We start from the raw sequence: 143,533 nt of genomic DNA on the forward strand, positions 1-143,533 counted from the left end.
TCTTGACTTTGGATTATGCTTAAGGCAGAAGGACACTGTAGGTCTGATAAGGCCCAAGTCCGGCCTCGTGTTTCCAATCAAGTTTCAAGCTTGAATCAGCATGGCCTCCCCATAGACTTGAACAGATGACAATGTTGTCCTCTCAGTGCTTGTCCCTCTATTCTCGCTTCTTGCCAAGGATTCCTTTCTTATGCCTGGAATCAGAGTCTGTTGGATCTCTTCCAGTTTCTGTGCCCGCTTTCTGTTTGTCAAAGCTGTTTCTGGGTATGTCTCCCTTTAATAGCCCAGCCTAGGCCAATCTTCAGACTGTAACCATGCGGCCATCTTGGGGGACATGTTCACCGTGACGTCATAAACAACCTCAGAAGGCTAAGTTGTCCTGACAACCTCCAAGCACACAGAGTTTCAGAGCCATCTCAGACCAGTCTGACTCCTCCCCCTTTCCAGGTAGGATAGTTTTCCTTTTTCTGGATTTCTTGTGGGTTTCTAACTTTCTCCTCGAACTTGGAAAGGCCTGCTCCATTCTCTCGAGACACTGGTTTCTTCCCTGCAAGATTACCCTGGCTCTTCTCTCTTATGTCTTGGGGAGAGGGCCAAGTGGCTGGACCTTCCCCAGAGAAAGTCCTGGACTCCCTCCCAAGTTGAAGTTGCCCAGGCAATCCTCTGATGCGCAATGATCGTGTCATCTCCTAGCACTCTGCCAAGTCCACCTTGGCAGGTCCCATGTTTTCCTTCCTTCTTCCTTTGGGGAAGTGTACCAGATGCCTTCAGAGATTGGAATATTCTCATGGTTGTTTTTCTGGGGCGTATTGATAACGGACCCTCACAATTGCTACTTCTTTATGACCTCTGTCCGCACCGTCCCATGAAATCTCTATTTCCTAACAGTGCTAATGTGATCTGCACCCGTGCTGTGAAAGAGTGAGGCCCGGGCCACCCAAGCGGAACGTGGGCACTTGCCCTCTCTACCACAGGGCCGGCCCTGACTTGTACTTTTGGACCAACCTGTGGCCTGAACTTGGGAAGATGTGGGCCTGTTTGGATTATTCGTGAAGGTGATTAGTAGTAACATCATGGACGGTAACGTTTTCCGTTGGTTCCTGGGCTTAGCACGGATCAGGTTCTCTTGGTAGTATTCCTCTGCATGTATTTGGAATGGTCTACCCTTCTGTAGCATCAGTAAGCCTTTTGAGGTGATTTTCCATCCTTGGAAGTTCACCTTCTCTAATCTCTTTCAGCCCCCAGAGCTGTATGCCGTCATTCTGGACCCCTTTTTGGATTTTTGATTGTAGGTGAATTTATTGCCATAACCCTGCATTGGAACATCCTATGTCTTTCAGATTTACATCCTCATCGATTTAGACTTCCGTGTAGGTGGCATCCTCTTCACCAGCGTAAGCCGAATCACAGGCCCTCACCACACACTTGTGCCTCATCATCTCTTTCACCCTCCCCCACCACCCCGCTTTGCCTCTGGGCACCCCCAATCAAATGTCCAGCGCCACCTGTTGGTTAGTGCTTCTTTTTTCTTCTCCTTGAAAGTGAGATCCTACGGTATTTGACTATGTCCCTGGGGCCTGTTTCACTTCCCCTAAAACCCTCCCAGCCGTTCTGGGGGTCACAAATTGCTGGATTGCATCCTTTGTTCCCGCTGAGTGGTATGCCATTGTGTGGCTATAGCCCATGTTCCTTCTCCATTCTTCCCTTGCTGGGCACCAGGGCGGCTTCCAAGTCTTGGAGAGCGGGAGCAAGGCTGTGGTGAACTCAGCGGTGCACATGTCTTTAGGCGGTTGTGTTTCCGAGTTCTTTGGCTAAACACGCCCCCGAGGAATAGCTGGATCCTATGGGACATGGATTCTTAAATTTCTGAGGCAGTTCTACACCCCCTCGGACGCCTGCCCCAGAATGACTGAAGCAGTGGTGAGGAGGCTCACCCCCAGGATTCCACCCGGCCCACCCCGGGCCACTGACCCAGAAGCTGCGGACCTCACCGCTGCACCACCGGCCGGCCCCTTTCATGTTCCATTGGCAACCTGCAGTTGAGCGCAATGGGGCTTGAATATGCTGCTTGAGCCCAACTCTGGCACTGTGTAGAGGAGGCCAGGTTGTTCGTCGGGGCCACTGTGACGTCAGAGGATTGGGCATAATTGTGTGTCTGCTGTCCCGGCAAGCTTCATGGACACAGGGCTTCAGAGCCCGCTTGGAGCAGTCTCATAACTCACCCTTCCCAGTGAGCCCAGGTTTGACCTCCGCTGCCGTCTTTTGGCTTGTGACTTTCTCTGACTTTCACACGGTCAATCAGAGCCTGTCTAAAGACTGACATCTGTCATCGTGGATTATTCAGGTGTGATATCTGTTCGCCTTGCATTTTCTGGGACGTTTTTTTCTTTTCCACAGTATACTCGTCATGGTCTTTCTCAGCTATCTCCCTTAGATATGCTTATCAGTCCGTTCTCCTTCAGTCCCAGGGATTAATTTTGTATTTCTTGAATCACCGGATGTTCTCTAGGCCGAGGTGTGAGTGCTTTCGTGATTCTTGGTTGCTGTCTTTGAATTTGCACCGGTCACTTGTAGGACTCTTTGCTATCCTAGCCTAGGTCAAACGAAGCACTGAGAACCCGTGGTCATCTGGGTTGGTTTGACATCCTGAGAGCAGAAACTCCAAATTCGAGGTGGTCCTGGCAACCCCCTTCATGGACATAATGTTTTTCCGAGACAAATTAGACAAATCTGATGAATTCCTCTCCCCAGGAAAGATATTTTTCTTTCTCTTTTGTGGATTTGGGAAGTTTCGAACTTGAGCCCTGACCCTTGAATGTTGCCCTAGATTCCGTCTAGATACGGGCTTACTTTATGTCTATAGGGTGTGCCATTGGTTTGACCTACATCCTCAGCCCTGGCATGTCTATTTTTCTGGAAACAGAATTGTAATGTTCTAATTTTCAGCCAGCTTCCTTCCATATGGCGTCAAAGCACATAATCAATAATCCCTCTACGGTAAGAGGTAGGGGGAGAGAATTTCATTGGAGCCAAAGTGAGCACTCCAGCCTGGGAGGGCAGCCTTCACAAAGGAACCAAGCCCTCTGGAAAAGGGTGATTTTCAGCACACTTGTAGAGCCCTTCCCAACAAAGAGACCTACCCCAAGCATGACAGGGCTCCATTCCTTCAAGGCCTCCAAGACATCTCTTGGGACGCATTAGCATGTGGCCAGTGGGCCCCCGTGACGCCAGAGCTATGGAAAGTGAGACTGATCTTCAAAGAATGCTAGGGGCCTAGGAAAGGAGGCATCGACTCTTCTCTTCAATGTCCTCAAGAGATCCTTCTTGACTTTGGATTATGCTTAAGGCAGAAGGACACTGTAGGTCTGATAAGGCCCAAGTCCGGCCTCGTGTTTCCAATCAAGTTTCAAGCTTGAATCAGCATGGCCTCCCCATAGACTTGAACAGATGACAATGTTGTCCTCTCAGTGCTTGTCCCTCTATTCTCGCTTCTTGCCAAGGATTCCTTTCTTATGCCTGGAATCAGAGTCTGTTGGATCTCTTCCAGTTTCTGTGCCCGCTTTCTGTTTGTCAAAGCTGTTTCTGGGTATGTCTCCCTTTAATAGCCCAGCCTAGGCCAATCTTCAGACTGTAACCATGCGGCCATCTTGGGGGACATGTTCACCGTGACGTCATAAACAACCTCAGAAGGCTAAGTTGTCCTGACAACCTCCAAGCACACAGAGTTTCAGAGCCATCTCAGACCAGTCTGACTCCTCCCCCTTTCCAGGTAGGATAGTTTTCCTTTTTCTGGATTTCTTGTGGGTTTCTAACTTTCTCCTCGAACTTGGAAAGGCCTGCTCCATTCTCTCGAGACACTGGTTTCTTCCCTGCAAGATTACCCTGGCTCTTCTCTCTTATGTCTTGGGGAGAGGGCCAAGTGGCTGGACCTTCCCCAGAGAAAGTCCTGGACTCCCTCCCAAGTTGAAGTTGCCCAGGCAATCCTCTGATGCGCAATGATCGTGTCATCTCCTAGCACTCTGCCAAGTCCACCTTGGCAGGTCCCATGTTTTCCTTCCTTCTTCCTTTGGGGAAGTGTACCAGATGCCTTCAGAGATTGGAATATTCTCATGGTTGTTTTTCTGGGGCGTATTGATAACGGACCCTCACAATTGCTACTTCTTTATGACCTCTGTCCGCACCGTCCCATGAAATCTCTATTTCCTAACAGTGCTAATGTGATCTGCACCCGTGCTGTGAAAGAGTGAGGCCCGGGCCACCCAAGCGGAACGTGGGCACTTGCCCTCTCTACCACAGGGCCGGCCCTGACTTGTACTTTTGGACCAACCTGTGGCCTGAACTTGGGAAGATGTGGGCCTGTTTGGATTATTCGTGAAGGTGATTAGTAGTAACATCATGGACGGTAACGTTTTCCGTTGGTTCCTGGGCTTAGCACGGATCAGGTTCTCTTGGTAGTATTCCTCTGCATGTATTTGGAATGGTCTACCCTTCTGTAGCATCAGTAAGCCTTTTGAGGTGATTTTCCATCCTTGGAAGTTCACCTTCTCTAATCTCTTTCAGCCCCCAGAGCTGTATGCCGTCATTCTGGACCCCTTTTTGGATTTTTGATTGTAGGTGAATTTATTGCCATAACCCTGCATTAGAACATCCTATGTCTTTCAGATTTACATCCTCATCGATTTAGACTTCCGTGTAGGTGACATCCTCTTCACCAGCGTAAGCCGAATCACAGGCCCTCACCACACACTTGTGCCTCATCATCTCTTTCACCCTCCCGCACCACCCCGCTTTGCCTCTGGGCACTCCCAATCAAATGTCCAGCGCCACCTGTTGGTTAGTGCTTCTTTTTTCTTCTCCTTGAAAGTGAGATCCTACGGTATTTGACTATGTCCCTGGGGCCTGTTTCACTTCCCCTAAAACCCTCCCAGCCGTTCTGGTGGTCACAAATGGCTGGATTGCATCCTTTGTTCCCGCTGAGTGGTATGCCATTGTGTGGCTATAGCCCATGTTCCTTCTCCATTCTTCCCTTGCTGGGCACCAGGGCGGCTTCCAAGTCTTGGAGTGCGGGCCTAAGGCTGTGGTGAACTCAGCGGTGCACATGTCTTTAGGCGGTTGTGTTTCCGAGTTCTTTGGCTAAACACGCCCCCGAGGAATAGCTGGATCCTATGGGACATGGATTCTTAAATTTCTGAGGCAGTTCTACACCCCCTCGGACGCCTGCCCCAGAATGACTGAAGCAGTGGTGAGGAGGCTCACCCCCAGGATTCCACCCGGCCCACGCCGGGCCACTGACCCAGAAGCTGCGGACCTCACCGCTGCACCACCGGCCGGCCCCTTTCATGTTCCATTGGCAACCTGCAGTTGAGCGCAATGGGGCTTGAATATGCTGCTTGAGCCCAACTCTGGCACTGTGTAGAGGAGGCCAGGTTGTTCGTCGGGGCCACTGTGACGTCACAGGATTGGGCATAATTGTGTGTCTGCTGTCCCGGCAAGCTTCATGGACACAGGGCTTCAGAGCCCGCTTGGAGCAGTCTCATAACTCACCCTTCCCAGTGAGCCCAGGTTTGACCTCCGCTGCCGTCTTTTGGCTTGTGACTTTCTCTGACTTTCACACGGTCAATCAGAGCCTGTCTAAAGACTGACATCTGTCATCGTGGATTATTCAGGTGTGATATCTGTTCGCCTTGCATTTTCTGGGACGTTTTTTTCTTTTCCACAGTATACTCGTCATGGTCTTTCTCAGCTATCTCCCTTAGATATGCTTATCAGTCCGTTCTCCTTCAGTCCCAGGGATTAATTTTGTATTTCTTGAATCACCGGATGTTCTCTAGGCCGAGGTGTGAGTGCTTTCGTGATTCTTGGTTGCTGTCTTTGAATTTGCACCGGTCACTTGTAGGACTCTTTGCTATCCTAGCCTAGGTCAAACGAAGCACTGAGAACCCGTGGTCATCTGGGTTGGTTTGACATCCTGAGAGCAGAAACTCCAAATTCGAGGTGGTCCTGGCAACCCCCTTCATGGACATAATGTTTTCCTGAGACAAATTAGACAAATCTGATGAATTCCTCTCTCCAGGAAAGATATTTTTCTTTCTCTTTTGTGGATTTGGGAAGTTTCGAACTTGACCTCAGATCCTTGAACGTTGCCCTAGATTCCGTCTAGAAACGGGCTTACTTTATGTCTATAGGGTGTGCCATTTGTTTGACCTACATCCTCAGCCCTGGCCTGTCTATTTTTCTGGAAACAGAATTGTAATATAATAATTTTCAGCCAGCTTCCTTCCATATGGCGTCAAACACATAATCAATAATCCCTCTACGGCAAGAGGTAGGGGGAGAGAATTTCTTTGGAGCCAAAGTGAGCACTCCAGCCTGGGAGGGCAGTCTTCACAAAGGAACCAAGCCCACTGGAAAAGGGTGATTTTCAGCACACTTGTAGAGCCCTTCCCAACAAAGAGACCTACCCCAAGCATGACAGGGCTCCATTCCTTCAAGGCTTCCAAGACATCTCTGGGGACGCATTAGCATGTGGCCAGTGGGCCCCCGTGACGCCAGAGCTATGGAAAGTGAGACTGATCTTCAAAGAATGCTAGGGGCCTAGGAAAGGAGGCATCGACTCTTCTCTTCAATGTCCTCAAGAGATCCTTCTTGACTTTGGATTATGCTTAAGGCAGAAGGACACTGTAGGTCTGATAAGGCCCAAGTCCGGCCTCGTGTTTCCAATCAAGTTTCAAGCTTGAATCAGCATGGCCTCCGCATAGATTGAACAGATGACAAGGTTGTCCTCTCAGTGCTTGTCCCTCTATTCTCGCTTCTTGCCAAGGATTCCTTTCTTATGCCTGGAATCAGAGTCTGTTTGATCTCTTCCAGTTTCTGTGCCCGCTTTCTGTTTGTCAAAGCTGTTTCTGGGTGTGTCTCCCTTTAATAGCCCAGCCTAGGCCAATCCTCAGACTGTAACCATGCGGCCATCTTGGGGGACATGTTCACCGTGACGTCATAAACAGCCTCAGAAGGCTAAGTTGTCCTGACAACCTCCAAGCACACAGAGTTTCAGAGCCATCTCAGACCAGTCTGACTCCTCCCCCTTTCCAGGTAGGATAGTTTTCCTTTTTCTGGATTTCTTGTGGGTTTCTAACTTTCTCCTCGAACTTGGAAAGGCCTGCTCCATTCTCTCGAGACACTGGTTTCTTCCCTGCAAGATTACCCTGGCTCTTCTCTCTTATGTCTTGGGGAGAGGGCCCAGTGGCTGGACCTTCCCCAGAGAAAGTCCTGGACTCCCTCCCAAGTTGAAGTTGCCCAGGCAATCCTCTGATGCGCAATGATCGTGTCATCTCCTAGCACTCTGCCAAGTCCACCTTGGCAGGTCCCATGTTTTCCTTCCTTCTTCCTTTGGGGAAGTGTACCAGATGCCTTCAGAGATTGGAATATTCTCATCGTTGTTTTTCTGGGGCGTATTGATAACGGACCCTCACAATTGCTACTTCTTTATGACCTCTGTCCGCACCGTCCCATGAAATCTCTATTTCGTAACAGTGCTAATGTGATGTGCACCCGTGCTGTGAAAGAGTGAGGCCCGGGCCACCCAAGCGGAACGTGGGCACTTGCCCTCTCTACCACAGGGCCGGCCCTGACTTGTACTTTTGGACCAACCTGTGGCCTGAACTTGGGAAGATGTGGGCCTGTTTGGATTATTCGTGAAGGTGATTAGTAGTAACATCATGGACGGTAACGTTTTCCGTTGGTTCCTGGGCTTAGCACGGATCAGGTTCTCTTGGTAGTATTCCTCTGCATGTATTTGGAATGGTCTACCCTTCTGTAGCATCAGTAAGCCTTTTGAGGTGATTTTCCATCCTTGGAAGTTCACCTTCTCTAATCTCTTTCAGCCCCCAGAGCTGTATGCCGTCATTCTGGACCCCTTTTTGGATTTTTGATTGTAGGTGAATTTATTGCCATAACCCTGCATTGGAACATCCTATGTCTTTCAGATTTACATCCTCATCGATTTAGACTTCCGTGTAGGTGACATCCTCTTCACCAGCGTAAGCCGAATCACAGGCCCTCACCACACACTTGTGCCTCATCATCTCTTTCACCCTCCCCCACCACCCCGCTTTGCCTCTGGGCACCCCCAATCAAATGTCCAGCGCCACCTGTTGGTTAGTGCTTCTTTTTCCTTCTCCTTGAAATTGAGATCCTACGGTATTTGACTATGTCCCTGGGGCCTGTTTCACTTCCCCTAAAACCCTCCCAGCCGTTATGGGGGTCACAAATGGCTGGATTGCATCCTTTGTTCCCGCTGAGTGGTATGCCATTGTGTGGCTATAGCCCATGTTCCTTCTCCATTCTTCCCTTGCTGGGCACCAGGGCGGCTTCCAAGTCTTGGAGAGCGGGAGCAAGGCTGTGGTGAACTCAGTGGTGCACATGTCTTTAGGCGGTTGTGTTTCCGAGTTCTTTGGCTAAACACGCCCCCGAGGAATAGCTGGATCCTATGGGACATGGATTCTTAAATTTCTGAGGCAGTTCTACAGCCCCTAGAACGCCTGCCCCAGAATGACTGAAGCTGTGGTGAGGAGGCTCACCCCCAGGATTCCACCCGGCCCACCCCGGGCCACCGAACCAGAAGATGCGGACCTCACCGATGCACCACCGGCCGGCCCATTTCATGTTCCATTGGCAACCTGCAGTTGAGCGCAATGGGGCTTGAATATGCTGCTTGAGCCCAACTCTGGCACTGTGTAGAGGAGGCCAGGTTGTTTGTCGGGGCCACTGTGACGTCAGAGGATTGGGCATAATTGTGTGTCTGCTGTCCCGGCAAGCTTCATGGACACAGGGCTTCAGAGCCCGCTTGGAGCAGTCTCATAACTCACCCTTCCCAGTGAGCCCAGGTTTGACCTCCGCTGCCGTCTTTTGGCTTGTGACTTTCTCTGACTTTCACACGTTCAAGCAGAGCCTGTCTAAAGACTGACATCTTTCATCGTGGATTATTCAGGTGTGATATCTGTTCGCCATGCATTTTCTGGGACGTTTTTTTCTTTTCCACAGTATACTCGTCATGGTCTTTCTCAGCTATCTCCCTTAGATATGCTTATCAGTCCGTTCTCCTTCAGTCCCAGGGGTTAATTTTGTATTTCTTGAATCACCGGATGTTCTCTAGGCCGAGGTGTGAGTGCTTTCGTGATTCTTGGTTGCTGTCTTTGAATTTGCAGCGGTCACTTGTAGGACTCTTTGCTATCCTAGCCTAGGTCAAACGAAGCACTGAGAACCCGTGGTCATCTGGGTTGGTTTGACATCCTGAGAGCAGAAACTCCAAATTCGAGGTGGTCCTGGCAACCCCCTTCATGGACATAATGTTTTCCCGAGACAAATTAGACAAATCTGATGAATTCCTCTCTCCAGGAAAGATATTTTTCTTTCTCTTTTGTGGATTTGGGAAGTTTCGAACTTGACCTCAGATCCTTGAACGTTGCCCTAGATTCCGTCTAGAAACGGGCTTACTTTATGTCTATAGGGTGTGCCATTTGTTTGACCTACATCCTCAGCCCTGGCCTGTCTATTTTTCTGGAAACAGAATTGTAATATAATAATTTTCAGCCAGCTTCCTTCCATATGGCGTCAAACACATAATCAATAATCCCTCTACGGCAAGAGGTAGGGGGAGAGAATTTCTTTGGAGCCAAAGTGAGCACTCCAGCCTGGGAGGGCAGTCTTCACAAAGGAACCAAGCCCACTGGAAAAGGGTGATTTTCAGCACACTTGTAGAGCCCTTCCCAACAAAGAGACCTACCCCAAGCATGACAGGGCTCCATTCCTTCAAGGCTTCCAAGACATCTCTGGGGACGCATTAGCATGTGGCCAGTGGGCCCCCGTGACGCCAGAGCTATGGAAAGTGAGACTGATCTTCAAAGAATGCTAGGGGCCTAGGAAAGGAGGCATCGACTCTTCTCTTCAATGTCCTCAAGAGATCCTTCTTGACTTTGGATTATGCTTAAGGCAGAAGGACACTGTAGGTCTGATAAGGCCCAAGTCCGGCCTCGTGTTTCCAATCAAGTTTCAAGCTTGAATCAGCATGGCCTCCGCATAGATTGAACAGATGACAAGGTTGTCCTCTCAGTGCTTGTCCCTCTATTCTCGCTTCTTGCCAAGGATTCCTTTCTTATGCCTGGAATCAGAGTCTGTTTGATCTCTTCCAGTTTCTGTGCCCGCTTTCTGTTTGTCAAAGCTGTTTCTGGGTGTGTCTCCCTTTAATAGCCCAGCCTAGGCCAATCCTCAGACTGTAACCATGCGGCCATCTTGGGGGACATGTTCACCGTGACGTCATAAACAGCCTCAGAAGGCTAAGTTGTCCTGACAACCTCCAAGCACACAGAGTTTCAGAGCCATCTCAGACCAGTCTGACTCCTCCCCCTTTCCAGGTAGGATAGTTTTCCTTTTTCTGGATTTCTTGTGGGTTTCTAACTTTCTCCTCGAACTTGGAAAGGCCTGCTCCATTCTCTCGAGACACTGGTTTCTTCCCTGCAAGATTACCCTGGCTCTTCTCTCTTATGTCTTGGGGAGAGGGCCCAGTGGCTGGACCTTCCCCAGAGAAAGTCCTGGACTCCCTCCCAAGTTGAAGTTGCCCAGGCAATCCTCTGATGCGCAATGATCGTGTCATCTCCTAGCACTCTGCCAAGTCCACCTTGGCAGGTCCCATGTTTTCCTTCCTTCTTCCTTTGGGGAAGTGTACCAGATGCCTTCAGAGATTGGAATATTCTCATGGTTGTTTTTCTGGGGCGTATTGATAACGGACCCTCACAATTGCTACTTCTTTATGACCTCTGTCCGCACCGTCCCATGAAATCTCTATTTCGTAACAGTGCTAATGTGATGTGCACCCGTGCTGTGAAAGAGTGAGGCCCGGGCCACCCAAGCGGAACGTGGGCACTTGCCCTCTCTACCACAGGGCCGGCCCTGACTTGTACTTTTGGACCAACCTGTGGCCTGAACTTGGGAAGATGTGGGCCTGTTTGGATTATTCGTGAAGGTGATTAGTAGTAACATCATGGACGGTAACGTTTTCCGTTGGTTCCTGGGCTTAGCACGGATCAGGTTCTCTTGGTAGTATTCCTCTGCATGTATTTGGAATGGTCTACCCTTCTGTAGCATCAGTAAGCCTTTTGAGGTGATTTTCCATCCTTGGAAGTTCACCTTCTCTAATCTCTTTCAGCCCCCAGAGCTGTATGCCGTCATTCTGGACCCCTTTTTGGATTTTTGATTGTAGGTGAATTTATTGCCATAACCCTGCATTGGAACATCCTATGTCTTTCAGATTTACATCCTCATCGATTTAGACTTCCGTGTAGGTGACATCCTCTTCACCAGCGTAAGCCGAATCACAGGCCCTCACCACACACTTGTGCCTCATCATCTCTTTCACCCTCCCCCACCACCCCGCTTTGCCTCTGGGCACCCCCAATCAAATGTCCAGCGCCACCTGTTGGTTAGTGCTTCTTTTTCCTTCTCCTTGAAATTGAGATCCTACGGTATTTGACTATGTCCCTGGGGCCTGTTTCACTTCCCCTAAAACCCTCCCAGCCGTTATGGGGGTCACAAATGGCTGGATTGCATCCTTTGTTCCCGCTGAGTGGTATGCCATTGTGTGGCTATAGCCCATGTTCCTTCTCCATTCTTCCCTTGCTGGGCACCAGGGCGGCTTCCAAGTCTTGGAGAGCGGGAGCAAGGCTGTGGTGAACTCAGTGGTGCACATGTCTTTAGGCGGTTGTGTTTCCGAGTTCTTTGGCTAAACACGCCCCCGAGGAATAGCTGGATCCTATGGGACATGGATTCTTAAATTTCTGAGGCAGTTCTACACCCCCTCGAACGCCTGCCCCAGAATGACTGAAGCTGTGGTGAGGAGGCTCACCCCCAGGATTCCACCCGGCCCACCCCGGGCCACCGAACCAGAAGATGCGGACCTCACCGATGCACCACCGGCCGGCCCATTTCATGTTCCATTGGCAACCTGCAGTTGAGCGCAATGGGGCTTGAATATGCTGCTTGAGCCCAACTCTGGCACTGTGTAGAGGAGGCCAGGTTGTTTGTCGGGGCCACTGTGACGTCAGAGGATTGGGCATAATTGTGTGTCTGCTGTCCCGGCAAGCTTCATGGACACAGGGCTTCAGAGCCCGCTTGGAGCAGTCTCATAACTCACCCTTCCCAGTGAGCCCAGGTTTGACCTCCGCTGCCGTCTTTTGGCTTGTGACTTTCTCTGACTTTCACACGTTCAAGCAGAGCCTGTCTAAAGACTGACATCTTTCATCGTGGATTATTCAGGTGTGATATCTGTTCGCCTTGCATTTTCTGGGACGTTTTTTTCTTTTCCACAGTATACTCGTCATGGTCTTTCTCAGCTATCTCCCTTAGATATGCTTATCAGTCCGTTCTCCTTCAGTCCCAGGGGTTAATTTTGTATTTCTTGAATCACCAAATGTTCTCTAGGCCGAGGTGTGAGTGCTTTCGTGATTCTTGGTTGCTGTCTTTGAATTTGCAGCGGTCACTTGTAGGACTCTTTGCTATCCTAGCCTAGGTCAAACGAAGCACTGAGAACCCGTGGTCATCTGGGTTGGTTTGACATCCTGAGAGCAGAAACTCCAAATTCGAGGTGGTCCTGGCAACACCCTTCATGGACATAATGTTTTCCCGAGACAAATTAGACAAATCTGATGAATTCCTCTCTCCAGGAAAGATATTTTTCTTTCTCTTTTGTGGATTTGGGAAGTTTCAAACTTGACCTCAGATCCTTGAACGTTGCCCTAGATTCCGTCTAGAAACGGGCTTACTTTATGTCTATAGGGTGTGCCATTTGTTTGACCTACATCCTCAGCCCTGGCCTGTCTATTTTTCTGGAAACAGAATTGTAATATAATAATTTTCAGCCAGCTTCCTTCCATATGGCGTCAAAGCACATAATCAATAATCCCTCTACGGCAAATGGTAGGGGGAGAGAATTTCATTGGAGCCAAAGTGAGCACTCCAGCCTGGGAGGGCAGCCTTCACAAAGGAACCAAGCCCACTGGAAAAGGGTGATTTTCAGCACACTTGTAGAGCCCTTCCCAACAAAGAGACCTACCCCAAGCATGACAGGGCTCCATTCCTTCAAGGCTTCCAAGACATCTCTTGGGACGCATTAGCATGTGGCCAGTGGGCCCCCGTGACGCCAGAGCTATGGAAAGTGAGACTGATCTTCAAAGAATGCTAGGGGCCTAGGAAAGGAGGCATCGACTCTTCTCTTCAATGTCCTCAAGAGATCCTTCTTGACTTTGGATTATGCTTAAGGCAGAAGGACACTGTAGGTCTGATAAGGCCCAAGTCCGGCCTCGTGTTTCCAATCAAGTTTCAAGCTTGAATCAGCATGGCCTCCGCATAGATTGAACAGATGACAAGGTTGTCCTCTCAGTGCTTGTCCCTCTATTCTCGCTTCTTGCCAAGGATTCCTTTCTTATGCCTGGAATCAGAGTCTGTTTGATCTCTTCCAGTTTCTGTGCCCGCTTTCTGTTTGTCAAAGCTGTTTCTGGGTGTGTCTCCCTTTAATAGCCCAGCCTAGGCCAATCCTCAGACTGTAACCATGCGGCCATCTTGGGGGACATGTTCACCGTGACGTCATAAACAACCTCAGAAGGCTAAGTTGTCCTGACAACCTCCAAGCACACAGAGTTTCAGAGCCATCTCAGACCAGTCTGACTCCTCCCCCTTTCCAGGTAGGATAGTTTTCCTTTTTCTGGATTTCTTGTGGGTTTCTAACTTTCTCCTCGAACTTGGAAAGGCCTGCTCCATTCTCTCGAGACACTGGTTTCTTCCCTGCAAGATTACCCTGGCTCTTCTCTCTTATGTCTTGGGGAGAGGGCCCAGTGGCTGGACCTTCCCCAGAGAAAGTCCTGGACTCCCTCCCAAGTTGAAGTTGCCCAGGCAATCCTCTGATGCACAATGATCGTGTCATCTCCTAGCACTCTGCCAAGTCCACCTTGGCAGGTCCCATGTTTTCCTTCCTTCTTCCTTTGGGGAAGTGTACCAGATGCCTTCAGAGATTGGAATATTCTCATCGTTGTTTTTCTGGGGCGTATTGATAACGGACCCTCACAATTGCTACTTCTTTATGACCTCTGTCCGCACCGTCCCATGAAATCTCTATTTCCTAACAGTGCTAATGTGATCTGCACCCGTGCTGTGAAAGAGTGAGGCCCGGGCCACCCAAGCGGAACGTGGGCACTTGCCCTCTCTACCACAGGGCCGGCCCTGACTTGTACTTTTGGACCAACCTGTGGCCTGAACTTGGGAAGATGTGGGCCTGTTTGGATTATTCCTGAAGGTGATTAGTAGTAACATCATGGACGGTAACGTTTTCCGTTGGTTCCTGGGCTTAGCACGGATCAGGTTCTCTTGGTAGTATTCCTCTGCCTGTATTTGGAATGGTCTACCCTTCTGTAGCATCAGTAAGCCTTTTGAGGTGATTTTCCATCCTTGGAAGTTCACCTTCTCTAATCTCTTTCAGCCCCCAGAGCTGTATGCCGTCATTCTGGACCCCTTTTTGGATTTTTGATTGTAGGTGAATTTATTGCCATAACCCTGCATTGGAACATCCTATGTCTTTCAGATTTACATCCTCATCGATTTAGACTTCCGTGTAGGTGACATCCTCTTCACCAGCGTAAGCCGAATCACAGGCCCTCACCACACACTTGTGCCTCATCATCTCTTTCACCCTCCCCCACCACCCCGCTTTGCCTCTGGGCACCCCCAATCAAATGTCCAGTGCCACCTGTTGGTTAGTGCTTCTTTTTTCTTCTCCTTGAACGTGAGATCCTACGGTATTTGACTATGTCCCTGGGGCCTGTTTCACTTCCCCTAGAACCCTCCCAGCCGTTCTGGTGGTCACAAATGGCTGGATTGCATCCTTTGTTCCCGCTGAGTGGTATGCCATTGTGTGGCTGTAGCCCATGTTCCTTCTCCATTCTTCCCTTGCTGGGCACCAGGGCGGCTTCCAAGTCTTGGAGAGCAGGAGTAAGGCTGTGGTGAACTCAGCGGTGCACATGTCTTTAGGCGGTTGTGTTTCCGAGTTCCTTGGCTAAACACGCCCCCGAGGAATAGCTGGATCCTATGGGACATGGATTTTTAAATTTCTGAGGCAGTTCTACACCCCCTCGGACGCCTGCCCCAGAATGACTGAAGCAGTGGTGAGGAGGCTCACCCCCAGGATTCCACCCGGCCCACCCGTGGCCACCGACCCAGAAGATGCGGACCTCACCGCTGCACCATCGGCCGGCCCCTTTCATGTTCCATTGGCAACCTGCAGTTGAGCGCAATGGGGCTTGAATATGCTGCTTGAGCCCAACTCTGGCACTGTGTAGAGGAGGCCAGGTTGTTTGTCGGGGCCACTGTGACGTCAGAGGATTGGTCATAATTGTGTGTCTGCTGTCCCGGGAAGCTTCATGGACACAGGGCTTCAGAGCCCGCTTGGAGCAGTCTCATAACTCACCCTTCCCAGTGAGCCCAGGTTTGACCTCCGCTGCCGTCTTTTGGCTCGTGACTTTCTCTGACTTTCACACGTTCAAGCAGAGCCTGTCTAAAGACTGACATCTTTCATCGTGGATTATTCAGGTGTGATATCTGTTCGCCTTGCATTTTCTGGGACGTTTTTTTCTTTTCCACAGTATACTCGTCATGGTCTTTCTCAGCTATCTCCCTTAGATATGCTTATCAGTCCGTTCTCCTTCAGCCCCAGGGGTTAATTTTGTATTTGTTGAATCACCGGATGTTCTCTAGGCCGAGGTGTGAGTGCTTTCGTGATTCTTGGTTGCTGTCTTTGAATTTGCAGCGGTCACTTGTAGGACTCTTTGCTATTCTAGCCTAGGTCAAGCGAAGCACTGAGAACCCGTGGTCATCTGGGTTGGTTTGACATCCTGAGATCAGAAACTCCAAATTCGAGGTGGTCCTGGCAACCCCCTTCATGGACATAATATTTTCCCGAGTCAAATTAGACAAATCTGATGAATTCCTCTCTCCAGGAAAGATATTTTTCTTTCTCTTTTGTGGATTTGGGAAGTTTCGAACTTGACCCCTGACCCTTGAACGTTGCCCTAGATTCCGTCTAGATACGGGCTTACTTTATGTCTATAGGGTGTGCCATTGGTTTGACCTACATCCTCAGCCCTGGCCTGTCTATTTTTCTGCAAACAGAATTGTAATGTTCTAATTTTCAGCCAGCTTCCTTCCAGATGGCGTCAAAGCACATAATCAATAATCCCTCTACGGCAAGTGGTAGGGGGAGAGAATTTCATTGGAGCCAAAGTGAGCACTCCAGCCTGGGAGGGCAGCCTTCACAAAGGAACCAAGCCCTCTGGAAAAGGGTGATTTTCAGCACACTTGTAGAGCCCTTCCCAACAAAGAGACCTACCCCAAGCATGACAGGGCTCCATTCCTTCAAGGCTTCCAAGACATCTCTTGGGACGCATTAGCATGTGGCCAGTGGGCCCCCGTGACGCCAGAGCTATGGAAAGTGAGACTGATCTTCAAAGAATGCTAGGGGCCTAGGAAAGGAGGCATCGACTCTTCTCTTCAATGTCCTCAAGAGATCCTTCTTGACTTTGGATTATGCTTAAGGCAGAAGGACACTGTAGGTCTGATAAGGCCCAAGTCCGGCCTCGTGTTTCCAATCAAGTTTCAAGCTTGAATCAGCATGGCCTCCCCATAGACTTGAACAGATGACAATGTTGTCCTCTCAGTGCTTGTCCCTCTATTCTCGCTTCTTGCCAAGGATTCCTTTCTTATGCCTGGAATCAGAGTCTGTTGGATCTCTTCCAGTTTCTGTGCCCGCTTTCTGTTTGTCAAAGCTGTTTCTGGGTATGTCTCCCTTTAATAGCCCAGCCTAGGCCAATCCTCAGACTGTAACCATGCGGCCATCTTGGGAGACATGTTCACCGCGACGTCATAAACAACCTCAGAAGGCTAAGTTGTCCTGACAACCTCCAAGCACACAGAGTTTCAGAGCCATCTCAGACCAGTCTGACTCCTCCCCCTTTCCAGGTAGGATAGTTTTCCTTTTTCTGGATTTCTTGTGGGTTTCTAACTTTCTCCTCGAACTTGGAAAGGCCTGCTCCATTCTCTCGAGACACTGGTTTCTTCCCTGCAAGATTACACTGGCTCTTCTCTCTTATGTCTTGGGGAGAGGGCCAAGTGGCTGGACCTTCCCCAGAGAAAGTCCTGGACTCCCTCCCAAGTTGAAGTTGCCCAGGCAATCCTCTGATGCGCAATGATCGTGTCATCTCCTAGCACTCTGCCAAGTCCACCTTGGCAGGTCCCATGTTTTCCTTCCTTCTTCCTTTGGGGAAGTGTACCAGATGCCTTCAGAGATTGGAATATTCTCATGGTTGTTTTTCTGGGGCGTATTGATAACGGACCCTCACAATTGCTACTTCTTTATGACCTGTGTCCGCACCGTCCCATGAAATCTCTATTTCCTAACAGTGCTAATGTGATCTGCACCCGTGCTGTGAAAGAGTGAGGCCCGGGCCACCCAAGCGGAACGTGGGCACTTGCCCTCTCTACCACAGGGCCGGCCCTGACTTGTACTTTTGGACCAACCTGTGGCCTGAACTTGGGAAGATGTGGGCCTGTTTGGATTATTCGTGAAGGTGATTAGTAGTAACATCATGGACGGTAAAGTTTTCCGTTGGTTCCTGGGCTTAGCACGGATCAGGTTCTCTTGGTAGTATTCCTCTGCATGTATTTGGAATGGTCTACCCTTCTGTAGCATCAGTAAGCCTTTTGAGGTGATTTTCCATCCTTGGAAGTTCACCTTCTCTAATCTCTTTCAGCCCCCAGAGCTGTATGCCGTCATTCTGGACCCCTTTTTGGATTTTTGATTGTAGGTGAATTTATTGCCATAACCCTGCTTTAGAACATCCTATGTCTTTCAGATTTACATCCTCATCGATTTAGACTTCCGTGTAGGTGACATCCTCTTCACCAGCGTAAGCCGAATCACAGGCCCTCACCACACACTTGTGCCTCATCATCTCTTTCACCCTCCCCCACCACCCCGCTTTGCCTCTGGGCACCCCCAATCAAATGTCCAGCGCCACCTGTTGGTTAGTGCTTCTTTTTTCTTCTCCTCGAAAGTGAGATCCTACGGTATTTGACTATGTCCCTGGGGCCTGTTTCACTTCCCCTAAAACCCTCCCAGCCGTTCTGGTGGTCACAAATGGCTGGATTGCATCCTTTGTTCCCGCTGGGTTGTATGACATTGTGTGGCTATAGCCCATGTTCCTTCTCCATTCTTCCCTTGCTGGGCACCAGGGCGGCTTCCAAGTCTTGGAGAGCGGGAGTAAGGCTGTGGTGAACTCAGTGGTGCACATGTCTTTAGGCGGTTGTGTTTCCGAGTTCTTTGGCTAAACACGCCCCCGAGGAATAGCTGGATCCTATGGGACATGGATTCTTAAATTTCTGAGTCAGTTCTACACCCCCTCGGACGCCTGCCCCAGAATGACTGAAGCAGTGGTGAGGAGGCTCTCCCCCAGGATTCCACCCGGCCCACCCCGGGCCACCGACCCAGAAGCTGCGGACCTCACCGCTGCACCACCGGCCGGCCCCTTTCATGTTCCATTGGCAACCTGCAGTTGAGCGCAATGGGGCTTGAATATGCTGCTTGAGCCCAACTCTGGCACTGTGTAGAGGAGGCCAGGTTGTTTGTCGGGGCCACTGTGACGTCAGAGGATTGGTCATAATTGTGTGTCTGCTGTCCCGGCAAGCTTCATGGACACAGGGCTTCAGAGCCCGCTTGGAGCAGTCTCATAACTCACCCTTCCCAGTGAGCCCAGGTTTGACCTCCGATCCGTCTTTTGGCTTGTGACTTTCTCTGACTTTCACACGTTCAAGCAGAGCCTGTGTAAGGACTGACATCTGTCATCGTGGATTATTCAGGTGTGATATCTATTCGCCTTGCATTTTCTGGGACCTTTTTTTCTTTTCCACAGTATACTCGTCATGGTCTTTCTCAGCTATCTCCCTTCGATATGCTTATCAGTCCGTTCTCCTTCAGTCCCAGGGATTAATTTTGTATTTGTTGAATCACCGGATGTTCTCTAGGCCGAGGTGTGAGTGCTTTCGTGATTCTTGGTTGCTGTCTTTGAATTTGCACCGGTCACTTGTAGGACTCTTTGCTATCCTAGCCTAGGTCAAACGAAGCACTGAGAACCCGTGGTCATCTGGGTTGGTTTGACATCCTGAGATCAGAAACCCCAAATTCGAGGTGGTCCTGGCAACCCCCTTCATGGACATAATGTTTTTCCGAGACAAATTAGACAAATCTGATGAATTCCTCTCTCCAGGAAAGATATTTTTCTTTCTCTTTTGTGGATTTGGGAAGTTTCGAACTTGACCCCTGACCCTTGAACGTTGCCCTAGATTCCGTCTAGATACGGGCTTACTTTATGTCTATAGGGTGTGCCATTTGTTTGACCTACATCCTCAGCCCTGGCATGTCTATTTTTCTGGAAACAGAATTGTAATGTTCTAATTTTCAGCCAGCTTCCTTCCATATGGCGTCAAACACATAATCAATAATCCCTCTACGGCAAGAGGTAGGGGGAGAGAATTTCATTGGAGCCAAAATGAGCACTCCAGCCTGGGAGGGCAGCCTTCACAAAGGAACCAAGCCCTCTGGAAAAGGGTGATTTTCAGCACACTTGTAGAGCCCTTCCCAACAAAGAGACCTACCCCAAGCATGACAGGGCTCCATTCCTTCAAGGCTTCCAAGACATCTCTTGGGACGCATTAGAATGTGGCCAGTGGGCCCCCGTGACGCCAGAGCTATGGAAAGTGAGACTGATCTTCAAAGAATGCTAGGGGCCTAGGAAAGGAGGCATCGACTCTTCTCTTCAATGTCCTCAAGAGATCCTTCTTGACTTTGGATTATGCTTAAGGCAGAAGGACACTGTAGGTCTGATAAGGCCCAAGTCCGGCCTCGTGTTTCCAATCAAGTTTCAAGCTTGAATCAGCATGGCCTCCCCATAGACTTGAACAGATGACAATGTTGTCCTCTCAGTGCTTGTCCCTCTATTCTCGCTTCTTGCCAAGGATTCCTTTCTTATGCCTGGAATCAGAGTCTGTTTGATCTCTTCCAGTTTCTGTGCCCGCTTTCTGTTTGTCAAAGCTGTTTCTGGGTATGTCTCCCTTTAATAGCCCAGCCTAGGCCAATCCTCAGACTGTAACCATGCGGCCATCTTGGGGGACATGTTCACCGCGACGTCATAAACAACCTCAGAAGGCTAAGTTGTCCTGACAACCTCCAAGCACACAGAGTTTCAGAGCCATCTCAGACCAGTCTGACTCCTCCCCCTTTCCAGGTAGGATAGTTTTCCTTTTTCTGGATTTCTTGTGGGTTTCTAACTTTCTCCTCGAACTTGGAAAGGCCTGCTCCATTCTCTCGAGACACTGGTTTCTTCCCTGCAAGATTACCCTGGCTCTTCTCTCTTATGTCTTGGGGAGAGGGCCAAGTGGCTGGACCTTCCCCAGAGAAAGTCCTGGACTCCCTCCCAAGTTGAAGTTGCCCAGGCAATCCTCTGATGCGCAATGATCGTGTCATCTCCTAGCACTCTGCCAAGTCCACCTTGGCAGGTCCCATGTTTTCCTTCCTTCTTCCTTTGGGGAAGTGTACCAGATGCCTTCAGAGATTGGAATATACTCATGGTTGTTTTTCTGGGGCGTATTGATAACGGACCCTCACAATTGCTACTTCTTTATGACCTCTGTCCGCACCGTCCCATGAAATCTCTATTTCCTAACAGTGCTAATGTGATCTGCACCCGTGCTGTGAAAGAGTGAGGCCCGGGCCACCCAAGCGGAACGTGGGCACTTGCCCTCTCCACCACAGGGCCGGCCCTGACTTGTACTTTTGGACCAACCTGTGGCCTGAACTTGGGAAGATGTGGGCCTGTTTGGATTATTCGTGAAGGTGATTAGTAGTAACATCATGGACGGTAACGTTTTCCGTTGGTTCCTGGGCTTAGCACGGATCAGGTTCTCTTGGTAGTATTCCTTGGCATGTATTTGGAATGGTCTACCCTTCTGTAGCATCAGTAAGCCTTTTGAGGTGATTTTCCATCCTTGGAAGTTCACCTTCTCTAATCTCTTTCAGCCCCCAGAGCTGTATGCCGTCATTCTGGACCCCTTTTTGGATTTTTGATTGTAGGTGAATTTATTGCCATAACCCTGCTTTAGAACATCCTATGTCTTTCAGATTTACATCCTCATCGATTTAGACTTCCGTGTAGGTGACATCCTCTTCACCAGCGTAAGCCGAATCACAGGCCCTCACCACACACTTGTGCCTCATCATCTCTTTCACCCTCCCCCACCACCCCGCTTTGCCTCTGGGCACCCCCAATCAAATGTCCAGCGCCACCTGTTGGTTAGTGCTTCTTTTTTCTTCTCCTCGAAAGTGAGATCCTACGGTATTTGACTATGTCCCTGGGGCCTGTTTCACTTCCCCTAAAACTCTCCCAGCCGTTCTGGTGGTCACAAATGGCTGGATTGCATCCTTTGTTCCCGCTGGGTTGTATGACATTGTGTGGCTATAGCCCATGTTCCTTCTCCATTCTTCCCTTGCTGGGCACCAGGGCGGCTTCCAAGTCTTGGAGAGCGGGAGTAAGGCTGTGGTGAACTCAGTGGTGCACATGTCTTTAGGCGGTTGTGTTTCCGAGTTCTTTGGCTAAACACGCCCCCGAGGAATAGCTGGATCCTATGGGACATGGATTCTTAAATTTCTGAGGCAGTTCTACACCCCATCGGACGCCTGCCCCAGAATGACTGAAGCAGTGGTGAGGAGGCTCTCCCCCAGGATTCCACCCGGCCCACCCCGGGCCACCGACCCAGAAGCTGCGGACCTCACCGCTGCACCACCGGCCGGCCCCTTTCATGTTCCATTGGCAACCTGCAGTTGAGCGCAATGGGGCTTGAATATGCTGCTTGAGCCCAACTCTGGCACTGTGTAGAGGAGGCCAGGTTGTTTGTCGGGGCCACTGTGACGTCAGAGGATTGGTCATAATTGTGTGTCTGCTGTCCCGGCAAGCTTCATGGACACAGGGCTTCAGAGCCCGCTTGGAGCAGTCTCATAACTCACCCTTCCCAGTGAGCCCAGGTTTGACCTCCGATCCGTCTTTTGGCTTGTGACTTTCTCTGACTTTCACACGTTCAAGCAGAGCCTGTGTAAGGACTGACATCTGTCATCGTGGATTATTCAGGTGTGATATCTATTCGCCTTGCATTTTCTGGGACCTTTTTTTCTTTTCCACAGTATACTCGTCATGGTCTTTCTCAGCTATCTCCCTTCGATATGCTTATCAGTCCGTTCTCCTTCAGTCCCAGGGATTAATTTTGTATTTCTTGAATCACCGGATGTTCTCTAGGCCGAGGTGTGAGTGCTTTCGTGATTCTTGGTTGCTGTCTTTGAATTTGCACCGGTCACTTGTAGGACTCTTTGCTATCCTAGCCTAGGTCAAACGAAGCACTGAGAACCCGTGGTCATCTGGGTTGGTTTGACATCCTGAGATCAGAAACCCCAAATTCGAGGTGGTCCTGGCAACCCCCTTCATGGACATAATGTTTTTCCGAGACAAATTAGACAAATCTGATGAATTCCTCTCTCCAGGAAAGATATTTTTCTTTCTCTTTTGTGGATTTGGGAAGTTTCGAACTTGACCCCTGACCCTTGAACGTTGCCCTAGATTCCGTCTAGATACGGGCTTACTTTATGTCTATAGGGTGTGCCATTTGTTTGACCTACATCCTCAGCCCTGGCATGTGTATTTTTCTGGAAACAGAATTGTAGTGTTCTAATTTTCAGCCAGCTTCCTTCCATATGGCGTCAAACACATAATCAATAATCCCTCTACGGCAAGAGGTAGGGGGAGAGAATTTCATTGGAGCCAAAATGAGCACTCCAGCCTGGGAGGGCAGCCTTCACAAAGGAACCAAGCCCTCTGGAAAAGGGTGATTTTCAGCACACTTGTAGAGCCCTTCCCAACAAAGAGACCTACCCCAAGCATGACAGGGCTCCATTCCTTCAAGGCTTCCAAGACATCTCTTGGGACGCATTAGCATGTGGCCAGTGGGCCCCCGTGACGCCAGAGCTATGGAAAGTGAGACTGATCTTCAAAGAATGCTAGGGGCCTAGGAAAGGAGGCATCGACTCTTCTCTTCAATGTCCTCAAGAGATCCTTCTTGACTTTGGATTATGCTTAAGGCAGAAGGACACTGTAGGTCTGATAAGGCCCAAGTCCGGCCTCGTGTTTCCAATCAAGTTTCAAGCTTGAATCAGCATGGCCTCCCCATAGACTTGAACAGATGACAATGTTGTCCTCTCAGTGCTTGTCCCTCTATTCTCGCTTCTTGCCAAGGATTCCTTTCTTATGCCTGGAATCAGAGTCTGTTTGATCTCTTCCAGTTTCTGTGCCCGCTTTCTGTTTGTCAAAGCTGTTTCTGGGTATGTCTCCCTTTAATAGCCCAGCCTAGGCCAATCCTCAGACTGTAACCATGCGGCCATCTTGGGGGACATGTTCACCGCGACGTCATAAACAACCTCAGAAGGCTAAGTTGTCCTGACAACCTCCAAGCACACAGAGTTTCAGAGCCATCTCAGACCAGTCTGACTCCTCCCCCTTTCCAGGTAGGATAGTTTTCCTTTTTCTGGATTTCTTGTGGGTTTCTAACTTTCTCCTCGAACTTGGAAAGGCCTGCTCCATTCTCTCGAGACACTGGTTTCTTCCCTGCAAGATTACCCTGGCTCTTCTCTCTTATGTCTTGGGGAGAGGGCCAAGTGGCTGGACCTTCCCCAGAGAAAGTCCTGGACTCCCTCCCAAGTTGAAGTTGCCCAGGCAATCCTCGGATGCGCAATGATCGTGTCATCTCCTAGCACTCTGCCAAGTCCACCTTGGCAGGTCCCATGTTTTCCTTCCTTCTTCCTTTGGGGAAGTGTACCAGATGCCTTCAGAGATTGGAATATACTCATGGTTGTTTTTCTGGGGCGTATTGATAACGGACCCTCACAATTGCTACTTCTTTATGACCTCTGTCCGCACCGTCCCATGAAATCTCTATTTCCTAACAGTGCTAATGTGATCTGCACCCGTGCTGTGAAAGAGTGAGGCCCGGGCCACCCAAGCGGAACGTGGGCACTTGCCCTCTCCACCACAGGGCCGGCCCTGACTTGTAATTTTGGACCAACCTGTGGCCTGAACTTGGGAAGATGTGGGCCTGTTTGGATTATTCGTGAAGGTGATTAGTAGTAACATCATGGACGGTAACGTTTTCCGTTGGTTCCTGGGCTTAGCACGGATCAGGTTCTCTTGGTAGTATTCCTCGGCATGTATTTGGAATGGTCTACCCTTCTGTAGCATCAGTAAGCCTTTTGAGGTGATTTTCCATCCTTGGAAGTTCACCTTCTCTAATCTCTTTCAGCCCCCAGAGCTGTATGCCGTCATTCTGGACCCCTTTTTGGATTTTTGATTGTAGGTGAATTTATTGCCATAACCCTGCATTAGAACATCCTATGTCTTTCAGATTTACATCCTCATCGATTTAGACTTCCGTGTAGGTGACATCCTCTTCACCAGCGTAAGCCGAATCACAGGCCCTCACCACACACTTGTGCCTCATCATCTCTTTCACCCTCCCCCACCACCCCGCTTTGCCTCTGGGCACCCCCAATCAAATGTCCAGCGCCACCTGTTGGTTAGTGCTTCTTTTTTCTTCTCCTTGCAAGTGAGATCCTACGGTATTTGACTATGTCCCTGGGGCCTGTTTCACTTCCCCTAAAAGCCTCCCAGCCGTTCTGGTGGTCACAAATGGCTGGATTGCATCCTTTGTTCCCGCTGAGTGGTATGCCATTGTGTGGCTATAGCCCATGTTCCCTCTCCATTCTTCCCTTGCTGGGCACCAGGGCGGCTTCCAAGTCTTGGAGAGCGGGAGTAAGGCTGTGGTGAACTCAGCGGTGCCCAGGTCTTTAGGCGGTTGTGTTTCCGAGTTCTTTGGCTAAACACGCCCCCGAGGAATAGCTGGATCCTATGGGACATGGATTCTTAAATTTCTGAGGCAGTTCTACACCCCTCGGACGCCTGCCCCAGAATGACTGAAGCAGTGGTGAGGAGGCTCACATCCAGGATTCCACCCGGCCCACCCCGGGCCACCGACCCAGAAGATGCGGACCTCACCGCTGCACCACCGGCCGGCCCCTTTCATGTTCCATTGGCAACCTGCAGTTGAGCGCAATGGGGCTTGAATATGCTGCTTGAGCCCAACTCTGTCACTGTGTAGAGGAGGCCAGGTTGTTTGTCGGGGCCACTGTGACGTCAGAGGATTGGGCATAAATGTGTGTCTGCTGTCCCGGCAAGCTTCATGGACACAGGGCTTCAGAGCCCGCTTGGAGCAGTCTCATAACTCACCCTTCCCAGTGAGCCCAGGTTTGACCTCCGCTGCCGTCTTTTGGCTTGTGACTTTCTCTGACTTTCACACGTTCAAGCAGAGCCTGTCTAAAGACTGACATCTTTCATCGTGGATTATTCAGGTGTGATATCTGTTCGCCTTGCATTTTCTGGGACTTTTTTTCTTTTCCACAGTATACTCGTCATGGTCTTTCTCAGCTATCTCCCTTCGATATGCTTATCAGTCCGTTCTCCTTCAGTCCCAGGGATTAATTTTGTATTTCTTGAATCACCGGATGTTCTCTAGGCCGAGGTGTGAGTGCTTTCGTGATTCTTGGTTGCTGTCTTTGAATTTGCACCGGTCACTTGTAGGACTCTTTGCTATCCTAGCCTAGGACAAACGAAGCACTGAGAACCCGTGGTCATCTGGGTTGGTTTGACATCCTGAGATCAGAAACTCCAAATTCGAGGTGGTCCTGGCAACCCCCTTCATGGACATAATGTTTTTCCGAGGCAAATTAGACAAATCTGATGAATTCCTCTCTCCAGGAAAGATATTTTTCTTTCTCTTTTGTGAATTTGGCAAGTTTCGAACTTGACCCCTGACCCTTGAACGTTGCCCTAGATTCCGTCTAGATACGGGCTTACTTTATGTCTATAGGGTGTGCCATTGGTTTGACCTACATCCTCAGCCCTGGCATGTCTATTTTTCTGGAAACACAATTGTAATGTTCTAATTTTCAGCCAGCTTCCTTCCATATGGCGTCAAAGCACATAATCAATAATCCCTCTACGGCAAGAGGTAGGGGGAGAGAATTTCATTGGAGCCAAAGTGAGCACTCAAGCCTGGGAGGGCAGCCTTCACAAAGGAACCAAGCCCTCTGGAAAAGGGTGATTTTCAGCACACTTGTAGAGCCCTTCCCAACAAAGAGACCTACCCCAAGCATGACAGGGCTCCATTCCTTCAAGGCTTCCAAGACATCTCTTGGGACGCATTAGCATGTGGCCAGTGGGCCCCCGTGACGCCAGAGCTATGGAAAGTGAGACTGATCTTCAAAGAATGCTAGGGGCCTAGGAAAGGAGGCATCGACTCTTCTCTTCAATGTCCTCAAGAGATCCTTCTTGACTTTGGATTATGCTTAAGGCAGAAGGACACTGTAGGTGTGATAAGGCCCAAGTCCGGCCTCGTGTTTCCAATCAAGTTTCAAGCTTGAATCAGCATGGCCTCCCCATAGACTTGAACAGATGACAATGTTGTCCTCTCAGTGCTTGTCCCTCTATTCTCGCTTCTTGCCAAGGATTCCTTTCTTATGCCTGGAATCAGAGTCTGTTTGATCTCTTCCAGTTTCTGTGCCCGCTTTCTGTTTGTCAAAGCTGTTTCTGGGTATGTCTCCCTTTAATAGCCCAGCCTAGGCCAATCCTCAGACTGTAACCATGCGGCCATCTTGGGGGACATGTTCACCGCGACGTCATAAACAACCTCAGAAGGCTAAGTTGTCCTGACAACCTCCAAGCACACAGAGTTTCAGAGCCATCTCAGACCAGTCTGACTCCTCCCCCTTTCCAGGTAGGATAGTTTTCCTTTTTCTGGATTTCTTGTGGGTTTCTAACTTTCTCCTCGAACTTGGAAAGGCCTGCTCCATTCTCTCGAGACACTGGTTTCTTCCCTGCAAGATTACCCTGGCTCTTCTCTCTTATGTCTTGGGGAGAGGGCCAAGTGGCTGGACCTTCCCCAGAGAAAGTCCTGGACTCCCTCCCAAGTTGAAGTTGCCCAGGCAATCCTCGGATGCGCAATGATCGTGTCATCTCCTAGCACTCTGCCAAGTCCACCTTGGCAGGTCCCATGTTTTCCTTCCTTCTTCCTTTGGGGAAGTGTACCAGATGCCTTCAGAGATTGGAATATACTCATGGTTGTTTTTCTGGGGCGTATTGATAACGGACCCTCACAATTGCTACTTCTTTATGACCTCTGTCCGCACCGTCCCATGAAATCTCTATTTCCTAACAGTGCTAATGTGATCTGCACCCGTGCTGTGAAAGAGTGAGGCCCGGGCCACCCAAGCGGAACGTGGGCACTTGCCCTCTCCACCACAGGGCCGGCCCTGACTTGTAATTTTGGACCAACCTGTGGCCTGAACTTGGGAAGATGTGGGCCTGTTTGGATTATTCGTGAAGGTGATTAGTAGTAACATCATGGACGGTAACGTTTTCCGTTGGTTCCTGGGCTTAGCACGGATCAGGTTCTCTTGGTAGTATTCCTCGGCATGTATTTGGAATGGTCTACCCTTCTGTAGCATCAGTAAGCCTTTTGAGGTGATTTTCCATCCTTGGAAGTTCACCTTCTCTAATCTCTTTCAGCCCCCAGAGCTGTATGCCGTCATTCTGGACCCCTTTTTGGATTTTTGATTGTAGGTGAATTTATTGCCATAACCCTGCATTAGAACATCCTATGTCTTTCAGATTTACATCCTCATCGATTTAGACTTCCGTGTAGGTGACATCCTCTTCACCAGCGTAAGCCGAATCACAGGCCCTCACCACACACTTGTGCCTCATCATCTCTTTCACCCTCCCCCACCACCCCGCTTTGCCTCTGGGCACCCCCAATCAAATGTCCAGCGCCACCTGTTGGTTAGTGCTTCTTTTTTCTTCTCCTTGCAAGTGAGATCCTACGGTATTTGACTATGTCCCTGGGGCCTGTTTCACTTCCCCTAAAAGCCTCCCAGCCGTTCTGGTGGTCACAAATGGCTGGATTGCATCCTTTGTTCCCGCTGAGTGGTATGCCATTGTGTGGCTATAGCCCATGTTCCCTCTCCATTCTTCCCTTGCTGGGCACCAGGGCGGCTTCCAAGTCTTGGAGAGCGGGAGTAAGGCTGTGGTGAACTCAGCGGTGCCCAGGTCTTTAGGCGGTTGTGTTTCCGAGTTCTTTGGCTAAACACGCCCCCGAGGAATAGCTGGATCCTATGGGACATGGATTCTTAAATTTCTGAGGCAGTTCTACACCCCTCGGACGCCTGCCCCAGAATGACTGAAGCAGTGGTGAGGAGGCTCACATCCAGGATTCCACCCGGCCCACCCCGGGCCACCGACCCAGAAGATGCGGACCTCACCGCTGCACCACCGGCCGGCCCCTTTCATGTTCCATTGGCAACCTGCAGTTGAGCGCAATGGGGCTTGAATATGCTGCTTGAGCCCAACTCTGTCACTGTGTAGAGGAGGCCAGGTTGTTTGTCGGGGCCACTGTGACGTCAGAGGATTGGGCATAAATGTGTGTCTGCTGTCCCGGCAAGCTTCATGGACACAGGGCTTCAGAGCCCGCTTGGAGCAGTCTCATAACTCACCCTTCCCAGTGAGCCCAGGTTTGACCTCCGCTGCCGTCTTTTGGCTTGTGACTTTCTCTGACTTTCACACGTTCAAGCAGAGCCTGTCTAAAGACTGACATCTTTCATCGTGGATTATTCAGGTGTGATATCTGTTCGCCTTGCATTTTCTGGGACTTTTTTTCTTTTCCACAGTATACTCGTCATGGTCTTTCTCAGCTATCTCCCTTCGATATGCTTATCAGTCCGTTCTCCTTTAGTCCCAGGGATTAATTTTGTATTTCTTGAATCACCGGATGTTCTCTAGGCCGAGGTGTGAGTGCTTTCGTGATTCTTGGTTGCTGTCTTTGAATTTGCACCGGTCACTTGTAGGACTCTTTGCTATCCTAGCCTAGGACAAACGAAGCACTGAGAACCCGTGGTCATCTGGGTTGGTTTGACATCCTGAGATCAGAAACTCCAAATTCGAGGTGGTCCTGGCAACCCCCTTCATGGACATAATGTTTTTCCGAGGCAAATTAGACAAATCTGATGAATTCCTCTCTCCAGGAAAGATATTTTTCTTTCTCTTTTGTGAATTTGGCAAGTTTCGAACTTGACCCCTGACCCTTGAACGTTGCCCTAGATTCCGTCTAGATACGGGCTTACTTTATGTCTATAGGGTGTGCCATTGGTTTGACCTACATCCTCAGCCCTGGCATGTCTATTTTTCTGGAAACACAATTGTAATGTTCTAATTTTCAGCCAGCTTCCTTCCATATGGCGTCAAAGCACATAATCAATAATCCCTCTACGGCAAGAGGTAGGGGGAGAGAATTTCATTGGAGCCAAAGTGAGCACTCAAGCCTGGGAGGGCAGCCTTCACAAAGGAACCAAGCCCTCTGGAAAAGGGTGATTTTCAGCACACTTGTAGAGCCCTTCCCAACAAAGAGACCTACCCCAAGCATGACAGGGCTCCATTCCTTCAAGGCTTCCAAGACATCTCTTGGGACGCATTAGCATGTGGCCAGTGGGCCCCCGTGACGCCAGAGCTATGGAAAGTGAGACTGATCTTCAAAGAATGCTAGGGGCCTAGGAAAGGAGGCATCGACTCTTCTCTTCAATGTCCTCAAGAGATCCTTCTTGACTTTGGATTATGCTTAAGGCAGAAGGACACTGTAGGTGTGATAAGGCCCAAGTCCGGCCTCGTGTTTCCAATCAAGTTTCAAGCTTGAATCAGCATGGCCTCCCCATAGACTTGAACAGATGACAATGTTGTCCTCTCAGTGCTTGTCCCTCTATTCTCGCTTCTTGCCAAGGATTCCTTTCTTATGCCTGGAATCAGAGTCTGTTTGATCTCTTCCAGTTTCTGTGCCCGCTTTCTGTTTGTCAAAGCTGTTTCTGGGTATGTCTCCCTTTAATAGCCCAGCCTAGGCCAATCCTCAGACTGTAACCATGCGGCCATCTTGGGGGACATGTTCACCGCGACGTCATAAACAACCTCAGAAGGCTAAGTTGTCCTGACAACCTCCAAGCACACAGAGTTTCAGAGCCATCTCAGACCAGTCTGACTCCTCCCCCTTTCCAGGTAGGATAGTTTTCCTTTTTCTGGATTTCTTGTGGGTTTCTAACTTTCTCCTCGAACTTGGAAAGGCCTGCTCCATTCTCTCGAGACACTGGTTTCTTCCCTGCAAGATTACCCTGGCTCTTCTCTCTTATGTCTTGGGGAGAGGGCCAAGTGGCTGGACCTTCCCCAGAGAAAGTCCTGGAGTCCCTCCCAAGTTGAAGTTGCCCAGGCAATCCTCTGATGCGCAATGATCGTGTCATCTCCTAGCACTCTGCCAAGTCCACCTTGGCAGGTCCCATGTTTTCCTTCCTTCTTCCTTTGGGGAAGTGTACCAGATGCCTTCAGAGATTGGAATATTCTCATGGTTGTTTTTCTGGGGCGTATTGATAGCGGACCCTCACAATTGCTACTTCTTTATGACCTCTGTCCGCACCGTCCCATGAAATCTCTATTTCCTAACAGTGCGAATGTGATCTGCACCCGTGCTGTGAAAGAGTGAGGCCCGGGCCACCCAAGCGGAACGTGGGCACTTGCCCTCTCCACCACAGTGCCGGCCCTGACTTGTACTTTTGGACCAACCTGTGGCCTGAACTTGGGAAGATGTGGGCCTGTTTGGATTATTCGTGAAGGTGATTAGTAGTAACATCATGGACGGTAACGTTTTCCGTTGGTTCCTGGGCTTAGCACGGATCAGGTTCTCTTGGTAGTATTCCTCCGCATGTATTTGGAATGGTCTACCCTTCTGTAGCATCAGTAAGCCTTTTGAGGTGATTTTCCATCCTTGGAAGTTCACCTTCTCTAATCTCTTTCAGCCCCCAGAGCTGTATGCCGTCATTCTGGACCCCTTTTTGGATTTTTGATTGTAGGTGAATTTACTGCCATAACCCTGCATTAGAACATCCTACGTCTTTCAGATTTACATCCTCATCGATTTAGACTTCCGTGTAGGTGACATCCTCTTCACCAGCGTAAGCCGAATCACGGGCCCTCACCACACACTTGTGCCTCATCATCTCTTTCACCCTCCCCCACCACCCCGCTTTGCCTCTGGGCACCCCCAATCAAATGTCCAGGGCCACCTGTTGGTTAGTGCTTCTTTTTTCTTCTCCTTGAAAGTGAGATCCTACGGTATTTGACTATGTCCCTGGGGCCTGTTTCACTTCCCCTAAAAGCCTCCCAGCCGTTCTGGTGGTCACAAATGGCTGGATTGCATCCTTTGTTCCCGCTGAGTGGTATGCCATTGTGTGGCTATAGCCCATGATCCTTCTCCATTCTTCCCTTGCTGGGCACCAGGGCGGCTTCCAAGTCTTGGAGAGCGGGAGTAAGGCTGTGGTGAACTCAGCGGTGCCCAGGTCTTTAGGCGGTTGTGTTTCCGAGTTCTTTGGCTACACACGCCCCAGAGGAATAGCTGGATCCTATGGGACATGGATTCTTAAATTTCTGAGGCAGTTCTACACCCCCTCGGACGCCTGCCCCAGAATGACTGAAGCAGTGGTGAGGAGGCTCATCCCCAGGATTCCACCCGGCCCACCCCGGGCCACCGACCCAGAAGATGCGGACCTCACCGCTGCACCAACGGCCGGCCCCTTTCATGTTCCATTGGCAACCTGCAGTTGAGCGCAATGGGGCTTGAATATGCTGCTTGAGCCCAACTCTGGCACTGTGTAGAGGAGGCCAGGTTGTTTGTCGGGGCCACTGTGACGTCAAAGGATTGGGCATAATTGTGTGTCTGCTGTCCCGGCAAGCTTCATGGACACAGGGCTTCAGAGCCCGCTTGGAGCAGTCTCATAACTCACCCTTCCCAGTGAGCCCAGGTTTGACCTCCGCTGCCGTCTTTTGGCTTGTGACTTTCTCTGACTTTCACACGTTGAAGCAGAGCCTGTGTAAAGACTGACATCTGTCATCGTGGATTATTCAGGTGTGATATCTGTTCGCCTTGCATTTTCTGGGACTTTTTTTCTTTTCCACAGTATACTCGTCATGGTCTTTCTCAGCTATTTCCTTAGATATGCTTATCAGTCCGTTCTCCTTCAGCCCCAGGGATTAATTTTGTATTTCTTGAATCACCGGATGTTCTCTAGGCCGAGGTGTGAGTGCTTTCGTGATTCATGGTTGCTGTCTTTGAATTTGCACCGGTCACTTGTAGGACTCTTTGCTATCCTAGCCTAGGTCAAACGAAGCACTGAGAACCCGTGGTCATCTGGGTTGGTTTGACATCCTGAGAGCAGAAACTCCAAATTCGAGGTGGTCCTGGCAACCCCCTTCATGGACATAATGTTTTTCCGAGGCAAATTAGACAAATCTGATGAATTCCTCTCTCCAGGAAAGATATTTTTCTTTCTCTTTTGTGGATTTGGGAAGTTTCAAACTTGACCCCTGACCCTTGAACGTTGTCCTAGATTCCGTCTAGATACCGGCTTACTTTATGTCTATAGGGTGTGCCATTTGTTGGACCTACATCCTCAGCCCTGGCATGTCTATTTTTCTGGAAACAGAATTGTAATGTTGTAATTTTCAGCCAGCTTCCTTCCATATGGCGTCAAAGCACATATTCAATAATCCCTCTACGGCAAGAGGTACGGGGAGAGAATTTCATTGGAGCCAAAGTGAGCACTCCAGCCTGGGAGGGCAGCCTTCACAAAGGAACCAAGCCCTCTGGAAAAGGGTGATTTTCAGCACACTTGTAGAGCCCTTCCCAACAAAGAGACCTACCCCAAGCATGACAGGGCTCCATTCCTTCAAGGCTTCCAAGACATCTCTTGGGATGCATTAGCATGTGGCCAGTGGGCCCCCGTGACGCCAGAGCTATGGAAAGTGAGACTGATCTTCAAAGAATGCTAGGGGCCTAGGAAAGGAGGCATCGACTCTTCTCTTCAATGTCCTCAAGAGATCCTTCTTGACTTTGGATTATGCTTAAGGCAGAAGGACACTGTAGGTCTGATAAGGCCCAAGTCCGGCCTCGTGTTTCCAATCAAGTTTCAAGCTTGAATCAGCATGGCCTCCCCATAGACTTGAACAGATGACAATGTTGTCCTCTCAGTGCTTGTCCCTCTATTCTCGCTTCTTGCCAAGGATTCCTTTCTTATGCCTGGAATCAGAGTCTGTTGGATCTCTTCCAGTTTCTGTGCCCGCTTTCTGTTTGTCAAAGCTGTTTCTGGGTATGTCTCCCTTTAATAGCCCAGCCTAGGCCAATCCTCAGACTGTAACCATGCGGCCATCTTGGGGGACATGTTCACCGTGACGTCATAAACAACCTCAGAAGGCTAAGTTGTCCTGACAACCTCCAAGCACACAGAGTTTCAGAGCCATCTCAGACCAGTCTGACTCCTCCCCCTTTCCAGGTAGGATAGTTTTCCTTTTTCTGGATTTCTTGTGGGTTTCTAACTTTCTCCTCGAACTTGGAAAGGCCTGCTCCATTCTCTCGAGACACTGGTTTCTTCCCTGCAAGATTACCCTGGCTCTTCTCTCTTATGTCTTGGGGAGAGGGCCAAGTGGCTGGACCTTCCCCAGAGAAAGTCCTGGACTCCCTCCCAAGTTGAAGTTGCCCAGGCAATCCTCGGATGCGCAATGATCGTGTCATCTCCTAGCACACTGCCAAGTCCACCTTGGCAGGTCCCATGTTTTCCTTCCTTCTTCCTTTGGGGAAGTGTCCCAGATGCCTTCAGAGATTGGAATATTCTCATGGTTGTTTTCTGGGGCGTATTGATAACGGACCCTCACAATTGCTACTTCTTTATGACCTCTGTCCGCACCGTCCCATGAAATCTCTATTTCCTAACAGTGCTAATGTGATCTGCACCCGTGCTGTGAAAGAGTGAGGCCCGGGCCACCCAAGCGGAACGTGGGCACTTGCCCTCTCTACCACAGGGCCGGCCCTGACTTGTACTTTTGGACCAACCTGTGGCCTGAACTTGGGAAGATGTGGGCCTGTTTGGATTATTCGTGAAGGTGATTAGTAGTAACATCATGGACGGTAACGTTTTCCGTTGGTTCCTGGGCTTAGCACGGATCAGGTTCTCTTGGTAGTATTCCTCTGCCTGTATTTGGAATGGTCTACCCTTCTGTAGCATCCGTAAGCCTTTTGAGGTGATTTTCCATCCTTGGAAGTTCACCTTCTCTAATCTCTTTCAGCCCCCAGAGCTGTATGCCGTCATTCTGGACCCCTTTTTGGATTTTTGATTGTAGGTGAATTTATTGCCATAACCCTGCATTAGAACATCCTATGTCTTTCAGAAATACATCCTCATCGATTTAGACTTCCGTGTAGGTGACATCCTCTTCACCAGCGTAAGCCGAATCACAGGCCCTCACCACACACTTGTGCCTCATCATCTCTTTCACCCACCCCCACCACCCCGCTTTGCCTCTGGGCACCCCCAATCAAATGTCCAGCGCCACCTGTTGGTTAGTGCTTCTTTTTCTTCTCCTTGCAAGTGAGATCCTACGGTATTTGACTATGTCCCTGGGGCCTGTTTCACTTCCCCTAAAAGCCTCCCAGCCGTTCTGGTGGTCACAAATGGCTGGATTGCATCCTTTGTTCCCGCTGAGTGGTATGCCATTGTGTGGCTATAGCCCATGCTCCTTCTCCATTCTTCCCTTGCTGGGCACCAGGGCGGCTTCCAAGTCTTGGAGAGCGGGAGCAAGGCTGTGGTGAACTCAGCGGTGCACATGTCTTTAGGCGGTTGTGTTTCCGAGTTCTTTGGCTAAACACGCCCCCGAGGGATAGCTGGATCCTATGGGACATGGATTCTTAAATTTCTGAGGCAGATCTACACCCCCTCGAACGCCTGCCCCAGAATGACTGAAGCTGTGGTGAGGAGGCTCACCCCCAGGATTCCACCCAGCCCACCCCGGGCCACCGACCCAGAAGCTGCGGACCTCACCGATGCAACACCAGCCGGCCCCTTTCATGTTCCATTGGCAACCTGCAGTTGAGCGCAATGGGGCTTGAATATGCTGCTTGAGCCCAACTCTGGCACTGTGTAGAGGAGGCCAAGTTGTTTGTCGGGGCCACTGTGACGTCAGAGGATTGGGCATAATTGTGTGTCTGCTGTCCCGGCAAGCTTCATGGACACAGGGCTTCAGAGCCCGCTTGGAGCAGTCTCATAACTCACCCTTCCCAGTGAGCCCAGGTTTGACCTCTGCTGCCGTCTTTTGGCTTGTGACTTTCTCTGACTTTCACACGTTCAAGCAGAGCCTGTCTAAAGACTGACATCTTTCATCGTGGATTATTCAGGTGTGATATCTGTTCGCCTTGCATTTTCTGGGACGTTTTTTTCTTTTCCACAGTATACTCGTCATGGTCTTTCTCAGCTATCTCCCTTAGATATGCTTATCAGTCCGTTCTCCTTCAGCCCCAGGGATTAATTTTGTATTTCTTGAATCACCGGATGTTCTCTAGGCCGAGGTGTGAGTGCTTTCGTGATTCTTGGTTGCTGTCTTTGAATTTGCACCGGTCACTTGTAGGACTCTTTGCTATCCTAGCCTAGGTCAAACGAAGCACTGAGAACCCGTGGTCATCTGGGTTGGTTTGACATCCTGAGAGCAGAAACTCCAAATTCGAGGTGGTCCTGGCAACCCCCTTCATGGACATAATGTTTTTCCGAGACAAATTAGACAAATCTGATGAATTCCTCTCTCCAGGAAAGATATTTTTCTTTCTCTTTTGTGGATTTGGGAAGTTTCGAACTTGACCCCTGACCCTTGAACGTTGCCCTAGATTCCGTCTAGATACGGGCTTACTTTATGTCTATAGGGTGTGCCATTGGTTTGACCTACATCCTCAGCCCTGGCATGTCTATTTTTCTGGAAACAGAATTGTAATGTTCTAATTTTCAGCCAGCTTCCTTCCATATGGCGTCAAAGCACATAATCAATAATCCCTCTACGGCAAGAGGTAGGGGGAGAGAATTTCATTGGAGCCAAAGTGAGCACTCCAGCCTGGGAGGGCAGCCTTCACAAAGGAAAAAAGCCCTCTGGAAAAGGGTGATTTTCAGCACACTTGTAGAGCCCTTCCCAACAAAGAGACCTACCCCAAGCATGACAGGGCTCCATTCCTTCAAGGCTTCCAAGACATCTCTTGGGACGCATTAGCATGTGGCCAGTGGGCCCCCGTGACGCCAGAGCTATGGAAAGTGAGACTGATCTTCAAAGAATGCTAGGGGCCTAGGAAAGGAGGCATCGACTCTTCTCTTCAATGTCCTCAAGAGATCCTTCTTGACTTTGGATTATGCTTAAGGCAGAAGGACACTGTAGGTCTGATAAGGCCCAAGTCCGGCCTCGTGTTTCCAATCAAGTTTCAAGCTTGAATCAGCATGGCCTCCCCATAGACTTGAACAGATGACAATGTTGTCCTCTCAGTGCTTGTCCCTCTATTCTCGCTTCTTGCCAAGGATTCCTTTCTTATGCCTGGAATCAGAGTCTGTTGGATCTCTTCCAGTTTCTGTGCCCGCTTTCTGTTTGTCAAAGCTGTTTCTGGGTATGTCTCCCTTTAATAGCCCAGCCTAGGCCAATCCTCAGACTGTAACCATGCGGCCATCTTGGGGGACATGTTCACCGTGATGTCATAAACAACCTCAGAAGGCTAAGTTGTCCTGACAACCTCCAAGCACACAGAGTTTCAGAGCCATCTCAGACCAGTCTGACTCCTCCCCCTTTCCAGGTAGGATAGTTTTCCTTTTTCTGGATATCTTGTGGGTTTCTTACTTTCTCCTCGAACTTGGAAAGGCCTGCTCCATTCTCTCGAGACACTGGTTTCTTGCCTGCAAGATTACCCTGGCTCTTCTCTCTTATGTCTTGGGGAGAGGGCCAAGTGGCTGGACCTTCCCCAGAGAAAGTCCTGGACTCCCTCCCAAGTTGAAGTTGCCCAGGCAATCCTCTGATGCACAATGATCGTGTCATCTCCTAGCACTCTGCCAAGTCCACCTTGGCAGGTCCCATGTTTTCCTTCCTTCTTCCTTTGGGGAAGTGTACCAGATGCCTTCAGAGATTGGAATATACTCATGGTTGTTTTTCTGGGGCGTATTGATAACGGACCCTCACAATTGCTACTTCTTTATGACCTCTGTCCGCACCGTCCCATGAAATCTCTATTTCCTAACAGTGCTAATGTGATCTGCACCCGTGCTGTGAAAGAGTGAGGCCCGGGCCACCCAAGCAGAACGTGGGCACTTGCCCTCTCTACCACAGGGCCGGCCCTGACTTGTACTTTTGGACCAACCTGTGGCCTGAACTTGGGAAGATGTGGGCCTGTTTGGATTATTCGTGAAGGTGATTAGTAGTAACATCATGGACGGTAACGTTTTCCGTTGGTTCCTGGGCTTAGCACGGATCAGGTTCTCTTGGTAGTATTCCTCTGCATGTATTTGGAATGGTCTACCCTTCTGTAGAATCGGTAAGCCTTTTGAGGTGATTTTCCATCCTTGGAAGTTCACCTTCTCTAATCTCTTTCAGCCCCCAGAGCTGTATGCCGTCATTCTGGACCCCTTTTTGGATTTTTGATTGTAGGTGAATTTATTGCCATAACCCTGCATTAGAACATCCTATGTCTTTCAGATTTACATCCTCATTGATTTAGACTTCCGTGTAGGTGACATCCTCTTCACCAGCGTAAGCCGAATCACAGGCCCTCACCACACACTTGTGCCTCATCATCTCTTTCACCCTCCCCCACCACCCCGCTTTGCCTCTGGGCACCCCCAATCAAATGTCCAGCGCCACCTGTTGGTTAGTGCTTCTTTTTTCTTCTCCTTGAAAGTGAGATCCTACGGTATTTGACTATGTCCCTGGGGCCTGTTTCACTTCCCCTAAAAGCCTCCCAGCCGTTCTGGTGGTCACAAATGGCTGGATTGCATCCTTTGTTCCCGCTGAGTGGTATGCCATTGTGTGGCTATAGCCCATGTTCCTTCTCCATTCTTCCCTTGCTGGGCACCAGGGCGGCTTCCAAGTCTTGGAGAGCGGGAGTAAGGCTGTGGTGAACTCAGCGGTGCCCAGGTCTTTAGGCGGTTGTGTTTCCGAGTTCTTTGGCTACACACGCCCCCGAGGAATAGCTGGATCCTATGGGACATGGATTCTTAAATTTCTGAGGCAGTTCTACACCCCCTCGGACGCCTGCCCCAGAATGACTGAAGCAGTGGTGAGGAGGCTCATCCCCAGGATTCCACCCGGCCCACCCCAGGCCACCGACCAAGAAGATGCGGACCTCACCGCTGCACCACCGGCCGGCCCCTTTCATGTTCCATTGGCAACCTGCAGTTGAGCGCAATGGGGCTTGAATATGCTGCTTGAGCCCAACTCTGGCACTGTGTAGAGGAGGCCAGGTTGTTTGTCGGGGCCACTGTGACGTCAAAGGATTGGGCATAATTGTGTGTCTGCTGTCCCGGCAAGCTTCATGGACACAGGGCTTCAGAGCCCGCTTGGAGCAGTCTCATAACTCACCCTTCCCAGTGAGCCCAGGTTTGACCTCCGCTGCCGTCTTTTGGCTTGTGACTTTCTCTGACTTTCACACGTTCAAGCAGAGCCTGTCTAAAGACTGACATCTGTCATCGTGGATTATTCAGGTGTGATATCTGTTCGCCTTGCATTTTCTGGGACTTTTTTTCTTTTCCACAGTATACTCGTCATGGTCTTTCTCAGCTATCTCCCTTAGATATGCTTATCAGTCCGTTCTCCTTCAGCCCCAGGGATTAATTTTGTATTTCTTGAATCACCGGATGTTCTCTAGGCCGAGGTGTGAGTTCTTTCGTGATTCATGGTTGCTGTCTTTGAATTTGCACCGGTCACTTGTAGGACTCTTTGCTATCCTAGCCTAGGTCAAACGAAGCACTGAGAACCCGTGGTCATCTGGGTTGGTTTGACATCCTGAGAGCAGAAACTCCAAATTCGAGGTGGTCCTGGCAACCCCCTTCATGGACATAATGTTTTTCCGAGGCAAATTAGACAAATCTGATGAATTCCTCTCTCCAGGAAAGATATTTTTCTTTCTCTTTTGTGGATTTGGGAAGTTTCGAACTTGACCCCTGACCCTTGAACGTTGTCCTAGATTCCGTCTAGATACCGGCTTACTTTATGTCTATAGGGTGTGCCATTTGTTGGACCTACATCCTCAGCCCTGGCATGTCTATTTTTCTGGAAACAGAATTGTAATGTTGTAATTTTCAGCCAGCTTCCTTCCATATGGCGTCAAAGCACATATTCAATAATCCCTCTACGGCAAGAGGTACGGGGAGAGAATTTCATTGGAGCCAAAGTGAGCACTCCAGCCTGGGAGGGCAGCCTTCACAAAGGAAAAAAGCCCTCTGGAAAAGGGTGATTTTCAGCACACTTGTAGAGCCCTTCCCAACAAAGAGACCTACCCCAAGCATGACAGGGCTCCATTCCTTCAAGGCTTCCAAGACATCTCTTGGGACGCATTAGCATGTGGCCAGTGGGCCCCCGTGACGCCAGAGCTATGGAAAGTGAGACTGATCTTCAAAGAATGCTAGGGGCCTAGGAAAGGAGGCATCGACTCTTCTCTTCAATGTCCTCAAGAGATCCTTCTTGACTTTGGATTATGCTTAAGGCAGAAGGACACTGTAGGTCTGATAAGGCCCAAGTCCGGCCTCGTGTTTCCAATCAAGTTTCAAGCTTGAATCAGCATGGCCTCCCCATAGACTTGAACAGATGACAATGTTGTCCTCTCAGTGCTTGTCCCTCTATTCTCGCTTCTTGCCAAGGATTCCTTTCTTATGCCTGGAATCAGAGTCTGTTTGATCTCTTCCAGTTTCTGTGCCCGCTTTCTGTTTGTCAAAGCTGTTTCTGGGTATGTCTCCCTTTAATAGCCCAGCCTAGGCCAATCCTCAGACTGTAACCATGCGGCCAACTTGGGGCACATGTTCACCGCGACGTCATAAACAACCTCAGAAGGCTAAGTTGTCCTGACAACCTCCAAGCACACAGAGTTTCAGAGCCATCTCAGACCAGTCTGACTCCTCCCCCTTTCCAGGTAGGATAGTTTTCCTTTTTCTGGATTTCTTGTGGCTTTCTAACTTTCTCCTCGAACTTGGAAAGGCCTGCTCCATTCTCTCGAGACACTGGTTTCTTCCCTGCAAGATTACCCTGGCTCTTCTCTCTTATGTCTTGGGGAGAGGGCCAAGTGGCTGGACCTTCCCCAGAGAAAGTCCTGGACTCCCTCCCAAGTTGAAGTTGCCCAGGCAATCCTCTGATGCGCAATGATCGTGTCATCTCCTAGCACTCTGCCAAGTCCACCTTGGCAGGTCCCATGTTTTCCTTTCTTCTTCCTTTGGGGAAGTGTACCAGATGCCTTCAGAGATTGGAATATTCTCATAGTTGTTTTTCTGGGGCGTATTGATAACGGACCCTCACAATTGCTACTTCTTTATGACATCTGTCCGCACCGTCCCATGAAATCTCTATTTCCTAACAGTGCTAATGTGATCTGCACCCGTGCTGTGAAAGAGTGAGGCCCGGGCCACCCAAGTGGAACGTGGGCACTTGCCCTCTCTACCACAGGGCCGGCCCTGACTTGTACTTTTGGACCAACCTGTGGCCTGAACTTGGGAAGATGTGGGCCTGTTTGGATTATTCGTGAAGGTGATTAGTAGTAACATCATGGACGGTAACGTTTTCTGTTGGTTCCTGGGCTTAGCACGGATCAGGTTCTCTTGGTAGTATTCCTCTGCATGTATTTGGAATGGTCTACCCTTCTGTAGCATCCGTAAGCCTTTTGAGGTGATTTTCCATCCTTGGAAGTTCAACTTCTCTAATCTCTTTCAGCCCCCAGAGCTGTATGCCGTCATTCTGGACCCCTTTTTGGATTTTTGATTGTAGGTGAATTTATTGCCATAACCCTGCTTTAGAACATCCTATGTCTTTCAGATTTACATCCTCATCGATTTAGACTTCCGTGTAGGTGACAACCTCTTCACCAGCGTAAGCCGAATCACAGGCCCTCACCACACACTTGTGCCTCATCATCTCTTTCACCCTCCCCCACCACCCCGCTTTGCCTCTGGGCACCCCCAATCAAATGTCCAGCGCCACCTGTTGGTTAGTGCTTCTTTTTTCTTCTCCTCGAAAGTGAGATCCTACGGTATTTGACTATGTCCCTGGGGCCTGTTTCACTTCCCCTAAAACCCTCCCAGCCGTTCTGGTGTTCACAAATGGCTGGATTGCATCCTTTGTTCCCGCTGAGTGGTATGCCATTGTGTGGCTATAGCCCATGCTCCTTCTCCATTCTTCCCTTGCTGGGCACCAGGGCGGCTTCCAAGTCTTGGAGAGCGGGAGTAAGGCTGTGGTGAACTCAGCGGTGCCCAGGTCTTTAGGCGGTTGTGTTTCCGAGTTCTTTGGCTACACACGCCCCCGAGGAATAGCTGGATCCTATGGGACATGGATTCTTAAATTTCTGAGGCAGTTCTACACCCCCTCGGACGCCTGCCCCAGAATGACTGAAGCAGTGGTGAGGAGGCTCACCCCCAGGATTCCACCCGGCCCACCCCGGGCCACCGACCCAGAAGATGCGGACCTCACCGCTGCACCACCGGCCGGCCCCTTTCATGTTCCATTGGCAACCTGCAGTTGAGCGCAATGGGGCTTGAATATGCTGCTTGAGCCCAACTCTGTCACTGTGTAGAGGAGGCCAGGTTGTTTGTCGGGGCCACTGTGACGTCAAAGTATTGGGCATAATTGTGTGTCTGCTGTCCCGGCAAGCTTCATGGACACAGGGCTTCAGAGCCCGCTTGGAGCAGTCTCATAACTCACCCTTCCCAGTGAGCCCAGGTTTGAACTCCGCTGCCGTCTTTTGGCTTGTGACTTTCTCTGACTTTCACAGGTTCAAGCAGAGCCTGTCTAAAGACTGACATTTGTCATCGTGGATTATTCAGGTGTGATATCTGTTCGCCTTGCATTTTCTGGGACGTTTTTTTCTTTTCCACAGTATACTCGTCATGGTCTTTCTCAGCTATCTCCCTTAGATATGCTTATCAGTCCGTTCTCCTTCAGCCCCAGGGATTAATTTTGTATTTCTTGAATCACCGGATGTTCTCTAGGCCGAGGTGTCAGTTCTTTCGTGATTCATGTTTGCTGTCTTTGAATTTGCACCGGTCACTTGTAGGACTCTTTGCTATCCTAGCCTAGGTCAAACGAAGCACTGAGAACCCGTGGTCATCTGGGTTGGTTTGACATCCTGAGAGCAGAAACTCCAAATTCGAGGTGGTCCTGGCAACCCCCTTCATGGACGTAATGTTTTTCCGAGGCAAATTAGACAAATCTGATGAATTCCTCTCTCCAGGAAAGATATTTTTCTTTCTCTTTTGTGGATTTGGGAAGTTTCGAACTTGACCCCTGACCCTTGAACGTTGTCCTAGATTCCGTCTAGATACGGGCTTACTTTATGTCTATAGGGTGTGCCATTTGTTGGACCTACATCCTCAGCCCTGGCATGTCTATTTTTCTGGAAACAGAATTGTAATGTTGTAATTTTCAGCCAGCTTCCCTCCATATGGCGTCAAAGCACATATTCAATAATCCCTCTACGGCAAGAGGTACGGGGAGAGAATTTCATTGGAGCCAAAGTGAGCACTCCAGCCTGGGAGGGCAGCCTTCACAAAGGAAAAAAGCCCTCTGGAAAACGGTGATTTTCAGCACACTTGTAGAGCCCTTCCCAACAAAGAGACCTACCCCAAGCATGACAGGGCTCCATTCCTTCAAGGCTTCCAAGACATCTCTTGGGACGCATTAGCATGTGGCCATTGGCCCCGTGACGCCAGAGCTATGGAAAGTGAGACTGATCTTCAAAGAATGCTAGGGGCCTAGGAAAGGAGGCATCGACTCTTCTCTTCAATGTCCTCAAGAGATCCTTCTTGACTTTGGATTATGCTTAAGGCAGAAGGACACTGTAGGTCTGATAAGGCCCAAGTCCGGCCTCGTGTTTCCAATCAAGTTTCAAGCTTGAATCAGCATGGCCTCCCCATAGACTTGAACAGATGACAATGTTGTCCTCTCAGTCCTTGTCCCTCTATTCTCGCTTCTTGCCAAGGATTCCTTTCTTATGCCTGGAATCAGAGTCTGTTTGATCTCTTCCAGTTTCTGTGCCCGCTTTCTGTTTGTCAAAGCTGTTTCTGGGTATGTCTCCCTTTAATAGCCCAGCCTAGGCCAATCCTCAGACTGTAACCATGCGGCCAACTTGGGGGACATGTTCACCGTGACGTCATAAACAACCTCAGAAGGCTAAGTAGTCCTGACAACCTCCAAGCACACAGAGTTTCAGAGCCATCTCAGACCAGTCTGACTCCTCCCCCTTTCCAGGTAGGATAGTTTTCCTTTTTCTGCATTTCTTGTGGGTTTCTAACTTTCTCCTCGAACTTGGAAAGGCCTGCTCCATTCTCTCGAGACACTGGTTTCTTCCCTGCAAGATTACCCTGGCTCTTCTCTCTTATGTCTTGGGGAGAGGGCCAAGTGGCTGGACCTTCCCCAGAGAAAGTCCTGGACTCCCTCCCAAGTTGAAGTTGCCCAGGCAATCCTCTGATGCGCAATGATCGTGTCATCTCCTAGCACTCTGCCAAGTCCACCTTGGCAGGTCCCATGTTTTCCTTCCTTCTTCCTTTGGGGAAGTGTACCAGATGCCTTCAGAGATTGGAATATTCTCATGGTTGTTTTTCTGGGGCGTATTGATAACGGACCCTCACAATTGCTACTTCTTTATGACCTCTGTCCGCACCGTCCCATGAAATCTCTATTTCCTAACAGTGCGAATGTGATCTGCACCCGTGCTGTGAAAGAGTGAGGCCCGGGCCACCCAAGCGGAACGTGGGCACTTGCCCTCTCCACCGCAGGGCCGGCCCTGACTTGTACTTTTGGACCAACCTGTGGCCTGAACTTGGGAAGATGTGGGCCTGTTTGGATTATTCGTGATGGTGATTAGTAGTAACATCATGGACGGTAACATTTTCCGTTGGTTCCTGGGCTTAGCACGGATCAGGTTCTCTTGGTAGTATTCCTCTGCATGTATTTGGAATGGCCTACCCTTCTGTAGCATCAGTAAGCCTTTTGAGGTGATTTTCCATCCTTGGAAGTTCACCTTCTCTAATCTCTTTCAGTCCCCAGAGCTGTATGCCGTCATTCTGGACCCCTTTTTGGATTTTTGATTGTAGGTGAATTTATTGCCATAACCCTGCATTAGAACATCATATGTCTTTCAGATTTACATCCTCATCGATTTAGACTTCCGTGTAGGTGACATCCTCTTCACCAGCGTAAGCCGAATCACAGGCCCTTACCACACACTTGTGCCTCATCATCTCTTTCACCCTCCCCCACCACCCCGCTTTGCCTCTGGGCACCCCCAATCAAATGTCCAGTGCCACCTGTTGGTTAGTGCTTCTTTTTTCTTCTCCTTGAAAGTGAGATCCTACGGTATTTGACTATGTCCCTGGGGCCTGTTTCACTTCCCCTAAAACCCTCCCAGCCGTTCTGGTGGTCACAAATGGCTGGATTGCATCCTTTGTTCCCGCTGAGTGGTATGCCATTGTGGGGCTATAGCCCATGCTCCTTCTCCATTCTTCCCTTGCTGGGCACCAGGGCGGCTTCCAAGTCTTGGAGAGCGGGAGCAAGGCTGTGGTGAACTCAGCGGTGCACATGTCTTTAGGCGGTTGTGTTTCCGAGTTCTTTGGCTAAACACACCCCCGAGGAATAGCTGGATCCTATGGGACATGGATTCTTAAATTTCTGAGGCAGTTCTACACCCCCTCGGACGCCTGCCCCAGAATGACTGAAGCAGTGGTGAGGAGGCTCACCCCCAGGATTCCACCCGGCCCACCCCGGGCCACCGACCCAGAAGATGCGGACCTCACCGCTGCACCAACGGCCGGCCCCTTTCATGTTCCATTGGCAACCTGCAGTTGAGCGCAATGGGGCTTGAATATGCTGCTTGAGCCCAACTCTGGCACTGTGTAGAGGAGGCCAGGTTGTTTGTCGGGGCCACTGTGACGTCAGAGGATTGTGCATAATTGTGTGTCTGCTGTCCCGGCAAGCTTCATGGACACAGGGCTTCAGAGCCCGCTTGGAGCAGTCTCATAACTCACCCTTCCCAGTGAGCCCAGGTTTGACCTCCGATCCGTCTTTTGGCTTGTGACTTTCTCTGACTTTCACACGTTGAAGCAGAGCCTGTGTAAAGACTGACATCTGTCATCGTGGATTATTCAGGTGTGATATCTGTTCGCCTTGCATTTTCTGGGACCTTTTTTTCTTTTCCACAGTATACTCGTCATGGTCTTTCTCAGCTATCTCCCTTAGATATGCTTATCAGTCCGTTCTCCTTCAGTCCCAGGGATTAATTTTGTATTTCTTGAATCACCGGATGTTCTCTAGGCCGAGGTGTGAGTGCTTTCGTGATTCTTGGTTGCTGTCTTTGAATTTGCACCGGTCACTTGTAGGACTCTTTGCTATCCTAGCCTAGGTCAAACGAAGCACTGAGAACCCGTGGTCATCTGGGTTGGTTTGACATCCTGAGAGCAGAAACTCCAAATTCGAGGTGGTCCTGGCAACCCCCTTCATGGACATAATGTTTTCCCGAGACAAATTAGACAAATCTGATGAATTCCTCTCTCCAGGAAAGATATTTTTCTTTCTCCTTTGTGGATTTGGGAAGTTTCGAACTTGAACCCTGACCCTTGAACGTTGCCCTAGATTCCGTCTAGATACGGGCTTACTTTATGTCTATAGGGTGTGCCATTGGTTGGACCTACATCCTCAGCAGTGGCATGTCTATTTTTCTGGAAACAGAATTGTAATGTTCTAATTTTCAGCCAGCTTCCTTCCATATGGCATCAAAGCACATAATCAATAATCCCTCTACGGCAAGAGGTACGGGGAGAGAATTTCATTGGAGCCAAAGTGAGCACTCCAGCCTGGGAGGGCAGCCTTCACAAAGGAAAAAAGCCCTCTGGAAAAGGGTGATTTTCAGCACACTTGTAGAGCCCTTCCCAACAAAGAGACCTACCCCAAGCATGACAGGGCTCCATTCCTTCAAGGCTTCCAAGACATCTCTTGGGACGCATTAGCATGTGGCCAGTGGGCCCCGTGACGCCAGAGCTATGGAAAGTGAGACTTATCTTCAAAGAATGCTAGGGGCCTAGGAAAGGAGGCATCGACTCTTCTCTTCAATGTCCTCAAGAGATCCTTCTTGACTTTGGATTATGCTTAAGGCAGAAGGACACTGTAGGTCTGATAAGGCCCAAGTCCGGCCTCGTGTTTCCAATCAAGTTTCAAGCTTGAATCAGTATGGCCTCCCCATAGACTTGAAGAGATGACAATGTTCTCCTCTCAGTGCTTGTCCCTCTATTCTCGCTTCTTGCCAAGGATTCCTTTCTTATGCCTGGAATCAGAGTCTGTTTGATCTCTTCCAGTTTCTGTGCCCGCTTTCTGTTTGTCAAAGCTGTTTCTGGGTATGTCTCCCTTTAATAGCCCAGCCTAGGCCAATCCTCAGACTGTAACCATGCGGCCAACTTGGGGGACATGTTCACCGCGACGTCATAAACAACCTCAGAAGGCTAAGTTGTCCTGACAACCTCCAAGCACACAGAGTTTCAGAGCCATCTCAGACCAGTCTGACTCCTCCCCCTTTCCAGGTAGGATAGTTTTCCTTTTTCTGGATTTCTTGTGGCTTTCTAACTTTCTCCTCGAACTTGGAAAGGCCTGCTCCATTCTCTCAATACACTGGTTTCTTCCCTGCAAGATTACCCTGGCTCTTCTCTCTTATGTCTTGGGGAGAGGGCCAAGTGGCTGGACCTTCCCCAGAGAAAGTCCTGGACTCCCTCCCAAGTTGAAGTTGCCCAGGCAATCCTCTGATGCGCAATGATCGTGTCATCTCCTAGCACTCTGCCAAGTCCACCTTGGCAGGTCCCATGTTTTCCTTCCTTCTTCCTTTGGGGAAGTGTACCAGATGCCTTCAGAGATTGGAATATTCTCATAGTTGTTTTTCTGGGGCGTATTGATAACGGACCCTCACAATTGCTACTTCTTTATGACCTCTGTCCGCACCGTCCCATGAAATCTCTATTTCCTAACAGTGCTAATGTGATCTGCACCCGTGCTGTGAAAGAGTGAGGCCCGGGCCACCCAAGCGGAACGTGGGCACTTGCCCTCTCTACCACAGGGCCGGCCCTGACTTGTACTTTTGGACCAACCTGTGGCCTGAACTTGGGAAGATGTGGGCCTGTTTGGATTATTCGTGAAGGTGATTAGTAGTAACATCATGGACGGTAACGTTTTCCGTTGGTTCCTGGGCTTAGCACGGATCAGGTTCTCTTGGTAGTATTCCTCTGCATGTATTTGGAATGGTCTACCCTTCTGTAGCATCAGTAAGCCTTTTGAGGTGATTTTCCATCCTTGGAAGTTCACCTTCTCTAATCTCTTTCAGCCCCCAGAGCTGTATGCCGTCATTCTGGACCCCTTTTTGGATTTTTGATTGTAGGTGAATTTATTGCCATAACCCTGCATTAGAACATCCTATGTCTTTCAGATTTACATCCTCATCGATTTAGACTTCCGTGTAGGTGACATCCTCTTCACCAGCGTAAGCCGAATCACAGGCCCTCACCACACACTTGTGCCTCATCATCTCTTTCACCCTCCCCCACCACCCTGCTTTGCCTCTGGGCACCCCCAATCAAATGTCCAGCGCCACCTGTTGGTTAGTGCTTCTTTTTTCTTCTCCTTGAAAGTGAGATCCTACGGTATTTGACTATGTCCCTGGGGCCTGTTTCACTTCCCCTAAAACCCTCCCAGCCGTTCTGGTGGTCACAAATGGCTGGATTGCATCCTTTGTTCCCGCTGAGTGGTATGCCATTGTGTGGCTATAGCCCATGCTCCTTCTCCATTCTTCCCTTGCTGGGCACCAGGGCGGCTTCCAAGTCTTGGAGAGCGGGAGTAAGGCTGTGGTGAACTCAGCGGTGCACATGTCTTTAGGCGGTTGTGTTTCCGAATTCTTTGGCTAAACACGCCCCCGAGGAATAGCTGGATCCTATGGGACATGGATTCTTAAATTTCTGAGGCATTTCTACACCCCCTCGGACGCCTGCCCCAGAATGACTAAAGCTGTGGTGAGGAGGCTCACCCCCAGTATTCCACCCGGCCCACCCCGGGCCACCGACCCAGAAGCTGCGGAACTCACCGCTGCTCCACCGGCCGGCCCCTTTCATGTTCCATTGGCAACCTGTAGTTGAGCGCAATGGGGCTTGAATATGCTGCTTGAGCCCAACTCTGGCACTGTGTAGAGGAGGCCAGGTTGTTTGTCGGGGCCACTGTGACGTCAGAGGATTGGGCATAATTGTGTGTCTGCTGTCCCGTCAAGCTACATGGACACAGGGCTTCAGATCCCGCTTGGAGCAGTCTCATAACTCACCCTTCCCAGTGAGCCCAGGTTTGACCTCCGCTGCCGTCTTTTGGCTTGTGACTTTCTCTGACTTTCACACGTTCAAGCAGAGCCTGTCTAAAGACTGACATCTTTCATTGTGGATTATTCAGGTGTGATATCTGTTCGCCTTGCATTTTCTGGGACCTTTTTTTCTTTTCCACAGTATACTCGTCATGGTCTTTCTCAGCTATCTCCCTTAGATATGCTTATCAGTCCGTTCTCCTTCAGTCCCAGGGATTAATTTTGTATTTCTTGAATCAGCGGATGTTCTCTAGGCCGAGGTGTGAGTGCTTTCGTGATTCTTGGTTGCTGTCTTTGAATTTGCACCGGTCACTTGTAGGACTCTTTGCTATCCTAGCCTAGGTCAAACGAAGCACTGAGAACCCGTGGTCATCTGGGTTGGTTTGACATCCTCAGAGCAGAAACTCCAAATTCGAGGTGGTCCTGGCAACCCCCTTCATGGACATAATGTTTTTCCGAGGCAAATTAGACAAATCTGATGAATTCCTCTCTCCAGGAAAGATATTTTTCTTTCTCTTTTGTGGATTTGGGAAGTTTCGAACTTGACCCCTGACCCTTGAACGTTGCCCTAGATTCCGTCTAGATACGGGCTTTCTTTATGTCTATAGGGTGTGCCATTTTTTGGACCTACATCCTCAGCCCTGGCATGTCTATTTTTCTGGAAACAGAATTGTAATGTTGTAATTTTCAGCCAGCTTCCTTCCATATGGCGTCAAAGCACATAATCAATAATCCCTCTACGGCAAGAGGTACGGGGAGAGAATTTCATTGGAGCCAAAGTGAGCACTCCAGCCTGGGAGGGCAGCCTTCACAAAGGAACCAAGCCCTCTGGAAAAGGGTGATTTTCAGCACACTTGTAGAGCCCTTCCCAACAAAGAGACCTACCCCAAGCATGACAGGGCTCCATTCCTTCAAGGCTTCCAAGACATCTCTTGGGACGCATTAGCATGTGGCCAGTGGGCCCCCGTGACGCCAGAGCTATGGAAAGTGAGACTGATCTTCAAAGAATGCTAGGGGCCTAGGAAAGGAGGCATCGACTCTTCTCTTCAATGTCCTCAAGAGATCCTTCTTGACTTTGGATTATGCTTAAGGCAGAAGGACACTGTAGGTCTGATAAGGCCCAAGTCCGGCCTCGTGTTTCCAATCAAGTTTCAAGCTTGAATCAGTATGGCCTCCCCATAGACTTGAAGAGATGACAATGTTCTCCTCTCAGTGCTTGTCCCTCTATTCTCGCTTCTTGCCAAGGATTCCTTTCTTATGCCTGGAATCAGAGTCTGTTTGATCTCTTCCAGTTTCTGTGCCCGCTTTCTGTTTGTCAAAGCTGTTTCTGGGTATGTCTCCCTTTAATAGCCCAGCCTAGGCCAATCCTCAGACTGTAACCATGCGGCCAACTTGGGGGACATGTTCACCGCGACGTCATAAACAACCTCAGAAGGCTAAGTTGTCCTGACAACCTCCAAGCACACAGAGTTTCAGAGCCATCTCAGACCAGTCTGACTCCTCCCCCTTTCCAGGTAGGATAGTTTTCCTTTTTCTGGATTTCTTGTGGCTTTCTAACTTTCTCCTCGAACTTGGAAAGGCCTGCTCCATTCTCTCGAGACACTGGTTTCTTCCCTGCAAGATTACCCTGGCTCTTCTCTCTTATGTCTTGGGGAGAGGGCCAAGTGGCTGGACCTTCCCCAGAGAAAGTCCTGGACTCCCTCCCAAGTTGAAGTTGCCCAGGCAATCCTCTGATGCGCAATGATCGTGTCATCTCCTAGCACTCTGCCAAGTCCACCTTGGCAGGTCCCATGTTTTCCTTCCTTCTTCCTTTGGGGAAGTGTACCAGATGCCTTCAGAGATTGGAATATTCTCATAGTTGTTTTTCTGGGGCGTATTGATAACGGACCCTCACAATTGCTACTTCTTTATGACCTCTGTCCGCACCGTCCCATGAAATCTCTATTTCCTAACAGTGCTAATGTGATCTGCACCCGTGCTGTGAAAGAGTGAGGCCCGGGCCACCCAAGCGGAACGTGGGCACTTGCCCTCTCTACCACAGGGCCGGCCCTGACTTGTACTTTTGGACCAACCTGTGGCCTGAACTTGGGAAGATGTGGGCCTGTTTGGATTATTCGTGAAGGTGATTAGTAGTAACATCATGGACGGTAACGTTTTCCGTTGGTTCCTGGGCTTAGCACGGATCAGGTTCTCTTGGTAGTATTCCTCTGCATGTATTTGGAATGGTCTACCCTTCTGTAGCATCAGTAAGCCTTTTGAGGTGATTTTCCATCCTTGGAAGTTCACCTTCTCTAATCTCTTTCAGCCCCCAGAGCTGTATGCCGTCATTCTGGACCCCTTTTTGGATTTTTGATTGTAGGTGAATTTATTGCCATAACCCTGCATTAGAACATCCTATGTCTTTCAGATTTACATCCTCATCGATTTAGACTTCCGTGTAGGTGACATCCTCTTCACCAGCGTAAGCCGAATCACAGGCCCTCACCACACACTTGTGCCTCATCATCTCTTTCACCCTCCCCCACCACCCTGCTTTGCCTCTGGGCACCCCCAATCAAATGTCCAGCGCCACCTGTTGGTTAGTGCTTCTTTTTTCTTCTCCTTGAAAGTGAGATCCTACGGTATTTGACTATGTCCCTGGGGCCTGTTTCACTTCCCCTAAAACCCTCCCAGCCGTTCTGGTGGTCACAAATGGCTGGATTGCATCCTTTGTTCCCGCTGAGTGGTATGCCATTGTGTGGCTATAGCCCATGCTCCTTCTCCATTCTTCCCTTGCTGGGCACCAGGGCGGCTTCCAAGTCTTGGAGAGCGGGAGTAAGGCTGTGGTGAACTCAGCGGTGCACATGTCTTTAGGCGGTTGTGTTTCCGAATTCTTTGGCTAAACACGCCCCCGAGGAATAGCTGGATCCTATGGGACATGGATTCTTAAATTTCTGAGGCATTTCTACACCCCCTCGGACGCCTGCCCCAGAATGACTAAAGCTGTGGTGAGGAGGCTCACCCCCAGTATTCCACCCGGCCCACCCCGGGCCACCGACCCAGAAGCTGCGGAACTCACCGCTGCTCCACCGGCCGGCCCCTTTCATGTTCCATTGGCAACCTGTAGTTGAGCGCAATGGGGCTTGAATATGCTGCTTGAGCCCAACTCTGGCACTGTGTAGAGGAGGCCAGGTTGTTTGTCGGGGCCACTGTGACGTCAGAGGATTGGGCATAATTGTGTGTCTGCTGTCCCGTCAAGCTACATGGACACAGGGCTTCAGATCCCGCTTGGAGCAGTCTCATAACTCACCCTTCCCAGTGAGCCCAGGTTTGACCTCCGCTGCCGTCTTTTGGCTTGTGACTTTCTCTGACTTTCACACGTTCAAGCAGAGCCTGTCTAAAGACTGACATCTTTCATTGTGGATTATTCAGGTGTGATATCTGTTCGCCTTGCATTTTCTGGGACCTTTTTTTCTTTTCCACAGTATACTCGTCATGGTCTTTCTCAGCTATCTCCCTTAGATATGCTTATCAGTCCGTTCTCCTTCAGTCCCAGGGATTAATTTTGTATTTCTTGAATCAGCGGATGTTCTCTAGGCCGAGGTGTGAGTGCTTTCGTGATTCTTGGTTGCTGTCTTTGAATTTGCACCGGTCACTTGTAGGACTCTTTGCTATCCTAGCCTAGGTCAAACGAAGCACTGAGAACCCGTGGTCATCTGGGTTGGTTTGACATCCTCAGAGCAGAAACTCCAAATTCGAGGTGGTCCTGGCAACCCCCTTCATGGACATAATGTTTTTCCGAGGCAAATTAGACAAATCTGATGAATTCCTCTCTCCAGGAAAGATATTTTTCTTTCTCTTTTGTGGATTTGGGAAGTTTCGAACTTGACCCCTGACCCTTGAACGTTGCCCTAGATTCCGTCTAGATACGGGCTTTCTTTATGTCTATAGGGTGTGCCATTTTTTGGACCTACATCCTCAGCCCTGGCATGTCTATTTTTCTGGAAACAGAATTGTAATGTTGTAATTTTCAGCCAGCTTCCTTCCATATGGCGTCAAAGCACATAATCAATAATCCCTCTACGGCAAGAGGTACGGGGAGAGAATTTCATTGGAGCCAAAGTGAGCACTCCAGCCTGGGAGGGCAGCCTTCACAAAGGAACCAAGCCCTCTGGAAAAGGGTGATTTTCAGCACACTTGTAGAGCCCTTCCCAACAAAGAGACCTACCCCAAGCATGACAGGGCTCCATTCCTTCAAGGCTTCCAAGACATCTCTTGGGACGCATTAGCATGTGGCCAGTGGGCCCCCGTGACGCCAGAGCTATGGAAAGTGAGACTGATCTTCAAAGAATGCTAGGGGCCTAGGAAAGGAGGCATCGACTCTTCTCTTCAATGTCCTCAAGAGATCCTTCTTGACTTTGGATTATGCTTAAGGCAGAAGGACACTGTAGGTCTGATAAGGCCCAAGTCCGGCCTCGTGTTTCCAATCAAGTTTCAAGCTTGAATCAGCATGGCCTCCCCATAGACTTGAACAGATGACAATGTTGTCCTCTCAGTGCTTGTCCCTCTATTCTCGCTTCTTGCCAAGGATTCCTTTCTTATGCCTGGAATCAGAGTCTGTTTGATCTCTTCCAGTTTCTGTGCCCGCTTTCTGTTTGTCAAAGCTGTTTCTGGGTATGTCTCCCTTTAATAGCCCAGCCTAGGCCAATCCTCAGACTGTAACCATGCGGCCAACTTGGGGGACATGTTCACCGTGACGTCATAAACAACCTCAGAAGGCTAAGTAGTCCTGACAACCTCCAAGCACACAGAGTTTCAGAGCCATCTCAGACCAGTCTGACTCCTCCCCCTTTCCAGGTAGGATAGTTTTCCTTTTTCTGCATTTCTTGTGGGTTTCTAACTTTCTCCTCGAACTTGGAAAGGCCTGCTCCATTCTCTCGAGACACTGGTTTCTTCCCTGCAAGATTACCCTGGCTCTTCTCTCTTATGTCTTGGGGAGAGGGCCAAGTGGCTGGACCTTCCCCAGAGAAAGTCCTGGACTCCCTCCCAAGTTGAAGTTGCCCAGGCAATCCTCTGATGCGCAATGATCGTGTCATCTCCTAGCACTCTGCCAAGTCCACCTTGGCAGGTCCCATGTTTTCCTTCCTTCTTCCTTTGGGGAAGTGTACCAGGTGCCTTCAGAGATTGGAATATTCTCATGGTTGTTTTTCTGGGGCGTATTGATAACGGACCCTCACAATTGCTACTTCTTTATGACCTCTGTCCGCACTGTCCCATGAAATCTCTATTTCCTAACAGTGCTAATGTGATCTGCACCCGTGCTGTGAAAGAGTGAGGCCCGGGCCACCCAAGCGGATCGTGGGCACTTGCCCTCTCTACCACAGGGCCGGACCTGACTTGTACTTTTGGACCAACCTGTGGCCTGAACTTGGGAAGATGTGGGCCTGTTTGGATTATTCGTGAAGGTGATTAGTAGTAACATCATGGACGGTAACGTTTTCCGTTGGTTCCTGGGCTTAGCACGGATCAGGTTCTCTTGGTAGTATTCCTCTGCATGTATTTGGAATGGTCTACCCTTCTGTAGCATCAGTAAGCCTTTTGAGGTGATTTTCCATCCTTGGAAGTTCACCTTCTCTAATCTCTTTCAGCCCCCAGAGCTGTATGCCGTCATTCTGGACCCCTTTTTGGATTTTTGATTGTAGGTGAATTTATTGCCATAACCCTGCATTAGAACATCCTATGTCTTTCAGATTTACATCCTCATCGATTTAGACTTCCGTGTAGGTGACATCCTCTTCACCAGCGTAAGCCGAATCACAGGCCCTCACCACACACTTGTGCCTCATCATCTCTTTCACCCTCCCCCACCACCCTGCTTTGCCTCTGGGCACCCCCAATCAAATGTCCAGCGCCACCTGTTGGTTAGTGCTTCTTTTTTCTTCTCCTTGAAAGTGAGATCCTACGGTATTTGACTATGTCCCTGGGGCCTGTTTCACTTCCCCTAAAACCCTCCCAGCCGTTCTGGTGGTCACAAATGGCTGGATTGCATCCTTTGTTCCCGCTGAGTGGTATGCCATTGTGTGGCTATAGCCCATGCTCCTTCTCCATTCTTCCCTTGCTGGGCACCAGGGCGGCTTCCAAGTCTTGGAGAGCGGGAGTAAGGCTGTGGTGAACTCAGCGGTGCACATGTCTTTAGGCGGTTGTGTTTCCGAGTTCTTTGGCTAAACACGCCCCCGAGGAATAGCTGGATCCTATGGGACATGGATTCTTAAATTTCTGAGGCAGTTCTACACCCCCTCGGACGCCTGCCCCAGAATGACTAAAGCTGTGGTGAGGAGGCTCACCCCCAGTATTCCACCCGGCCCTCCCCGGGCCACCGACCCAGAAGCTGCGGACCTCACCGCTGCACCACCGGCCGGCACCTTTCATGTTCCATTGGCAACCTGTAGTTGAGCGCAATGGGGCTTGAATATGCTGCTTGAGCCCAACTCTGGCACTGTGTAGAGGAGGCCAGGTTGTTTGTCGGGGCCACTGTGACGTCAGAGGATTGGTCATAATTGTGTGTCTGCTGTCCCGTCAAGCTACATGGACACAGGGCTTCAGAGCCCGCTTGGAGCAGTCTCATAACTCACCCTTCCCAGTGAGCCCAGGTTTGACCTCCGCTGCCGTCTTTTGGCTTGTGACTTTCTCTGACTTTCACACGTTCAAGCAGAGCCTGTCTAAAGACTGACATCTTTCATTGTGGATTACTCAGGTGTGATATCTGTTCGCCTTGCATTTTCTGGGACCTTTTTTTCTTTTCCACAGTATACTCGTCATGGTCTTTCTCAGCTATCTCCCTTAGATATGCTTATCAGTCCGTTCTCCTTCAGTCCCAGGGATTAATTTTGTATTTCTTGAATCACCGGATGTTCTCTAGGCCGAGGTGTGAGTGCTTTCGTGATTCTTGGTTGCTGTCTTTGAATTTGCACCGGTCACTTGTAGGACTCTTTGCTATCCTAGCCTAGGTCAAACGAAGCACTGAGAACCCGTGGTCATCTGGGTTGGTTTGACATCCTGAGAGCAGAAACTCCAAATTCGAGGTGGTCCTGGCAACCCCCTTCATGGACATAATGTTTTTCCGAGGCAAATTAGACAAATCTGATGAATTCCTCTCTCCAGGAAAGATATTTTTCTTTCTCTTTTGTGGATTTGGGAAGTTTCGAACTTGACCCCTGACCCTTGAACGTTGCCCTAGATTCCGTCTAGATACGGGCTTTCTTTATGTCTATAGGGTGTGCCATTTTTTGGACCTACATCCTCAGCCCTGGCATGTCTATTTTTCTGGAAACAGAATTGTAATGTTGTAATTTTCAGCCAGCTTCCTTCCATATGGCGTCAAAGCACATAATCAATAATCCCTCTACGGCAAGAGGTACGGGGAGAGAATTTCATTGGAGCCAAAGTGAGCACTCCAGCCTGGGAGGGCAGCCTTCACAAAGGAACCAAGCCCTCTGGAAAAGGGTGATTTTCAGCACACTTGTAGAGCCCTTCCCAACAAAGAGACCTACCCCAAGCATGACAGGGCTCCATTCCTTCAAGGCTTCCAAGACATCTCTTGGGACGCATTAGCATGTGGCCAGTGGGCCCCCGTGACGCCAGAGCTATGGAAAGTGAGACTGATCTTCAAAGAATGCTAGGGGCCTAGGAAAGGAGGCATCGACTCTTCTCTTCAATGTCCTCAAGAGATCCTTCTTGACTTTGGATTATGCTTAAGGCAGAAGGACACTGTAGGTCTGATAAGGCCCAAGTCCGGCCTCGTGTTTCCAATCAAGTTTCAAGCTTGAATCAGCATGGCCTCCCCATAGACTTGAACAGATGACAATGTTGTCCTCTCAGTGCTTGTCCCTCTATTCTCGCTTCTTGCCAAGGATTCCTTTCTTATGCCTGGAATCAGAGTCTGTTTGATCTCTTCCAGTTTCTGTGCCCGCTTTCTGTTTGTCAAAGCTGTTTCTGGGTATGTCTCCCTTTAATAGCCCAGCCTAGGCCAATCCTCAGACTGTAACCATGCGGCCAACTTGGGGGACATGTTCACCGTGACGTCATAAACAACCTCAGAAGGCTAAGTAGTCCTGACAACCTCCAAGCACACAGAGTTTCAGAGCCATCTCAGACCAGTCTGACTCCTCCCCCTTTCCAGGTAGGATAGTTTTCCTTTTTCTGCATTTCTTGTGGGTTTCTAACTTTCTCCTCGAACTTGGAAAGGCCTGCTCCATTCTCTCGAGACACTGGTTTCTTCCCTGCAAGATTACCCTGGCTCTTCTCTCTTATGTCTTGGGGAGAGGGCCAAGTGGCTGGACCTTCCCCAGAGAAAGTCCTGGACTCCCTCCCAAGTTGAAGTTGCCCAGGCAATCCTCTGATGCGCAATGATCGTGTCATCTCCTAGCACTCTGCCAAGTCCACCTTGGCAGGTCCCATGTTTTCCTTCCTTCTTCCTTTGGGGAAGTGTACCAGATGCCTTCAGAGATTGGAATATTCTCATGGTTGTTTTTCTGGGGCGTATTGATAACGGACCCTCACAATTGCTACTCCTTTATGACCTCTGTCCGCACCGTCCCATGAAATCTCTATTTCCTAACAGTGCGAATGTGATCTGCACCCGTGCTGTGAAAGAGTGAGGCCCGGGCCACCCAAGCGGAACGTGGGCACTTGCCCTCTCCACCGCAGGGCCGGCCCTGACTTGTACTTTTGGACCAACCTGTGGCCTGAACTTGGGAAGATGTGGGCCTGTTTGGATTACTCGTGATGGTGATTAGTAGTAACATCATGGACGGTAACATTTTCCGTTGGTTCCTGGGCTTAGCACGGATCAGGTTCTCTTGGTAGTATTCCTCTGCATGTATTTGGAATGGCCTACCCTTCTGTAGCATCAGTAAGCCTTTTGAGGTGATTTTCCATCCTTGGAAGTTCACCTTCTCTAATCTCTTTCAGTCCCCAGAGCTGTATGCCGTCATTCTGGACCCCTTTTTGGATTTTTCATTGTAGGTGAATTTATTGCCATAACCCTGCATTAGAACATCATATGTCTTTCAGATTTACATCCTCATCGATTTAGACTTCCGTGTAGGTGACATCCTCTTCACCAGCGTAAGCCGAATCACAGGCCCTCACCACACACTTGTGCCTCATCATCTCTTTCACCCTCCCCCACCACCCCGCTTTGCCTCTGGGCACCCCCAATCAAATGTCCAGTGCCACCTGTTGGTTAGTGCTTCTTTTTTCTTCTCCTTGAAATTGAGATCCTACGGTATTTGACTATGTCCCTGGGGCCTGTTTCACTTCCCCTAAAACCCTCCCATCCGTTCTGGTGGTCACAAATGGCTGGATTGCATCCTTTGTTCCCGCTGAGTGGTATGCCATTGTGTGGCTATAGCCCATGCTCCTTCTCCATTCTTCCCTTGCTGGGCACCAGGGCGGCTTCCAAGTCTTGGAGAGCGGGAGGAAGGCTGTGGTGAACGCAGCGGTGCACATGTCTTTAGGCGGTTGTGTTTCCGAGTTCTTTGGCTAAACACACCCCCGAGGAATAGCTGGATCCTATGGGACATGGATTCTTAAATTTCTGAGGCAGTTCTACACCCCCTCGGACGCCTGCCCCAGAATGACTGAAGCAGTGGTGAGGAGGCTCACCCCCAGGATTCCACCCGGCCCACCCCGGGCCACCGACCCAGAAGATGCGGACCTCACCGCTGCACCAACGGCCGGCCCCTTTCATGTTCCATTGGCAACCTGCAGTTGAGCGCAATGGGGCTTGAATATGCTGCTTGAGCCCAACTCTGGCACTGTGTAGAGGAGGCCAGGTTGTTTGTCGGGGCCACTGTGACGTCAGAGGATTGGGCATAATTGTGTGTCTGCTGTCCCGGCAAGCTTCATGGACACAGGGCTTCAGAGCCCGCTTGGAGCAGTCTCATAACTCACCCTTCCCAGTGAGCCCAGGTTTGACCTCCGCTGCCGTCTTTTGGCTTGTGACTTTCTCTGACTTTCACACGTTCAAGCAGAGCCTGTCTAAAGACTGACATCTTTCATCGTGGATTATTCAGGTGTGATATCTGTTCGCCTTGCATTTTCTGGGACCTTTTTTTCTTTTCCACAGTATACTCGTCATGGTCTTTCTCAGCTATCTCCCTTCGATATGCTTATCAGTCCGTTCTCCTTCAGTCCCAGGGATTAATTTTGTATTTCTTGAATCACCGGATGTTCTCTAGGCCGAGGTGTGAGTGCTTTCGTGATTCTTGGTTGCTGTCTTTGAATTTGCACCGGTCACTTGTAGGACTCTTTGCTATCCTAGCCTAGGTCAAACGAAGCACTGAGTACCCGTGGTCATCTGGGTTGGTTTGACATCCTGAGAGCAGAAACTCCAAATTCGAGGTGGTCCTGGCAACCCCCTTCATGGACATAATGTTTTTCCGAGACAAATTAGACAAATCTGATGAATTCCTCTCTCCAGGAAAGATATTTTTCTTTCTCTTTTGTGGATTTGGGAAGTTTCGAACTTGACCCCTGACCCTTGAACGTTGCCCTAGATTCCGTCTAGATACGGGCTTACTTTATGTCTATAGGGTGTGCCATTGGTTTGACCTACATCCTCAGCCCTGGCATGTCTATTTTTCTGGAAACAGAATTGTAATGTTCTAATTTTCAGCCAGCTTCCTTCCAGATGGCGTCAAAGCACATAATCAATAATCCCTCTACGGCAAGAGGTACGGGGAGAGAATTTCATTGGAGCCAAAGTGAGCACTCCAGCCTGGGAGGGCAGCCTTCACAAAGGAACCAAGCCCTCTGGAAAAGGGTGATTTTCAGCACACTTGTAGAGCCCTTCCCAACAAAGAGACCTACCCCAAGCATGACAGGGCTCCATTCCTTCAAGGCTTCCAAGACATCTCTTGGGACGCATTAGCATGTGGCCAGTGGGCCCCCGTGACGCCAGAGCTATGGAAAGTGAGACTGATCTTCAAAGAATGTTAGGGGCCTAGGAAAGGAGGCATCGACTCTTCTCTTCAATGTCCTCAAGAGATCCTTCTTGACTTTGGATTATGCTTAAGGCAGAAGGACACTGTAGGTGTGATAAGGCCCAAGTCCGGCCTCGTGTTTCCAATCAAGTTTCAAGCTTGAATCAGCATGGCCTCCCCATAGACTTGAACAGATGACAATGTTGTCCTCTCAGTGCTTGTCCCTCTATTCTCGCTTCTTGCCAAGGATTCCTTTCTTATGCCTGGAATAAGAGTCTGTTTGATCTCTTCCAGTTTCTGTGCCCGCTTTCTGTTTGTCAAAGCTGTTTCGGGGTATGTCTCCCTTTAATAGCCCAGCGTAGGCCAATCCTCAGACGGTAACCATGCGGCCAACTTGGGGGACATGTTCACCGTGACGTCATAAACAACCTCAGAAGGCTAAGTTGTCCTGACAACCTCCAAGCACACAGAGTTTCAGAGCCATCTCAGACCAGTCTGACTCCTCCCCCTTTCCAGGTAGGATAGTTTTCCTTTTTCTGGATTTCTTGTGGGTTTCTAACTTTCTCCTCGAACTGGGAAAGGCCTGCTCCATTCTCTCGAGACACTGGTTTCTTCCCTGCAAGATTACCCTGGCTCTTCTCTCTTATGTCTTGGGGAGAGGGCCAAGTGGCTGGACCTTCCCCAGAGAAAGTCCTGGACTCCCTCCCAAGTTGAAGTTGCCCAGGCAATCCTCTGATGCGCAATGATCGTGTCATCTCCTAGCACTCTGCCAAGTCCACCTTGGCAGGTCCCATGTTTTCCTTCCTTCTTCCTTTGGGGAAGTGTACCAGATGCCTTCAGAGATTGGAATATTCTCATGGTTGTTTTTCTGGGGCGTATTGATAACGGACCCTCACAATTGCTACTTCTTTATGACCTCTGTCCGCACCGTCCCATGAAATCTCTATTTCCTAACAGTGCGAATGTGATCTGCACCCGTGATGTGAAAGAGTGAGGCCCGGGCCACCCAAGCGGAACGTGGGCACTTGCCCTCTCCACCACAGGGCCGGCCCTGACTTGTACTTTTGGACCAACCTGTGGCCTGAAATTGGGAAGATGTGGGCCTGTTTGGATTATTCGTGAAGGTGATTAGTAGTAACATCATGGACGGTAACGTTTTCCGTTGGTTCCTGGGCTTAGCACGGATCAGGTTCTCTTGGTAGTATTCCTCTGCATGTATTTGGAATGGTCTACCCTTCTGTAGCATCAGTAAGCCTTTTAAGGTGATTTTCCATCCTTGGAAGTTCACCTTCTCTAATCTCTTTCAGCCCCCAGAGCTGTATGCCGTCATTCTGGACCCCTTTTTGGATTTTTGATTGTAGGTGAATTTATTGCCATAACCCTGCATTAGAACATCCTATGTCTTTCAGATTTACATCCTCATCGATTTAGACTTCCGTGTAGGTGACATCCTCTTCACCAGCGTACGCCGAATGACAGGCCCTCACCACACACTTGTGCCTCATCATCTCTTTCACCCTCCCCCACCACCCCGCTTTGCCTCTGGGCACCCCCAATCAAATGTCCAGCGCCACCTGTTGGTTAGTGCTTCTTTTTTCTTATTCTTGAAAGTGAGATCCTACGGTATTTGACTATGTCCCTGGGGCCTGTTTCACTTCCCCTAAAACCCTCCCATCCGTTCTGGTGGTCACAAATGGCTGGATTGCATCCTTTGTTCCCGCTGAGTGGTATGCCATTGTGTGGCTATAGCCCATGCTCCTTCTCCATTCTTCCCTTGCTGGGCACCAGGGCGGCTTCCATGTCTTGGAGAGCGGGAGCAAGGCTGTGGTGAACTCAGCGGTGCACCTGTCTTTAGGCGGTTGTGTTTCCGAGTTCTTTGGCTAAACACACCCCCGAGGAATAGCTGGATCCTATGGGACATGGATTCTTAAATTTCTGAGGCAGTTCTACACCCCCTCGGACGCCTGCCCCAGAATGACTGAAGCAGTGGTGAGGAGGCTCACACCCAGGATTCCACCCGGCCCACCCCGGGCCACCGACCCAGAAGATGTGGACCTCACTGCTACACCACCGGCCGGCCCCTTTCATGTTCCATTGGCAACCTGCAGTTGAGCGCAATGGGGCTTGAATATGCTGCTTGAGCCCAACTCTGGCACTGTGTAGAGGAGGCCAGGTTGTTTGTCGGGGCCACTGTGACGTCAGAGGATTGGGCATAATTGTGTGTCTGCTGTCCCGGCAAGCTTCATGGACACAGGGCTTCAGAGCCCGCTTGGAGCAGTCTCATAACTCACCCTTCCCAGTGAGCCCAGGTTTGACCTCCGCTGCCGTCTTTTGGCTTGTGACTTTCTCTGACTTTCACACGTTCAAGCAGAGCCTGTCTAAAGACTGACATCTGTCATCGTGGATTATTCAGGTGTGATATCTGTTCGCCTTGCATTTTCTGGGACCATTTTTCCTTTTCCACAGTATACTCGTCATGGTCTTTCTCAGCTATCTCCCTTAGATATGCTTATCAGTCCGTTCTCCTTCAGCCCCAGGGATTAATTTTGTATTTCTTGAATCACCGGATGTTCTCTAGGCCGAGGTGTGAGTTCTTTCGTGATTCATGGTTGCTGTCTTTGAATTTGCACCGGTCACTTGTAGGACTCTTTGCTATCCTAGCCTAGGTCAAACGAAGCACTGAGAACCCGTGGTCATCTGGGTTGGTTTGACATCCTGAGAGCAGAAACTCCAAATTCGAGGTGGTCCTGGCAACCCCCTTCATGGACATATTGTTTTTCCGAGACAAATTAGACAAATCTGATGAATTCCTCTCTCCAGGAAAGATATTTTTCTTTCTCTTTTGTGGATTTGGGAAGTTTCGAACTTGACCCCTGACCCTTGAACGTTGCCCTAGATTCCGTCTAGATACGGGCTTACTTTATGTCTATAGGGTGTGCCATTGGTTTGACCTACATCCTCAGCCCTGGCATGTCTATTTTTCTGGAAACAGAATTGTAATGTTCTAATTTTCAGCCAGCTTCCTTCCAGATGGCGTCAAAGCACATAATCAATAATCCCTCTACGGCAAGACGTACAGGGAGAGAATTTCATTGGAGCCAAAGTGAGCACTCCAGCCTGGGAGGGCAGCCTTCACTAAGGAACCAAGCCCTCTGGAAAAGGGTGATTTTCAGCACACTTGTAGAGCCCTTCCCAACAAAGAGACCTACCCCAAGCATGACAGGGCTCCATTCCTTCAAGGCTTCCAAGACATGTCTTGGAACGCATTAGCATGTGGCCAGTGGGCCCCCGTGACGCCAGAGCTATGGAAAGTGAGCCTGATCTTCAAAGAATGCTAGGGGCCTAGGAAAGGAGGCATCGACTCTTCTCTTCAATGTCCTCAAGAGATCCTTCTTGACTTTGGATTATGCTTAAGGCAGAAGGACACTGTAGGTCTGATAAGGCCCAAGTCCGGCCTCGTGTTTCCAATCAAGTTTCAAGCTTGAATCAGCATGGCCTCCCCATAGACTTGAACAGATGACAATGTTGTCCTCTCAGTGCTTGTCCCTCTATTCTCGCTTCTTGCCAAGGATTCCTTTCTTATGCCTGGAATCAGAGTCTGTTTGATCTCTTCCAGTTTCTGTGCCCGCTTTCTGTTTGTCAAAGCTGTTTCTGGGTATGTCTCCCTTTAATAGCCCAGCCTAGGCCAATCCTCAGACTGTAACCATGCGGCCATCTTGGGCGACATGTTCACCGTGACGTCATAAACAACGTCAGAAGGCTAAGTTGTCCTGACAACCTCCAAGCACACAGAGTTTCAGAGCCATCTCAGACCAGTCTGACTCCTCCCCCTTTCCAGGTAGGATAGTTTTCCTTTTTCTGGATTTCTTGTGGGTTTCTAACTTTCTCCTCGAACTTGGAAAGGCCTGCTCCATTCTCTCGAGACACTGGTTTCTTCCCTGCAAGATTACCCTGGCTCTTCTCTCTTATGTCTTGGGGAGAGGGCCAATTGGCTGGGCCTTCCCCCGAGAAAGTCCTGGACTCCCTCCCAAGTTGAAGTTGCCCAGGCAATCCTCTGATGCACAATGATCGTGTCATCTCCTAGCACTCTGCCAAGTCCACCTTGGCAGGTCCCATGTTTTCCTTCCTTCTTCCTTTGGGGAAGTGTACCAGATGCCTTCAGAGATTGGAATATTCTCATGGTTGTTTTTCTGGGGCGTATTGATAACGGACCCTCACAATTGCTACTTCTTTATGACCTCTGTCCGCACCGTCCCATGAAATCTCTATTTCCTAACAGTGCTAATGTGATCTGCACCCGTGCTGTGAAAGAGTGAGGCCCGGGCAACCAAAGCGGAACGTGGGCACTTGCCCTCTCCACCACAGGGCCGGCCCTGACTTGTACTTTTGGACCAACCTGTGGCCTGAACTTGGGAAGATGTGGGCCTGTTTGGATTATTCGTGAAGGTGATTAGTAGTAACATCATGGACGGTAACGTTTTCCGTTGGTTCCTGGGCTTAGCACGGATCAGGTTCTCTTGGTAGTATTCCTCTGCATGTATTTGGAATGGTCTACCCTTCTGTAGCATCAGTAAGCCTTTTGAGGTGATTTTCCATCCTTGGAAGTTCACCTTCTCTAATCTCTTTCAGCCCCCAGAGCTGTATGCCGTCATTCTGGACCCCTTTTTGGATTTTTGATTGTAGGTGAATTTATTGCCATAACCCTGCATTAGAACATCCTATGTCTTTCAGATTTACATCCTCATCGATTTAGACTTCCGTGTAGGTGACATCCTCTTCACCAGCGTAAGCCGAATCACAGGCCCTCACCACACACTTGTGCCTCATCATCTCTCTCACCCTCCCCACCACCCCGCTTTGCCTCTGGGCACCCCCAATCAAATGTCCAGCGCCACCTGTTTGTTAGTGCTTCTTTTTTCTTCTCCTTGAAAGTGAGATCCTACGGTATTTGACTATGTCCCTGGGGCCTGTTTCACTTCCCCTAAAACCCTCCCAGCCGTTCTGGTGGTCACAAATGGCTGGATTGCATCCTTTGTTCCCGCTGAGTGGTATGCCATTGTGTGGCTATAGCCCATGTTCCTTCTCCATTCTTCCCTTGCTGGGCACCAGGGCGGCTTCCAAGTCTTGGAGAGCGGGAGTAAGGCTGTGGTGAACTCAGCGGTGCAAATGTCTTTGGGCGGTTGTGTTTCCGAGTTCTTTGGCTAAACACGCCCCCGAGGAATAGCTGGATCCTATGGGACATGGATTCTTAAATTTCTGAGGCAGTTCTACACCCCCTCGGACGCCTGCCCCAGAATGACTTAAGCAGTGGTGAGGATGCTCACCCCCAGGATTCCACCCGGCCCACCCCGGGCCACCGACCAAGAAGATGCGGACCTCACCGCTGCACCACCGGCCGGCCCCTTTCATGTTCCATTGGCAACCTGCAGTTGAGCGCAATGGGGCTTGAATATGCTGCTTGAGCCCAACTCTGGCACTGTGTAGAGGAGGCCAGGTTGTTTGTCGGGGCCACTGTGACGTCAGAGGATTGGGCATAATTGTGTGTCTGCTGTCCCGGCAAGCTTCATGGACACAGGGCTTCAGAGCCCGCTTGGAGCAGTCTCATAACTCACCCTTCCCAGTGAGCCCAGGTTTGACCTCCTCTGCCATCTTTTGGCTTGTGACTTTCTCTGACTTTCACACGTTCAAGCAGAGCCTGTCTAAAGACTGACATCTGTCATCGTGGATTATTCAGGTGTAATATCTGCTCGCCTTGCATTTTCTGGGACCTTTTTTCTTTTCCACAGTATACTCGTCATGGTCTTTCTCAGCTATCTCCCTTAGATATGCTTATCAGTCCGTTCTCCTTCAGCCCCAGGGATTAATTTTGTATTTCTTGAATCACCGGATGTTCTCTAGGCCGAGGTGTGAGTGCTTTCGTGGTTCTTGGTTGCTGTCTTTGAATTTGCAGCAGTCACTTGTAGGACTCTTTGCTATCCTAGCCTAGGTCAAACGAAGCACTGAGAACCCGTGGTCATCTGGGTTGGTTTGACATCCTGAGAGCAGAAACTCCAAATTCGAGGTGGTCCTGGCAACCCCCTTCATGGACATAATGTTTTTCCGAGGCAAATTAGACAAATCTGATGAATTCCTCTCTCCAGGAAAGATATTTTTCTTTCTCTTTTGTGGATTTGGGAAGTTTCGAACTTGACCCCTGACCCTTGAACGTTGTCCTAGATTCCGTCTAGATACGGGCTTACTTTATGTCTATAGGGTGTGCCATTTTTTGGACCTACATCCTCAGCCCTGGCATGTCTATTTTTCTGGAAACAGAATTGTAATGTTCTAATTTTCAGCCAGCTTCCTTCCATATGGCGTCAAAGCACATAATCAATAATCCCTCTACGGCAAGAGGTAGGGAGAGAGAATTTCATTGGAGCCAACGTGAGCACTCCAGCCTGGGAGGGCAGCCTTCACAAAGGAAAAAAGCCCTCTGGAAAAGGGTGATTTTCAGCACACTTGTAGAGCCCTTCCCAACAAAGAGACCTACCCCAAGCATGATAGGGCTCCATTCCTTCAAGGCTTCCAAGACATCTCTTGGGACGCATTAGCATGTGGCCAGTGGGCCCCCGTGACGCCAGAGCTATGGAAAGTGAGACTGATCTTCAAAGAATGCTAGGGGCCTAGGAAAGGAGGCATCGACTCTTCTCTTCAATGTCCTCAAGAGATCCTTCTTGACTTTGGATTATGCTTAAGGCAGAAGGACACTGTAGGTGTGATAAGGCCCAAGTCCGGCCTCGTGTTTCCAATCAAGTTTCAAGCTTGAATCAGCATGGCCTCCCCATAGACTTGAACAGATGACAATGTTGTCCTCTCAGAGCTTGTCCCTCTATTCTCGCTTCTTGCCAAGGATTCCTTTCTTATGCCTGGAATCAGAGTCTGTTTGATCTCTTCCAGTTTCTGTGCCCGCTTTCTGTTTGTCAAAGCTGTTTCTGGGTATGTCTCCCTTTAATAGCCCAGCCTAGGCCAATCCTCAGACTGTAACCATGCGGCCATCTTGGGGGACATGTTCACCGTGACGTCATAAACAACCTCAGAAGGCTAAGTTGTCCTGACAACCTCCAAGCACACAGAGTTTCAGAGCCATCTCAGACCAGTCTGACTCCTCCCCCTTTCCAGGTAGGATAGTTTTCCTTTTTCTGGATTTCTTGTGGGTTTCTAACTTTCTCCTCGAACTTGGAAAGGCATGCTCCATTCTCTCGAGACACTGGTTTCTTCCCTGCAAGATTACCCTGGCTCTTCTCTCTTATGTCTTGGGGAGAGGGCCAAGTGGCTGGACCTTCCCCAGAGAAAGTCCTGGACTCCCTCCCAAGTTGAAGTTGCCCAGGCAATCCTCTGATGCGCAATGATCGTGTCATCTCCTAGCACTCTGCCAAGTCCACCTTGGCAGGTCCCATGTTTTCCTTCCTTCTTCCTTTGGGGAAGTGTACCAGATGCCTTCAGAGATTGGAATATTCTCATGGTTGTTTTTCCGGGGCGTATTGATAACGGACCCTCACAATTGCTACTTCTTTATGACCTCTGTCCGCACCGTCCCATGAAATCTCTATTTCCTAACAGTGCTAATGTGATCTGCACCCGTGCTGTGAAAGAGTGAGGCCCGGGCCACCCAAACGGAACGTGGGCACTTGCCCTCTCTACCACAAGGCCGGCCCTGACTTGTACTTTTGGACCAACCTGTGGCCTGAACTTGGGAAGATGTGGGCCTGTTTGGATTATTCGTGAAGGTGATTAGTAGTAACATCATGGACGGTAACGTTTTCCGTTGGTTCCTGGGCTTAGCAGGGATCAGGTTCTCTTGCTAGTATTCCTCTGCATGTATTTGGAATGGTCTACCCTTCTGTAGCATCAGTAAGCCTTTTGAGGTGATTTTCCATCCTTGGAAGTTCACCTTCTCTAATCTCATTCTGCCCCCAGCTGTATGCCGTCATTCTGGACCCCTTTTTGGATTTTTGATTGTAGGTGAATTTATTGCCATAACCCTGCATTGGAACATCCTATGTCTATCAGATTTACATCCTCATCGATTTAGACTTCCGTGTAGGTGACATCCTCTTCACCAGCGTAAGCCGAATCACAGGCCCTCACCACACACTTGTGCCTCATCATCTCTTTCACCCTCCCCCACCACCCCGCTTTGCCTCTGGGCACCCCCAATCAAATGTCCAGCGCCACCTGTTGGTTGGTGCTTCTTTTTTCTTCTCCTTGAAAGTGAGATCCTACGGTATTTGACTATGTCCCTGGGGCCTGTTTCACTTCCCCTAAAACCCTCCCAGCCGTTCTGGTGGTCACAAATGGCTGGATTGCATCCTTTGTTCCCGCTGAGTGGTATGCCATTGTGTGGCTATAGCCCATGTTCCTTCTCCATTCTTCCCTTGCTGGGCACCAGGGCAGCTTCCAAGTCTTTGAGAGCGGGAGCAAGGCTGTGGTGAACTCAGCGGTGCACATGTCTTTAGGCGGTTGTGTTTCCGAGTTCTTTGGCTAAACACGCCCCCGAGGAATAGCTGGATCCTATGGGACATGGATTCTTAAATTTCTGAGGCAGTTCTACACCCCCTCGGAAGCCTGCCCGAGAATGACTGAAGCAGTGGTGAGGAGGCTCACACCCAGGATTCCCCCCGGCCCACCCCGGGCCACCGACCCAGAAGATGCGGACCTCACCGCTGCACCACCGGCCGGCCCCTTTCATGTTCCATTGGCAACCTGCAGTTGAGCGCAATGGGGCTTGAATATGCTGCTTGAGCCCAACTCTGGCACTGTGTAGAGGAGGCCAGGTTGTTTGTCGGGGCCACTGTGACGTCAGAGGATTGGGCATAATTGTGTGTCTGCTGTCCCGGCAAGCTTCATGGACACAGGGCTTCAGAGCCCGCTTGGAGCAGTCTCATAACTCACCCTTCCCAGTGAGCCCAGGTTTGACCTCCGCTGCCGTCTTTTGGCTTGTGACTTTCTCTGACTTTCACACGTTCAAGCAGAGCCTGTCTAAAGACTGACATCTTTCATCGTGGATTATTCAGGTGTGATATCTGTTCGCCTTGCATTTTCTGGGACGTTTTTTTCTTTTCCACAGTATACTCGTCATGGTCTTTCTCAGCTATCTCCCTTAGATATGCTTATCAGTCCGTTCTCCTTCAGTCCCAGGGGTTAATTTTGTATTTCTTGAATCACCGGATGTTCTCTAGGCCGAGGTGTGAGTGCTTTCGTGATTCTTGGTTGCTGTCTTTGAATTTGCACCGGTCACTTGTAGGACTCTTTGCTATCCTAGCCTAGGTCAAACGAAGCACTGAGAACCCGTGGTCATCTGGGTTGGTTTGACATCCTCAGAGCAGAAACTCCAAATTCGAGGTGGTCCTGGCAACCCCCTTCATGGACATAATGTTTTCCCGAGACAAATTAGACAAATCTGATGAATTCCTCTCTCCAGGAAAGATATTTTTCTTTCTCTTTTGTGGATTTGGGAAGTTTCGAACTTTAGCCCTGACCCTTGAACGTTGCCCTAGATTCTGTCTAGATACGGGCTTACTTTATATCTATAGTGTGTGCCATTTGTTTGACGTACATCGTCAGCCCTGGCATGTCTATTTTTCTGGAAACAGAATTGTAATGTTCTAATTTTCAGCCAGCTTCCTTCCATATGGCGTCAAAGCACATAATCAATAATCCCTCTACGGCAAGAGGTAGGGGGAGAGAATTTCATTGGAGCCAAAGTGAGCACTCCAGCCTGGGAGGGCAGCCTTCACAAAGGAACCAAGCCCTCTGGAAAAGGGTGATTTTCAGCACACTTGTAGAGCCCTTCCCAACAAAGAGACCTACCCCAAGCATGACAGGGCTCCATTCCTTCAAGGCTTCCAAGACATCTCTGGGGACGCATTAGCATGTGGCCAGTGGGCCCCCGTGACGCCAGAGCTATGGAAAGTGAGACTGATCTTCAAAGAATGCTAGGGGCCTAGGAAAGGAGGCATCGACTCTTCTCTTCAATGTCCTCAAGAGATCCTTCTTGACTTTGGATTATGCTTAAGGCAGAAGGACACTGTAGGTGTGATAAGGCCCAAGTCCGGCCTCGTGTTTCCAATCAAGTTTCAAGCTTGAATCAGCATGGCCTCCCCATAGACTTGAACAGATGACAATGTTGTCCTCTCAGAGCTTGTCCCTCTATTCTCGCTTCTTGCCAAGGATTCCTTTCTTATGCCTGGAATCAGAGTCTGTTTGATCTCTTCCAGTTTCTGTGCCCGCTTTCTGTTTGTCAAAGCTGTTTCTGGGTATGTCTCCCTTTAATAGCCCAGCCTAGGCCAATCCTCAGACTGTAACCATGCGGCCATCTTCGGGGACATGTTCACCGTGACCTCATAAACAGCCTCAGAAGGCTAAGTTGTCCTGACAACCTCCAAGCACACAGAGTTTCAGAGCCATCTCAGACCAGTCTGACTCCTCCCCCTTTCCAGGTAGTATAGTTTTCCTTTTTCTGGATTTCTTGTGGCTTTCTAACTTTCTCCTCGAACTTGGAAAGGCCTGCTCCATTCTCTCGAGACACTGGTTTCTTCCCTGCAAGATTACCCTGGCTCTTCTCTCTTATGTCTTGGGGAGAGGGCCAAGTGGCTGGACCTTCCCCAGAGAAAGTCCTGGACTCCCTCCCAAGTTGAAGTTGCCCAGGCAATCCTCTGATGCGCAATGATCGTGTCATCTCCTAGCACTCTGACAAGTCCACCTTGGCAGGTCCCATGTTTTCCTTCCTTCTTCCTTTGGGGAAGTGTACCAGATGCCTTCAGAGATTGGAATATTCCCATGGTTGTCTTTCTGGGGAGTATTGATAACGGACCCTCACAATTGCTACTTCTTTATGACCTCTGTCCGCACAGTCCCATGAAATCTCTATTTCCTAACAGTGCTAATGTGATGTGCACCCGTGCTGTGAAAGAGTGAGGCCCGGGCCACCCAAGCGGAACGTGGGCACTTGCCCTCTCTACCACAGGGCCGGCCCTGACTTGTACTTTTGGACCAACCTGTGGCCTGAACTTGGGAAGATGTGGGCCTGTTTGGATTATTCGTGAAGGTGATTAGTAGTAACATCATGGACGGTAACGTTTTCCGTTGGTTCCTGGGCTTAGCACGGATCAGGTTCTCTTGGTAGTATTCCTCTGCATGTATTTGGAATGGTCTACCCTTCTGTAGCATCAGTAAGCCTTTTGAGGTGATTTTCCATCCTTGGAAGTTCACCTTCTCTAATCTCTTTCAGCCCCCAGAGCTGTATGCCGTCATTCTGGACCCCTTTTTGGATTTTTGATTGTAGGTGAATTTATTGCCATAACCCTGCATTAGAACATCCTATGTCTTTCAGATTTACATCCTCATCGATTTAGACTTCCGTGTAGGTGACATCCTCTTCACCAGCGTAAGCCGAATCACAGGCCCTCACCACACACTTGTGTCTCATCATCTCTTTCACCCTCCCCCACCACCCCGCTTTGCCTCTGGGCACCCCCAATCAAATGTCCAGCGCCACCTGTTGGTTAGTGCTTCTTTTTTCTTCTCCTTGAAAGTGAGATCCTACGGTATTTGACTATGTCCCTGGGGTCTGATTCACTTCCCCTAAAACCCTCCAAGCCGTTCTGGTGGTCACAAATGGCTGGATTGCATCCTTTGTTCCCGCTGAGTGGTATGCCATTGTGTGGCTATAGCCCATGTTCCTTCTCCATTCTTCCCTTGCTGGGCACCAGGGCGGCTTCCAAGTCTTGGAGAGCGGGAGCAAGGCTGTGGTGAACTCAGCGGTGCACATGTCTTTAGGCGGTTGTGTTTCCGAGTTCTTTGGCTAAACACGCCCCCGAGGAATAGCTGGATCCTATGGGACATGGATTCTTAAATTTCTGAGGCAGTTCTACACCCCCTCGGACGCCTGCCCCAGAATGACTGAAGCAGTGGTGAGGAGGCTCACACCCAGGATTCCCCCCGGCCCACCCCGGGCCACCGACCCAGAAGATGCGGACCTCACCGCTGCACCACCGGCCGGCCCCTTTCATGTTCCATTGGCAACCTGCAGTTGAGCGCAATGGGGCTTGAATATGCTGCTTCAGCCCAACTCTGGCACTGTGTAGAGGAGGCCAGGTTGTTTGTTGGGGCCACTGTGACGTCAGAGGATTGGGCATAATTGTGTGTCTGCTGTCCCGGCAAGCTTCATGGACACAGGGCTTCAGAGCCCGCTTGGAGCAGTCTCATAACTCACCCTTCCCAGTGAGCCCAGGTTTGACCTCCGCTGCCGTCTTTTGGCTTGTGACTTTCTCTGACTTTCACACGTTCAAGCAGAGCCTGTCTAAAGACTGACATCTGTCATCGTGGATTATTCAGGTGTGATATCTGTTCGCCTTGCATTTTCTGGGACCTTTTTTTCTTTTCCACAGTATACTCGTCATGGTCTTTCTCAGCTATCTCCCTTAGATATGCTTATCAGTCCGTTCTCCTTCAGTCCCAGGGGTTAATTTTGTATTTCTTGAATCACCGGATGTTCTCTAGGCCGAGGTGTGAGTGCTTTCGTGATTCTTGGTTGCTGTCTTTGAATTTGCACCGGTCACTTGTAGGACTCTTTGCTATCCTAGCCTAGGTCAAACGAAGCACTGAGAACCCGTGGTCATCTGGGTTGGTTTGACATCCTCAGAGCAGAAACTCCAAATTCGAGGTGGTCCTGGCAACCCCCTTCATGGACATAATGTTTTCCCGAGACAAATTAGACAAATCTGATGAATTCCTCTCTCCAGGAAAGATATTTTTCTTTCTCTTTTGTGGATTTGGGAAGTTTCGAACTTGAGCCCTGACCCTTGAACGTTGCCCTAGATTCTGTCTAGATACGGGCTTACTTTATATCTATAGTGTGTGCCATTTGTTTGACGTACATCCTCAGCCCTGGCATGTCTATTTTTCTGGAAACAGAATTGTAATGTTCTAATTTTCAGCCAGCTTCCTTCCATATGGCGTCAAAGCACATAATCAATAATCCCTCTACGGCAAGAGGTAGGGGGAGAGAATTTCATTGGAGCCAAAGTGAGCACTCCAGCCTGGGAGGGCAGCCTTCACAAAGGAACCAAGCCCTCTGGAAAAGGGTGATTTTCAGCACACTTGTAGAGCCCTTCCCAACAAAGAGACCTACCCCAAGCATGACAGGGCTCCATTCCTTCAAGGCTTCCAAGACATCTCTGGGGACGCATTAGCATGTGGCCAGTGGGCCCCCGTGACGCCAGAGCTATGGAAAGTGAGACTGATCTTCAAAGAATGCTAGGGGCCTAGGAAAGGAGGCATCGACTCTTCTCTTCAATGTCCTCAAGAGATCCTTCTTGACTTTGGATTATGCTTAAGGCAGAAGGACACTGTAGGTGTGATAAGGCCCAAGTCCGGCCTCGTGTTTCCAATCAAGTTTCAAGCTTGAATCAGCATGGCCTCCCCATAGACTTGAACAGATGACAATGTTGTCCTCTCAGAGCTTGTCCCTCTATTCTCGCTTCTTGCCAAGGATTCCTTTCTTATGCCTGGAATCAGAGTCTGTTTGATCTCTTCCAGTTTCTGTGCCCGCTTTCTGTTTGTCAAAGCTGTTTCTGGGTATGTCTCCCTTTAATAGCCCAGCCTAGGCCAATCCTCAGACTGTAACCATGCGGCCATCTTCGGGGACATGTTCACCGTGACCTCATAAACAGCCTCAGAAGGCTAAGTTGTCCTGACAACCTCCAAGCACACAGAGTTTCAGAGCCATCTCAGACCAGTCTGACTCCTCCCCCTTTCCAGGTAGTATAGTTTTCCTTTTTCTGGATTTCTTGTGGCTTTCTAACTTTCTCCTCGAACTTGGAAAGGCCTGCTCCATTCTCTCGAGACACTGGTTTCTTCCCTGCAAGATTACCCTGGCTCTTCTCTCTTATGTCTTGGGGAGAGGGCCAAGTGGCTGGACCTTCCCCAGAGAAAGTCCTGGACTCCCTCCCAAGTTGAAGTTGCCCAGGCAATCCTCTGATGCGCAATGATCGTGTCATCTCCTAGCACTCTGACAAGTCCACCTTGGCAGGTCCCATGTTTTCCTTCCTTCTTCCTTTGGGGAAGTGTACCAGATGCCTTCAGAGATTGGAATATTCCCATGGTTGTCTTTCTGGGGAGTATTGATAACGGACCCTCACAATTGCTACTTCTTTATGACCTCTGTCCGCACAGTCCCATGAAATCTCTATTTCCTAACAGTGCTAATGTGATCTGCACCCGTGCTGTGAAAGAGTGAGGCCCGGGCCACCCAAGCGGAACGTGGGCACTTGCCCTCTCTACCACAGGGCCGGCCCTGACTTGTACTTTTGGACCAACCTGTGGCCTGAACTTGGGAAGATGTGGGCCTGTTTGGATTATTCGTGAAGGTGATTAGTAGTAACATCATGGACGGTAACGTTTTCCGTTGGTTCCTGGGCTTAGCACGGATCAGGTTCTCTTGGTAGTATTCCTCTGCATGTATTTGGAATGGTCTACCCTTCTGTAGCATCAGTAAGCCTTTTGAGGTGATTTTCCATCCTTGGAAGTTCACCTTCTCTAATCTCTTTCAGCCCCCAGAGCTGTATGCCGTCATTCTGGACCCCTTTTTGGATTTTTGATTGTAGGTGAATTTATTGCCATAACCCTGCATTAGAACATCCTATGTCTTTCAGATTTACATCCTCATCGATTTAGACTTCCGTGTAGGTGACATCCTCTTCACCAGCGTAAGCCGAATCACAGGCCCTCACCACACACTTGTGTCTCATCATCTCTTTCACCCTCCCCCACCACCCCGCTTTGCCTCTGGGCACCCCCAATCAAATGTCCAGCGCCACCTGTTGGTTAGTGCTTCTTTTTTCTTCTCCTTGAAAGTGAGATCCTACGGTATTTGACTATGTCCCTGGGGTCTGATTCACTTCCCCTAAAACCCTCCAAGCCGTTCTGGTGGTCACAAATGGCTGGATTGCATCCTTTGTTCCCGCTGAGTGGTATGCCATTGTGTGGCTATAGCCCATGTTCCTTCTCCATTCTTCCCTTGCTGGGCACCAGGGCGGCTTCCAAGTCTTGGAGAGCGGGAGCAAGGCTGTGGTGAACTCAGCGGTGCACATGTCTTTAGGCGGTTGTGTTTCCGAGTTCTTTGGCTAAACACGCCCCCGAGGAATAGCTGGATCCTATGGGACATGGATTCTTAAATTTCTGAGGCAGTTCTACACCCCCTCGGACGCCTGCCCCAGAATGACTGAAGCAGTGGTGAGGAGGCTCACACCCAGGATTCCCCCCGGCCCACCCCGGGCCACCGACCCAGAAGATGCGGACCTCACCGCTGCACCACCGGCCGGCCCCTTTCATGTTCCATTGGCAACCTGCAGTTGAGCGCAATGGGGCTTGAATATGCTGCTTGAGCCCAACTCTGGCACTGTGTAGAGGAGGCCAGGTTGTTTGTTGGGGCCACTGTGACGTCAGAGGATTGGGCATAATTGTGTGTCTGCTGTCCCGGCAAGCTTCATGGACACAGGGCTTCAGAGCCCGCTTGGAGCAGTCTCATAACTCACCCTTCCCAGTGAGCCCAGGTTTGACCTCCGCTGCCGTCTTTTGGCTTGTGACTTTCTCTGACTTTCACACGTTCAAGCAGAGCCTGTCTAAAGACTGACATCTGTCATCGTGGATTATTCAGGTGTGATATCTGTTCGCCTTGCATTTTCTGGGACCTTTTTTTCTTTTCCACAGTATACTCGTCATGGTCTTTCTCAGCTATCTCCCTTAGATATGCTTATCAGTCCGTTCTCCTTCAGTCCCAGGGGTTAATTTTGTATTTCTTGAATCACCGGATGTTCTCTAGGCCGAGGTGTGAGTGCTTTCGTGATTCTTGGTTGCTGTCTTTGAATTTGCACCGGTCACTTGTAGGACTCATTGCTATCCTAGCCTAGGTCAAACGAAGCACTGAGAACCCGTGGTCATCTGGGTTGGTTTGACATCCTGAGAACAGAAACTCCAAATTCGAGGTGGTCCTGGCATACCCCCTTCATGGACATAATGTTTTTCCGAGACAAATTAGACAAATCTGATGAATTCCTCTCTCCAGGAAAGATATTTTTCTTTCTCTTTTGTGGATTTGGGAAGTTTCGAACTTGACCCCTGACCCTTGAAAGTTGCCCTAGATTCCGTCTAGATACGGGCTTACTTTATGTCTATAGGGTGTGCCATTGCTTTGACCTACATCCTCAGCCCTGGCATGTCTATTTTTCTGGAAACAGAATTGCAATGTTCTAATTTTCAGCCAGCTTCCTTCCATATGGCGTCAAAGCACATAATCAATAATCCCTCTACGGCAAGAGGTAGGGGGAGAGAATTTCATTGGAGCCAAAGTGAGCACTCCAGCCTGGGAGGGCAGCCTTCACAAAGGAACCAAGCCCTCTGGAAAAGGGTGATTTTCAGCACACTTGTAGAGCCCTTCCCAACAAAGAGACCTACCCCAAGCATGACAGGGCTCCATTCCTTAAAGGCTTCCAAGACATCTCTTGGGACGCATTAGCATGTGGCCAGTGGGCCCCCGTGACGCCAGAGCTATGGAAAGTGAGACTGATCTTCAAAGAATGCTAGGGGCCTAGGAAAGGAGGCATCGACTCTTCTCTTCAATGTCCTCAAGAGATCCTTCTTGACTTTGGATTATGCTTAAGGCAGAAGGACACTGTAGGTGTGATAAGGCCCAAGTCCGGCCTCGTGTTTCCAATCAAGTTTCAAGCTTGAATCAGCATGGCCTCCCCATAGACTTGAACAGATGACAATGTTGTCCTCTCAGAGCTTGTCCCTCTATTCTCGCTTCTTGCCAAGGATTCCTTTCTTATGCCTGGAATCAGAGTCTGTTTGATCTCTTCCAGTTTCTGTGCCCGCTTTCTGTTTGTCAAAGCTGTTTCTGGGTATGTCTCCCTTTAATAGCCCAGCCTAGGCCAATCCTCAGACTGTAACCATGCGGCCATCTTCGGGGACATGTTCACCGTGACCTCATAAACAGCCTCAGAAGGCTAAGTTGTCCTGACAACCTCCAAGCACACAGAGTTTCAGAGCCATCTCAGATCAGTCTGACTCCTCCCCCTTTCCAGGTAGTATAGTTTTCCTTTTTCTGGATTTCTTGTGGCTTTCTAACTTTCTCCTCGAACTTGGAAAGGCCTGCTCCATTCTCTCGAGACACTGGTTTCTTCCCTGCAAGATTACCCTGGCTCTTCTCTCTTATGTCTTGGGGAGAGGGCCAAGTGGCTGGACCTTCCCCAGAGAAAGTCCTGGACTCCCTCCCAACTTGAAGTTGCCCAGGCAATCCTCTGATGCGCAATGATCGTGTCATCTCCTAGCACTCTGACAAGTCCACCTTGGCAGGTCCCATGTTTTCCTTCCTTCTTCCTTTGGGGAAGTGTACCAGATGCCTTCAGAGATTGGAATATTCCCATGGTTGTCTTTCTGGGGAGTATTGATAACGGACCCTCACAATTGCTACTTCTTTATGACCTCTGTCCGCACAGTCCCATGAAATCTCTATTTCCTAACAGTGCTAATGTGATCTGCACCCGTGCTGTGAAAGAGTGAGGCCCGGGCCACCCAAGTGGAACGTGGGCACTTGCCCTCTCTACCACAGGGCCGGCCCTGACTTGTACTTTTGGACCAACCTGTGGCCTGAACTTGGGAAGATGTGGGCCTGTTTGGATTATTCGTGAAGGTGATTAGTAGTAACATCATGGACGGTAACGTTTTCCGTTGGTTCCTGGGCTTAGCACGGATCAGGTTCTCTTGGTAGTATTCCTCTGCATGTATTTGGAATGGTCTACCCTTCTGTAGCATCAGTAAGCCTTTTGAGGTGATTTTCCATCCTTGGAAGTTCACCTTCTCTAATCTCTTTCAGCCCCCAGAGCTGTATGCCGTCATTCTGGACCCCTTTTTGGATTTTTGATTGTAGGTGAATTTATTGCCATAACCCTGCATTAGAACATCCTATGTCTTTCAGATTTACATCCTCATCGATTTAGACTTCCGTGTAGGTGACATCCTCTTCACCAGCGTAAGCCGAATCACAGGCCCTCACCACACACTTGTGTCTCATCATCTCTTTCACCCTCCCCCACCACCCCGCTTTGCCTCTGGGCACCCCCAATCAAATGTCCAGCGCCACCTGTTGGTTAGTGCTTCTTTTTTCTTCTCCTTGAAAGTGAGATCCTACGGTATTTGACTATGTCCCTGGGGTCTGATTCACTTCCCCTAAAACCCTCCAAGCCGTTCTGGTGGTCACAAATGGCTGGATTGCATCCTTTGTTCCCGCTGAGTGGTATGCCATTGTGTGGCTATAGCCCATGTTCCTTCTCCATTCTTCCCTTGCTGGGCACCAGGGCGGCTTCCAAGTCTTGGAGAGCGGGAGCAAGGCTGTGGTGAACTCAGCGGTGCACATGTCTTTAGGCGGTTGTGTTTCCGAGTTCTTTGGCTAAACACGCCCCCGAGGAATAGCTGGATCCTATGGGACATGGATTCTTAAATTTCTGAGGCAGTTCTACACCCCCTCGGACGCCTGCCCCAGAATGACTGAAGCAGTGGTGAGGAGGCTCACACCCAGGATTCCCCCCGGCCCACCCCGGGCCACCGACCCAGAAGATGCGGACCTCACCGCTGCACCACCGGCCGGCCCCTTTCATGTTCCATTGGCAACCTGCAGTTGAGCGCAATGGGGCTTGAATATGCTGCTTGAGCCCAACTCTGGCACTGTGTAGAGGAGGCCAGGTTGTTTGTTGGGGCCACTGTGACGTCAGAGGATTGGGCATAATTGTGTGTCTGCTGTCCCGGCAAGCTTCATGGACACAGGGCTTCAGAGCCCGCTTGGAGCAGTCTCATAACTCACCCTTCCCAGTGAGCCCAGGTTTGACCTCCGCTGCCGTCTTTTGGCTTGTGACTTTCTCTGACTTTCACACGTTCAAGCAGAGCCTGTCTAAAGACTGACATCTGTCATCGTGGATTATTCAGGTGTGATATCTGTTCGCCTTGCATTTTCTGGGACCTTTTTTTCTTTTCCACAGTATACTCGTCATGGTCTTTCTCAGCTATCTCCCTTAGATATGCTTATCAGTCCGTTCTCCTTCAGTCCCAGGGGTTAATTTTGTATTTCTTGAATCACCGGATGTTCTCTAGGCCGAGGTGTGAGTGCTTTCGTGATTCTTGGTTGCTGTCTTTGAATTTGCACCGGTCACTTGTAGGACTCATTGCTATCCTAGCCTAGGTCAAACGAAGCACTGAGAACCCGTGGTCATCTGGGTTGGTTTGACATCCTGAGATCAGAAACTCCAAATTCGAGGTGGTCCTGGCATACCCCCTTCATGGACATAATGTTTTTCCGAGACAAATTAGACAAATCTGATGAATTCCTCTCTCCAGGAAAGATATTTTTCTTTCTCTTTTGTGGATTTGGGAAGTTTCGAACTTGACCCTTGACCCTTGAACGTTGCCCTAGATTCCGTCTAGATACGGGCTTACTTTATGTCTATAGGGTGTGCCATTGCTTTGACCTACATCCTCAGCCCTGGCATGTCTATTTTTCTGGAAACAGAATTGCAATGTTCTAATTTTCAGCCAGCTTCCTTCCATATGGCGTCAAAGCACATAATCAATAATCCCTCTACGGCAAGAGGTAGGGGGAGAGAATTTCATTGGAGCCAAAGTGAGCACTCCAGCCTGGGAGGGCAGCCTTCACAAAGGAACCAAGCCCTCTGGAAAAGGGTGATTTTCAGCACACTTGTAGAGCCCTTCCCAACAAAGAGACCTACCCCAAGCATGACAGGGCTCCATTCCTTAAAGGCTTCCAAGACATCTCTTGGGACGCATTAGCATGTGGCCAGTGGGCCCCCGTGACGCCAGAGCTATGGAAAGTGAGACTGATCTTCAAAGAATGCTAGGGGCCTAGGAAAGGAGGCATCGACTCTTCTCTTCAATGTCCTCAAGAGATCCTTCTTGACTTTGGATTATGCTTAAGGCAGAAGGACACTGTAGGTCTGATAAGGCCCAAGTCCGGCCTCGTGTTTCCAATCATGTTTCAAGCTTGAATCAGCATGGCCTCCCCATAGACTTGAACAGATGACAATGTTGTCCTCTCAGTGCTTGTCCCTCTATTCTCGCTTCTTGCCAAGGATTCCTTTCTTATGCCTGGAATCAGAGTCTGTTTGATCTCTTCCAGTTTCTGTGCCCGCTTTCTGTTTGTCAAAGCTGTTTCTGGGTATCTCTCCCCTTAATAGCCCAGCCTAGGCCAATCCTCAGACTGTAACCATGCGGCCATCTTGGGGTACATGTTCACCGTGACGTCATAAACAACCTCAGAAGGCTAAGTTGTCCTGAGAACCTCCAAGCACACAGAGTTTCAGAGCCATCTCAGACCAGTCTGACTCCTCCCCCTTTCCAGGTAGGATAGTTTTCCTTTTTCTGGATTTCTTGTGGCTTTCTAACTTTCTCCTCGAACTTGGAAAGGCCTGCTCCATTCTCTCGAGACACTGGTTTCTTCCCTGCAAGATTACCCTGGCTCTTCTCTCTTATGTCTTGGGGAGAGGGCCAAGTGGCTGGACCTTCCCCAGAGAAAGTCCTGGACTCCCTCCCAAGTTGAAGTTGCCCAGGCAATCCTCTGATGCGCAATGATCGTGTCATCTCCTAGCACTCTGCCAAGTCCACCTTGGCAGGTCCCATGTTTTCCTTCCTTCTTCCTTTGGGGAAGTGTACCAGATGCCTTCAGAGATTGGAATATTCTCATGGTTGTTTTTCTGGGGCGTATTGATAACGGACCCTCACAATTGCTACTTCGTTATGACCTCTGTCCGCACCGTCCCATGAAATCTCTATTTCCTAACAGTGCTAATGTGATCTGCACCCGTGCTGTGAAAGAGTGAGGCCCGGGCCACCCAAGCGGAACGTGGGCACTTGCCCTCTCTACCACAGGGCCGGCCCTGACTTGTACTTGTGGACCAACCTGTGGCCTGAACTTGGGAAGATGTGGGCCTGTTTGGATTATTCGTGAAGGTGATTAGTAGTAACATCATGGACGGTAACGTTTTCCATTGGTTCCTGGGCTTAGCACGGATCAGGTTCTCTTGGTAGTATTCCTCTGCATGTATTTGGAATGGTCTACCCTTCTGTAGCATCAGTAAGCCTTTTGAGGTGATTTTCCATCCTTGGAAGTTCACCTTCTCTAATCTCTTTCAGCCCCCAGAGCTGTATGCCGTCATTCTGGACCCCTTTTTGGATTTTTGATTGTAGGTGAATTTATTGCCATAACCCTGCATTAGAACATCCTATGTCTTTCAGATTTACATCCTCATCGATTTAGACTTCCGTGAAGGTGACATCCTCTTCACCAGCGTAAGCCGAATCACAGGCCCTCACCACACACTTGTGCCCCATCATCTCTTTCACCCTCCCCCACCACCCTGCTTTGCCTCTGGGCACCCCCAATCAAATGTCCAGCGCCACCTGTTGGTTAGTGCTTCTTTTTTCTTCTCCTTGAACGTGAGATCCTACGGTATTTGACTATGTCCCTGGGGTCTGATTCACTTCCCCGAAAACCCTCCAAGCCGTTCTGGTGGTCAGAAATGGCTGGATTGCATCCTTTGTTCCCGCTGAGTGGTATGCCATTGTGTGGCTATAGCCCATGTTCCTTCTCCATTCTTCCCTTGCTGGGCAGCAGGGTGGCTTCCAAGTCTTGGAGAGCGGGAGTAAGGCTGTGGTGAACTCAGCGGTGCACATGTCTTTAGGCGGTTGTGTTTCCGAGTTCTTTGGCTAAACACGCCCCCGAGGAATAGCTGGATCCTATGGGACATGGATTCTTAAATTTCTGAGGCAGTTCTACACCCCCTCGGACGCCTGCCCCAGAATGACTGAAGCAGTGGTGAGGAGGCTCACCCCCAGGATTCCCCCCGGCCCACCCCGGGCCACCGACCCAGAAGATGCGGATCTCACCGATGCACCATCGGCCGGCCCCTTTCATGTTCCATTGGCAACCTGCAGTTGAGCGCAATGGGGCTTGAATATGCTGCTTGAGCCCATTTCTGGCACTGTGAAGAGCAGGCCAGGTTGTTTGTCTGGGCCACTGTGACGTCAGAGGATTGGTCATAATTGTGTGTCTGCTGTCCCGTCAAGCTTCATGGACACAGGGCTTCAGAGCCCGCTTGGAGCAGTCTCATAACTCACCCTTCCCAGTGAGCCCAGGTTTGACCTCCGCTGCCGTCTTTTGGCTTGTGACTTTCTCTGACTTTCACAAGTTCAAGCCGAGCCTGTCTAGAGACTGACATCTTTCATCGTGGATTATTCAGGTGTGATATCTGTTCGCCTTGCATTTTCTGAGACCTTTTTTTCTTTTCCACAGTATACTCGTCATGGTCTTTCTCAGCTATCTCCCTTACATATGCTTATCAGTCCGTTCTCCTTCAGTCCCAGGGATTAATGTTGTATTTCTTGAATCACCGGATGTTCTCTAGGCCGAGGTGTGAGTGCTTTCGTGATTCTTGGTTGCTGTCTTTGAATTTGCAGCGGTCACTTGTAGGACTCTTTGCTATCCTAGCCTAGGTCAAACGAAGCACTGAGAACCCGTGGTCATCTGGGTTGGTTTGACATCCTCAGAGCAGAAACTCCAAATTCGAGGTGGTCCTGGCAACCCCCTTCATGGACATAATGTTTTCCCGAGACAAATTAGACAAATCTGATGAATTCCTCTCTCCAGGAAAGATATTTTTCTTTCTCTTTTGTGGATTTGGGAAGTTTCGAACTTGAGCCCTGACCCTTGAACGTTGCCCTAGATTCTGTCTAGATACGGGCTTACTTTATATCTATAGTGTGTGCCATTTGTTTGACGTACATCCTCAGCCCTGGCATGTCTATTTTTCTGGAAACAGAATTGCAATGTTCTAATTTTCAGCCAGCTTCCTTCCATATGGCGTCAAAGCACATAATCAATAATCCCTCTACTGCAAGAGGTAGGGGGAGAGAATTTCATTGGAGCCAAAGTGAGCACTCCAGCCTGGGAGGGCAGCCTTCACAAAGGAACCAAGCCCTCTGGAAAAGGGTGATTTTCAGCACACTTGTAGAGCCCTTCCCAACAAAGAGACCTACCCCAAGCATGACAGGGCTCCATTCCTTCAAGGCTTCCAAGACATCTCTGGGGACGCATTAGCATGTGGCCAGTGGGCCCCCGTGACGCCAGAGCTATGGAAAGTGAGACTGATCTTCAAAGAATGCTAGGGGCCTAGGAAAGGAGGCATCGACTCTTCTCTTCAATGTCCTCAAGAGATCCTTCTTGACTTTGGATTATGCTTAAGGCAGAAGGACACTGTAGGTGTGATAAGGCCCAAGTCCGGCCTCGTGTTTCCAATCAAGTTTCAAGCTTGAATCAGCATGGCCTCCCCATAGACTTGAACAGATGACAATGTTGTCCTCTCAGAGCTTGTCCCTCTATTCTCGCTTCTTGCCAAGGATTCCTTTCTTATGCCTGGAATCAGAGTCTGTTTGATCTCTTCCAGTTTCTGTGCCCGCTTTCTGTTTGTCAAAGCTGTTTCTGGGTATGTCTCCCTTTAATAGCCCAGCCTAGGCCAATCCTCAGACGGTAACCATGCGGCCATCTTGGGGGACATGTTCACCGTGACGTCATAAACAACCTCAGAAGGCTAAGTTGTCCTGACAACCTCCAAGCACACAGAGTTTCAGAGCCATCTCAGACCAGTCTGACTCCTCCCCCTTTCCAGGTAGGATAGTTTTCCTTTTTCTGGATTTCTTGTGGGTTTCTAACTTTCTCCTCGAACTTGGAAAGGCCTGCTCCATTCTCTCGAGACACTGGTTTCTTCCCTGCCAGATTACAGTGGCTCTTCTCTCTTATGTCTTGGGGAGAGGGCCAAGTGGCTGGACCTTCCCCAGAGAAAGTCCTGGACTCCCTCCCAAGTTGAAGTTGCCCAGGCAATCCTCTGATGCGCAATGATCGTGTCATCTCCTAGCACTCTGCCAAGTCCACCTTGGCAGGTCCCATGTTTTCCTTCCTTCTTCCTTTGGGGAAGTGTACCAGATGCCTTCAGAGATTGGAATATTCTCATGGTTGTTTTTCTGGGGCGTATTGATAACGGACCCTCACAATTGCTACTTCTTTATGACCTCTTTCCGCACCGTCCCATGAAATCTCTATTTCCTAACAGTGCTAATGTGATCTGCACCCGTGCTGTGAAAGAGTGAGGCCCGGGCCACCCAAGCGGAACGTGGGCACTTGCCCTCTCTACCACAGGGCCGGCCCTGACTTGTACTTTTGGACCAACCTGTGGCCTGAACTTGGGAAGATGTGGGCCTGTTTGGATTATTCGTGAAGGTGATTAGTAGTAACATCATGGACGGTAACGTTTTCCGTTGGTTCCTGGGCTTAGCACGGATCAGGTTCTCTTGGTAGTATTCCTCTGCATGTATTTGGAATGGTCTACCCTTCTGTAGCATCAGTAAGCCTTTTGAGGTGATTTTCCATCCTTTGAAGTTCACCTTCTCTAATCACTTTCAGCCCCCAGAGCTGTATGCCGTCATTCTGGACCCCTTTTTGGATTTTTGATTGTAGGTGAATTTATTGCCATAACCCTGCATTAGAACATCCTATGTCTTTCAGATTTACATCCTCATCGATTTAGACTTCCGTGTAGGTGACATCCTCTTCACCAGCGTAAGCCGAATCACAGGCCCTCACCACACACTTGTGCCTCATCATCTCTTTCACCCTCCCCCACCACCCCGCTTTGCCTCTGGGCACCCCCAATCAAATGTCCAGCGCCACCTGTTGGTTAGTGCTTCTTTTTTCTTCTCCTTGAAAGTGAGATCCTACGGTATTTGACTATGTCCCTGGGGCCTGTTTCACTTCCCCTAAAACCCTCCCAGCCGTTCTGGTGGTCACAAATGGCTGGATTGCATCCTTTGTTCCCGCTGAGTGGTATGCCATTGTGTGGCTATAGCCCATGTTCCCTCTCCATTCTTCCCTTGCTGGGCACCAGGGCGGCTTCCAAGTCTTGGAGAGCGGGAGTAAGGCTGTGGTGAACTCAGCGGTGCACATGTCTTTAGGCGGTTGTGTTTCCGAGTTCTTTGGCTAAACACGCCCCCGAGGAAAAGCTGGATCCTATGGGACATGGATTCTTAAATTTCTGAGGCAGTTCTACACCCCCTCGGACGCCTGCCCCAGAATGACTGAAGCAGTGGTGAGGAGGCTCACCCCCAGGATTCCACCCGGCCCACCCCGGGCCACCGACCCAGAAGATGCGGACCTCACCGCTGCACCACCGGCCGGCCCCTTTCATGTTCCATTGGCAACCTGCAGTTGAGCGCAATGGGGCTTGAATATGCTGGTTGAGCCCCAACTCTGGCACTGTGTAGAGGAGGCCAGGTTGTTTGTCGGGGCCACTGTGACGTCAGAGGATTGGGCATAATTGTGTGTCTGCTGTCCCGGCAAGCTTCATGGACACAGGGCTTCAGAGCCCGCTTGGAGCAGTCTCATAACTCACCCTTCCCAGTGAGCCCAGGTTTGACCTCCGCTGCCGTCTTTTGGCTTGTGACTTTCTCTGACTTTCACACGTTCAAGCAGAGCCTGTCTAAAGACTGACATCTTTCATCGTGGATTATTCAGGTGTGATATCTGTTCGCCTTGCATTTTCTGGGACCTTTTTTTCTTTTCCACAGTATACTCGTCATGGTCTTTCTCAGCTATCTCCCTTACATATGCTTATCAGTCCATTCTCCTTCAGTCCCAGGGATTAATTTTGTATTTCTTGAATCACCGGATGTTCTCTAGGCCGAGGTGTGAGTGCTTTCGTGATTCTTGGTTGCTGTCTTTGAATTTGCTGCGGTCACTTGTAGGACTCTTTGCTATCCTAGCCTAGGTCAAACGAAGCACTGAGAACCCGTGGTCATCTGGGTTGGTTTGACATCCTGAGAGCAGAAACTCCAAATTCGAGGTGGTCCTGGCAAACCCCTTCATGGACATAATGTTTTCCCGAGACAAATTAGACAAATCTGATGAATTCCTCTCTCCAGGAAAGATATTTTTCTTTCTCTTTTGTGGATTTGGGAAGTTTCGAACTTGAGCCCTGACCCTTGAACGTTGCCCTAGATTCTGTCTAGATACGGGCTTACTTTATATCTATAGTGTGTGCCATTTGTTTGACGTACATCCTCAGCCCTGGCATGTCTATTTTTCTGGAAAAGGAATTGTAATGTTCTAATTTTCAGCCAGCTTCCTTCCATATGGCGTCAAAGCACATAATCAATAATCCCTCTACGGCAAGAGGTAGGGGGAGAGAATTTCATTGGAGCCAAAGTGAGCACTCCAGCCTGGGAGGGCAGCCTTCACAAGGGAACCAAGCCCTCTGGAAAATGGTGATTTTCAGCACACTTGTAGAGCCCTTCCCAACAAAGAGACCTACCCCAAGCATGACAGGGCTCCATTCCTTCAAGGCTTCCAAGACATCTCTGGGGACGCATTAGCATGTGGCCAGTGGGCCCCCGTGACGCCAGAGCTATGGAAAGTGAGACTGATCTTCAAAGAATGCTAGGGGCCTAGGAAAGGAGGCATCGACTCTTCTCTTCAATGTCCTCAAGAGATCCTTCTTGACTTTGGATTATGCTTAAGGCAGAAGGACACTGTAGGTCTGATAAGGCCCAAGTCCGGCCTCGTGTTTCCAATCAAGTTTCAAGCTTGAATCAGCATGGCTTCCCCATAGACTTGAACAGATGACAATGTTGTCCTCTCAGTGCTTGTCCCTCTATTCTCGCTTCTTGCCAAGGATTCCTTTCTTATGCCTGGAATCAGAGTCTGTTTGATCTCTTCCAGTTTCTGTGCCCGCTTTCTGTTTGTCAAAGCTGTTTCTGGGTATGTCTCCCTTTAATAGCCCAGCCTAGGCCAATCCTCAGACTGTAACCATGCGGCCATCTTGGGGGACATGTTCACCGTGACGTCATAAACAACCTCAGAAGGCTAAGTTGTCCTGACAACCTCCAAGCACACAGAGTTTCAGAGCCATCTCAGACCAGTCTGACTCCTCCCCCTTTCCAGGTAGGATAGTTTTCCTTTTTCTGGATTTCTTGTGGGTTTCTAACTTTCTCCTCGAACTTGGAAAGGCCTGCTCCATTCTCTCGAGACACTGGTTTCTTCCCTGCAAGATTACCCTGGCTCTTCTCTCTTATGTCTTGGGGAGAGGGCCAAGTGGCTGGACCTTCCCCAGAGAAAGTCCTGGACTCCCTCCCAACTTGAAGTTGCCCAGGCAATCCTCTGATGCGCAATGATCGTGTCATCTCCTAGCACTCTGCCAAGTCCACCTTGGCAGGTCCCATGTTTTCCTTCCTTCTTCCTTTGGGGAAGTGTACCAGATGCCTTCAGAGATTGGAATATTCTCATGGTTGTTTTTCTGGGGCGTATTGATAACGGACCCTCACAATTGCTACTTCTTTATGACCTCTGTCCGCACCGTCCCATGAAATCTCTATTTCCTAACAGTGCTAATGTGATCTGCACCCGTGCTGTGAAAGAGTGAGGCCCGGGCCACCCAAGCGGAACGTGGGCACTTGCCCTCTCTACCACAGGGCCGGCCCTGACTTGTACTTTTGGACCAACCTGTGGCCTGAACTTGGGAAGATGTGGGCCTGTTTGGATTATTCGTGAAGGTGATTAGTAGTAACATCATGGACGGTAACGTTTTCCGTTGGTTCCTGGGCTTAGCACGGATCAGGTTCTCTTGGTAGTATTCCTCTGCATGTATTTGGAATGGTCTACCCTTCTGTAGCATCAGTAAGCCGTTTGAGGTGATTTTCCATCCTTGGAAGTTCACCTTCTCTAATCTCTTTCAGTCCCCAGAGCTGTATGCCGTCATTCTGGACCCCTTTTTGGAGTTTTGATTGTAGGTGAATTTATTGCCATAACCCTGCATTAGAATATCCAATGTCTTTCAGATTTACATCCTCATCGATTTAGACTTCCGTGTAGGTGACATCCTCTTCACCAGCATAAGCCGAATCACAGGCCCTCACCACACACTTGTGCCTCATCATCTCTTTCACCCTCCCCCACCACCCCGCTTTGCCTCTGGGCACCCCCAATCAAATGTCCAGCGCCACCTGTTGGTTAGTGCTTCTTTTTTCTTCTCCTTGAAAGTGAGATCCTACGGTATTTGACTATGTCCTTGGGGCCTGTTTCACTTCCCCTAAAACCCTCCCAGCCGTTCTGGTGGTCACAAATGGCTGGATTGCGTCCTTTGTTCCCGCTGAGTGGTATGCCATTGTGTGGCTATAGCCCATGTTCCTTCTCCATTCTTCCCTTGCTGGGCACCAGGGCGGCTTCCAAGTCTTGGAGAGCGGGAGTAAGGCTGTGGTGAACTCAGCGGTGCACATGTCTTTAGGCGGTTGTGTTTCCGAGTTCTTTGGCTAAACACGCCCCCGAGGAATAGCTGGATCCTATGGGACATGGATTCTTAAATTTCTGAGGCAGTTCTACACCCCCTCGGACGCCTGACCCAGAATGACTGAAGCAGTGGTGAGGAGGCTCACCCCCAGGATTCCACCCGGCCCACCCCGGGCCACCGACCCAGAAGATGTGGACCTCACCGCAGCACCACCGGCCGGCCCCTTTCATGTTCCATTGGCAACCTGCAGTTGAGCGCAATGGGGCTTGAATATGCTGCTTGAGACCCAACTCTGGCACTGTGTAGAGGAGGCCAGGTTGTTTGTCGGGGCCACTGTGACGTCAGAGGATTGGTAATAATTGTGTGTCTGCTGTCCCGGCAAGCTTCATGGACACAGGGCTTCAGAGCCCGCTTGGAGCAGTCTCATAAGTCACCCTTCCCAGTGAGCCCAGGTTTGACCTCCGCTGGGGTCTTTTGGCTTGTGAATTTCTCTGAGTTGCAAACGTTCAAGCAGAGCCTATTTTGAGACTGACATCTTTCATCGTGGATTATTCAGGTGTGATATCTGTTCGCCTTGCATTTTCTGGGACCTTTTTTTCTTTTCCACAGTATACTCGTCATGGTCTTTCTCAGCTATCTCCCTTACATATGCTTATCAGTCCGTTCTCCTTCAGTCCCAGGGAATAATTTTTTATTTCTTGAATCACCGGATGTTCTCTAGGCCGAGGTGTGAGTGCTTTCGTGATTCTTGGTTGCTGTCTTTGAATTTGCAGCGGTCACTTGTAGGACTCTTTGCTATCCTAGCCTAGGTCAAACGAAGCACTGAGAACCCGTGGTCATCTGGGTTGTTTTGACATCCTGAGATCAGAAACTCCAAATTCGAGGTGGTCCTGGCAACCCCCTTCATGGACATAATGTTTTCCCGAGACAAATTAGACAAATCTGATGAATTCCTCTCTCCAGGAAAGATATTTTTCTTTCTCTTTTGTGGATTTGGGAAGTTTCGAACTTGAGCCCTGACCCTTGAACGTTGCCCTAGATTCTGTCTAGATACGGGCTTACTTTATATCTATAGTGTGTGCCATTTGTTTGACGTACATCCTCAGCCCTGGCATGTCTATTTTTCTGGAAACAGAATTGTAATGTTCTAATTTTCAGCCAGCTTCCTTCCATATGGCGTCAAAGCACATAATCAATAATCCCTCTATGGCAAGAGGTAGGGGGAGAGAATTTCATTGGAGCCCAAGTGAGCACTCCAGCCTGGGAGGGCAGCCTTCACAAAGGAACCAAGCCCTCTGGAAAAGGGTGATTTTCAGCACACTTGTAGAGCCCTTCCCAACAAAGAGACCTAGCCCAAGCATGACAGGGCTCCATTCCTTCAAGGCTTCCAAGACATCTCTGGGGACGCATTAGCATGTGGCCAGTGGGCCCCCGTGACGCCAGAGCTATGGAAAGTGAGACTGATCTTCAAAGAATGCTAGGGGCCTAGGAAAGGAGGCATCGACTCTTCTCTTCAATGTCCTCAAGAGATCCTTCTTGACTTTGGATTATGCTTAAGGCAGAAGGACACTGTAGGTCTGATAAGGCCCAAGTCCGGCCTCGTGTTTCCAATCAAGTTTCAAGCTTGAATCAGCATGGCCTCCCCATAGACTTGAACAGATGACAATGTTGTCCTCTCAGTGCTTGTCCCTCTATTCTCGCTTCTTGCCAAGGATTCCTTTCTTATGCCTGGAATCAGAGTCTGTTTGATCTCTTCCAGTTTCTGTGCCCGCTTTCTGTTTGTCAAAGCTGTTTCTGGGTATGTCTCCCTTTAATAGCCCAGCCTAGGCCAATCCTCAGACTGTAACCATGCGGCCATCTTCGGGGACATGTTCACCGCGACGTCATAAACAACCTCAGAAGGCTAAGTTGTCCTGACAACCTCCAAGCACACAGAGTTTCAGAGCCATCTCAGACCAGTCTGACTCCTCCCCCTTTCCAGGTAGGATAGTTTTTCTTTTTCTGGATTTCTTGTGGGTTTCTAACTTTCTCCTCGAACTTGGAAAGGCCTGCTCCATTCTCTCGAGACACTGGTTTCTTCCCTGCAAGATTACCCTGGCTCTTCTCTCTTATGTCTTGGGGAGAGGGCCAAGTGGCTGCACCTTCCCCAGAGAAAGTCCTGGACTCCCTCCCAAGTTGAAGTTGCCCAGGCAATCCTCTGATGCGCAATGATCGTGTCATCTCCTAGCACTCTGCCAAGTCCACCTTGGCAGGTCCCATGTTTTCCTTCCTTCTTCCTTTGGGGAAGTGTACCAGATGCCTTCAGAGATTGGAATATTCTCATGGTTGTTTTTCTGGGGCGTATTGATAACGGACCCTCACAATTGCTACTTCTTTATGACCTCTTTCCGCACCGTCCCATGAAATCTCTATTTCCTAACAGTGCTAATGTGATGTGCACCCGTGCTGTGAAAGAGTGAGGCCCGGGCCACCCAAGCGGAACGTGGGCACTTGCCCTCTCTACCACAGGGCCGGCCCTGACTTGTACTTTTAGACCAACCTGTGGCCTGAACTTGGGAAGATGTGGGCCTGTTTGGATTATTCGTGAAGGTGATTAGTAGTAACATCATGGACGGTAACGTTTTCCGTTGGTTCCTGGGCTTAGCACGGATCAGGTTCTCTTGGTAGTATTCCTCTGCATGTATTTGGAATGGTCTACCCTTCTGTAGCATCAGTAAGCCTTTTGAGGTGATTTTCCATCCTTGGAAGTTCACCTTCTCTAATCTCTTTCAGCCCCCAGAGCTGTATGCCGTCATTCTGGACCCCTTTTTGGAGTTTTGATTGTAGGTGAATTTATTGCCATAACCCTGCATTAGAACATCCTATGTCTTTCAGATTTACATCCTCATCGATTTAGACTTCCGTGTAGGTGACATCCTCTTCACCAGCATAAGCCGAATCACGGGCCCTCACCACACACTTGTGCCTCATCATCTGTTTCACCCTCCCCCACCACCCCGCTTTGCCTCTGGGCACCCCCAATCAAATGTCCAGCGCCACCTGTTGGTTAGTGCTTCTTTTTTCTTCTCCTTGAAAGTGAGATCCTACGGTATTTGACTATGTCCCTGGGGCCTGTTTCACTTCCCCTAAAGCCCTCCCAGCCGTTCTGGTGGTCACAAATGGCTGGATTGCATCCTTTGTTCCCGCTGAGTGGTATGCCATTGTGTGGCTATAGCCCATGCTCCTTCTCCATTCTTCCCTTGCTGGGTACCAGGGCGGCTTCCAAGTCTTGGAGAGCGGGAGTAAGGCTGTGGTGAACTCAGCAGTGCACATGTCTTTAGGCGGTTGTGTTTCCGATTTCTTTGGCTAAACACGCCCCCGAGGAATAGCTGGATCCTATGGGACATGGATTCTTAAATTTCTGAGGCAGTTCTACACCCCCTCGGACGCCTGCCCCAGAATGACTGAAGCAGTGGTGAGGAGGCTCACCCCCAGGATTCCACCCGGCCCACCCCGGGCCACCGACCCTGAAGATGCGGACCTCACCGCTGCACCACCGGCCGGCCCCTTTCATGTTCCATTGGCAACCTGCAGTTGAGCGCAATGGGGCTTGAATATGCTGCTTGAGCCCCAACTCTGGCACTGTGTAGAGGAGGCCAGGTTGTTTGTCGGGGGCACTGTGACGTTAGAGGATTGGGCATAATTGTGTGTCTGCTGTCCCGGCAAGCTTCATGGACACAGGGCTTCAGAGCCCGCTTGGAGCAGTCTCATAACTCACCCTTCCCAGTGAGCCCAGCTTTGACCTCCGCTGCCGTCTTTTGGCTTGCGACTTTCTCTGACTTTCACACGTTCAAGCAGAGCCTGTCTAAAGACTGACATCTTTCATCGTGGATTATTCAGGTGTGATATCTGTTCGCCTTGCATTCTCTGGGACGTTTTTTTCTTTTCCACAGTATACTCGTCATGGTCTTTCTCAGCTATCTCCCTTACATATGCTTATCAGTCCGTTCTCCTTCAGTCCCAGGGATTAATTTTGTATTTCTTGAATCAGCGGATGTTCTCTAGGCCGAGGTGTGAGTGCTTTCGTGATTCTTGGTTGCTGTCTTTGAATTTGCACCGGTCACTTGTAGGACTCTTTGCTATCCTAGCCTAGGTCAAACGAAGCACTGAGAACCTGTGGTCATCTGGGTTGGTTTGACATCCTCAGAGCAGAAACTCCAAATTCGAGGTGGTCCTGGCAACCCCCTTCATGGACATAATGTTTTCCCGAGACAAATTAGACAAATCTGATGAATTCCTCTCTCCAGGAAAGATATTTTTCTTTCTCTTTTGTGGATTTGGGAAGTTTCGAACTTGAGCCCTGACCCTTGAACGTTGCCCTAGATTCTGTCTAGATACGGGCTTACTTTATATCTATAGTGTGTGCCATTTGTTTGACGTACATCCTCAGCCCTGGCATGTCTATTTTTCTGGAAACAGAATTGTAATGTTCTAATTTTCAGCCAGCTTCCTTCCATATGGCGTCAAAGCACATAATCAATAATCCCTCTACGGCAAGAGGTAGGGGGAGAGAATTTCATTGGAGCCCAAGTGAGCACTCCAGCCTGGGAGGGCAGCCTTCACAAAGGAACCAAGCCCTCTGGAAAAGGGTGATTTTCAGCACACTTGTAGAGCCCTTCCCAACAAAGAGACCTAGCCCAAGCATGACAGGGCTCCATTCCTTCAAGGCTTCCAAGACATCTCTGGGGACACATTAGCATGTGGCCAGTGGGCCCCCGTGACGCCAGAGCTATGGAAAGTGAGACTGATCTTCAAAGAATGCTAGGGGCCTAGGAAAGGAGGCATCGACTCTTCTCTTCAATGTCCTCAAGAGATCCTTCTTGACTTTGGATTATGCTTAAGGCAGAAGGACACTGTAGGTCTGATAAGGCCCAAGTCCGGCCTCGTGTTTCCAATCAAGTTTCAAGCTTGAATCAGCATGGCCTCCCCATAGACTTGAACAGATGACAATGTTGTCCTCTCAGTGCTTGTCCCTCTATTCTCGCTTCTTGCCAAGGATTCCTTTCTTATGCCTGGAATCAGAGTCTGTTTGATCTCTTCCAGTTTCTGTGCCCGCTTTCTGTTTGTCAAAGCTGTTTCTGGGTATGTCTCCCTTTAATAGCCCAGCCTAGGCCAATCCTCAGACGGTAACCATGCGGCCATCTTGGGGGACATGTTCACCGTGACGTCATAAACAACCTCAGAAGGCTAAGTTGTCCTGACAACCTCCAAGCACACAGAGTTTCAGAGCCATCTCAGACCAGTCTGACTCCTCCCCCTTTCCAGGTAGGATAGTTTTCCTTTTTCTGGATTTCTTGTGGGTTTCTAACTTTCTCCTCGAACTTGGAAAGGCCTGCTCCATTCTCTCGAGACACTGGTTTCTTCCCTGCAAGATTACCCTGGCTCTTCTCTCTTATGTCTTGGGGAGAGGGCCAAGTGGCTGGGCCTTCCCCCGAGAAAGTCCTGGACTCCCTCCCAAGTTGAAGTTGCCCAGGCAATCCTCTGATGCACAATGATCGTGTCATCTCCTAGCACTCTGCCAAGTCCACCTTGGCAGGTCCCATGTTTTCCTTCCTTCTTCCTTTGGGGAAGTGTACCAGATGCCTTCAGAGATTGGAATATTCTCATGGTTGTTTTTCTGGGGCGTATTGATAACGGACCCTCACAATTGCTACTTCTTTATGACCTCTGTCCGCACCGTCCCATGCAATCTCTATGTCCTAACAGTGCTAATGTGATCTGCACCCGTGCTGTGAAAGAGTGAGGCCCGGGCCACCCAAGCGGAACGTGGGCACTTGCCCTCTCTACCACAGGGCCGGCCCTGACTTGTACTTTTGGACCAACCTGTGGCCTGAACTTGGGAAGATGTGGGCCTGTTTGGATTATTCGTGAAGGTGATTAGTAGTAACATCATGGACGGTAACGTTTTCCGTTGGTTCCTGGGCTTAGCACGGATCAGGTTCTCTTGGTAGTATTCCTCTGCATGTATTTGGAATGGTCTACCCTTCTGTAGCATCAGTAAGCCTTTTGAGGTGATTTTCCATCCTTGGAAGTTCACCTTCTCTAATCTCTTTCAGCCCCCAGAGCTGTATGCCGTCATTCTGGACCCCTTTTTGGAGTTTTGATTGTAGGTGAATTTATTGCCATAACCCTGCATTAGAACATCCTAAGTCTTTCAGATTTACATCCTCATCGATTTAGACTTCCGTGTAGGTGACATCCTCTTCACCAGCATAAGCCGAATCACGGGCCCTCACCACACACTTGTGCCTCATCATCTCTTTCACCCTCCCCCACCACCCCGCTTTGCCTCTGGGCACCCCCAATCAAATGTCCAGCGCCAACTGTTGGTTAGTGCTTCTTTTTTCTTCTCCTTGAAAGTGAGATCCTACGGTATTTGACTATGTCCCTGGGGCCTGTTTCACTTCCCCTAAAACCCTCCCAGCCGTTCTGGTGGTCACAAATGGCTGGATTGCATCCTTTGTTCCCGCTGAGTGGTATGCCATTGTGTGACTATAGCCCATGTTCCTTCTCCATTCTTCCCTTGCTGGGCACCAGGGCGGCTTCCAAGTCTTGGAGAGCGGGAGTAAGGCTGTGGTGAACTCAGCGGTGCACATGTCTTTAGGCGGTTGTGTTTCCGAGTTCTTTGGCTAAACACGCCCCCGAGGAATAGCTGGATCCTATGGGACATGGATTCTTAAATTTCTGAGGCAGTTCTACACCCCCTCGGACGCCTGCCCCAGAATGACTGAAGCAGTGGTGAGGAGGCTCACCCCCAGGATTCCACCCGGCCCACCCCGGGCCACCGACCCAGAAGATGCGGACCTCACCGCTGCACCACCGGCCGGCCCTTTTCATGTTCCATTGGCAACCTGCAGTTGAGCGCAATGGGGCTTGAATATGCTGCTTGAGCCCAACTCTGGCACTGTGTAGAGGAGGCCAGGTTGTTTGTCGGGGCCACTGTGACGTCAGAGGATTGGGCATAATTGTGTGTCTGCTGTCCCGGCAAGCTTCATGGACACAGGGCTTCAGAGCCCGCTTGGAGCAGTCTCATAACTCACCCTTCCCAGTGAGCCCAGGTTTGACCTCCGCTGCCGTCTTTTGGCTTGTGACTTTCTCTGACTTTCACACGTTCAAGCAGAGCCTGTCTAAAGACTGACATCTTTCATCGTGGATTATTCAGGTGTGATATCTGTTCGCCTTGCATTTTCTGGGACCTTTTTTTCTTTTCCACAGTATACTCGTCATGGTCTTTCTCAGCTATCTCCCTTAGATATGCTTATCAGTCCGTTCTCCTTCAGTCCCAGGGATTAATTTTGTATTTCTTGAATCACCGGATGTTCTCTAGGCCGAGGTGTGATTGCTTTCGTGATTCTTGGTTGCTGTCTTTGAATTTGCACCGGTCACTTGTAGGACTCTTTGCTATCCTAGCCTAGGTCAAAGGAAGCACTGAGAACCCGTGGTCATCTGGGTTGGTTTGACATCCTGAGATCAGAAACTCCAAATTCGAGGTGGTCCTGGCAACCCCCTTCATGGACATAATGTTATTCCGAGACAAATTAGACAAATCTGATGAATTCCTCTCTCCAGGAAAGATATTTTTCTTTCTCTTTTGTGGATTTAGGAAGTTTCGAACTTGACCCCTGACCCTTGAACGTTGCCCTAGATTCCGTCTAGATACGGGCTTACTTTATGTCTATAGGGTATGCCATTTGTTTGACGTACATCCTCAGCCCTGGCATGTCTAATTTTCTGGAAACAGAATTGTAATGTTCTAACTTTCAGCCAGCTTCCTTCCATATGGCGTCAAAGCACATAATCAATAATCCCTCTACGGCAAGAGGTAGGGGGAGAGAATTTCATTGGAGCCAAAGTGAGCACTCCAGCCTGGGAGGGCAGCCTTCACAAAGGAACCAAGCCCTCTGGAAAAGGGTGATTTTCAGCACACTTGTAGAGCCCTTCCCAACAAAGAGACCTACCCCAAGCATGACAGGGCTCCATTCCTTCAAGGCTTCCAAGACATCTCTTGGGACGCATTAGTATGTGGCCAGTGGGCCCCCGTGACGCCAGAGCTATGGAAAGTGAGACTGATCTTCAAAGAATGCTAGGGGCCTAGGAAAGGAGGCATCGACTCTTCTCTTCAATGTCCTCAAGAGATCCTTCTTGACTTTGGATTATGCTTAAGGCAGAAGGACACTGTAGGTCTGATAAGGCCCAAGTCCGGCCTCGTGTTTCCAATCAAGTTTCAAGCTTGAATCAGCATGGCCTCCCCATAGACTTGAATAGATGACAATGTTGTCCTCTCAGTGCTTGTCCCTCTATTCTCGCTTCTTGCCAAGGATTCCTTTCTTATGCCTGGAATCAGAGTCTGTTTGATCTCTTCCAGTTTCTGTGCCCGCTTTCTGTTTGTCAAAGCTGTTTCTGGGTATGTCTCCCTTTAATAGCCCAGCCTAGGCCAATCCTCAGACTGTAACCATGCGGCCATCTTGGGGGACATGTTCACCGTGACGTCATAACAACCTCAGAAGGCTAAGTTGTCCTGACAACCTCCAAGCACACAGAGTTTCAGAGCCATCTCAGACCAGTCTGACTCCTCCCCCTTTCCAGGTAGGATAGTTTTCCTTTTTCTGGATTTCTTGTGGGTTTCTAACTTTCTCCTCGAACTTGGAAAGGCCTGCTCCATTCTCTCTAGACACTGGTTTCTTCCCTGTAAGATTACCCTGGCTCTTATCTCTTATGTCTTGGGGAGAGGGCCAAGTGGCTGGGCCTTCCCCCGAGAAAGTCCTGGACTCCCTCCCAAGTTGAAGTTGCCCAGGCAATCCTCTGATGCGCAATGATCGTGTCATCTCCTAGCACTCTGCCAAGTCCACCTTGGCAGGTCCCATGTTTTCCTTCCTTCTTCCTTTGGGGAAGTGTACCAGATGCCTTCAGAGATTGGAATATTCTCATGGTTGTTTTTCTGGGGCGTATTGATAACGGACCCTCACAATTGCTACTTCTTTATGACCTCTGTCCGCACCGTCCCATGAAATCTCTATTTCCTAACAGTGCTAATGTGATCTGCACCCGTGCTGTGAAAGAGTGAGGCCCGGGCCACCCAAGCGGAACGTGGGCACTTGCCCTCTCTACCACAGGGCCGGCCCTGACTTGTACTTTTGGACCAACCTGTGGCCTGAACTTGGGAAGATGTGGGCCTGTTTGGATTATTCGTGAAGGTGATTAGTAGTAACATCATGGACGGTAACGTTTTCCGTTGGTTCCTGGGCTTAGCACGGATCAGGTTCTCTTGGTAGTATTCCTCTGCATGTATTTGGAATGGTCTACCCTTCTGTAGCATCAGTAAGCCTTTTGAGGTGATTTTCCATCCTTGGAAGTTCACCTTCTCTAATCTCTTTCAGCCCCCAGAGCTGTATGCCGTCATTCTGGACCCCTTTTTGGATTTTTGATTGTAGGTGAATTTATTGCCATAACCCTGCATTAGAACATCCTATGTCTTTCAGATTTACATCCTCATCGATTTAGACTTCCGTGTAGGTGACATCCTCTTCACCAGCGTAAGCCGAATCACAGGCCCTCACCACACACTTGTGCCTCATCATCTCTTTCACCCTCCCCCACCACCCCGCTTTGCCTCTGGGCACCCCCAATCAAATGTCCAGCGCCACCTGTTGGTTAGTGCTTCTTTTTTCTTCTCCTTGAAAGTGAGATCCTACGGTATTTGACTATGTCCCTGGGGTCTGTTTCACTTCCCCTAAGACCCTCCCAGCCGTTCTGGTGGTCACAAATGGCTGGATTGCATCCTTTGTTCCCGCTGAGTGGTATGCCATTGTGTGGCTATAGCCCATGTTCCTTCTCCATTCTTCCCTTGCTGGGCACCAATGTGGCTTCCAAGTCTTGGAGAGCGGGAGTAAGGCTGTGGTGAACTCAGCGGTGCACATGTCTTTAGGCGGTTGTGTTTCCGAGTTCTTTGGCTAAACACGCCCCCGAGGAATAGCTGGATCCTATGGGACATGGATTCTTAAATTTCTGAGGCAGTTCTACACCCCCTCGGACGCCTGCCCCAGAATGACTGAAGCAGTGGTGAGGAGGCTCACCCCCAGGATTCCACCCGGCCCACCCCTGGCCACCCACCCAGAAGATGCGGATCTCACCGATGCACCATCGGCCGGCCCCTTTCATGTTCCATTGGCAACCTGCAGTTGAGCGCAATGGGGCTTGAATATGCTGCTTGAGCCCAACTCTGGCACTGTGTAGAGGAGGCCAGGTTGTTTGTCGGGGCCACTGTGACGTCAGAGGATTGGGCATAATTGTGTGTCTGCTGTCCCGTCAAGCTTCATGGACACAGGGCTTCAGAGCCCGCTTGGAGCAGTCTCATAACTCACCCTTCCCAGTGAGCCCAGGTTTGACCTCCGCTGCCGTCTTTTGGCTTGTGACTTTCTCTGACTTTCACAAGTTCAAGCAGAGCCTGTCTAAAGACTGACATCTTTCATCGTGGATTATTCAGGTGTGATATCTGTTCGCCTTGCATTTTCTGGGACGTTTTTTTCTTTTCCACAGTATACTCGTCATGGTCTTTCTCAGCTATCTCCCTTAGATATGCTTATCAGTCCGTTCTCCTTCAGTCCCAGGGGTTAATTTTGTATTTCTTGAATCACCGGATGTTCTCTAGGCCGAGGTGTGAGTGCTTTCGTGATTCTTGGTTGCTGTCTTTGAATTTGCAGCGGTCACTTGTAGGACTCTTTGCTATCCTAGCCTAGGTCAAACGAAGAACTGAGAACCCGTGGTCATCTGGGTTGTTTTGACATCCTGAGATCAGAAACTCCAAATTCGAGGTGGTCCTGGCAACCCCCTTCATGGACATAATGTTTTCCCGAGACAAATTAGACAAATCTGATGAATTCCTCTCTCCAGGAAAGATATTTTTCTTTCTCTTTTGTGGATTTGGGAAGTTTCGAACTTGACCCCTGACACTTGAACGTTGCCCTAGATTCCGTCTAGATACATGCTTACTTTATGTCTGTAGGGTGTGCCATTTGTTGGACCTACATCCTCAGCCCTGGCAAGTCTATTTTTCTGGAAACAGAATTGTAATGTTCTAATTTTCAGCCAGCTTCCTTCCATATGGCGTCAAAGCACATAATCAATAATCCCTCTACGGAAAGAGGTAGAGGGAGAGAATTTCATTGGAGCCAAAGTGAGCACTCCAGCCTGGGAGGGCAGCCTTCACAAAGGAAAAAGCCCTCTGGAAAAGGGTGATTTTCAGCACACTTGTAGAGCCCTTCCCAACAAAGAGACCTACCCCAAGCATGACAGGGCTCCATTCCTTCAAGGCTTCCAAGACATCTCTTGGGACGCATTAGCATGTGGCCAGTGGGCCCCCGTGACGCCAGAGCTATGGCAAGTGAGACTGATCTTCAAAGAATGCTAGGGGCCTAGGAAAGGAGGCATCGACTCTTCTCTTCAATGTCCTCAAGAGATCCTTCTTGACTTTGGATTATGCTTAAGGCAGAAGGACACTGTAGGTCTGATAAGGCCCAAGTCCGGCCTCGTGTTTCCAATCAAGTTTCAAGCTTGAATCAGCATGGCCTCCCCATAGACTTGAACAGATGACAATGTTGTCCTCTCAGTGCTTGTCCCTCTATTCTCGCTTCTTGCCAAGGATTCCTTTCTTATGCCTGGAATCAGAGTCTGTTTGATCTCTTCCAGTTTCTGTGCCCGCTTTCTGTTTGTCAAAGCTGTTTCTGGGTATGTCTCCCTTTAATAGCCCAGCCTAGGCCAATCCTCAGACTGTAACCATGCGGCCATCTTGGGGGACATGTTCACCGTGACGTCATAAACAACCTCAGAAGGCTAAGTTGTCCTGACAACCTCCAAGCACACAGAGTTTCAGAGCCATCTCAGACCAGTCTGACTCCTCCCCCTTTCCAGGTAGGATAGTTTTCCTTTTTCTGGATTTCTTGTGGGTTTCTAACTTTCTCCTCGAACTTGGAAAGGCCTGCTCCATTCTCTCGACACACTGGTTTCTTCCCTGCAAGATTACCCTGGCTCTTCTCTCTTATGTCTTGGGGAGAGGGCCAAGTGGCTGGACCTTCCCCAGAGAAAGTCCTGGACTCCCTCCCAAGTTGAAGTTGCCCAGGCAATCCTCTGATGCGCAATGATCGTGTCATCTCCTAGCACTCTGCCAAGTCCACCTTGGCAGGTCCCATGTTTTCCTTCCTTCTTCCTTTGGGGAAGTGTACCAGATGCCTTCAGAGATTGGAATATTCTCATGGTTGTTTTTCCGGGGCGTATTGATAACGGACCCTCACAATTGCTACTTCTTTATGACCTCTGTCCGCACCGTCCCATGAAATCTCTATTTCCTAACAGTGCTAATGTGATCTGCACCCGTGCTGTGAAAGAGTGAGGCCCGGGCCACCCAAGCGGAACGTGGGCACTTGCCCTCTCTACCACAGGGCCGGCCCTGACTTGTACTTTTGGACCAACCTGTGGCCTGAACTTGGGAAGATGTGGGCCTGTTTGGATTATTCGTGAAGGTGATTAGTAGTAACATCATGGACGGTAACGTTTTCCGTTGGTTCCTGGGCTTAGCACGGATCAGGTTCTCTTGGTAGTAGTCCTCTGCATGTATTTGGAATGGTCTACCCTTCTGTAGCATCAGTAAGCCTTTTGAGGTGATTTTCCATCCTTGGAAGTTCACCTTCTCTAATCTCATTCTGCCCCCAGCTGTATGCCGCCATTCTGGACCCCTTTTTGGATTTTTGATTGTAGGTGAATTTATTGCCATAACCCTGCATTAGAACATCCTATGTCTTTCAGATTTACATCCTCATCGATTTAGACTTCCGTGTAGGTGACATCCTCTTCACCAGCGTAAGCCGAATCACAGGCCCTCACCACACACTTGTGCCTCATCATCTCTTTCACCCTCCCCCACCACCCCACTTTGCCTCTGGGCACCCCCAATCAAATGTCCAGCGCCACCTGTTGGTTAGTGCTTCTTTTTTCTTCTCCTTGAAAGTGAGATCCTACGGTATTTGACTATGTCCCAGGGGCCTGTTTCACTTCCCCTAAAACCCTCCCAGCCGTTCTGGTGGTCACAAATGGCTGGATTGCATCCTTTGTTCCCGCTGAGTGGTATGCCATTGTGTGGCTATAGCCCATGCTCCTTCTCCATTCTTCCCTTGCTGGGCACCAGGGCGGCTTCCAAGTCTTGGAGAGCGGGAGCAAGGCTGTGGTGAACTCAGCGGTGCACATGTCTTTAGGCGGTTGTGTTTCCGAGTTCTTTGGCTAAACACGCCCCCGAGGAATAGCTGGATCCTATGGGACATGGATTCTTAAATTTCTGAGGCAGTTCTACACCCCCTCGGACGCCTGCCCCAGAATGACTGAAGCAGTGGTGAGGAGGCTCACCCCCAGGATTCCACCCGGCCCACCCCGGGCCACCGACCCAGAAGATGCGGACCTCACCGATGCACCACCGGCCGGCCCCTTTCATGTTCCATTGGCAACCTGCAGTTGAGCGAAATGGGGCTTGAATATGCTGCTTGAGCCCAACTCTGGCACCGTGTAGAGGAGGCCAGGTTGTTTGTCGGGGCCACTGTGACGTCAGAGGATTGGTCATAATTGTGTGTCTGCTGTCCCGGCAAGCTTCATGGACACAGGGCTTCAGAGCCCGCTTGGAGCAGTCTCATAACTCACCCTTCCCAGTGAGCCCAGGTTTGACCTCCGCTGCCGTCTTTTGGCTTGTGACTTTCTCTGACTTTCACACGTTCAAGCAGAGCCTGTCTAAAGACTGACATCTTTCATCGTGGATTATTCAGGTGTGATATCTGTTCGCCTTGCATTTTCTGGGAACTTTTTTTCTTTTCCACAGTATACTCGTCATGGTCTTTCTCAGCTATCTCCCTTACATATGCTTATCAGTCCGTTCTCCTTCAGTCCCAGGGATTAATTTTGTATTTCTTGAATCACCGGATGTTCTCTAGACCGAGGTGTGAGTGCTTTCGTGATTCTTGGTTGCTGTCTATGAATTTGCACCGGTCACTTGTAGGACTCTTTGCTATCCTAGCCTAGGTCAAACGAAGCACTGAGAACCCGTGGTCATCTGGGTTGGTTTGACATCCTCAGAGCAGAAACTCCAAATTCGAGGTGGTCCTGGCAAGCCCCTTCATGGACATAATGTTTTTCCGAGACAAATTAGGCAAATCTGATGAATTCCTCTCTCCAGGAAAGATATTTTTCTTTCTCTTTTGTGGATTTGGGAAGTTTCGAACTTGACCCCTGACCCTTGAACGTTGCCCTAGATTCCGTCTAGATACGGGCTTACTTTATGTCTATAGGGTGTGCCATTTGTTGGACCTACATCCTCAGCCCTGGCATGTCTATTTTTCTGGAAACAGAATTGTAATGTTCTAATTTTCAGCCAGCTTCCTTCCATATGGCGTCAAAGCACATAATCAATAATCCCTCTACGGCAAGAGGTAGGGGGAGAGAATTTCATTGGAGAAAAAAGTGAGCACTCCAGCCTGGGAGGCCAGCCTTCACAAAGGAACTAAGCCCTCTGGAAACGGGTCATTTTCAGCACACTTGTAGAGCCCTTCCCAACAAAGAGACCTAGCCCAAGCATGACAGGGCTCCATTCCTTCAAGGCTTCCAAGACATCTCTTGGGACGCATTAGCATGTGGCCAGTGGGCCCCCGTGACGCCAGAGCTATGGCAAGTGAGACTGATCTTCAAAGAATGCTAGGGGCCTAGGAAAGGAGGCATCGACTCTTCTCTTCAATGTCCTCAAGAGATCCTTCTTGACTTTGGATTATGCTTAAGGCAGAAGGACACTGTAGGTCTGATAAGGCCCAAGTCCGGCCTCGTGTTTCCAATCAAGTTTCAAGCTTGAATCAGCATGGCCTCCCCATAGACTTGAACAGATGACAATGTTGTCCTCTCAGTGCTTGTCCCTCTATTCTCGCTTCTTGCCAAGGATTCCTTTCTTATGCCTGGAATCAGAGTCTGTTTGATCTCTTCCAGTTTCTGTGCCCGCTTTCTGTTTGTCAAAGCTGTTTCTGGGTATGTCTCCCTTTAATAGCCCAGCCTAGGCCAATCCTCAGACTGTAACCATGCGGCCATCCTGGGGGACATGTCCACCGCGACGTCATAAACAGCATCAGAAGGCTAAGTTGTCCTGACAACCTCCAAGCACACAGAGTTTCAGAGCCATCTCAGACCAGTCTGACTCCTCCCCCTTTCCAGGTAGGATAGTTTTCCTTTTTCTGGATTTCTTGTGGCTTTCTAACTTTCTCCTCGAACTTGGAAAGGCCTGCTCCATTCTCTCGAGACACTGGTTTCTTCCCTGCAAGATTACCCTGGCTCTTCTCTCTTATGTCTTGGGGAGAGGGCCAAGTGGCTGGACCTTCCCGAGAGAAAGTCCTGGACTCCCTCCCAAGTTGAAGTTGCCCAGGCAATCCTCTGATGCACAATGATCGTGTCATCTCCTAGCACTCTGACAAGTCCACCTTGGCAGGTCCCATGTTTTCCTTCCTTCTTCCTTTGGGGAAGTGTACCAGATGCCTTCAGAGATTGGAATATTCCCATGGGTTTCTTTCTGGGGAGTATTGATAACGGACCCTCACAATTGCTACTTCTTTATGACCTCTGTCCACACCGTCCCATGAAATCTCTATTTCCTAACAGTGCTAATGTGATCTGCACCCGTGCTGTGAAAGAGTGAGGCCCGGGCCACCCAAGCGGAACGTGGGCACTTGCCCTCTCTACCACAGGGCCGGCCCTGACTTGTACTTTTGGACCAACCTGTGGCCTGAACTTGGGAAGATGTGGGCCTGTTTGGATTATTCGTGAAGGTGATTAGTAGTAACATCATGGACGGTAACGTTTTCCGTTGGTTCCTGGGCTTAGCACGGATCAGGTTCTCTTGGTAGTAGTCCTCTGCATGTATTTGGAATGGTCTACCCTTCTGTAGCATCAGTAAGCCTTTTGAGGTGATTTTCCATCCTTGGAAGTTCACCTTCTCTAATCTCTTTCAGCCCCCAGAGCTGTATGCGGTCATTCTGGTCCCCTTTTTGGATTTTTCATTGTAGGTGAATTTATTGCCATAACCCTGCATTAGAACATCCTATGTCTTTCAGATTTACATCCTCATCGATTTAGACTTCAGTGTAGGTGACATCCTCTTCACCAGCGTAAGCCGAATCACAGGCCCTCACCACACACTTGTGCCTCATCATCTCTTTCACCCTCCCCCACCACCCCGCTTTGCCTCTGGGCACCCCCAATCAAATGTCCAGCGCCACCTGTTGGGTAGTGCTTCTTTTTTCTTCTCCTTGAAAGTGAGATCCTACGGTATTTGACTATGTCCCTGGGGTCTGATTCACTTCCCCTAAAACCCTCCAAGCCGTTCTGGTGGTCACAAATGGCTGGATTGCATCCTTTGTTCCCGCTGAGTGGTATGCCATTGTGTGGCTATAGCCCATGTTCCTTCTCCATTCTTCCCTTGCTGGGCACCAGGGCGGCTTCCAAGTCTTGGAGAGCGGGAGTAAGGCTGTGGTGAACTCAGCGGTGCACATGTCTTTAGGCGGTTGTGTTTCCGAGTTCTTTGGCTAAACACGCCCCCGAGGAATAGCTGGATCCTATGGGACATGGATTCTTAAATTTCTGAGGCAGTTCTACACCCCCTCGGACGCCTGCCCCAGAATGACTGAAGCAGTGGTGAGGAGGCTCACCCCCAGGATTCCACCCGGCCCACCCCGGGCCACCGACCCAGAAGATGCGGACCTCACCGCTGCACCACCGGCCGGCCCCTTTCATGTTCCATTGGCAACCTGCAGTTGAGCGCAATGGGGCTTGAATATGCTGCTTGAGCCCAACTCTGGCACTGTGTAGAGGAGGCCAGGTTGTTTGTCGGGGCCACTGTGACGTCAGAGGATTGGTCATAATTGTGTGTCTGCTGTCCCGGCAAGCTTCATGGACACAGGGCTTCAGAGCCCGCTTGGAGCAGTCTCATAACTCACCCTTCCCAGTGAGCCCAGGTTTGACCTCCGCTGCCGTCTTTTGGCTTGTGACTTTCTCTGACTTTCACACGTTCAAGCAGAGCCTGTCTAAAGACTGACATCTTTCATCGTGGATTATTCAGGTGTGATATCTGTTCGCCTTGCATTTTCTGGGACCTTTTTTTCTTTTCCACAGTATACTCGTCATGGTCTTTCTCAGCTATCTCCCTTAGATATGCTTATCAGTCCGTTCTCCTTCAGTCCCAGGGGTTAATTTTGTATTTCTTGAATCACCGGATGTTCTCTACGCCGAGGTGTGAGTGCTTTCGTGATTCTTGGTTGCTGTCTTTGAATTTGCACCGGTCACTTGTAGGACTCATTGCTATCATAGACTAGGTCAAACGAAGCACTGAGAACCCGTGGTCATCTGGGTTGGTTTGACATCCTGAGATCAGAAACTCCAAATTCGAGGTGGTCCTGGCAACCCCCTTCATGGACATAATGTTTTTCCGAGACAAATCAGGCAAATCTGATGAATTCCTCTCTCAAGGAAAGATATTTTTCTTTCTCTTTTGTGGATTTGGGAAGTTTCGAACTTGACCCCTGACCCTTGAACGTTGCCCTAGATTCCGTCTAGATACGGGCTTACTTTATGTCTATAGGGTGTGCCATCTGTTCGACATACATCCTCAGCCCTGGCATGTCTATTTTTCTGGAAACAGAATTGTAATGTTCTAATTTTCAGCCAGCTTCCTTCCAGATGGCGTCAAAGCACATAATCAATAATCCCTCTACGGCAAGAGGTACGGGGAGAGAATTTCATTGGAGCCAAAGTGAGCACTCCAGCCTGGGAGGGCAGCCTTCACAAAGGAACCAAGCCCTCTGGAAAAGGGTGATTTTCAGCACACTTGTAGAGCCCTTCCCAACAAAGAGACCTACCCCAAGCATGACAGGGCTCCATTCCTTCAAGGCTTCCAAGACATCTCTGGGGACGCATTAGCATGTGGCCAGTGGGCCCCCGTGACGCCAGAGCTATGGAAAGTGAGACTGATCTTCAAAGAATGCTAGGGGCCTAGGAAAGGAGGCATCGACTCTTCTCTTCAATGTCCTCAAGAGATCCTTCTTGACTTTGGATTATGCTTAAGGCAGAAGGACACTGTAGGTCTGATAAGGCCCAAGTCCGGCCTCGTGTTTCCAATCAAGTTTCAAGCTTGAATCAGCATGGCCTCCCCATAGACTTGAACAGATGACAATGTTGTCCTCTCAGTGCTTGTCCCTCTATTCTCGCTTCTTGCCAAGGATTCCTTTCTTATGCCTGGAATCAGAGTCTGTTTGATCTCTTCCAGTTTCTGTGCCCGCTTTCTGTTTGTCAAAGATGTTTCTGGGTATGTCTCCCCTTAATAGCCCAGCCTAGGCCAATCCTCAGACTGTATCCATGCGGCCATCTTGGGGGACATGTTCACCGTGACGTCATAAACAACCTCAGAAGGCTAAGTTGTCCTGACAACCTCCAAGCACACAGAGTTTCAGAGCCATCTCAGACCAGTCTGACTCCTCCCCCTTTCCAGGTAGGATAGTTTTCCTTTTTCTGGATTTCTTGTGGGTTTCTAACTTTCTCCTCGAACTTGGAAAGGCCTGCTCCATTCTCTCGAGACACTGGTTTCTTCCCTGCAAGATTACCCTGGCTCTTCTCTCTTATGTCTTGGGGAGAGGGCCAAGTGGCTGGACCTTCCCCAGAGAAAGTCCTGGACTCCCTCCCAAGTTGAAGTTGCCCAGGCAATCCTCTGATGCGCAATGATCGTGTCATCTCCTAGCACTCTGCCAAGTCCACCTTGGCAGGTCCCATGTTTTCCTTCCTTCTTCCTTTGGGGAAGTGTCCCAGATGCCTTCAGAGATTGGAATATTCTCATGGTTGTTTTTCTGGGGCGTATTGATAACGGACCCTCACAATTGCTACTTCTTTATGACCTCTGTCCGCACCGTCCCATGAAATCTCTATTTCCTAACAGTGCTAATGTGATCTGCACCCGTGCTGTGAAAGAGTGAGGCCCGGGCCACCCAAGCGGAACGTGGGCACTTGCCCTCTCTACCACAGGGCCGGCCCTGACTTGTACTTTTGGACCAACCTGTGGCCTGAACTTGGGAAGATGTGGGCCTGTTTGGATTATTCGTGAAGTTGATTAGTAGTAACATCATGGACGGTAACGTTTTCCGTTGGTTCCTGGGCTTAGCACGGATCAGGTTCTCTTGGTAGTATTCCTCTGCATGTATTTGGAATGGTCTACCCTTCTGTAGCATCAGTAAGCCTTTTGAGGTGATTTCCCATCCTTGGAAGTTCACCTTCTCTAATCTCTTTCAGCCCCCAGAGCTGTATGCCGTCATTCTGGACCCCTTTTTGGATTTTTGATTGTAGGTGAATTTATTGCCATAACCCTGCATTAGAACATCCTATGTCTTTCAGATTTACATCCTCATCGATTTAGACTTCCGTGTAGGTGACATCCTCTTCACCAGCGTAAGCCGAATCACAGGCCCTCACCACACACTTGTGCCTCATCATCTCTTTCACCCTCCCCCACCACCCCGCTTTGCCTCTGGGCACCCCCAATCAAATGTCCAGCGCCACCTGTTGGTTAGTGCTTCTTTTTTCTTCTCCTTGAAAGTGAGATCCTACGGTATTTGACTATGTCCCTGGGGCCTGTTTCACTTCCCCTAAAACCCTCCCAGCCGTTCTGGTGGTCACAAATGGCTGGATTGCATCCTTTGTTCCCGCTGAGTGGTATGCCATTGTGTGGCTATAGCCCATGTTCCCTCTCCATTCTTCCCTTGCTGGGCACCAGGGCGGCTTCCAAGTCTTGGAGAGCGGGAGTAAGGCTGTGGTGAACTCAGCGGTGCACATGTCTTTAGGCGGTTGTGTTTCCGAGTTCTTTGGCTAAACACGCCCCCGAGGAATAGCTGGATCCTATGGGACATGGATTCTTAAATTTCTGAGGCAGTTCTACACCCCCTCGAACGCCTGCCCCAGAATGACTGAAGCAGTGGTGAGGAGGCTCACCCTCAGGATTCCACCCGGCCCACCCCGGGCCACCCACCCTGAAGATGCGGACCTCACCGCTGCACCACCGGCCGGCCCCTTTCATGTTCCATTGGCAACCTGCAGTTGAGCGCAATGGGGCTTGAATATTCTGCTTGAGCCCCAACTCTGGCACTGTGTAGAGGAGGCCAGGTTGTTTGCCGCCGCCACTGTGACGTCAGAGGATTGGGCATAATTGTGTGTCTGCTGTCCCGGCAAGCTTCATGGACACAGGGCTTCAGAGCCCGCTTGGAGCAGTCTCATAACTCACCCTTCCCAGTGAGCCCAGGTTTGACCTCCGCTGCCGTCTTTTGGCTTGTGACTTTCTCTGACTTTCACACGTTCAAGCAGAGCCTGTCTAAAGACTGACATCTTTCATCGTGGATTATTCAGGTGTGATATCTGTTCGCCTTGCATTTTCTGGGACCTTTTTTTCTTTTCCACAGTATACTCGTCATGGTCTTTCTCAGCTATCTCCCTTACATATGCTTATCAGTCCGTTCTCCTTCAGTCCCAGGGATTAATTTTGTATTTCTTGAATCACCGGATGTTCTCTAGGCCGAGGTGTGAGTGCTTTCGTGATTCTTGGTTGCTGTCTTTGAATTTGCAGCGGTCACTTGTAGGACTCTTTGCTATCCTAGCCTAGGTCAAATGAAGCACTGAGAACCTGTGGTCATCTGGGTTGGTTTGACATCCTCAGAGCAGAAACTCCAAATTCGAGGTGGTCCTGGCAACCCCCTTCATGGACATAATGTTTTCCCGAGACAAATTAGACAAATCTGATGAATTCCTCTCTCCAGGAAAGATATTTTTCTTTCTCTTTTGTGGATTTGGGAAGTTTCGAACTTGACCCCTGACCCTTGAACGTTGCCCTAGATTCTGTCTAGATACGGGCTTACTTTATATCTATAGTGTGTGCCATTTGTTTGACGTACATCCTCAGCCCTGGCATGTCTATTTTTCTGGAAACAGAATTGTAATGTTCTAATTTTCAGCCAGCTTCCTTCCATATGGCGTCAAAGCACATAATCAATAATCCCTCTACGGCAAGAGGTAGGGGGAGAGAATTTCATTGGAGCCAAAGTGAGCACTCCAGCCTGGGAGGGCAGCCTTCACAAGGGAACCAAGCCCTCTGGAAAATGGTGATTTTCAGCACACTTGTAGAGCCCTTCCCAACAAAGAGACCTACCCCAAGCATGACAGGGCTCCATTCCTTCAAGGCTTCCAAGACATCTCTGGGGACGCATTAGCATGTGGCCAGTGGGCCCCCGTGACGCCAGAGCTATGGAAAGTGAGACTGATCTTCAAAGAATGCTAGGGGCCTAGGAAAGGAGGCATCGACTCTTCTCTTCAATGTCCTCAAGAGATCCTTCTTGACTTTGGATTATGCTTAAGGCAGAAGGACACTGTAGGTGTGATAAGGCCCAAGTCCGGCCTCGTGTTTCCAATCAAGTTTCAAGCTTGAATCAGCATGGCCTCCCCATAGACTTGAACAGATGACAATGTTGTCCTCTCAGAGCTTGTCCCTCTATTCTCGCTTCTTGCCAAGGATTCCTTTCTTATGCCTGGAATAAGAGTCTGTTTGATCTCTTCCAGTTTCTGTGCCCGCTTTCTGTTTGTCAAAGCTGTTTCTGGGTATGTCTCCCTTTAATAGCCCAGCCTAGGCCAATCCTCAGACTGTAACCATGCGGCCATCTTGGGGGACATGTTCACCGTGACGTCATAAACAACCTCAGAAGTCTAAGTTGTCCTGACAACCTCCAAGCACACAGAGTTTCAGAGCCATCTCAGAACAGTCTGACTCCTCCCCCTTTCCAGCTAGGATAGTTTTCCTTTTTCTGGATTTCTTGTGGGTTTCTAACTTTCTCCTCGAACTTGGAAAGGCCTGCTCCATTCTCTCGAGACACTGGTTTCTTCCCTGCAAGATTACCCTGGCTCTTCTCTCTTATGTCTTGGGGAGAGGGCCAAGTGGCTGGACCTTCCCCAGAGAAAGTCCTGGACTCCCTCCCAAGTTGAAGTTGCCCAGGCAATCCTCTGATGCGCAATGATCGTGTCATCTCCTAGCACTCTGCCAAGTCCACCTTGGCAGGTCCCATGTTTTCCTTCCTTCTTCCTTTGGGGAAGTGTCCCAGATGCCTTCAGAGATTGGAATATTCTCATGGTTGTTTTTCTGGGGCGTATTGATAACGGACCCTCACAATTGCTACTTCTTTATGACCTCTGTCCGCACCGTCCCATGAAATCTCTATTTCCTAACAGTGCTAATGTGATCTGCACCCGTGCTGTGAAAGAGTGAGGCCCGGGCCACCCAAGCGGAACGTGGGCACTTGCCCTCTCTACCACAGGGCCGGCCCTGACTTGTACTTTTGGACCAACCTGTGGCCTGAACTTGGGAAGATGTGGGCCTGTTTGGATTATTCGTGAAGGTGATTAGTAGTAACATCATGGACGGTAACGTTTTCCGTTGGTTCCTGGGCTTAGCACGGATCAGGTTCTCTTGGTAGTAGTCCTCTGCATGTATTTGGAATGGTCTACCCTTCTGTAGCATCAGTAAGCCTTTTGAGGTGATTTTCCATCCTTGGAAGTTCACCTTCTCTAATCTCTTTCAGCCCCCAGAGCTGTATGCCGTCATTCTGGACCCCCTTTTGGATTTTTGATTGTAGGTGAATTTATTGCCATAACCCTGCATTAGAACCTCCTATGTCTTTCAGATTTACATCCTCATCGATTTAGACTTCCGTGTAGGTGACATCCTCTTCACCAGCGTAAGCCGAATCACAGGCCCTCACCACACACTTGTGCCTCATCATCTCTTTCACCCTCCCCCACCACCCCGCTTTGCCTCTGGGCACCCCCAATCAAATGTCCAGCGCCACCTGTTGGTTAGTGCTTCTTTTTTCTTCTCCTTGAAAGTGAGATCCTACGGTATTTGACTATGTCCCTGGGGCCTGTTTCACTTCCCCTAAAACCCTCCCAGCCGTTCTGGTGGTCACAAATGGCTGGATTGCATCCTTTGTTCCCGCTGAGTGGTATGCCATTGTGTGGCTATAGCCCATGTTCCCTCTCCATTCTTCCCTTGCTGGGCACCAGGGCGGCTTCCAAGTCTTGGAGAGCGGGAGTAAGGCTGTGGTGAACTCAGCGGTGCACATGTCTTTAGGCGGTTGTGTTTCCGAGTTCTTTGGCTAAACACGCCCCCGAGGAATAGCTGGATCCTATGGGACATGGATTCTTAAATTTCTGAGGCAGTTCTACACCCCCTCGGACGCCTGCCCCAGAATGACTGAAGCAGTGGTGAGGAGGCTCACCCCCAGGATTCCACCCGGCCCACCCCGTGCCACCGACCCTGAAGATGCGGACCTCACCGCTGCACCACCGGCCGGCCCCTTTCATGTTCCATTGGCAACCTGCAGTTGAGCGCAATGGGGCTTGAATATGCTGCTTGAGCCCCAACTCTGGCACTGCGTAGAGGAGGCCAGGTTGTTTGTCGCCGCCACTGTGACGTCAGAGGATTGGGCATAATTGTGTGTCTGCTGTCCCGGCAAGCTTCATGGACACAGGGCTTCAGAGCCCGCTTGGAGCAGTCTCATAACTCACCCTTCCCAGTGAGCCCAGGTTTGACCTCCGCTGCCGTCTTTTGGCTTGTGACTTTCTCTGACTTTCACACGTTCAAGCAGAGCCTGTCTAAAGACTGACATCTTTCATCGTGGATTATTCAGGTGTGATATCTGTTCGCCTTGCATTTTCTGGGACCTTTTTTTCTTTTCCACAGTATACTCGTCATGGTCTTTCTCAGCTATCTCCCTTACATATGCTTATCAGTCCGTTCTCCTTCAGTCCCAGGGATTAATTTTGTATTTCTTGAATCACCGGATGTTCTCTAGGCCGAGGTGTGAGTGCTTTCGTGATTCTTGGTTGCTGTCTTTGAATTTGCAGCGGTCACTTGTAGGACTCTTTGCTATCCTAGCCTAGGTCAAATGAAGCACTGAGAACCCGTGGTCATCTGGGTTGGTTTGACATCCTCAGAGCAGAAACTCCAAATTCGAGGTGGTCCTGGCAACCCCCTTCATGGACATAATGTTTTCCCGAGACAAATTAGACAAATCTGATGAATTCCTCTCTCCAGGAAAGATATTTTTCTTTCTCTTTTGTGGATTTGGGAAGTTTCGAACTTGACCCCTGACCCTTGAACGTTGCCCTAGATTCTGTCTAGATACGGGCTTACTTTATATCTATAGTGTGTGCCATTTGTTTGACGTACATCCTCAGCCCTGGCATGTCTATTTTTCTGGAAACAGAATTGTAATGTTCTAATTTTCAGCCAGCTTCCTTCCATATGGCGTCAAAGCACATAATCAATAATCCCTCTACGGCAAGAGGTAGGGGGAGAGAATTTCATTGGAGCCAAAGTGAGCACTCCAGCCTGGGAGGGCAGCCTTCACAAGGGAACCAAGCCCTCTGGAAAATGGTGATTTTCAGCACACTTGTAGAGCCCTTCCCAACAAAGAGACCTACCCCAAGCATGACAGGGCTCCATTCCTTCAAGGCTTCCAAGACATCTCTGGGGACGCATTAGCATGTGGCCAGTGGGCCCCCGTGACGCCAGAGCTATGGAAAGTGAGACTGATCTTCAAAGAATGCTAGGGGCCTAGGAAAGGAGGCATCGACTCTTCTCTTCAATGTCCTCAAGAGATCCTTCTTGACTTTGGATTATGCTTAAGGCAGAAGGACACTGTAGGTGTGATAAGGCCCAAGTCCGGCCTCGTGTTTCCAATCAAGTTTCAAGCTTGAATCAGCATGGCCTCCCCATAGACTTGAACAGATGACAATGTTGTCCTCTCAGAGCTTGTCCCTCTATTCTCGCTTCTTGCCAAGGATTCCTTTCTTATGCCTGGAATCAGAGTCTGTTTGATCTCTTCCAGTTTCTGTGCCCGCTTTCTGTTTGTCAAAGCTGTTTCTGGGTATGTCTCCCTTTAATAGCCCAGCCTAGGCCAATCCTCAGACTGTAACCATGCGGCCATCTTGGGGGACATGTTCACCGTGACGTCATAAACAACCTCAGAAGGCTAAGTTGTCCTGACAACCTCCAAGCACACAGAGTTTCAGAGCCATCTCAGAACAGTCTGACTCCTCCCCCTTTCCAGCTAGGATAGTTTTCCTTTTTCTGGATTTCTTGTGGGTTTCTAACTTTCTCCTCGAACTTGGAAAGGCCTGCTCCATTCTCTCGAGACACTGGTTTCTTCCCTGCAAGATTACCCTGGCTCTTCTCTCTTATGTCTTGGGGAGAGGGCCAAGTGGCTGGACCTTCCCCAGAGAAAGTCCTGGACTCCCTCCCAAGTTGAAGTTGCCCAGGCAATCCTCTGATGCGCAATGATCGTGTCATCTCCTAGCACTCTGCCAAGTCCACCTTGGCAGGTCCCATGTTTTCCTTCCTTCTTCCTTTGGGGAAGTGTCCCAGATGCCTTCAGAGATTGGAATATTCTCATGGTTGTTTTTCTGGGGCGTATTGATAACGGACCCTCACAATTGCTACTTCTTTATGACCTCTGTCCGCACCGTCCCATGAAATCTCTATTTCCTAACAGTGCTAATGTGATCTGCACCCGTGCTGTGAAAGAGTGAGGCCCGGTCCACCCAAGCGGAACGTGGGCACTTGCCCTCTCTACCACAGGGCCGGCCCTGACTTGTACTTTTGGACCAACCTGTGGCCTGAACTTGGGAAGATGTGGGCCTGTTTGGATTATTCGTGAAGGTGATTAGTAGTAACATCATGGACGGTAACGTTTTCCGTTGGTTCCTGGGCTTAGCACGGATCAGGTTCTCTTGGTAGTATTCCTCTGCATGTATTTGGAATGGTCTACCCTTCTGTAGCATCAGTAAGCCTTTTGAGGTGATTTTCCATCCTTGGAAGTTCACCTTCTCTAATCTCTTTCAGCCCCCAGAGCTGTATGCCGTCATTCTGGACCCCCTTTTGGATTTTTGATTGTAGGTGAATTTATTGCCATAACCCTGCATTAGAACCTCCTATGTCTTTCAGATTTACATCCTCATCGATTTAGACTTCCGTGTAGGTGACATCCTCTTCACCAGCGTAAGCCGAATCACAGGCCCTCACCACACACTTGTGCCTCATCATCTCTTTCACCCTCCCCCACCACCCCGCTTTGCCTCTGGGCACCCCCAATCAAATGTCCAGCGCCACCTGTTGGTTAGTGCTTCTTTTTTCTTCTCCTTGAAAGTGAGATCCTACGGTATTTGACTATGTCCCTGGGGCCTGTTTCACTTCCCCTAAAACCCTCCCAGCCGTTCTGGTGGTCACAAATGGCTGGATTGCATCCTTTGTTCCCGCTGAGTGGTATGCCATTGTGTGGCTATAGCCCATGTTCCCTCTCCATTCTTCCCTTGCTGGGCACCAGGGCGGCTTCCAAGTCTTGGAGAGCGGGAGTAAGGCTGTGGTGAACTCAGCGGTGCACATGTCTTTAGGCGGTTGTGTTTCCGAGTTCTTTGGCTAAACACGCCCCCGAGGAATAGCTGGATCCTATGGGACATGGATTCTTAAATTTCTGAGGCAGTTCTACACCCCCTCGGACGCCTGCCCCAGAATGACTGAAGCAGTGGTGAGGAGGCTCACCCCCAGGATTCCACCCGGCCCACCCCGTGCCACCGACCCTGAAGATGCGGACCTCACCGCTGCACCACCGGCCGGCCCCTTTCATGTTCCATTGGCAACCTGCAGTTGAGCGCAATGGGGCTTGAATATGCTGCTTGAGCCCCAACTCTGGCACTGCGTAGAGGAGGCCAGGTTGTTTGTCGCCGCCACTGTGACGTCAGAGGATTGGGCATAATTGTGTGTCTGCTGTCCCGGCAAGCTTCATGGACACAGGGCTTCAGAGCCCGCTTGGAGCAGTCTCATAACTCACCCTTCCCAGTGAGCCCAGGTTTGACCTCCGCTGCCGTCTTTTGGCTTGTGACTTTCTCTGACTTTCACACGTTCAAGCAGAGCCTGTCTAAAGACTGACATCTTTCATCGTGGATTATTCAGGTGTGATATCTGTTCGCCTTGCATTTTCTGGGAACTTTTTTTGTTTTCCACAGTATACTCGTCATGGTCTTTCTCAGCTATCTCCCTTAGATATGCTTATCAGTCCGTTCTCCTTCAGTCCCAGGGATTAATTTTGTATTTCTTGAATCACCGGATGTTCTCTAGGCCGAGGTGTGAGTGCTTTCGTGATTCTTGGTTGCTGTCTTTGAATTTGCACCGGTCACTTGTAGGACTCTTTGCTATCCTAGCCTAGGTCAAACGAAGCACTGAGAACCCGTGGTCATCTGGGTTGGTTTGACATCCTGAGATCAGAAACTCCAAATTCGAGGTGGTCCTGGCAACCCCCTTCATGGACATAATGTTTTTCCGAGACAAATTAGACAAATCTGATGAATTCCTCTCTCCAGGAAAGATATTTTTCTTTCTCTTTTGTGGATTTGGGAAGTTTCGAACTTGACCCCTGACCCTTGAACGTTGCCCTAGATTCCGTCTAGATACGGGCTTACTTTATGTCTATAGGGTGTGCCATTGGTTTGACCTACATCCTCAGCCCTGGTATGTCTATTTTTCTGCAAACAGAATTGTAGTGTTCTAATTTTCAGCCAGCTTCCTTCCATATGGCGTCAAAGCACATAATCAATAATCCCTCTACGGCAAGAGGTAGGGGGAGAGAATTTCATTGGAGCCAAAGTGAGCACTCCAGCCTGGGAGGGCAGCCTTCACAAAGGAACCAAGCCCTCTGGAAAAGGGTGATTTTCAGCACACTTGTAGAGCCCTTCCCAACAAAGAGACCTACCCCAAGCATGACAGGGCTCCATTCCTTCAAGGCTTCCAAGACATCTCTTGGGACGCATTAGCATGTGGCCAGTGGGCCCCCGTGACGCCAGAGCTATGGAAAGTGAGACTGATCTTCAAAGAATGCTAGGGGCCTAGGAAAGGAGGCATCGACTCTTCTCTTCAATGTCCTCAAGAGATCCTTCTTGACTTTGGATTATGCTTAAGGCAGAAGGACACTGTAGGTCTGATAAGTCCCAAGTCCGGCCTCGTGTTTCCAATCAAGTTTCAAGCTTGAATCAGCATGGCCTCCCCATAGACTTGAACAGATGACAATGTTGTCCTCTCAGTGCTTGTCCCTCTATTCTCGCTTCTTGCCAAGGATTCCTTTCTTATGCCTGGAATCAGAGTCTGTTTGATCTCTTCCAGTTAATGTGCCCGCTTTCTGTTTGTCAAAGCTGTTTCTGGGTATGTCTCCCTTTAATAGCCCAGCCTAGGCCAATCCTCAGACTGTAACCATGCGGCCATCTTGGGGGACATGTTCACCGTGACGTCATAAACAACCTCAGAAGGCTAAGTTGTCCTGACAACCTCCAAGCACACAGAGTTTCAGAGCCATCTCAGACCAGTCTGACTCCTCCCCCTTTCCAGGTAGGATAGTTTTCCTTTTTCTGGATTTCTTGTGGGTTTCTAACTTTCTCCTCGAACTTGGAAAGGCCTGCTCCATTCTCTCGAGACACTGGTTTCTTCCCTGCAAGATTACCCTGGCTCTTCTCTCTTATGTCTTGGGGAGAGGGCCAAGTGGCTGGACCTTCCCCAGAGAAAGTCCTGGACTCCCTCCCAACTTGAAGTTGCCCAGGCAATCCTCTGATGCGCAATGATCGTGTCATCTCCTAGCACTCTGCCAAGTCCACCTTGGCAGGTCCCATGTTTTCCTTCCTTCTTCCTTTGGGGAAGTGTACCAGATGCCTTCAGAGATTGGAATATTCTCATGGTTGTTTTTCTGGGGCGTATTGATAACGGACCCTCACAATTGCTACTTCTTTATGACCTCTGTCCGCACCGTCCCATGAAATCTCTATTTCCTAACAGTGCTAATGTGATGTGCACCCGTGCTGTGAAAGAGTGAGGCCCGGGCCACCCAAGCGGAACGTGGGCACTTGCCCTCTCTACCACAGGGCCGGCCCTGACTTGTACTTTTGGACCAACCTGTGGCCTGAAGTTGGGAAGATGTGGGCCTGTTGGATTATTCGTGAAGGTGATTAGTAGTAACATCATGGACGGTAACGTTTTCCGTTGCTTCCTGGGCTTAGCACGGATCAGGTTCTCTTAGTAGTATTACTCTGCATGTATTTGGAATGGTCTACCCTTCTCTAGCATCAGTAAGACTTTTGAGGTGATTTTCCATCCTTGGAAGTTCACCTTCTCTAATCTCTTTCAGCCCCCAGAGCTGTATGCCGTCATTCTGGACCCCTTTTTGGATTTTTGATTGTAGGTGAATTTATTGCCATAACCCTGCATTAGAACATCCTATGTCTTTCAGATTTTCATCCTCATCGATTTAGACTTCCGTGTAGGTGACATCCTCTTCACCAGCGTAAGCCGAATCACAGGCCCTCACCACACACTTGTGCCTCATCATCTCTTTCACCCTCCCCCACCACCCCGCTTTGCCTCTGGGCACCCCCAATCAAATGTCCAGCGCCACCTGTTGGTTAGTGCTTCTTTTTTCTTCTCCTTGAAAGTGAGATCCTACGGTATTTGCCTATGTCCCTGGGGCCTGTTTCACTTCCCCTAAAACCCTCCCAGCCGTTCTGGTGGTCACAAATGGCTGGATTGCATCCTTTGTTCCCGCTGAGTGGTATGCCATTGTGTGGCTATAGCCCATGTTCCCTCTCCATTCTTTCCTTCTGGGCACCAGGGCGGCTTCCAAGTCTTGGAGAGCGGGAGTAAGGCTGTGGTGAACTCAGCGTTGCACATGTCTTTAGGCGGTTGTGTTTCCGAGTTCTTTGGCTAAACACGCCCCCGAGGAATAGCTGGATCCTATGGGACATGGATTCTTAAATTTCTGAGGCAGTTCTACACCCCCTCGGACGCCTGCCCCAGAATGACTGAAGCAGTGGTGAGGAGGCTCACCCCCAGGATTCCACCCGGCCCACCCCGGGCCACCGACCCAGAAGATGCGGACCTCACCGCTGCACCACCGGCCGGCCCCTTTCATGTTCCATTGGCAACCTGCATTTGAGCGCAATGGGGCTTGAATATGCTGCTTGAGCCCAACTCTGGCACTGTGTAGAGGAGGCCAGGTTGCTTGTCGGGGCCACTGTGACGTCAGAGGATTGGGCATAATTGTGTGTCTGCTGTCCCGGCAAGCTTCATGGACACAGGGCTTCAGAGCCCGCTTGGAGCAGTCTCATAACTCACCCTTCCCAGTGAGCCCAGGTTTGACCTCCGCTGCCGTCTTTTGGCTTGTGACTTTCTCTGACTTTCACACGTTCAAGCAGAGCCTGTCTAAAGACTGACATCTTTCATCGTGGATTATTCAGGTGTGATATCTGTTCGCCTTGCATTTTCTGGGACCTTTTTTTCTTTCCCACAGTATACTCGTGATGGTCTTTCTCAGCTATCTCCCTTAGATATGCTTATCAGTCCGTTCTCCTTCAGTCCCAGTGGTTAATTTTGTATTTCTTGAATCACCGGATGTTCTCTAGGCTGAGGTGTGAGTGCTTTCGTGATTCTTGGTTGCTGTCTTTGAATTTGCACCGGTCACTTGTAGGACTCTTTGCTATCCTAGCCTAGGTCAAACGAAGCACTGAGAACCCGTGGTCATCTGGGTTGGTTTGACATCCTGAGATCAGAAACTCCAAATTCTAGGTGGTCCTGGCAACCCCCTTCATGGACATAATGTTTTCCCGAGACAAATTAGACAAATCTGATGAATTCCTCTCTTCAGGAAAGATATATTTCTTTCTCTCTTGTGGATTTGGGAAATTTCGAACTTGACCCCTGACCCTTGAATGTTGCCCTAGATTCCGTCTAGATACGGGCTTACTTTATGTCTATAGGGGGTGCCATTTGTTTGACCTACATCCTCAGCCCTGGCATGTCTATTTTTCTGGAAACAGAATTGTAATGTTCTAATTTTCAGCCAGCTTCCTTCCATATGGCATCAAAGCACATAATCAAAAATCCCTCTACGGCAAGAGGTAGGGGGAGAGAATTTCATTGGAGCCAAAGTGAGCACTCCAGCCTGGGAGGGCAGCCTTCAAAAAGGAACCAAGCCCTCTGGAAAAGGGTGATTTTCAGCACACTTGTAGAGCCCTTCCCAACAAAGAGACCTACCCCAAGCATGACAGGGCTCCATTCCTTCAAGGCCTCCAAGACATCTCTTGGGACGCAGTAGCATGTGGCCAGTGGGCCCCCGTGACGCCAGAGCTATGGAAAGTGACACTGATCTTCAAAGAATGCTAGGGGCCTAGGAAAGGAGGCATCGACTCTTCTCTTCAATGTCCTCAAGAGATCCTTCTTGACTTTGGATTATGCTTAAGGCAGAAGGACACTGTAGGTCTGATAAGGCCCAAGTCTGGCCTCGTGTTTCCAATCAAGTTTAAAGCTTGAATCAGCATGGCCTCCCCATAGACTTGAACAGATGACAATGTTGTCCTCTCAGTGCTTGTCCCTCTATTCTCGCTTCTTGCCAAGGATTCCTTTCTTATGCCTGGAATCAGAGTCTGTTGGATCTCTTCCAGTTTCTGTGCCCGCTTTCTGTTTGTCAAAGCTGTTTCTGAGTATGTCTCCCTTTAATAGCCCAGCCTAGGCCAATCCTCAGACGGTAACCATGCGGCCATCTTGGGGGACATGTTCACCGTGACGTCATAAACAACCTCAGAAGGCTAAGTTGTCCTGACAACCTCCAAGCACACAGAGTTTCAGAGCCATCTCAGACCAGTCTGACTCCTCCCCCTTTCCAGGTAGGATAGTTTTCCTTTTTCTGGATTTCTTGTGGGTTTCTAACTTTCTCCTCGAACTTGGAAAGGCCTGCTCCATTCTCTCGAGACACTGGTTTCTTCCCTGCAAGATTACCCTGGCTCTTCTCTCTTATGTCTTGGGGAGAGGGCCAAGTGGCTGGACCTTCCCCAGAGAAAGTCCTGGACTCCCTCCCAAGTTGAAGTTGCCCAGGCAATCCTCTGATGCGCAATGATCGTGTCATCTCCTAGCACTCTGCCAAGTCCACCTTGGCAGGTCCCATGTTTTCCTTCCTTCTTCCTTTGGGGAAGTGTACCAGATGCCTTCAGAGATTGGAATATTCTCATGGTTGTTTTTCTGGGGCGTATTGATAACGGACCCTCACAATTGCTACTTCTTTATGACCTCTGTCCGCACCGTCCCGTGAAATCTCTATTTCCTAACAGTGCTAATGTGATCTGCACCCGTGCTGTGAAAGAGTGAGGCCCGGGCCACCCAAGCGGAACTTGGGCACTTGCCCTCTCTACCACAGGGCCGGCCCTGACTTGTACTTTTGGACCAACCTGTGGCCTGAACTTGGGAAGATGTGGGCCTGTTTGGATTATTCGTGAAGGTGATTAGTAGTAACATCATGGACGGTAACGTTTTCCGTTGCTTCCTGGGCTTAGCACGGATCAGGTTCTCTTGGTAGTATTCCTCTGCATGTATTTGGAATGGTCTACCCTTTGTAGCATCAGTAAGCCTTTTGAGGTTATTTTCCATCCTTGGAAGTTCACCTTCTCTAATCTCTTTCAGCCCCCAGAGCTGTATGCCGTCATTCTGGACCCCTTTTTGGATTTTTGATTGTAGGTGAATTTATTGCCATAACCCTGCATTAGAACATCCTATGTCTTTCAGATTTACATCCTCATCGATTTAGACTTCCGTGTAGGTGACATCCTCTTCACCAGCGTAAGCCGAATCACAGGCCCTCACCACACACTTGTGCCTCATCATCTCTTTCACCCTCCCCCACCACCCCGCTTTGCCTCTGGGCACCCCCAATCAAATGTCCAGCGCCACCTGTTGGTTAGTGCTTCTTTTTTCTTCTCCTTGAAAGTGAGATCCTACGGTATTTGACTATGTCCCTGGGGTCTGATTCACTTCCCCGAAAACCCTCCCAGCCGTTCTGGTGGTCACAAATTGCTGGATTGCATCCTTTGTTCCCGCTGAGTGGTATGCCATTGTGTGGCTATAGCCCATGTTCCTTCTCCATTCTTCCCTTGCTGGGCACCAGGGCGGCTTCCAAGTCTTGGAGAGCGGGAGTAAGGCTGTGGTGAACTCAGCGGTGCACATGTCTTTAGGCGGTTGTGTTTCCGAGTTCTTTGGCTAAACACGCCCCCGAGGAATAGCTGGATCCTATGGGACATGGATTCTTAAATTTCTGAGGCAGTTCTACACCCCCTCGGACGCCTGCCCCAGAATGACTGAAGCAGTGGTGAGGAGGCTCACCCCCAGGATTCCACCCGGCCCACCCCGGGCCACCGACCCAGAAGATGCGGACCTCACCGCTGCACCACCGGCCGGCCCCTTTCATGTTCCATTGGCAACCTGCATTTGAGCGCAATGGGGCTTGAATATGCTGCTTGAGCCCAACTCTGGCACTGTGTAGAGGAGGCCAGGTTGTTTGTCGGGGCCACTGTGACGTCCGAGGATTGGGCATAATTGTGTGTCTGCTGTCCCGGCAAGCTTCATGGACACAGGGCTTCAGAGCCCGCTTGGAGCAGTCTCATAACTCACCCTTCCCAGTGAGCCCAGGTTTGACCTCCGTTGCCATCTTTTGGCTTGTGACTTTCTCTGACTTTCACACGTTCAAGCAGAGCCTGTCTAAAGACTGACATCTGTCATCGTGGATTATTCAGGTGTGATATCTGTTCGCCTTGCATTTTCTGGGACCTTTTTTTCTTTGCCACAGTATACTCGTCATGGTCTTTCTCAGCTATCTCCCTTAGATATGCTTATCAGTCCGTTCTCCTTCAGTCCCAGGGATTAATTTTGTATTTCTTGAATCACCAGATGTTCTCTAGGCCGAGGTGTGAGTGCTTTCGTGATTCTTGGTTGCTGTCTTTGAATTTGCACCGGTCACTTGTAGGACTCTTTGCTATCCTAGCCTAGGTCAAACGAAGCACTGAGAACCCGTGGTCATCTGGGTTGGTTTGACATCCTGAGAGCAGAAACTCCAAATTCGAGGTTCTCCTGGCAACCCCGTTCATGGACATAATGTTTTCCCGAGACAAATTAGACAAATCTGATGAATTCCTCTCTCCAGGAAAGATATTTTTCTTTCTCTTTTGTGGATTTGGGAAGTTTCGAACTTGACCCCTGACCCTTGAACGTTGCCCTAGATTCCGTCTAGATACGGGCTTACTTTATGTCTATAGGGTGTGCCATTGGTTTGACCTACATCCTCAGCCCTGGCACGTCTATTTTTCCGGAAACAGAATTGGAATGTTCTAATTTTCAGCCAGCTTCCTTCCATATGGCGTCAAAGCACATAATCAACACTCCCTCTACGGCAAGAGGTAGGGGGAGAGAATTTCATTGGAGCCAACGTGAGCACTCCAGCCTGGGAGGGCAGCCTTCACAAAGGAACCAAGCCCTCTGGAAAAGGGTGATTTTCAGCACACTTGTAGAGCCCTTCCCATCAAAGAGACCTACCCCAAGCATGACAGGGCTCCATTCCTTCAAGGCTTCCAAGACATCTCTTGGGACGCATTAGCATGTGGCCAGTGGGCCCCCGTGACGCCAGAGCTATGGAAAGTGAGCCTGATCTTCAAAGAATGCTAGGGGCCTAGGAAAGGAGGCATCGACTCTTCTCTTCAATGTCCTCAAGAGATCCTTCTTGACTTTGGATTATGCTTAAGGCAGAAGGACACTGTAGGTCTGAGAAGGCCCAAGTCCGGCCTCGTGTTTCCAATCAAGTTTCAAGCTTGAATCAGCATGGCCTCCCCATAGACTTGAACAGATGACAATGTTGTCCTCTCAGTGCTTGTCCCTCTATTCTCGCTTCTTGCCAAGGATTCCTTTCTTATGCCTGGAATCAGAGTCTGTTTGATCTCTTCCAGTTTCTGTGCCCGCTTTCTGTTTGTCAAAGCTGTTTCTGGGTATGTCTCCCTTTAATAGCCCAGCCTAGGCCAATCCTCAGACTGTAACCATGCGGCCATCTTGGGGGACATGTTCACCGTGACGTCATAAACAACCTCAGAAGGCTAAGTTGTCCTGACAACCTCCAAGCACACAGAGTTTCAGAGCCATCTCAGACCAGTCTGACTGCTCGCCCTTTCCAGGTAGGATAGTTTTCCTTTTTCTGGATTTCTTGTGGGTTTCTAACTTTCTCCTCGAACTTGGAAAGGCCTGCTCCATTCTCTCGAGACACTGGTTTCTTCCCTGCAAGATTACCCTGGCTCTTCTCTCTTATGTCTTGGGGAGAGGGCCAAGTGGCTGGACCTTCCCCAGAGAAAGTCCTGGACTCCCTCCCAAGTTGAAGTTGCCCAGGCAATCCTCTGATGGGCAATGTTCGTGTCATCTCCTAGCACCTTGCCAAGTCCACCTTGGCAGGTCCCATGTTTTCCTTCCTTCTTCCTTTGGGGAAGTGTACCAGATGCCTTCATAGATTGGAATATTCTCATGGTTGTTTTTCTGTTGCGTATTGATAACGAACCCTCACAATTGCTACTTCTTTATGACCTCTGTCCGCACCGTCCCATGCAATCTCTATATCCTAACAGTGCTAATGTGATCTGCACCCGTGCTGTGAAAGAGTGAGGCCCGGTCCACTCAAGCGGAACGTGGGCACTTGCCCTCTCTACCACAGGGCCGGCCCTGACTTGTACTTTTGGACCAACCTGTGGCCTGAACTTGGGAAGATGTGGGCCTGTTTGGATTATTCGTGAAGGTGATTAGTAGTAACATCATGGACGGTAACGTTTTCCGTTGGTTCCTTGGCTTAGCACGGATCAGGTTCTCTTGGTAGTATTCCTCTGCATGTATTTGGAATGGTCTACCCTTCTGTAGCATCAGTAAGCCTTTTGAGGTGATTTTCCATCCTTGGAAGTTCACCTTCTCTAATCTCTTTCAGCACCCAGAGCTGTATGCCGTCATTCTGGACCCCTTTTTGGATTTTTGATTGTAGGTGAATTTATTGCCATAACCCTGCATTGGAACATCCTATGTCTTTCAGATTTACATCCTCATCGATTTAGACTTCCGTGTAGGTGACATCCTCTTCACCAGCGTAAGCCGAATCACAGGCCCTCACCACACACTTGTGCCTCATCATCTCTTTCACCCTCCCCCACCACCCCGCTTTGCCTCTGGGCACCCCCAATCAAATGTCCAGCGCCACCTGTTGGTTAGTGCTTCTTTTTTCTTCTCCTTGAAAGTGAGATCCCACGGTATTTGACTATGTCCCTGGGGCCTGTTTCACTTCCCCTAAAACCCTCCCAGCCGTTCTGGTGGTCACAAATGGCTGGATTGCATCCTTTGTTCCCGCTGAGTGGTATGCCATTGTGTGGCTATAGCCCATGTTCCTTCTCCATTCTTCCCTTGCTGGGCACCAGGGCGGCTTCCAAGTCTTGGAGAGCGGGAGTAACTCTGTGGTGAACTCAGCGGTGCACATGTCCTTAGGCGGTTGTGTTTCCGAGTTCTTTGGCTAAACAGGCCCCCGAGGAATAGCTGGATCCTATGGGACATGGATTCTTAAATTTCTGAGGCAGTTCTACACCCCCTCGGACGCCTGCCCCAGAATGACTGAAGCAGTGGTGAGGAGGCTCACCCCCAGGATTCCACCCGGCCCACCCCGGGCCACCGACCCAGAAGATGCGGACCTCACCGCTGCACCACCGGCCGCCCCCTTTCATGTTCCATTGGCAACCTGCAGTTGAGCGCAATGGGGCTTGAATATGCTGCTTGAGCCCAACTCTGGCACTGTGTAGAGGAGGCCAGGTTGTTTGTCGGGGCCACTGTGACATCAGAGGATTGGTCATAATTGTGTGTCTGCTGTCCCGGCAAGCTTCATGGACACAGGGCTTCAGAGCCCGCTTGGAGCAGTCTCATGACTCACCCTTCCCATTGAGCCCAGGTTTGACCTCCGCTGTCGTCTTTTGGGTTGTGACTTTCTCTGACTTTCACACGTTCAAGCAGAGCCTGTCTAAAGACTGACATCTGTCATCGTGGATTATTCAGGTGTGATATCTGTTCGCCTTGCATTTTCTGGGACCTTTTTTTCTTTTCCACAGTATACTCGTCATGGTCTTTCTCAGCTATCTCCCTTAGATATGCTTATCAGTCCGTTCTCCTTCAGTCCCAGGGATTAATTTTGTATTTCTTGAATCAGCGGATGTTCTCTAGGCCGAGGTGTGAGTGCTTTCGTGATTCTTGGTTGCTGTCTTTGAATTTGCACCGGTCACTTGTAGGACTCTTTGCTATCCTAGCGTAGGTCAAACGAAGCACTGAGAACCCGTGGTCATCTGGGTTGGTTTGACATCCTCAGAGCAGAAACTCCAAATTCGAGGTGGTCCTGGCAATACCCTTCATGGACATAATGTTTTTCCGAGACAAATTAGGCAAATCTGATGAATTCCTCTCTCCAGGAATGATATTTTTCTTTCTCTTTGGTGGATTTGGGAAGTTTCGAACTTGACCCCTGACCCTTGAACGTTGCCCTAGATTCCGTCTAGATACGGGCTTACTTTATGTCTATAGGGTGTGCCATTTCTTGGACCTACATCCTCAGCCCTGGCATGTCTATTTTTCTGAAAACAGAATTGTAATGTTCTAATTTTCAGCCAGCTTCCTTCCATATGGCGTCAAACCACATAATCAATAATTCCTCTAGGGCAAGAGGTACGGGGAGAGAATTTCATTGGAGCCAAAGTGAGCACTCCAGCCTGGGAGGGCAGCCTTCACAAAGGAAAAAAGCCCTCTGGAAAAGGGTGATTTTCAGCACACTTGTAGAGCCCTTCTCAACAAAGAGACCTACCCCAAGCATGACAGGGCTCCATTCCTTCAAGGCTTCCAAGACATCTCTGGGGACGCATTAGCATGTGGCCAGTGGGCCCCCGTGACGCCAGAGCTATGGAAAGTGAGACTGATCTTCAAAGAATGCTAGGGGCCTAGGAAAGGAGGCATCGACTCTTCTCTTCAATGTCCTCAAGAGATCCTTCTTGACTTTGGATTATGCTTAAGGCAGAAGGACACTGTAGGTCTGAGAAGGCCCAAGTCCGGCCTCGTGTTTCCAATCAAGTTTCAAGCTTGAATCAGCATGGCCTCCCCATAGACTTGAACAGATGAAAATGTTGTCCTCTCAGTGCTTGTCCCTCTATTCTCGCTTCTTGCCAAGGATTCCTTTCTTATGCCTGGAATCAGAGTCTGTTTGATCTCTTCCAGTTTCTGTGCCCGCTTTCTGTTTGTCAAAGCTGTTTCTGGGTATGTCTCCCTTTAATAGCCCAGCCTAGGCCAATCCTCAGACTGTAACCATGCGGCCATCTTGGGGGACATGTTCACCGTGACGTCATAAACAACCTCAGAAGGCTAAGTTGTCCTGACAACCTCCAAGCACACAGAGTTTCAGAGCCATCTCAGACCAGTCTGACTCCTCCCCCTTTCCAGGTAGGATAGTTTTCCTTTTTCTGGATTTCTTGTGGGTTTCTAACTTTCTCCTCCGAACTTGGAAAGGCCTGCTCCATTCTCTCGAGACACTGGTTTCTTCCCTGCAAGATTACCCTGGCTCTTCTCTCTTATGTCTTGGGGAGAGGGCCAAGTGGCTGGACCTTCCCCAGAGAAAGTCCTGGACTCCCTCCCAAGTTGAAGTTGCCCAGGCAATCCTCTGATGCGCAATGATCGTGTCATCTCCTAGCACTCTGCCAAGTCCACCTTGGCAGGTCCCATGTTTTCCTTCCTTCTTCCTTTGGGGAAGTGTACCAGATGCCTTCAGAGATTGGAATATTCTCATGGTTGTTTTTCTGGGGCGTATTGATAACGGACCCTCACAATTGCTACTTCTTTATGACCTCTGTCCGCACCGTCCCATGCAATCTCTATTTCCTAACAGTGCTAATGTGATCTGCACCCGTGCTGTGAAAGAGTGAGGCCCGGGCCACCCAAGCGGAACGTGGGCACTTGCCCTCTCTACCACAGGGCCGGCCCTGACTTGTACTTTTGGACCAACCTGTGACCTGAACTTGGGAAGATGTGGGCCTGTTTGGATTATTCGTGAAGGTGATTAGTAGTAACATCATGGACGGTAACGTTTTCCGTTGGTTCCTGGGCTTAGCACGGATCAGGTTCTCTTGGTAGTATTCCTCTGCATGTATTTGGAATGGTCTACCCTTCTGTAGCATCAGTAAGCCTTTTGAGGTGATTTTCCATCCTTGGAAGTTCACCTTCTCTAATCTCTTTCAGCCCCCAGAGCTGTATGCCGTCATTCTGGACCCCCTTTTGGATTTTTGATTGTAGGTGAATTTATTGCCATAACCCTGCATTAGAACCTCCTATGTCTTTCAGATTTACATCCTCATCGATTTAGACTTCCGTGTAGGTGACATCCTCTTCACCAGCGTAAGCCGAATCACAGGCCCTCACCACACACTTGTGCCTCATCATCTCTTTCACCCTCCCCCACCACCCCGCTTTGCCTCTGGGCACCCCCAATCAAATGTCCAGCGCCACCTGTTGGTTAGTGCTTCTTTTTTCTTCTCCTTGAAAGTGAGATCCTACGGTATTTGACTATGTCCCTGGGGCCTGTTTCTCTTCCCCTAAAACCCTTCCAGCCGTTCTGGTGGTCACAAATGGCTGGATTGCAGCCTTTGTTCCCGCTGAGTGGTATGCCATTGTGTGGCTATAGCCCATGCTCCTTCTCCATTCTTCCCTTGCTGGGCACCAGGGCGGCTTCCAAGTCTTGGAGAGCGGGAGCAAGGCTGTGGTGAACTCAGCGGTGCACATGTGTTTAGGCGGTTGTCTTTCCGAGTTCTTTGGCTAAACACGCCCCCGATGAATAGCTGGATCCTATGGGACATGGATTCTTAAATTTCTGAGGCAGTTCTACACCCCCTCGAACGCCTGCCCCAGAATGACTGAAGCTGTGGTGAGGAGGCTCACCCCCAGGATTCCACACGGCCCACCCCGGGCCACCGACCCAGAAGCTGCGGACCTCACCGTTGCACCACCGGCTGGGCCCTTTCATGTTCCATTGGCAACCTGCAGTTGAGCGCAATGGGGCTTGAATATGCTGCTTGAGCCCAACTCTGGCACTGTGTAGAGGAGGCCAGGTTGTTTGTCGGGGCCACTGTGACGTCAGAGGATTGGGCATAATTGTGTGTCTGCTGTCCCGGCAAGCTTCATGGACACAGGGCTTCAGAGCCCGCTTGGAGCAGTCTCATAACTTACCCTTCCCAGTGAGCCCAGGTTTGACCTCCGCTGCCGTCTTTTGGCTTGTGACTTTCTCTGACTTTCACACGTTCAAGCAGAGCCTGTCTAAAGACTGACATCTTTCATCGTGGATTATTCAGGTGTGATATCTGTTCGCCTTGCATTTTCTGGGAACTTTTTTCTTTTCCACAGTATACTCGTCATGGTCTTTCTCAGCTATCTCCCTTAGATATGCTTATCAGTCCGTTCTCCTTCAGTCCCAGGGATTAATTTTGTATTTCTTGAATCACCGGATGTTCTCTAGGCCGAGGTGTGAGTGCTTTCGTGATTCTTGGTTGCTGTCTTTGAATTTGCAGCGGTCACTTGTAGGACTCTTTGCTATCCTAGCCTAGGTCAAACGAAGCACTGAGAACCCGTGGTCATCTGGGTTGGTTTGACATCCTGAGATCAGAAACTCCAAATTCGAGGTGGTCCTGGCAACCCCCTTCATGGACATAATGTTTTCCCGAGACAAATTAGACAAATCTGATGAATTCCTGTCTCCAGGAAAGATATTTTTCTTTCTCTTTTGTGGATTTGGGAAGTTTCGAACTTGAGCCCTGACCCTTGAACGTTGCCCTAGATTCCGTCTAGATACGGGCTTACTTTATGTCTATATGGTGTGCCATTTGTTGGACCTACATCCTCAGCCCTGGCATGTCTATTTTTCTGGAAACAGAATTGTAATGTTCTAATTTTCAGCCAGCTTCCTTCCATATGGCGTCAAACCACATAATCAATAATCCCTCTACGGCAAGAGGTACGGGGAGAGAATTTCATTGGAGCCAAAGTGAGCACTCCAGCCTGGGAGGGCAGCCTTCACAAAGGAAAAAAGCCCTCTGGAAAAGGGTGATTTTCAGCACACTTGTAGAGCCCTTCCCAACAAAGAGACCTACCCAAGCATGACAGGGCTCCATTCCTTCAAGGCTTCCAAGACCTCTCTGGGGACGCATTAGCATGTGGCCAGTGGGCCCCCGTGACGCCAGAGCTATGGAAAGTGAGACTGATCTTCTAAGAATGCTAGTGGCCTAGGAAAGGAGGCATCGACTCTTCTCTTCAATGTCCTCAAGAGATCCTTCTTGACTTTGGAGTATGCTTAAGGCAGAAGGACACTGTAGGTCTGATAAGGCCCAAGTCCGGCCTCGTGTTTCCAATCAAGTTTCAAGCTTGAATCAGCATGGCCTCCCCATAGACTTGAACAGATGACAATGTTGTCCTCTCAGTGCTTGTCCCTCTATTCTCGCTTCTTGCCAAGGATTCCTTTCTTATGCCTGGAATCAGAGTCTGTTTGATCTCTTCCAGTTTCTGTGCCCGCTTTCTGTTTGTCAAAGCTGTTTCTGGGTATGTCTCCCTTTAATAGCCCAGCCTAGGCCAATCCTCAGACTGTAACCATGCGGCCATCTTGGGGGACATGTTCACCGTGACGTCATAAACAACCTCAGAAGGCTAAGTTGTCCTGACAACCTCCAAGCACACAGAGTTTCAGAGCCATCTCAGACCAGTCTGACTCCTCCCCCTTTCCAGGTAGGATAGTTTTCCTTTTTCTGGATTTCTTGTGGGTTTCTAACTTTCTCCTCGAACTTGGAAAGGCCTGCTCCATTCTCTCGAGACACTGGTTTCTTCCCTGCAAGATTACCCTGGCTCTTCTCTCTTATGTCTTGGGGAGAGGGCCAAGTGGCTGGACCTTCCCCAGAGAAAGTCCTGGACTCCCTCCCAAGTTGAAGTTGCCCAGGCAATCCTCTGATGCACAATGATCGTGTCATCTCCTAGCACTCTGCCAAGTCCACCTTGGCAGGTCCCATGTTTTCCTTCCTTCTTCCTTTGGGGAAGTGTCCCAGATGCCTTCAGAGATTGGAATATTCTCATGGTTGTTTTTCTGGGGCGTATTGATAACGGACCCTCACAATTGCTACTTCTTTATGACCTCTGTCCACACCGTCCCATGAAATCTCTATTTCCTAACAGTGCTAATGTGATCTGCACCCGTGCTGTGAAAGAGTGAGGCCCGGGCCACCCAAGCGGAACGTGGGCACTTGCCCTCTCTACCACAGGGCCGGCCCTGACTTGTACTTTTGGACCAACCTGTGGCCTGAACTTGGGAAGATGTGGGCCTGTTTGGATTATTCGTGAAGGTGATTAGTAGTAACATCATGGACGGTAACGTTTTCCGTTGGTTCCTGGGCTTAGCACGGATCAGGTTCTCTTGGTAGTATTCCTCTGCATGTATTTGGAATGGTCTACACTTCTGTAGCATCAGTAAGCCTTTTGAGGTGATTTTCCATCCTTGGAAGTTCACCTTCTCTAATCTCTTTCAGCCCCCAGAGCTGTATGCCGTCATTCTGGACCCCTTTTTGGATTTTTGATTGTAGGTGAATTTATTGCCTTAACCCAGCATTAGAACATCCTATGTCTTTCAGATTTACATCCTCATCGATTTAGACTTCCGTGTAGGTGACATCCTCTTCACCAGCGTAAGCCGAATCACAGGCCCTCACCACACACTTGTGCCTCATCATCTCTTTCACCCTCCCCCACCACCCCGCTTTGCCTCTGGGCACCCCCAATCAAATGTCCAGCGCCACCTTTTGGTTAGTGCTTCTTTTTTCTTCTCCTTGAAAGTGAGATCCTACGGTATTTGACTATGTCCCTGGGGCCTGTTTCACTTCCCCTAAAACCCTCCCAGCCGTTCTGGTGGTCACAAATGGCTGGATTGCATCCTTTGTTCCCGCTGAGTGGTATGCCATTGTGTGGCTATAGCCCATGCTCCTTCTCCATTCTTCCCTTGCTGGGCACCAGGGCGACTTCCAAGTCTTGGAGAGCGGGAGCAAGGCTGTGGTGAACTCAGCGGTGCACATGTCTTTAGGCGGTTGTGTTTCCGAGTTCTTTGGCTAAACACGCCCCCGAGGAATAGCTGGATCCTATGGGACATGGATTCTTAAATTTCTGAGGCAGTTCTACACCCCCTCGGACGCCTGCCCCAGAATGACTGAAGCTGTGGTGAGGAGGCTCACCCCCAGGATTCCACCCTGCCCACCCCAGGCCACCGACCCAGAAGCTGCGGACCTCACCGATGCACCACCGGCCGGCCCCTTTCATGTTCCATTGGCAACCTGCAGTTGAGCGCAATGGGGCTTGAATATGCTGCTTGAGCCCAACTCTGGCACTGTGTAGAGGAGGCCAGGTTGTTAGTCGGGGCCACTGTGACGTCAGAGGATTGGTCATAATTGTGTGTCTGCTGTCCCGGCAATCTTCATGGACACAGGGCTTCAGAGCCCGCTTGGAGCAGTCTCATAACTCACCCTTCCCAGTGAGCCCAGGTTTGACCTCCGCTGCCGTCTTTTGGCTTGTGACTTTCTCTGACTTTCACACGTTCAAGCAGAGCCTGTCTAAAGACTGACATCTTTCATCGTGGATTATTCAGGTGTGATATCTGTTCGCCTTGCATTTTCTGGGACCTTTTTTTCTTTTCCACAGTATACTCGTCATGGTCTTTCTCAGCTATCTCCCTTACATATGCTTATCAGTCCGTTCTCCTTCAGTCCCAGGGATTAATTTTGTATTTCTTGAATCACCGGATGTTCTCTAGGCCGAGGTGTGAGTGCTTTCGTGATTCTTGGTTGCTGTCTTTGAATTTGCAGCGGTCACTTGTAGGACTCTTTGCTATCCTAGCCTAGGTCAAACGAAGAACTGAGAACCCGTGGTCATCTGGGTTGGTTTGACATCCTGAGATCAGAAACTCCAAATTCGAGGTGGTCCTGGCAACCCCCTTCATGGACATAATGTTTTCCCGAGACAAATTAGACAAATCTGATGAATTCCCGTTTCCAGGAAAGATATTTTTCTTTCTCTTTTGTGGATTTGGGAAGTTTCGAACTTGAGCCCTGACCCTTGAACGTTGCCCTAGATTCCGTCTAGATACGGGCTTACTTTATGTCTATAGGGTGTGCCATTTGTTGGACCTACATCCTCAGCCCTGGCATGTGTATTTTTCTGAAAACAGAATTGTAATGTTCTAATTTTCAGCCAGCTTCCTTCCATATGGCGTCAAAGCACATAATCAATAATCACTCTACGGCAAGAGGTAGGGGGAGAGAATTTCATTGGAGCCAAAGTGAGCACTCCAGCCTGGGAGGGCAGCCTTCACAAAGGAACCAAGCCCTCTGGAAAAGGGTGATTTTCAGCACACTTGTAGAGCCCTTCCCAAGAAAGAGACCTACCCCAAGCATGACAGGGCTCCATTCCTTCAAGGCTTCCAAGACATCTCTTGGGACGCAGTAGCATGTGGCCAGTGGGCCCCCGTGACGCCAGAGCTATGGAAAGTGAGACTGATCTTCAAAGAATGCTAGGGGCCTAGGAAAGGAGGCATCAACTCTTCTCTTCAATGTCCTCAAGAGATCCTTCTTGACTTTGGATTATGCTTAAGGCAGAAGGACACTGTAGGTCTGATAAGGCCCAAGTCCGGCCTCGTGTTTCCAATCAAGTTTCAAGCTTGAATCAGCATGGCCTCCCCATAGACTTGAACAGTTGACAATGTTGTCCTCTCAGTGCTTGTCCCTCTATTCTCGCTTCTTGCCAAGGATTCCTTTCTTATGCCTGGAATCAGAGTCTGTTGGATCTCTTCCAGTTTCTGTGCCCGCTTTCTGTTTGTCAAAGCTGTTTCTGGGTATGTCTCCCTTTAATAGCCCAGCCTAGGCCAATCCTCAGACGGTAACCATGCGGCCATCTTGGGGGACATGTTCACCGTGACGTCATAAACAACCTCAGAAGGCTAAGTTGTCCTGACAACCTCCAAGCACACAGAGTTTCAGAGCCATCTCAGACCAGTCTGACTCCTCCCCCTTTCCAGGTAGGATAGTTTTCCTTTTTCTGGATTTCTTGTGGGTTTCTAACTTTCTCCTCGAACTTGGAAAGGCCTGCTCCATTCTCTCGAGACACTGGTTTCTTCCCTGCAAGATTACCCTGGCTCTTCTCTCTTATGTCTTGGGGAGAGGGCCAAGTGGCTGGACCTTCCCCAGAGAAAGTCCTGGACTCCCTCCCAAGTTGAAGTTGCCCAGGCAATCCTCTGATGCGCAATGATCGTGTCATCTCCTAGCACTCTGCCAAGTCCACCTTGGCAGGTCCCATGTTTTCCTTCCTTCTTCCTTTGGGGAAGTGTCCCAGATGCCTTCAGAGATTGGAATATTCTCATGGTTGTTTTTCTGGGGCGTATTGATAACGGACCCTCACAATTGCTACTTCTTTATGACCTCTGTCCGCACCGTCCCGTGAAATCTCTATTTCCTAACAGTGCTAATGTGATCTGCACCCGTGCTGTGAAAGAGTGAGGCCCGGGCCACCCAAGCGGAACGTGGGCACTTGCCCTCTCTACCACAGGGCCGGCCCTGACTTGTACTTTTGGACCAACCTGTGGCCTGAACTTGGGAAGATGTGGGCCTGTTTGGATTATTCGTGAAGGTGATTAGTAGTAACATCATGGACGGTAACGTTTTCCGTTGGTTCCTGGGCTTAGCACGGATCAGGTTCTCTTGGTAGTATTCCTCTGCATGTATTTGGAATGGTCTACCCTTCTGTAGCATCAGTAAGCCTTTTGAGGTGATTTCCCATCCTTGGAAGTTCACCTTCTCTAATCTCTTTCAGCCCCCAGAGCTGTATGCCGTCATTCTGGACCCCTTTTTGGATTTTTGATTGTAGGTGAATTTATTGCCATAACCCTGCATTAGAACATCCTATGTCTTTCAGATTTACATCCTCATCGATTTAGACTTCCGTGTAGGTGACATCCTCTTCACCAGCGTAAGCCGAATCACAGGCCCTCACCACACACTTGTGCCTCATCATCTCTTTCACCCTCCCCCACCACCCCGCTTTGCCTCTGGGCACCCCCAATCAAATGTCCAGCGCCACCTGTTGGTTAGTGCTTCTTTTTTCTTCTCCTTGAAAGTGAGATCCTACGGTATTTGACTATGTCCCTGGGGCCTGTTTCACTTCCCCTAAAACCCTCCCAGCCGTTCTGGTGGTCACAAATGGCTGGATTGCATCCTTTGTTCCCGCTGAGTGGTATGCCATTGTGTGGCTATAGCCCATGTTCCCTCTCCATTCTTCCCTTGCTGGGCACCAGGGCGGCTTCCAAGTCTTGGAGAGCGGGAGTAAGGCTGTGGTGAACTCAGCGGTGCACATGTCTTTAGGCGGTTGTGTTTCCGAGTTCTTTGGCTAAACACGCCCCCGAGGAATAGCTGGATCCTATGGGACATGGATTCTTAAATTTCTGAGGCAGTTCTACACCCCCTCGGACGCCTGCCCCAGAATGACTGAAGCAGTGGTGAGGAGGCTCACCCCCAGGATTCCACCCGGCCCACCCCGGGCCACCGACCCTGAAGATGCGGACCTCACCGCTGCACCACCGGCCGGCCCCTTTCATGTTCCATTGGCAACCTGCAGTTGAGCGCAATGGGGCTTGAATATGCTGCTTGAGCCCCAACTCTGGCACTGTGTAGAGGAGGCCAGGTTGTTTGTCGCCGCCACTGTGACGTCAGAGGATTGGGCATAATTGTGTGTCTGCTGTCCCGGCAAGCTTCATGGACACAGGGCTTCAGAGCCCGCTTGGAGCAGTCTCATAACTCACCCTTCCCAGTGAGCCCAGGTTTGACCTCCGCTGCCGTCTTTTGGCTTGTGACTTTCTCTGACTTTCACACGTTCAAGCAGAGCCTGTCTAAAGACTGACATCTTTCATCGTGGATTATTCAGGTGTGATATCTGTTCGCCTTGCATTTTATGGGACGTTTTTTTCTTTTCCACAGTATACTCGTCATGGTCTTTCTCAGCTATCTCCCTTACATATGCTTATCAGTCCGTTCTCCTTCAGTCCCAGGGATTAATTTTGTATTTCTTGAATCACCGGATGTTCTCTAGGCCGAGGTGTGAGTGCTTTCGTGATTCTTGGTTGCTGTCTTTGAATTTGCAGCGGTCACTTGTAGGACTCTTTGCTATCCTAGCCTAGGTCAAACGAAGCACTGAGAACCCGTGGTCATCTGGGTTGGTTTGACATCCTCAGAGCAGAAACTCCAAATTCGAGGTGGTCCTGGCAACCCCCTTCATGGACATAATGTTTTCCCGAGACAAATTAGACAAATCTGATGAATTCCTCTCTCCAGGAAAGATATTTTTCTTTCTCTTTTGTGGATTTGGGAAGTTTCGAACTTGAGCCCTGACCCTTGAACGTTGCCCTAGATTCTGTCTAGGTACGGGCTTACTTTATATCTATAGTGTGTGCCATTTGTTTGACGTACATCCTCAGCCCTGGCATGTCTATTTTTCTGGAAACAGAATTGTAATGTTCTAATTTTCAGCCAGCTTCCTTCCATATGGCGTCAAAGCACATAATCAATAATCCCTCTATGGCAAGAGGTAGGGGGAGAGAATTTCATTGGAGCCAAAGTGAGCACTCCAGCCTGGGAGGGCAGCCTTCACAAGGGAACCAAGCCCTCTGGAAAATGGTGATTTTCAGCACACTTGTAGAGCCCTTCCCAACAAAGAGACCTAGCCCAAGCATGACAGGGCTCCATTCCTTCAAGGCTTCCAAGACATCTCTGGGGACACATTAGCATGTGGCCAGTGGGCCCCCGTGACGCCAGAGCTATGGAAAGTGAGACTGATCTTCAAAGAATGCTAGGGGCCTAGGAAAGGAGGCATCGACTCTTCTCTTCAATGTCCTCAAGAGATCCTTCTTGACTTTGGATTATGCTTAAGGCAGAAGGACACTGTAGGTGTGATAAGGCCCAAGTCCGGCCTCGTGTTTCCAATCAAGTTTCAAGCTTGAATCAGCATGGCCTCCCCATAGACTTGAACAGATGACAATGTTGTCCTCTCAGAGCTTGTCCCTCTATTCTCGCTTCTTGCCAAGGATTCCTTTCTTATGCCTGGAATCAGAGTCTGTTTGATCTCTTCCAGTTTCTGTGCCCGCTTTCTGTTTGTCAAAGCTGTTTCTGGGTATGTCTCCCTTTAATAGCCCAGCCTAGGCCAATCCTCAGACTGTAACCATGCGGCCATCTTGGGGGACATGTTCACCGTGACGTCATAAACAACCTCAGAAGGCTAAGTTGTCCTGACAACCTCCAAGCACACAGAGTTTCAGAGCCATCTCAGACCAGTCTGACTCCTCCCCCTTTCCAGGTAGGATAGTTTTCCTTTTTCTGGATTTCTTGTGGGTTTCTAACTTTCTCCTCGAACTTGGAAAGGCCTGCTCCATTCTCTCGAGACACTGGTTTCTTCCCTGCAAGATTACCCTGGCTCTTCTCTCTTATGTCTTGGGGAGAGGGCCAAGTGGCTGGACCTTCCCCAGAGAAAGTCCTGGACTCCCTCCCAAGTTGAAGTTGCCCAGGCAATCCTCTGATGCGCAATGATCGTGTCATCTCCTAGCACTCTGCCAAGTCCACCTTGGCAGGTCCCATGTTTTCCTTCCTTCTTCCTTTGGGGAAGTGTCCCAGATGCCTTCAGAGATTGGAATATTCTCATGGTTGTTTTTCTGGGGCGTATTGATAACGGACCCTCACAATTGCTACTTCTTTATGACCTCTTTCCGCACCGTCCCATGAAATCTCTATTTCCTAACAGTGCTAATGTGATCTGCACCCGTGCTGTGAAAGAGTGAGGCCCGGGCCACCCAAGCGGAACGTGGGCACTTGCCCTCTCTACCACAGGGCCGGCCCTGACTTGTACTTTTGGACCAACCTGTGGCCTGAACTTGGGAAGATGTGGGCCTGTTTGGATTATTCGTGAAGGTGATTAGTAGTAACATCATGGACGGTAACGTTTTCCATTGGTTCCTGGGCTTAGCACGGATCAGGTTCTCTTGGTAGTATTCCTCTGCATGTATTTGGAATGGTCTACCCTTCTGTAGCATCAGTAAGCCTTTTGAGGTGATTTTCCATCCTTGGAAGTTCACCTTCTCTAATCTCTTTCAGCCCCCAGAGCTGTATGCCGTCATTCTGGACCCCTTTTTGGATTTTTGATTGTAGGTGAATTTATTGCCATAACCCTGCATTAGAACATCCTATGTCTTTCAGATTTACATCCTCATCGATTTAGACTTCCGTGTAGGTGACATCCTCTTCACCAGCGTAAGCCGAATCACAGGCCCTCACCACACACTTGTGCCTCATCATCTCTTTCACCCTCCCCCACCACCCCGCTTTGCCTCTGGGCACCCCCAATCAAACGTCCAGCGCCACCTGTTGGTTAGTGCTTCTTTTTTCTTCTCCTTGAAAGTCAGATCCTACGGTATTTGACTATGTCCCTGGGGCCTGTTTCACTTCCCCTAAAACCCTCCCAGCCGTTCTGGGGGTCACAAATGGCTGGATTGCATCCTTTGTTCCCGCTGAGTGGCATGCCATTGTGTGGCTATAGCCCATGTTCCTTCTCCATTCTTCCCTTGCTGGGCACCAGGGCGGCTTCCAAGTCTTGGGGAGCGGGAGTAAGGCTGTGGTGAACTCAGCGGTGCACATGTCTTTAGGCGGTTGTGTTTCCGAGTTCTTTGGCTAAACACGCCCCCGAGGAATAGCTGGATCCTATGGGACATGGATTCTTAAATTTCTGAGGCAGTTCCACACCGCTTGGCCTAGTGGCTGCACCCGTTTACACTGCCACCAGCAGTGCAGGAGGCTTCCCTTCTCTCCACCTCCTCTCTGACACTTGTTGTTTTCCTGTCTGCCTCCTTATAGCCATTCTGACCACAGTGAGCTGCTATGTCATTGCGGTTTGGATTTGCATTGGCCTCAGACTTAATGAGGGTGAACAAGTCTTCATGCACCTGTTGGCCCTCTTTAGATCTTCTTGGGAGAAATCTGTGTGTCCATCTTTTGCCCAGGTTTTCCTTGGCTTGTTTTTTTTCTTGTGGAGACGTGTGAGTTGATTGTATCTTTGGGCTTTTCACCCCTTGTCCGATGTGTGCTTTGCAAACATCCACTCCCAGATGCTGTGCTGTCTTTGCATTGAGTGGATGGTTTCCTTGACTGGGCAGAAGAGTCTGCATTTGAGGTGGTCCCGTTTGTTTCTTGTCTCCTTTGCTGCCCTTGCCCAGTCAGACAGGCTTCTTCCAAATAGGCGGCTCAGACAGATGGCAAAGAGCACTCTGCCTAGGTCTCCTCCTACAAGTTTCACGGTTTCAAGTGTGCCATTCAGGGCTTTAATCCATTTCAGGTGGTGCGTGTGCCAGGTGGAACATCTTGGTGTACTCTCGTTGTGTTCCATGTGGCTGTGCAGGCTTGCCAGCACCGTTTATTGGAGAGACTCTCCTTTGTCCACTGTCTCCTCTTGGCTCCCTGGTCGCAAATGGGCTGTCCATGTATGTTTGAGTTGGGCTCTGGGCTCTCGATTCTGTTGCATGGGTCTGTGTGCCTGTTTTTGGGCCCGGACTGTGCTGTTTCGGTACCTAGCGCTTCGTCCTCTAGGTTGAAATCAGAAAGTGTGATACGTCCTGCTTTGTTCGTTTTCCTGAGGATTCCTTGGCCTATTCAGGGGCTCTTGTTGCTGGCTAGAAACTTTAGGATTCTCTCTTCTATCTCTCTGGCAAATATGGCTGCCACTTTGACTGGGATTGCATGGAATCCAGAGATTCCATTCTCCGCTATGGACGTTTCCAGTGTGTTAATTCTTCCATTCCTAGGTCCCGGAATATCTTTCTTTTTCCTTGTGTCTTCTTGAATTTCTTTCCCCAAACGTTTGCTGGTTTTCCATTGACATAGCTTTCACCTGTTTTGCTAAGGTTCTTCATAGAGATCTTCTTCTTCGTACTGGCAAGCTGTGTTTTTTGTTTGTTTGTTTGTTTTTAGCTTCCGTTTTTCTGTTCTTTGCAACTTGTAATTGGTTCTGTTTTGGCAGAAGTGCATCGCTGTGCTCACATCTGCTGGCAATGCTCCTGTATTTGCTGTGGAAGTCTGGCCCTATCTAACGTCCCTTCCCATCTGCCTCTACACCCCCTCGGACGCCTGACCCAGAATGACTGAAGCAGTGGTGAGGAGGCTCACCCCCAGGATTCCACCCGGCCCACCCCGGGCCACCGACCCAGAAGATGTGGACCTCACCGCTGCACCACCGGCCGGCCCCTTTCATGTTCCATTGGCAACCTGCAGTTGAGCGCAATGGGGCTTGAATATGCTGCTTGAGCCCAACTCTGGCACTGTGTAGAGGAGGCCAGGTTGTTTGTCGGGGCCACTGTGACGTCAGAGGATTGGTCATAATTGTGTGTCTGCTGTCCCAGCAAGCTTCATGGACACAGGGCTTCAGAGCCCGCTTGGAGCAGTCTCATAACTCACCCTTCCCAGTGAGCCCAGGTTTGACCTCCGCTGGGGTCTTTTGGCTTGTGAATTTCTCTGAGTTGCAAACGTTCAAGCAGAGCCTGTTTAGAGACTGACATCTTTCATCGTGGATTATTCAGGTGTGATATCTGTTCACCTTGCATTTTCTGGGACCTTTTTTTCTTTTCCACAGTATACTCGTCATGGTCTTTCTCAGCTATCTCCCTTACATATGCTTATCAGTCCGTTCTCCTTCAGTCCCAGGGAATAATTTTTTATTTCTTGAATCACCGGATGTTCTCTAGGCCGAGGTGTGAGTGCTTTCGTGATTCTTGGTTGCTGTCTTTGAATTTGCAGCGGTCACTTGTAGGACTCTTTGCTATCCTAGCCTAGGTCAAACGAAGCACTGAGAACCCGTGGTCATCTGGGTTGGTTTGACATCCTCAGAGCAGAAACTCCAAATTCGAGGTGGTCCTGGCAACCCCCTTCATGGACATAATGTTTTCCCGAGACAAATTAGACAAATCTGATGAATTCCTCTCTCCAGGAAAGATATTTTTCTTTCTCTTTTGTGGATTTGGGAAGTTTCGAACTTGAGCCCTGACCCTTGAACGTTGCCCTAGATTCTGTCTAGATACGGGCTTACTTTATATCTATAGTGTGTGCCATTTGTTTGACGTACATCCTCAGCCCTGGCATGTCTATTTTTCTGGAAACAGAATTGTAATGTTCTAATTTTCAGCCAGCTTCCTTCCAGATGGCGTCAAAGCACATAATCAATAATCCCTCTACGGCAAGAGGTAGGGGGAGAGAATTTCATTGGAGCCAAAGTGAGCACTCCAGCCTGGGAGGGCAGCCTTCACAAAGGAACCAAGCCCTCTGGAAAAGGGTGATTTTCAGCACACTTGTAGAGCCCTTCCCAACAAAGAGACCTAGCCCAAGCATGACAGGGCTCCATTCCTTCAAGGCTTCCAAGACATCTCTGGGGACGCATTAGCATGTGGCCAGTGGGCCCCCGTGACGCCAGAGCTATGGAAAGTGAGACTGATCTTCAACGAATGCTAGGGGCCTAGGAAAGGAGGCATCGACTCTTCTCTTCAATGTCCTCAAGAGATCCTTCTTGACTTTGGATTATGCTTAAGGCAGAAGGACACTGTAGGTCTGATAAGGCCCAAGTCCGGCCTCGTGTTTCCAATCAAGTTTCAAGCTTGAATCAGCATGGCCTCCCCATAGACTTGAACAGATGACAATGTTGTCCTCTCAGTGCTTGTCCCTCTATTCTCGCTTCTTGCCAAGGATTCCTTTCTTATGCCTTGAATCAGAGCCTGTTTGATCTCTTCCAGTTTCTGTGCCCGCTTTCTGTTTGTCAAAGCTGTTTCTGGGTAGGTCTCCCTTTAATAGCCCAGCCTAGGCCAATCCTCAGACGGTAACCATGCGGCCATCTTCGGGGACATGTTCACCGTGACGTCATAAACAACCTCAGAAGGCTAAGTTGTCCTGACAACCTCCAAGCACACAGAGTTTCAGAGCCATCTCAGACCAGTCTGACTCCTCCCCCTTTCCAGGTAGGATAGTTTTCCTTTTTCTGGATTTCTTGTGGGTTTCTAACTTTCTCCTCGAACTTGGAAAGGCCTGCTCCATTCTCTCGAGACACTGGTTTCTTCCCTGCAAGATTACCCTGGCTCTTCTCTCTTATGTCTTGGGGAGAGGGCCAAGTGGCTGGACCTTCCCCAGAGAAAGTCCTGGACTCCCTCCCAAGTTGAAGTTGCCCAGGCAATCCTCTGATGCGCAATGATCGTGTCATCTCCTAGCACTCTGCCAAGTCCACCTTGGCAGGTCCCATGTTTTCCTTCCTTCTTCCTTTGGGGAAGTGTACCAGATGCCTTCAGAGATTGGAATATTCTCATGGTTGTTTTTCTGGGGCGTATTGATAACGGACCCTCACAATTGCTACTTCTTTATGACCTCTGTCCGCACCGTCCCATGAAATCTCTATTTCCTAACAGTGCTAATATGATGTGCACCCGTGCTGTGAAAGAGTGAGCCCCGGGCAACCCAAGCGGAACGTGGGCACTTGCCCTCTCTACCACAGGGCCGGCCCTGACTTGTACTTTTGGACCAACCTGTGGCCTGAACTTGGGAAGATGTGGGCCTGTTTGGATTATTCGTGAAGGTGATTAGTAGTAACATCATGGACGGTAACGTTTTCCATTGGTTCCTGGGCTTAGCACGGATCAGGTTCTCTTGGTAGTATTCCTCTGCATGTATTTGGAATGGTCTACCCTTCTGTAGCATCAGTAAGCCTTTTGAGGTGATTTTCCATCCTTGGAAGTTCACCTTCTCTAATCTCTTTCAGCCCCCAGAGCTGTATGCCGTCATTCTGGACCCCTTTTTGGAGTTTTGATTGTAGGTGAATTTATTGCCATAACCCTGCATTAGAACATCCTATGTCTTTCAGATTTACATCCTCATCGATTTAGACTTCCGTGTAGGTGACATCCTCTTCACCAGCATAAGCCGAATCACGGGCCCTCACCACACACTTGTGCCTCATCATCTCTTTCCCCCTCCCCCACCACCCCGCTTTGCCTCTGGAAACCCCCAATCAAATGTCCAGCGCCACCTGTTGGTTAGTGCTTCCTTTTTCTTCTCCTTGAAAGTGAGATCCTACGGTATTTGACTATGTCCCTGGGGCCTGTTTCACTTCCCCTAAAACCATACCAGCCGTTCTGGTGGTCACAAATGGCTGGATTGCATCGTTTGTTCCCGCTGAGTGGTATGCCATTGTGTGGCTATAGCCCATGCTCCTTCTCCATTCTTCCCTTGCTGGGTACCAGGTCGGCTTCCAAGTCTTGGAGAGCGGGAGTAAGGCTGTGGTGAACTCAGCGGTGCACATGTCTTTAGGCGGTTGTGTTTCCGAGTTCTTTGGCTAAACACGCCCCCGAGGAATAGCTGGATCCTATGGGACATGGATTCTTAAATTTCTGAGGCAGTTCTACACCCCCTCGGACGCCTGCCCCAGAATGACTGAAGCAGTGGTGAGGAGGCTCACCCCCAGGATTCCACCCGGCCCACCCCGGGCCACCGACCCTGAAGATGCGGACCTCACCGCTGCACCACCGGCCGGCCCCTTTCATGTTCCATTGGCAACCTGCAGTTGAGCGCAATGGGGCTTGAATATGCTGCTTGAGCCCCAACTCTGGCACTGTGTAGAGGAGGCCAGGTTGTTTGTCGGGGCCACTGTGACGTCAGAGCATTGGGCATAATTGTGTGTCTGCTGTCCCGGCAAGCTTCATGGACACAGGGCTTCAGAGCCCGCTTGGAGCAGTCTCATAACTCACCCTTCCCAGTGAGCCCAGCTTTGACCTCCGCTGCCGTCTTTTGGCTTGCGACTTTCTCTGACTTTCACACGTTCAAGCAGAGCCTGTCTAAAGACTGACATCTTTCATCGTGGATTATTCAGGTGTGATATCTGTTCGCCTTGCATATTCTGGGACGTTTTTTTCTTTTCCACAGTATACTCGTCATGGTCTTTCTCAGCTATCTCCCTTACATATGCTTATCAGTCCGTTCTCCTTCAGTCCCAGGGATTAATTTTGTATTTCTTGAATCAGCGGATGTTCTCTAGGCCGAGGTGTGAGTGCTTTCGTGATTCTTGGTTGCTGTCTTTGAATTTGCACCGGTCACTTGTAGGACTCTTTGCTATCCTAGCCTAGGTCAAACGAAGCACTGAGAACCCGTGGTCATCTGGGTTGGTTTGACATCCTCAGAGCAGAAACTCCAAAT

Source organism: Equus caballus, chromosome X (assembly GCF_041296265.1).
Source record: "Equus caballus isolate H_3958 breed thoroughbred chromosome X, TB-T2T, whole genome shotgun sequence".
Taxonomy (NCBI): Eukaryota; Metazoa; Chordata; class Mammalia; order Perissodactyla; family Equidae; genus Equus; species Equus caballus.